The sequence below is a fragment of the Pipra filicauda genome, unplaced genomic scaffold (assembly GCF_003945595.2).
Source record: "Pipra filicauda isolate LSUMZ 115617 unplaced genomic scaffold, ASM394559v2 scaffold109_size3271384_pilon, whole genome shotgun sequence".
NCBI lineage: Eukaryota > Metazoa > Chordata > Aves > Passeriformes > Pipridae > Pipra > Pipra filicauda.
The window spans coordinates 2940625-3042893 of record NW_024103540.1 but is presented as its reverse complement, the minus strand read 5'-3'; the positions used below and the strand labels follow the sequence as shown (position 1 = coordinate 3042893).

Sequence of the window (102269 nt, the reverse complement as noted above, 5' to 3'; positions counted from 1 at the left end):
GGGTTTTTTTCAGTTTACCTTTTTAGCTTCATCAAAAGTGATCCAGAGTCAATTTTACTTGTTGCAGTTTATTGCAAAGGGCAAATGTGCTTGCTTTTGTTCCCCCAGTCTAATGTTAAGTCTTTAATTGAATTTTGTTTACTTGTAATCATGCTTGAAATACATTTATTGTCCTTGACCAAAACTAGTTTCTTCAATGATGTCTGTATTCATATTTTCATTGAAGGAAATACATGTGATGGGTTGGCTTTGCATCATAGGTGTTGGGCCCTCCATCGCCTAAGAAGTCTGTGACTTTCTCAGTTCTTTAAACTTTCAGAGAAAGGCAAAGGAATTTGAGATCAGAGTGAGTCATCTTGTGATCCAAATTGCTGGTGTGCTTTTTTTCTCTAAACAGTTGCTCACAGGAAATGAGTTAATCAGAAAACTGCCCCTGCAAAACAAGTCAAAGTTGAAGAATTAGCATTTCAGTGTCAGTAAGCTGCGTGTTTCGTGTGAATCCTGAGGTCCTACTGCTCTACACTTTTTCCTGTGTGATCCAAACAGAGAACAATTATTGGGAACAATAAATTACCATTAGCTGATATGGATAGTTCAAGTACTGATCTCCTTGCTTTGTGCATACCTTGCACAAGTGAAAAGGAGTGAAAACAGGGTGCGTGTGGGGAACATGAGAAGGAAGTGCATAGCTGTTCCAGAGTACAGCACATAAGAAAAAATTTCTTTCCAGGTGGCATGGATCATTTGTAAGTGCCAGGAACACATCCTCTGCAGGGTGTCTGGTCCACTAAGAAGTGAGGAAGACTGTGTTTCACTCGGTGCATACCACATTGATAACACTTTAGCTGTAATGCAGGGACCACATTACCCACTTCTCCTTCTACCTCCAGCAGCTGGTTCTGGAAAGGTTCCAATGCCACTCTTAGCTCTTGCAACCCTCTGGCAAGTCACAGAAAGGTCTAGACAGAAAAGCAGATATCCATCTCCTTACTTTGTGTCTCGATACTGCAGCTACCCTGATTTATTTACTGAGAATTTACTGGTAAAAACGAGACTTTTCCAACCTAACACAATTATATACAAGGGCTATCTCTGTGGCCAGTTAAAGCCACAGAAATTTATTTCAGCAACAAGTTTCTGTTTTTAAGCAGGAATAGGTGATCCTTTTTCGCATTGAAAACAGACAATTCTGGACAGAGAATTGTCTTCTGGCTGAGTCTAGAGGTGAAGCATATTTTTCATGGCAGTTTCAGCCCTGTTTTTTCCTGGATAGAAGGATTTGGGGACGTAACCACCTTTTGGGGTGGAAATGGTCACAGCTGTGAAAAAATTAGCAGCCTACAAACATTGGTAATAAAATCTGTGCCAGATCATTTTTACTCTTGCTTCTATTCCTCTATAGCTGTTGGACTCCCTGTATTTCCAGTGACAAAGCTTACTTTGGCTTTTCGATATCTTGAGGCTGGGAAAGTAGAGACCCAATGCTTTTTACTGCTCATCCTGCACCTGGCATGCAGAAGACTCAATTAAATTTCTTTTTCTACCTATAGAAATTACTTTGGGGATGTCATTTTACTTTTCTGTGCCTCAGACTTCTGCACTCCCAGGAATGACAGTGGCCCCATGGCAGAGTTAGAAGAGGTTGTGGAATAGTAGTATTAAGGTTCTGGGGTAAGCTGGTTGTTCAGGAAAGCAGATGTCTTAAGGGAACCATGCTGCTAAGCTCTCTTGCAGCTGCTGGGCCTTTTGCCTGAATTCGACCCGACCAGAGAGAAAAGGCCATACCTCCCTTTGCTGGCCTAGAACCTCTCCGTGGAACACCCACATATTTTGTTACCAGGCGAGACGCCAAATAGCCTTTCCCATTCCTTGGCAGTGCACAGCAGGGGCAGTCCCCTCTTCCATCGAGCCCTTGTCTGTTGAGCTGCTCTTGCTAAACAATGTTTTTTGCAGAGTTAACAAAGCCGTGGATCTGATCTCAGCACTGACACCCAGGGTCCTTTCTGTAACACTGCTGCTCTGGGGCAAGGCAAAGAAGACAAAAAAAATCTCAGCACGTCGTGTTTCCCAGAAGGCCAAGAGAGGAGCAAATGTGATGTTCTGGGAGCCTGAGGGCTGACAGAGATAGGGGCATGGGTGTCATGCTCGCGTCTGGGTTAATTGGTACAATGGGCTCGCAAGAGGTTGAGAGGACAAGCTCCCACAGCAGAGCCCGGCATCTCTGCCAGCTCACAGCCCTGAAACCGGCTCCGGGAGCCAGCGAGGGATTTGCCACCCGCGCCACAGAGATCCCCAGTGGCTCTCTGCCTTCACGTCCCCCCGGAGACGATTTTGCCCGCAGCTCCAGTGAAATCCACCTTCTCCCTCCCGTCACTCCCTCTCCCGCCCTGGCGGATTCCTGGCGCCACCTTGAGGGCGCCAGGGCTTGACCTCGCTGTGCTCACCCGAAGGCTGTGATAAGCAGATACAAACACATACTGAAATTGCTGTATGATTCCAATGTCCATCTTTTGCCTACGGCATCAGTTTGCTTTCAGAGTCTTGACAAGACTATACAATCACAAGGAGAAAAGAGCATGAAAAAGTTCTGCTTTGGTAGTACCTGAAAGGTTCGAGGGTTTGTGATGGTTACTCACCCAAAGGGACCCAGAGAAAGTGCTGAAATAGTAAAAATAGTAAAAAGTAGTTTTGAAGGAAAACTTGAGGAATTGGCAGGAACCCCCTCTCTGCTACCCTCCACGGGTGTTTGTTTTAGTCGGGCTGGCTCCCCCAGCACCAGTCCCAGCCAGATCCTGTTCCACAAAATCCATCCCCACCACTGAAGGCATGCGGGGGAAGGGGTCAGATGTAAACCCAGTGTAGGCATGTACCTTTCAGAGGGGCTCCTGAGGAGAGAAAGGGGAGGGGAGAAGAGACTCTCCTGTCTCCTGAGATTCCCTTCCCTCCTTCAGCAACCCTATTCCAATCAGGAAGCACAGGGAGACAGGGAGCACAAAGCACTCAAACTTGAACCTTGCAGGAGCCCAGCTCTGCCTGCCCATTCTGGGGGTGGAGGAAGATGAAACACTTTAGGCAGGGCTTGAGCTGCTTCTGATTTCCTTGCAGCTTTTGCAGTGGGGCAAGAATTCCATCCCTCCAAGCCACTCGCCTTTTGAATGCATGAGTGCCTGGGTGGCAGTTCGAGGTCACTCAAGTGGCTGCTGCAGTTTCAAACAGGAGCTGTTTAATTTTTCAGGTTGCTTAACCCCTTCCCAATGGCAATAAAGCAGGTGAACAAGGACGCAAAAAGATTACCCAGGGGACCAAAAGCTTGGAAAAGGACAAAAGAAACACTCTGATTACAAAAAAAAAGATTTATTTTTGACAGCAAATAAACACCCCCCTGCCCCCCAAATTTGCAGGCCGATGATGCTGTTTCAATGTGATGAGGTGCTGGGCCCCTGGGGAGAGAAACCAGAAGCCAACAGACAGTGGGAGAAGGCTCCTGTCCACCCTGTCCCACTGTCCGCAGTGCCCAGGCCATGCCGCTGGGTGTGCTCAGAGCCCAGACCTCCCAGTCCATTCTCTGTTTTGGAGGAGAGCAGGATGGCAGGATGTGCCAGCCACCTCCTCCAGCTAACCATGGGAGATCAACCTCCTCAGTTGATTCTGCAAGAGCAGAATGCTCGTGTGCCTGCTGCCATCTTCCAAAACCCGTTCTGGCACCCATGCCATGAAGCTGGGTACCCACCTCAAGAGACCCACTGCTGGAAGAGAAGCTGATCCCAGATAATGTTCTTGTCCGTCTTGAAGGGTCATGGCCAGAGTAGCACTGGCAGTGGGATCAATCCACTCCACAGTCCCAGCACTTCCCAGTCTGGTCCAGGCACATGGTAGAATCTTCCTTTAAAAAACAAATAACAATTGCATGAAAGTAAATTAAAACCAAGACTTGGAAACAAGAATAATGTAAAATGTTATCAATGTATCACAGGCCTGGGGAAGGTTTGACTACTCCAAGCGAGGAATAAAGCTTCCCATAGGCAGGGAAAAATCCCAACTTTCCCAGCCCTTCCTCAAGGGCCTGCAAATGAAAACGGCCGGCACGTGGGTGCGGAACTCCGTCCTCTGCCACCTTGCCATGTTTTTGTCGGGCTGGCTTCCCCAGCCTGGGCCAGGGTGGCTGGCAGAGGCTGTCACCAAGGCCAAGAGTCAGCATGGTTCCCATTCCATAATATCCACCCTCTCCCCCACCAAAAAGCTACTTGGCAGCCAGCTGAAAAATTAATCCCACTCTCCTCAACCCCAGCAAAGCAGGGAACCTCTGGTGCCCAGCCAGGCTGAGCCCTCAATGCCTGGGACTGGGAGCATCCCCCCAGCCCCGACCGGGTCTTTTTCATCTTTCATCTTTTTTCATCTGGGTGCAGAGCGTGTCCTCAAGGAAGGTGCTGCAAACAAAGCCAATCAGCTTCGCCCCACTGGTGCCCATATCTCACGATGACATTCTCCAGCTTGATGTCATGTTCCAGGACACCACAGTTGTGCCCCAGTTTGCAGGAGGACCACGATGCCTTTAAGATGCAGGGGGAATGTTTCCCCTTTTCCAGTGTGTGGGAACTTTACCAGACTGCCAAGACTTCTCAAATACGATGGAGAGCGCTCAGCCACTTCCTCCACAACTTCCCCCAGCACCGGCAGAAGCATCTCATCAGCTGTGCTCCCTACTCTGCTACAGTCACAGGGAAACCGTCTGCTTTTCTTGGCTTCTTAATGCCATGAGACACGTGGATGGGAAGAAAAGCTGGCCCCGGACAATGTCCTCATCACTGTAGAAAGTAAGGTCCCTGCAGACCACTTCATAGAGCAGGATACCCAGGGACCAGATTGTTGCTGAATGGCCACGGTAGCAGTGGAAGAGGATCCACTCTGGTGGGCTGTACTCTGGTGTTCCTATGGGACACAAGCAGAGCTCATCAGGTGGATGCTGCCCATTCCCAGCCCAGGCGATGCCCCACTGGCCCCCTGCCCAGTTCCACCGCTGCTGGACATTCCCCGGCTCGGGATGCTCCGCGGCTCCCGCTGATCCCTCGCCCGCTCCCCCAGCAGCGTCCCGGCTTCCACCCTCCCGGGCCTCGCTGCATCCCCGTCCGGCACGCCCCAGCTTCTTCCTCTGGCCCCGCTCATTCACCAGCCTGACCCACTCCCAGATGCGATCCCAAGACACGCGTTCGATGGCCACCTGCAAGCCAAGGAGCGCCGGGCTGAGCTCGCTGCCTGCCGCCCTCCTCTCTCCTCCGACGCCTCCCTGCCTCTTACCGGGGCGCCGTCCGCGAGGCGTGACCCCGAGTAAACGCTGCCGCAGCCGCCGCTCCCCAGCAGCGGGCCCTCCCGGTAAAGCTGCTCCAGGGGATGCTTCTCCGGCCGTGCGGGAGACATTGCGCTCCCCGCGTTCCGCCCGAGGGCCCCAACCTCCCGGGGCTCTGCTTCCCGGTCTGCTGCACCGGACACGGGCGGCTCGGGGCGGGCGGCCGAGCTGCCGAGCGGCGGAGCTCGGGCCGGGGAGCCCGCAAAGGAGGCGGCGGGAGCTGGGCGGCAGCGGGGCTGGCCGGGAGCAGCGACGGAGCGACCCCGGGCGGGGCCGGAGCAGCTCCGGGAGGAGCCGCAGCCGGGGCGGGGACAGGACCCGGGCCAGGCGGAGCCAAAAGACGGTGCTGCTGCGGCGGCCCGCCCAGCAGCGCCACAGCCCGTAGGGTGAAAACCCCGCGGAGGCGAGACCGCGGCGGGCCGGGCACGGGAGGCGAGGGGATGGCCCCGGCGAGGGGCGGCGGGACGAGCCGTGCCGGGAGAGGGCGGGAAAGGCGGAGAGAGGGAGCGGAGGGGAGGGGAAGGGAGGGAGTGCGAGACCGAGAGGGAGAGCGAGTGGAAAATCGAGCACGAGCGGAAAACCGATCGGGAGAGTCGCTGCTGCCGCGCCGCCGCCGCCGGAGGGCGCGGCCGCCCGTCCGGGTCCCCCCGCCAGCCCCGCGCGCGAGGCTGGTTTGGAAATAAGCGATAAATCAGTAGTCTATGGAATATCTATAAAATAATAAATAATAAATAAATAAATAAAAGTGTTGCTTCGTGGGTTTCTTTCTTCATTGGGTGAGATGAAGCATTTCATTGGGAAGAATTCCCTGACAGCTGCGGGAGAGTTTACCCGAATGGGCTGTTCGATTTTGAAGTAGAAAATGTAAATCGTGTCACTAATATCATCTCTTTTCATCCTCTGTTTAGACAGTTGTCATAGGTTATCTTGTTTTAAAGAAAAAAAAACCCTGCTTGGAATTTTTTCCCTTTACCACTGTGAAAGAAAGGTGTTGAGCGAGGGAGGGGGGAGGAGATGACCGGAGTGAGACACACACACAGAGGGACTGGCTGACAGTCCCACATTCCAAGCTGGTGTCTTCAGAAGATTGTAGGGGCAGGTGAGGTTTTTTTTTTCCTTCGGGAGACGGCACTTTACTTTTGCTCTTACTCAGGGAGGGGGTGTGTGTAGAGAAAGAGCTCCAGGGTTCATTTTGTTTTCGGCCAAGTCATCTAGCTGCCTTTGGCCCCGGTTCGCCTCCGTTCCCTCCGTTCTGCTCACGGCCCGGACTTGCCTCGGATTTCATCGGAGAAGCCGGTACCATCTGCAGAGGAATTTCTGAGGGGAAAGGCTGTTCTTCCCCTCACTTCCTCCTTCTCCGTGCCAGCGGCAGCTTGCACCCCTTGACAAGGAGAGGGAGTTCCAGCCATGTCCTTTGACAGCGCGAGCCCACAGGAGGAATCTCCCCCTTCCCGTCCGGCTCCTCCCTCGCGCCAGAGGCCAACAGCGCCCCCTGCCGACCACGGAGAGCAACTGCAGCCCCCGCCCTCCGGGGGGGGGGGGTCCTACAGCGCCCCCTGCTGGCCGTGGTTAGAATTGCGCCGAAACGTCCTGAACTGGTTTGGGTGGTAATTTGGGTGCAGGATTATCGTGGGGGTTTTCTTTTGTTGTGTTACCTATACACATATATTCTTTAATAAAGAGCTGTTATTTTTTCTTTCTCCACATTTTCTCGACTGGAGCCCCTTAATTTCGGATTTACAATTGCTTAGAGGGAGAAGCTTAGTCTTCCTCATAACTCGCCCTCCTCAGCAAACACTTCTGTCTCGTTAGACTGGGACAACAGTCTTGCAGGCTGCTAAGGTACTTTTTCTGGAATGGAGAACTTCGTCAGGTTTCTCTTTTTGCCAGAGATGGAGAATGGTAAATGTTATATAGAATCATGGAATCATCGAATGGTTTGGGTTGGAAGGGACCTTAAAGATTATCTAGTTCCAAATCCCCCTGCCATAGGCAGGGACACCTTTCACTAAATCAGGTTGCTCAGAGCTCCATTCACCTTGGCCATGAACACTCCCAGGGATGAGGCATCCACAAATTCTCTGGGCAACCTGTTCCAGTGCCTCACCACTGTCAGTAAAGAATTTTTTCCCTAATATCTAATGTAAACCTAGTCTCTTTCAGTGCCTTTTTAAAGCTGCATGGGTAGCTTTCCTTTCTTCAGCTGAGGGTGAGGAAGGAGCTGAAGAGCACATGGGATCCTTGCCCTCTTGCAATCCTTTATGCAGAGGGCAAGCAAAGAAAGAAATGTTGCAGTGGAAAAATGTGCTTTTCCAACAGCAAGGTGAGCTGTTCCTTGTGAACATGTAGGGCCAACAGTATGCAGTAACAGTCAGCCTGTAAATAACCTGCTCCACCAAGCATCTGCAACTTGATATGCAAAAGTGGAAAAAACACTCTGCCTGTGACCACAAATGCATCTATACCTATTCAGATGCAGAGGAACAAACTTCCTCGAGGTACGAAAGGAAAATTACCTGAACCATTTGGCTACATCACTGAATTGTGTTCTGATGAGAAAGATGGATGGTATGGCGACTTAATGGGAATATGACAACTACACATATCCCCCCCAAAAAAGCAGCTGGAGTACCAATCCAGTTTGGCAAGTTCTGTTTTTTCTTCAAAAGGTATCCCCATTCCCATGATGGGGCATGACATATTTTTCCCATAATTGTTATTGCTTACATTTTTATATACAAAAAGAACAGATTTTTTTAAAAAAGGCTTTTCAGACCTAAAAAAACCACTGGTTAGGATTTTCCAAAATATTAAAAATGTAAAAGCACTCTCAAAGTATTTCCTTCTAATATTAGGGAACTTCCCCAGCAGAAAACAGTTACGTACAGACAGTGCAGTATGTTCTCCATCCACACATTGGAGAGGTTTTACACTCCAAACAGCTTTCACTCCACAAGAGGCAAAAAGTGTGCTTCTGAAAAGGATTTTGTGAGCTAAGGCAAATGTAATGTAAGGAAACATTTTTATTATTCATGGAAAATAACTTTCTGTAAGCAAAATTATCACTACTGTTACTTTAGTCATGTATCCCATTTCCACTAGAGTCTTGTTCAGATTAAATCAAATTAACACAACATTTATTTCCTGTGCAGTACCCCATCGGCTGTATCCCATGATTACACTAAATTTTTGTTTGGTATTGACTGCTAATAGAAGCTTTGGGGGGAAATGCTACGAAATATAGGCAAATCAAGTGTTAATTCTGTATTTTTACACTTAAAATTGATTTTTATTTTTCCAGTCCCAGAATGCAGGCACAAAAAGAGGTAATGCATTAGCCTTGCCCATCTTGCTGGACATAAGAGCAAAGGAGCTGTCATAAGGCAGAGCAAAGAACAAACGTGCCTCAGGCTGAGGGTGGATCTCTCAACTTTTGCATAAAGAGAAGCAGAAGAGAAGGGAGAAATGGAGAGACTTCCATTCCTTGAAATTCCCAGGCAAGCTAACAGAAGCACCATACACGAGCTTGTACCACTCAACCCACAACGACAGATACAAAAGGAATTTCAGCCAACTTTCATCTGTACTTAATAAGATGAATCAATATCATTTTTTATCAGACATCATCATAAATTGGAAAAAATAAAAGCACTACTTAATTTTAAGCAAAACCTTTATTTTAGTTTGTAGGCTTGTTTGCATTAAAACCAGTTACTTCAAAATCAAATTCACATAAAACTCAGCATGTAAATAAGATGAAGTTATCATTGGTCATTCAGCTGAAGTTATCCATTGCTGAAAGATAAGGGCTCCAAATGATATTTTAACAACCTTGTGGGGCAACAGATTAAACTGGGACAGCAGTAGCATCTCCTAGTATACAGGCTGAGGAATTAAACTGTCCCATTCTCTTTCGGTACATTTTAAAACACCAGCTGCAAACCAGTGCAGATAGGAATCCTGTGTCTAACATTACCAGGGCAGGACGAGGGGGAAAAAACAGCTCTTCCCACACTGGTGTTTGCCATTTCTTCTTAAAGATGTGCATGCACTTCAACATTTGTTTTCAAAAACTTACTGAGCACATTCCCATCTCCCGGCTGCTGGTGTGATGGAGTTGCATGTGTGTGTAACTTGAGTTACATGGTGGCTAGATTGAATGTCTGTGGAGGAAAATTAAGGGAGAACTTAGACTTATTTCACTCTATCACGCAGACTGATCTGCTTGTCACCCGCTCATTCCATTCTTTTGCAATAGAGATGGGTTCACTCAGTGATAGTTGCTTGTAAATAGCTCTTTTGGGTTTTGAGATAGCAAGATCAAAGTAATTTTACTTTGTTGTTGTTGTTAATCATGATGCAAGAGGTACAAGTGTTTTATCTTTGCTCTTTATTGCTTGGGGTTTTCATTACTGTTTCACCTTTCCCTAATGATACAAATCTCTTCCATGGCAAGGGTTGTTTCTATTGTCTGTACTAAGTGGAGGCTCTTATTTTCACCATTATGTTCTGAGTGAGCTGGTGATGGCAGTGTAGAGTCTGTCTTGGTGAGGGACGGTTGGGTGGATTAGGGGTTAGGAATTTGAGAATAGGCTCCTCTATATGAGTTTGGGGCACCCAAATTTACAGTTTTAAGAGTTCGTGCTTGTAGTTCTCAGTGAGATGCTCTGGTAAAGTGGTTAGATTTAGGGCTAGGCATAGTGGGATATGTAATCCCAGTTTGCGTCTTATCTTTCGTGGGGTTTAATTAATCTAAGACTGTCTTGATGGAGGCTTTCAGTTCATCTTAGGCCTTAATGGCAAACTTGTGAATATCACAAAGAGTACATGCCATATGAGAGGGTTTTTTCTGTCTAATGGCAACATAGCCCAGGGAAATCCAGATAAAATGTTGCTTGTAACTCAAATGTGCCCAATGAGCTCATAAAGCTCAGTGTTGAATTGTTGCTATGTTGCTGTAGGAGTATTTTAAATGGCAATGCATTTTTCCTGGAAGAGAGAATCTGTTTGCTCTTAGTTTATGACCTAGTCTGGGGAGAAGTTAATAATTTTATGAACTTATTCTGGACCTCAAAGACTGAGTCTAAATTAGTCCTACAGGAAATTCATGACAGATAAAAGCTGGGTGTTTTCCCCTGTATATGAGTGATGAAGTATACATATTTATTTTTTGTTACCTTGCAATATTTATTTTTTTACAGGAACGGTAAGAAATATTTTTTCTAATTAATAACAATATATACAGCTTTATTTCTTACTTAAAAGGTGTAGTTGGCCTTAGCTTCTAGGATAATGGAAGTTGCTTTGATGTCAAGCTTTTCTAACATGAGACAAATAGTTGGTGTCTCTGTCAGTCATCAGAAGCTGTTATTTTTGCATGTTTTCAGAAGAACTGTAGATTATTTGCCCTTCCATTTGTAGATAAAAATGTTGTGCTGCAAGTGTTGATCCAAGGATAGTCCAAGAAACATCTCTAGATAGTTCTGGAGAAGCTGGCATAGAATCACAGCAGGGTTTAGGTGAGAAGAAACTGCTGGAGGTCTTTAGTCCTGTCATCTGCTGGGAGTGGGGCTAACTCCAAAGTTGCACCGGGTTGCTTAGAGCCTTCTCCAGCCAGTTTTGAGAACCCTGAGGGATGGAGAACCCATAATCTTGCCCTTTCACATGCTGGCTGTGCTCAGGCCAGCACAGCCTGGTATGTGACAGGTCTTCATCATCAAAAAGGTGCAGTGCTGCACCATTGTAAAGAGAACTGACTGTTCCTAGGATGCAGAAACTCCAGAGAAATGCTTCGAAGACACTAGGTCTGACAGAATCCAAGTGATTCTGGCTGTAACCCGATTCTTGGGGGGAGAAAAAGGGGATGAAGAGGAATTTAAGACGTGGTTCCTTGCCATTTCTATGTGTGTATATGAACATTTGTGCTAAGTGAAGTGCTCGTAAGATTAGCTCTTCTTTTGCATTTTGCTTGCAAAGATGTGCTGTGTGTTGAGAAGCATAATGAATTTACAACCATGTGGTCCACTGTTAGGGGAGTCTTAATCTTACAGCACCAATCTGCAAAGTAAACCATGCTCTCATGCATTTTTCACTTTCCAGTCTGCATTGGATTGGTGGTTTTTTAGTGCTGTTTGTGAGGATAAAGACTGGAGCATGAATCTGGCTGCATAACCCATGAAAGAGCTGGCAGGCGGTTTTGTAAGGTGAACGGGGGCATAGCTGCTGTTCATTTTTCAGATAGTCAGAGGTAAAGACATGCCTCTATTTTGCAGCATTGCCATTGCCTTCAGAAAACTTTGACTCTGTGATTTCAGATATTCTGTTGGGAGGAAGTTGAAAATTGCAAAAGACATACAGATTATATACCAGATATTGTCCAAGAAATGGAGAGGTAAAAGTGGCCTTTGACATGCTTAGGGTTTAGTGTAGATGTCATGATGATCCAAAGCTTTCGGTCAGCTTCAGGTTTGCTCTATTCCAAACATTCTTCATCTCTGTACTCTGATCCTGTGCAGGCTGTGGAAGTCTGAGTCTTTTACTTGTCCCTTAGAGGTTGTTGTGGCTTCTCTTGTAAGCTGTGGAAGTGCCGATGGCAGCACAAGCTGACAAAGAATGAGCTTGTTGTGTGGGCCACAGTGAAAATATTCTTTACAAGGCATGATAGTGACAGAAAGGAGAAAGAGGAGAGGAAGACCTAGATGAGCTTAAAGCATGGCCAGGCAAATAAAGCAATAAACTTTCTCAGTTGAGGTCTACTTGTCTAAAATCATAGACCTTCCTTTCGGATTCACCACCAAGCTTTCACCAGCCTGCCTTGGTGGGAAGGATCTCAGACCAGAAAATGGTGGTATGCATTTTCCTTTCTGTTAACATATATTGGTCTGCTTTTAGATGCTTCCTTTCAGCTCTCATCCTGCCATTTTGTGGCACAGTTGAGCCAAGCTAGTACTGGGCTGCTTCAAATGGGCATTTCAAACCATCTGCTCTTTTATTAAATTTCTTGGCTGAAAACAAGCCCTTTCTGTAGGATTGGTCTTCAGTGAGTGTTGATCTCACTCACCCAGTGCAGGAATGTGGTGTGAATATGATGACAGTGAGGTAGCTCCACAGAACAGCAGGACAATATTACATCAGTTTACACTGATCATCCCTCCCTTTGGCTGTCCTTGTCTTCTGGTCCTATTTGCTCTGTTGGGCAGGTAGAGGTGAGGAAGGGAACATTACCATGAGGGCATTGCCAGTAAGACTGTTCAATCCACTTGCTGTGAACTGAGCCAGGGTAGTCTTTTTTTTTTTCCCCTCTTTCAAAGCCAAAGCCAAGCGTAATGCTTCCTCATATACCGAGAAAAATGGGTTGCAAACAGTGGTTAATTTTCCTCTCTTTGAAGAGTTTGAAAGCTGTTAAAGATCAGTGAAACAGGGAAAGGACAGACCTTTTAAATTTTCTGAAGGGAAAAGCTAGCTTCAAAATTGCCTTTTCAATCTGAGAAGTTCTTTCTGCCCTGGGAATCTGTTCTTTTGCAGACTGGTGGGAGGTTCATGCAAACCAAAAATGGGGTTTGAAAGTGATATTGCCTTCAATCCTTGGAGGAATACCAAGAAAGAAAAAACTGGATCCATATTCTTTGCTAACCTGATGAAAAGAACTCCTGAAGGTTAGAAATGTTTGGGAATTAGGCTAGGGCCCACTTATCTCATTTAGGAAGTTATAAAGTTACGGAATCTAAATTCCATTTGGAGATATAGGTTACTGATGCTTGACATGTTTAGGTGCTTTATTAATTGCAACTGGCATCTGAAGTGTCAGCGGTGTTGAGTTCTGCACAGAAAATGAATGCCAAGCAGGATGAACACCTTACCTTTATTTTTCCTGCAGTTGCCAGACTATTCATGTTGGAGGGACTATTGTATTGTTGCTGGAGCCAAGATCTCCCTAAGTGCACAGATGGCATTACCAAGTGTGCTGAAAATCACTCTCCTAATGCCATTTCCTGATGGCACAGGTGAAACTGCCACTGCAAAAGCCCTGAATGTTGGTGGGAATTCTTCCTCTTTGGAGAATGGCATTGAAGAATCCTTTCTCAGAGGCAGACAGACACATTTTGAGTCTCTGGTGCCAGGTGGCGCCTCTGAAAAGATGGATGCTTTCATATACAGATACAGGAAGATCTCTACTGCTGGGAATTGGTGGCTTTCTTGCACTGTGCTGAAGTGAACTTAAAATCCTGATACACTTGAAAAGCAGTATGGCAGTGATCCGGTAGAACCCTGCTGATCAGAACAAATCCTATACCATTTGTTAGCTCACCTCACTTTCTTTGGATGTCCTAAGGTACTGCTTTTCTCTCCCTATTTTTTAGGAGAGGTGGAAGATGCCTATTAGTGTTTCAGACCTCTTTATTGTAAAATATTGTAATGATGACACGGGGCGAGACAAGAGTTCTCAAATCTTTGTTTAGTCAAAGCCTGTTGATATTGAGAAGAGTTTCTTTGGGAGAGAAAGACTTCCTCAAAAGGCTTGTCAAGCATTGAAACAGTCAGCCCAAGGAAGTCATTGAGTCACCATCCATGGAGGTTTTTAAAAGATGTGTAGATGTGGCACTTAGGGATGTGTTTTAGCGATGGACTTGGCAGTGTCAGGTTAGTGGTTGGGCTGGATGATCTTATAGCTCCCTTCCAACCTAAATGATTCCATGATTCTAACTGCAAAAACAAATGTGGTAATATTAAATGTAAATGGATTTTCACCTTCAGCAATATTTTTAGAAGCATATTTTGTCTGAAGAAGTTTCCAGCTCTTTTTGAGATCTGGATGTATTTTTTTTCATGTGCCTTGCAGCATTACTTTAAAGCTTATTTCTGAAGAGTTTGAAATGTTGTTATTGAGATCTCCTGGAGTGAAAAATAAACTATTTTCTCTGTTAATTCTTTGCAGCATTTGCATGTGCTTTAGCTTTTTCAGGCGAAGAGACTTATTTCTAGCAAAAAGACAGAAAAACTTGCCCAGTGGATGAACAATTAAGGATCATGTCTACCTGCAAAGAAACACATGGAAAAATTCTACCAAAAAGAGAGAGCTCTTAGCAGTTCTTTTAGTCTGTACAAAAGGTATTTGTGGGCTAATAGGTGGAGTAGTCTAACTCAAGGCTTTCCCATTGCTGTTGACAGTGAAGTATTTTTATAGAAAATGACTGCAGATTTCTTTCAGATGCTATTTTGGACAAGCATCTGCAACTTGGCAAGCTCAGATGGACTCGTGCATTGTGTTCCTCTGCTGTGATTAGTATGGAAATACAATTAGTAGTGTGTTCCAGGTTTGGGCTGTTTGGGGGTTTTGTTTCTTTCTTTTGTTTGTTTTTTTGTCTTGATTCTGGCAAAGTGCTTTGATTGGGTAAGGGAAGAGACTTTAATCTTAAGGCTAATTGTATTTCAAGAGACTAAGACTAGAAATTGTTGAGAACTAATTGTGGACCTTCCACAACATTATACAATGCTGAGGTCTCTTTCCAATGTAGTTGTCATGCCTGTGGGAAGGGGCTTGTGGTGGCCCTCAGCTTTCCTGTTGGAGCAGGCCTATTGCCAATGCTACATCACATCCACTGGGGCTCTTGTATACAAACACAGAAGATCTCTGTTGCTGGGAATTAGGAGCACTGTGCAAGAAACCACCAAGGATGAAGATCCCTGCTTCTCTGGGTACATATCCCAGGGGACACCACCTTCCTGGGGGAGAAGCTTTCCTCATGTGTAAGCCACTCAAGCTGCAATCTGTGGTTGTGTCATCCCTCATTGCATTGCCTGATGCTGCAGGAGTTTTTTAATCATGTCTGTCACTGCCTTCCCAGCAGTCACAGGCTCCTGGTAGATGCCTCCTCTGCCTCCTTTTCACCAGACTACCCAAATCCAGCTCTCTTGCCTCAGAGGCTCTGTGCTCCAGGCCCCTAACCATTTCTAGTCTCAGCTGGCTCCTCTCCTGTTTTGCCACATCCTTCCTGAACTGGAGACATAATACTGGAGATGAATCTTGGTAAGGCCTCACCAGCTCCGAACAGAGTGTGTAGAAATCACTCTTATGGCTCTGGTGTGTCTTCTAGTGCAGCCCATTTATCTTATCTGAGATAGTAACATACTTCTGGATAACAGTTGGCCCCTGGTCTGGTGAAACTCCAAGTCCTTCTCAGCAGGGCTGTCGCCCCGCTTGAATCTTCCAGCCTAGCTGAATGAGCAGAGTTTTGTCATCCCTTGTGCAGGGCTCTGCTCATCTCCTCCTTGAACACCACAAGGTGCTACTTCTCAAGTTGACTGGGGCCCCTCTGGGCAGAAGCTCTGCCATTCCTTAGGGTAGCCCCCCTCCCAATTTAGTGTCACCTGTGGCTATGTGTGCCCTTCACCCAAGGTAGAACAAGATAAAACTTCTTGGTGTTGTATTAGATGTATAAACTATCTGGAGGGAGTATTTCTGTGTTGATCTGTGTATGGCAAGACAAGCACATAAACAGGTATGAGATGACTCCAACAGGACCTACTGTTTGCTAAAAAACACTGCTCTGTGCTCAGTGGCAAAGTGAAGCACAGAAACACAGGGAAGGCTGGCCACACAGCTGTGCTTAGTGCTGATGCTGGTTTCTCCTACCATTACTTCTTGGCATATTGATTGTTCCCAGATCAATTAATTGATCTTTTGGGTTTTATTCTGCTTGGTATGGTTGTGCTTCTTAGCCTAATTTAGCACTGACTTTTCCTGCTGTCTTTTAATTGATGGTTATTGCTTTAAGGCAATACTCTTGTGTTCCACCGCCCTTCACTCTCACCTCCCCTTCTTTCTTCTCCCATACCTTTGTCCTTCAACCAACCTTCCTCTCACATCTCCCTTCTCTTCTCAGTCTTATGCTCTGTCTCAGTTTAATGAGACTGAAGTGTTTTGCTAAGGAAGATGAGTTATGAGGAAGACCAAGCTCCTCCCTCTAAGCAACTGTAAATCCAAAAATAAGAGGCTCCAGTTGAGGAAATACGGAGAAAGAAAAGATAACAGCCCTTTAGTAAAGGATATATGTGTACAGGCAGAACAACAAAAGAACACAAAAACAACCGAACACTAATCCTGTACCCAAAGTCCCCTCCAAAAAACCCCGTTCAGTACTTTCCGCCTTTTGGCGCAATTCCAACCAGGGCCAGCAGGGGGCGCTGTTGGATCACTGGAGGAGCAGAGCCTGCAGTTGCTCTCTGGTGGCCGGCAGGGGGCGCTGTTGGGCTCTGGCGGTCGCCGCGTGAGGGCCCCGGAGCGCGGGAGGAGCCGAAATGGAGATTCCCCCGCACCGAGAAGGGGAAGGGGAAAAGGGGGGGAAAAAAAAGGGCTTTTCCCACAGACTCACGCTGTCGGCGGCTGGCTCTGGCTGGGACTCCCCCAAAGGTTCTTTCGCAGAAGGGCCAAGCCTCTCCGATGAAATCTGAACAAGTCCGGGCTGGGGGCAGAACAGGGCGCAGGAGAACGGAGGGGAACCGGGGCCAGAAGCAGCCAGATGACCCCGCTGAAAAACAAAAGAAACCCTGGAATGCCTCCACACACACATCCTCCCTGAGTCAGGGCAAAAGTGGAGTGCCTGCCATTTTCCGAGGAGAGGGAAAAAAACCTTACCTCCCACCCCCCAGTCTTCTGAGGGCCAATCAGCCTGGAATGCAGGCTGCGGCCAGTTCTTTTGTGTGGCCAGCTAAAAAACCACCTTCCCCCTCTCTTGTTCAACATCTTTCTTTTACAGTGATGCAGGGGAAAGAAAAAAAAATTCCCACCTTGGTTTTTTTTAGAACAAGTAAACCTATGACACTGATCCTTTCCCTCTACTATTCCCTTTTATTTTCGTCTTGTACCATCCACCTTTACTGCAAAACTGGCTTGTATGATTGCTCTCTTCCATCAGCAGAGCCTGCTCCATTCCTGATAGAGCTCATGCCCTTTGCAGGGCAGCATAAGGGACCTTCCAGGGGCCTCACCTACTCTTACCCTGTGCTCAGCAGGTGTGAAACGCTGCTCTGGCAATGAACGTATGGATGCTGTGCATCACGAGCAACACTGGCTTTTGGGTGATGGTGGAGGATTGTAACTTTGGATGAGTTGTGACAGATACATCAACATAAACACTGAAGTGTCTGGGGGGAGTGGCTCTGCCAGCCTGAGTGCTGTCTGAGAGATCTGTGTGGTGCTCTCACCCATTAACTTGTACGTCCCTGCCATTAAGCACTGGAAAATGCAAGGCTGCTCCTCTTCAGGTATCTCCCCATCCCTCTGTTGCCTGCGTGACCTTTTGGCCTAAACAAGAGAGGTTCTCTGGTGCTGGGGTTTGGAAGTTGTTAACTCACTTGTCTACCATTGGTTTCTGTGTTGCCATAGTTATTATATTGTCTCCTTGCACTGGCTAGCCAAATGGCCAATCCCCTGCTTGGCCAGCAGCCCTTATAAGCTGAGGGAAATTTGAATAAAGTCTCTTCTTCGCTGCTGGATTCCCTGCGTGGTCTCTGTCTCCTGGCTTAAGTACCTCCACCGCCTGTCCCTGCCATGAGGGATGGGCGGTGGGGGGGTGATTCCAGCCCTGAAAACCTTCACAGAGCGGCTGGCAGTGACCCCCCAGAAACCCCTCGAACTGCGACACTCTGGAGCTCTGATTCCAGCTTGCTCCGCTGCCCCATAGGAATGCTTGGTTCAAGCGCTGTCTGGGCTATAAATCTTCTGGTTTATTAACTTTCTCTGCCTTGCAGGAGATGCCATTTCCAAGCCATGAAATTGCAGTTAACACAAATGCTTTTGACAACATGCAGTTATTTTACTACATATACTGTAGTTTGACAAATGTCTCATCACCAATAGACCATTCAGGAATGGATGGTAGTTCAACCCTCCTCACAGTGCTGCTCATACTATCCTTGCTCTAGGATATCTAAATCAATTCATGGATGCACACAGACACAAAGATATAATTATATATAGGGGTATGTGTGTATAAACATATAAAGCCACTTGTATATAAATGTATAGAGGTATACCTGTTAAAAGTTCCCCTTGTGTTCTGTGAAATATTTGGCATTGCTCAATGGGCGAGGGTTGAGCTTCAAGGAGTGGAGAAGTTTTGGCTGAGGCCCCATTGTCAGCTTCACTTGAGGGTTTGCAAGCTCTGAGAGACATCCTGCTTGGAAGGAGATGCTGGTCACAGCCCATTGAAGTCCAGAGGAGCTCAACAGGCCTCACTTAGGACAGCTGTTTATAGGGTCACAGGATGATTGGCATTAGTTTGGCCAATTTCCATCCTGGCCACAATCCAGGCAGGTAATTACTGGAGTTTTCAGAAGTCCAGAACAATGGTACCATTCCACTCAGGCTACAGTTTGAGTAAGTAATGTCCCAAGGCTGTCAAGGGATGACTGATTATTCCCCTTCTCATTTCCCATCTTGGCCAGGCAGCAGGAGTTCCTGGTAGAGTCAGTGCAGCTCCCACATTTGCCATGCAAGACTTCCTGGCATGGTCCGAGAGACATTGACAGTCCAACTCATTACACAAAGGCCAAAGCCTAATGGGAATTCCTGAGATTGTGTAGCGGCCCAGAGGAGCGGCGGGAGAAACACACCACCACGGTCAGGAAGAGCAGACCTGCAACGTGCTGGGTGAGGCTTTGCTCCCAAAAGAAGTTGACCATGGCCAGAATGCACCTGCAAAGCACAGCAGCTGCAGCCGTGCCCAGGAATCCAGCTGTGATCCTTCTCAAGTCTGTTTCCACCAAACACAAGAAATTAAGAGTGTATGTTGCCCAAACAAGCAGGAGGAAGTGGAGGGACACCTAGAAATAGCCATAAGGGCAGCTGGCCCATGCCAGGCAGACCTTACAGTAGGAGTAACCCCAGACCTATGAGTGTGTCCCTGTAAGTAGAAAGTGATGCCGTAGCAACACTGTTCCAAATTATCAGTTTTGTAGTTGTGCTATAAACTTCCCACTATCATGTGAACCATATAATCATACAGCTTCAGCCATATGAACTTCAGGATGTGGGTGCAGCATGGTTTTGTGCTCTTTGTTCTCTATTTCCTTGTAGAGTTTTACTTTAAAGTAGTTTCAATGGACAGAAATGCTCCAGTTTCTAAATTCTGGGGAGTTTCCACGCAGACAGGTTCTGCCATCATTGTTTCACACGTGGCTTCTGCTCTCAATTTCTGACAGGGCTCCTGCTGGACCTTTCCTAGTGAAATCAGAATGTGGGTTTTCAAGCTGGAATGTGCAGACCCCTAGAGAGGCAAGGGGAAAGGTGATCTGCCTGTGATACCTTTGTATCTAAGAGCAGATACATTCAACAAGTCTAAAGCCCCTTGTGTATGGTGTACTCACTTCCCTGGGCTGACTGTAGCATCTTGCAAGTAAAAGTGAGGTGCATCCTCAGCCCCCTCCTCTGCAAACTGGTGTCTCATTGCTGCATTTTCCATGAGAAAGGGATAGCTTGAGCCACAGGCCTTACCAGGGAGGGACAGGCCATGCTGAACACCTATGAAGTCATGAACAAGTCATAGGTTTACTTGTTCTAGAAAAAACAACTTGAAATTCTTTTCCCCAGCACCACCGTGAAAGTAAGTTGTTGAACGAGGGAGGGGCAGGGTGGTATTTTGGCTAGAGTGATTCACACACACAAAAGAACTGGCTCACGTTCCAAGCTAATGGACCTCAGAAGATTGTGGGTGGGAGGTAAGTTTTTTTTTTTCTCCTTGGGAAACGGCATCCTCACTTTACTTTTGCCCTGACTCAGGGAAGGTATGTGTGTGTGGAGGGGCTCCAAAATTTATTTTGTTAGATTTTGGAACTCATCTGGCTGCCTTTGGCCCCGGTCTGCCTCTCTTCTCCTGTGCCCTGTTCTGCCCACGGCTCGGACCTGCTTGGATTTCATCAGAGAAGGCAGGGCCATCTGCGGAGGAACCTTTGAGGGAAGAGGCTGCCCCTTCCCTCTTCCATTCCCATGTTGGCAGTAGCTTGTACCCATCGATGAAGGGGAGGGAATCCCAGCCAGAGCCAGCTGCCGACAGTGTGAGTCCATAGGAGGAACCCCCTTTTCCCCTTCCCCTTCTCGGTGCGGGGGAATCTCCATTTCCGCTCCTCCCGCGCTCCGGGGCCCTCACGCGGCGGCCGCCAGAGCCCAACAGCGCCCCCTGCCGGCCACCAGAGAGCAACTGCAGGCTCTGCTCCTCCAGTGATCCAACAGCGCCCCCTGCTGGCCCTGGTTGGAATTGCGCCAAAAGGCGGAAAGTACTGAACGGGGTTTTTTGGAGGGGACTTTGCGTACAGGATTAGTGTTTAGTTGTTTTTGTGTTCTTTTGTTGTTCTGCCTGTACACATATATCCTTTACTAAAGAGCTGTTATCTTTTCTTTCTCCATATTTCCTCAACTGGAGCCTCTTATTTTTGGATTTACAGTTGCTTAGAGGGAGGAGCTTGGTCTTCCTCATAACTCATCTTCCTTAGCAAAACACTTCAGTCTCATTAAACTGAGACAGAAGCAGACACCATTCATCCTGGCGGATCATCATCTTCATCAGGTTGAAGGCATGGTTGTGCAAGTGTACTGGCTGGGAAAAGTGGTACTTGACAGCAGTGTATCTCTGAGCATCACCAGATGGAGAGGAAGAGGCGCTCCCACACCACGTAACCAAACCCAGCACCAGTCTTTCCTTCCAGTGCTAGGAATTACCCCCTGCAGCTAGTCCCTGTCACCTGCCCTCCTGGTCCCCATTCTTTTACCATCTGCTCAGCTCATGCCCACTCCTTCTTCTCTGAGTAATCAGCTCTGCTCAGCTTCTTGCAGTACTCATGTCCTGGATCCACCAGCACCAATGGCCAATGCACCAATGGCCAGCAGCACTCATAAAACATTATCTATTACATGGGAGCCTGATTTCTTAGTGGCAGTGCTGGTTGAAATATGGAACTTGCAGCAGAGAGGGAAGGAGGCAGGAGTCAGGGTGGATCTCACGCAGGCTTTGTTTTTGCAAGAGTGGAGCAGGGTTAATAAAGAAAGGAAAAAGTGGTGCAGGGATCTGGCTGGATTCCAGTTGCCACATGCTGCACCACCAACTGGTATCCCCAAAGGGCCACCATCTGGCAAATGCCACGGGGATGTGCCCTCCCTTGCCCCTGGAGCCATTGCTGCCCTGGGGCACCAGTTAGCTAAAAAAAGCCATTTTTGCCTTCCGTGTTCTTTGCAGAGCAAATGCCAGCATGAGCTGTCACTGCTGGCACCTTGGTCTTCAGCGTGACACCACAGAGGTGGCTCCTCTAAAAGGCTCTTAAAAGGCAGTGCAGCTGCTTACAAATAAATCAGGCATACAGTGCAAAGGGTCTCATCCTGCATGGGTGTCCCTTCTTGAGCAAGGGTGCTGGGTTCTTCAGAAAGTGGAGCTGAGCTTGCTCAGCTGAATGGGAAGCAAACAGCAAAAAGCTGTTCCAGAACAGACAGGAGCAGACATGAGATACTGCAAGGAAGTGGTACCAAGGAAATGCTGTCTGAGGTCAGGAGGGGCTGGGGAATGGACAGCTGCTTTGGGGAACTGTTAAAAGTGGAAGAAAGCATAGAAGAAGCCAAGTCTTCAGATTGCTGACATCACGCTGGAAAGTTTTATTTTCTTTTTTTCCTGTGAAGTACAACCTAAAAGCCTCATGTTTGAGGGGAGAGGAAAAATGTCCAGGATGTACTGTTGCTTTATTACAGTTTTAGAATCACCCCTGAAAGTGTGAGGCTTAGCTCTTTCCTCTGGATATCAGGAGTGACTGCAACAGGGGTATGGGGCTTATGTATGTGGACCTCCCACATCTGGAGCCAACTGGGTCCTCTAAATTTATACTTTCCTTCATACACTTATTTTGTGGCACAACCAACCTGCCCCGGGACTGACAAAAAGTGCAGTCCTTACCTTACCAAGGCAGCCTTCAGCATTCCAGAAAGAACTTGTCTGCCTCCATGTCTGATCCCACCTGGCTCAAACAGGCACCTGTAAGGACACCTTCCCTCTCACAGCAGCTCCAGTCCCATAAGTGAAAGGGACAGGCCACCTTCCCTCCACAGCGCCAGCATATGCAGCACCTTGCCATTTAGTCTGGCACAGAAAGATGCCAGAGAGGTGGGAAGAGGTCTCCAACTGTGACAAATTGCTTTGGTGTCACCTGGAGCCATGTGCAGTCTGCCAACACATGATGGCTGAAGAACCAGAGCTCCCACTTCAAGCAGTGGCCAGGATTTAGGGCTGTAGAGCACAAAGTGGCATTTTGGATCTAAGTAGCAGCAGCAGGAGCCTTAGCAACAGGATGTCATAAGCACAGCTGGAAACAAGGCATCCAGCCTCAGCAGGATATTTTTTGTTCCTGTGGGGTGTCACTGACTGCAGCTGGGGCTTGTGATCCCTGAAGGAACCAGAACTCTTAAAGTAATTGTCACTGACTGAACTCTCATAATAACATTTAACACCCAAATGCAGTTTTATTGAATTAATTTGACCTTCCTGAGCAGTGTTGAAGAGGAGCCCAGTCTGCCTCTTTGCAGCATATGGCTTGACTGTCCTACCATAGCCATGGCTAAGGAATAGGAGGAAAAAAAAGAAAGCAAGAGAAGTCTTCTCAAGGCTTTGGGAAAGCAAATTATGCCTGACACTAATTTGATCTGACCTGTTTCTGAAGGTAGTGGAAGGCACATCTCACAGCTCCATCTGTTTCTCCTTACCAAAGAGAAGGGACACAGACGCTCCCAGGGTGTTTTTAGAAGAGCAGAGGAAGAGTGGGCAGCTGCCATGGATAGAAAGCAAGATTTAAGGGGGAAAAAAATCCTGCTTGCTTCATTCATAACCATTTCTACCAAAGCAGAATTTGGCAAGAACATAACATGGGAACAACTATAACCCAGTTCCCCCCTACTGAGATAGAAATGAAGAGGCAAGAGCAGTAGGGCGACAAGGTTATCGGCTCTCCCCAGCAGGATGTCTGTTAGCCTTTCCGGACAGCTCTAATTCTCTGGCATTTCCTTCTGTAACTCACTCAGAGCTGCTGCTACTCCTAAACTTGTCACAGAGCCCAGTCCCCCTGGATTGGCTCTTGGAGCATCTTTAGGAACTCTGTCCAGCTAATCTGTGCCTGTTGCCTGTGCCGGTGCTTCCGCAGCAGAAAGCAGCAAAGTGTGCCCCAAAAACCTCAGTCACGTGCCAGGAAACATTACTGACACCTGAATCTCAATCTGAATCTGGCAGGTTTGAGACCATTTTGCTTGTGAGAGCAAAGGTCATAAAAACAAAGTCAAGGACAGGAATGCATGGCCCAGGGTGGCTGGAGGGACAAACACACCGACCAACAACATGCAATTTCACAGGCATCCCCTGCCAGAGCTCAAGCTCCTCAACTCCTTTTCTGCTCTGGTAATCACACATTGAAATGGGGCAATGCCCAGCCCCCTGTCCCAATACACCTTCTCAGCGGAGAGGAAAGAACCCACAACAACATCTTTGGCAAGGCAGGCAGGGGCAGCAAGCAGATGGTGCATCTTCGTGCCTAAAGCTCCCCCCTCAGCCCACTCTGTTTCACCCATCAGTCACTGGCAGCAGAAATGTGGCAGGAAAAGCTCTGGCTGGTTCACTGGCACAGAGCCCAAGAAGTGCTCCAGGACTCACTCACCACATAACTTCAGAGGCCATGCATCTGGAGAGAAGAGTTCCCACAGCTGTCTGGTGCTTGTTCCCTGTACAGAGCGGGCGAGAAGCACAGACAGAGAGGGAGCAGGAACCCACATGCCTCCTCTGTGCTGGAAACTTGTGTGCAAGATGGGACTGAAAGTCTATACACTGGCAGCATTAGTATAAGACGAGAGAGGGCATACGCTGCATCTCATGGGGGTGTGCACAATGCTCCAAAAAGTTACAAAATAAGAGGAAACCGTCCCACAGATGAGAGGAAGATGTTGCCCAACCAGAGTGCATTGGATGGGTGTGCAGAGGCTGTGCCAGTGTGCAGGGGACTGGCAGATGCACAGCACAGTGCAGATGTGGGGACATCCATAATGTGTGCTTCCCATGTCCCGCTGGGGAAAGGCAGACACCTCCCAGGAGCCAGCAAGGGCCCCGGGATTTCCCGCAGGATCCACCACTGGAGGCTGTGGGCAACTGGACAATGCTAGGATTACTGTGGTGTAAGTGTAGAAGACCCTTTCCAGAATATTTTACTTCAAGGATATTAGGGCTTTTTGCTTAAGAAAGTTTTCCTGCCCAGAAGACATGTCTTTCCCCAGAGAGAGTTTTAGATGTTTTCTCCTCCTGCATTCAAGAGAAACGCTCCTTGACATGAGGAAAAGGTAAGTCCGCAGACATGCGGAAGCCCCGCAGAGCGGGGGCCAGAAATTACACAAGCCCTGAGAAGAGCAGGGGGCGCATCTTTCCTCAGGTCTAGTGTTTGAATAGGATTAATGTTCTTTTAAGTCCAGTGTTCATGACTTTGGAAACAAGTTTTCCTGCAATCCTTACACTGCCTGGCATTTCGGGGGAACACCTGCGTGTTGGATCTTACTTCACAAGTGCCTTCCCAGTTTTGTGCACCGGGACGGGGAGCGCTGGGCTCCCACGCACCCAGGCGCGGGCAAACGCCACGTCCCAAGCTGGACAGCCGGGGATGGACACCAGGGCCAGGGAGGAGGTCGGTCCCTGGTCCACGGGGACAGCGCCGCGGTGTCCCTGGGCTCCGGCTGCGGGGTCTGGGGAATTATTGGGTCCTCGGCGCTACGCCCGCGGGGTCTGCACATGGACCGCGGCTCCCATTCGAGGACCGCGGCTGCGGAGGAAGCCGGCGGTGCCCTGGGGGAGGACGTGCTGGTTTCCCGGGCCGAGGCCAGGGCCGGCCGGTCCCGAACCCGCGGCCCCTCTACCCCCGCCGGCGATGCCCTCGCGGGCCCCGCGCACGCGCAGGACACCCCACCTGGCCCTGCTCCTGGTGCGCAGGCGCGGGGGTGTCTCCGGAGAAAGGGGGGTGGAGGGGGCGGGCGCTGTCCCGCGCGTGCGCGGTGCGGCGGCCGGCGCCATGTTGTCGGGGCGGGCGGCGGGGGGGCGGTGAGCGCTCGGTGTCGTCGCGTTCGCTCCGCGCCTCCTCCCCCGGCCCCGGGGGGTCGCGGCCGAGCGGGGCGTCCGACGGCACCATGAGCGGCGGCGGGGGCGGGAGGGTGTGCGACCTGTCCCGGCGCAACCCTCAGGAGGACTTCGAGCTCATCCAGCGCATCGGCAGCGGCACCTACGGCGACGTCTACAAGGTGGGCGCAGCGCCGCGGCCCGGCGGGGGGAATCGCCTCTGTCCCCCTCTGTCCCCCTCTGTCCCCACTGCGGCGAGTTCCGCTGTCACGCAGCCTGGCCGGCCTCCTCCTTCAAAATCTGGGGAGGGGGGAGTTCCGTCGCGCAGCGGCGTCCCCTGGCCCTCCCCAGGGCAGCGAGGCCGCCCCCCCTCCGTCGGGGTCTGCTCCCCGCCCCGGCCCAGCCGCCGCTGCCCCCGCCCGGCCGTGTCCTAGCCGGGCAGGTGCGGGTGTGTGCGGGACTGGCGCTGTTCCGGCGACCCTGGAGCCGCCCTGCAGCCGCTCTGGCCGCTGCTCCTGTATGCCGGCCCCGGCCGCTGCTGCTGGTGCCGGCTCGGGCGGAGCTTGGGGGTCTGGTCCCTTCCAGAGCGGGCCGGGGGCTGTAAGGGTGTGGGAAGCTTGTTCGCTCGGTTCCAGCCCCAAATGCCACTTGAAGTCGTGTGCCTGAAGGCGAACGGGGCCCTCCGTCCCGGCTACTGCTCCCGCCGCTGTCTTGGATGCGATACCGGTGTGTTGTGCTTGTGTCGGTGTGAAACGTGAGGCTGGGCGGTCCGAGGGCAAACTGATGTGGTTAGGGTCAGTCTTTCAGGGTTCTGTCCTAACTTAAGCAAACGTAGGAAAATCAAAGCTAAGGCAAAAGCAGCTGAACATAAGTTTTGGGTTTAGGGGACTTTATAATGTACTTTGACATTTTTCCCCACTTTGCAGTGTATGTTCTTATTTGTGTATCCGGTTGAATCCTTGCCTGTTGGGATGTGACGTTCTCTCCCTGGGGTAGGATGACCCTGGTTGTTACCTGCTCCTGATTGGTCTTGGAGCAGAGGGAAGAACTGAAGTTTGTCATGTGCAGCCTGGTGGAAGCATTGCTTGAACTGTGTGCTTTCCAAGCATCTTCTGGCCTGTTTTTGTCATCAGTGGGTGTACACATGTGTCTGAGGAAACTTGTTCTGGTAGGCAGGACTGTAGGGAAACATGTAGAGCCATTCCACAATTTGAGGTGCACAGAACTGGTGCTGGTGCTGCCTTTCACTCCGAGTGAATGTGCCTAGAATGAAGTCTTGTTTGGGTTGGGGTGATTTTCGTTTAATCTCATCTCGCTTAAATGTTATGGAAGTTTCAGACCTAAATCCTCTTGTTATTGCGCTCTTAGTGTGCTAACACCCTGCTTTATTAATTGTTTAATTGAAAGGGGGTTTTGTCTTGCTTGCCCCACCTTGCCAACTTTCTTGATGTGTTTGTGTACTGTGCTGATGTTTTACTTGTCCAAGCCTAGTTGCCTTGTGCTCTGGGTTTTTGCTTTTCTGCACACTGTTCTTCTGTGTGCCTTTATGTGCATGTCTCTTTCTGTGCAGTTTTTAACTGTGACATTGACTCTGCGATACCTTGTCAATCAGATTTTTTCAGTGCTCTGTAGGTGATTTTGATGGATATGAATTTTAAGGACGTTACCTCTAACCATAGAGTCTGCAAGACACTTACACATTCAGATACATGTTGCATATGTATCTGAAACCTATTAAGTTTAATTGGATTTGTGAAGGTTTTCTTGATGATTATCATACTTACATTGCAGTAGCCTTCAGTTTGGTGCTCTATGAGTGGCCAGTGTTTGGCACTGCTTGTGATTCTTCTTCCTTTGAGGCACAGAAGTTCTCTCCCCCCCCCCGAGTGGATTTGCTAATGTTTGCAATCTGCCTGTGGCAGCCGAGATAGGTGGTGATATACCAGGACACACTAGGCTGGTATTATAATTATTTCTTCTAGATGGGAGGTAAGTGCTTTCTGATTAGGTTGCGGACAGTGTAGGGAAAATGAGAGGTGCTTTTTTCCTGTGTGGATTATTGCCTGTTTCATTTTGAGGCAAGGTCTTGCCCAAGGTGTCTTCAAGGTGGAGCATGAAAGTAGCCCAAAAATAACAATGAAAGCTGGTTACTTTTAATGTGGCAAAGAAGTAGTAATATAGTCTGAACTGTCATCCACATGTGAACTCAGGCTTTATCTTGTATTTGAGGTTTCGTAAAGCCTCTTTCATTTGCCTTCATCCTGTCACCTGTAGGTGAACTTTGTGGTTGATGAAATAATTGTGTGAAGTTGAAATCAGCCATGAGATGATGGAGCTCATCAGTGGTGGGATTTCAGCAGAGTGCTTCCAAGCACTCGACATACTTGGGTTTCTTCAGGCTGTAGTTTGTGGTTTTTCCCCCTCAGCAGGGAGAGCTGTGAAGGGAGGTGTTTCTGCTGTTAGCAGGTAGGGATTATTGCTAATAAGCTGACAGTCTTGCTAAATACTGACTCTTCTGTAACCTGCTTTCCTGGCAAAGCATTGAGGAGCTGAATGCAGACCAGACTGGCATCTACTTCCCTTACTCCGTTTTAGTTGAACTGAGCTATAACAGGACATGGTTTCAATGTTTGTTTTGTTTTTAAAAAAATTAATTATTAAAAAGAAGGGAAGCAGAGTCTCTATTCTGAAGCTTATTGAATTTGACATAAGAGCTGCTGGTGTGGACTGAGCTACAGAGATTGAAAGAGAGGGAGGGTATGGGTCAGATGGATACAATCTTGCTGCCATGAGTCCTGCTCTTACACTCACATACCAGTGTGGGATTTTTGGCTCGAGCCAGTATTTTTACAATTATCTGCACTCCCACCGAAGTTCAGCTTTCAGAGAGCCTTGGAGCAAATGATAATGGATTCATCACAAGAAAGGTAATGGATAACTTGTTCATACCATTAGGTCTTTATCAAATATTCACAGTCAACAGTATGTATATATTCTAATTAGCACTGGTGCAAATTTGTTGTAGGAGGTGAAGTGTTATCTGAATAGCTTAGTTCTTCATGTATCTCTTTAATTATATTACTGTGCAGGTCATTTCTGTCTCTTGTGCTTCTGTATTTCACTGTTCCAAAGAATTTAATTGTGAAAGGTGGTCACCAAAGTGTGAAAGAAGAGTTATGATTTATTGGCTGTGAAACAGGGATACTGTCCAGTCGTGCTCCATTGCAGGAAATATTCCTAGACTTTAATGAGGTAGCTGCTTAATTTTGTTTGTTCTGCATTTATCCTTCTCTCATTTAAGAAGGCTTTTCTGTCTCTTAAAAGTTACCATTCTTAGTTCCAAGCTCTCTGTAAGTTGTGACATTCTTTTAAAGTTTGGATTACAAGTGCTGCACGGGGGTTTTCTGACAGACACCATATTATGATGTTTCCTGTTTGTCCCCATTCCAATACCTTTGGTTTTGGTAACAATTGCACAGAGTTTGGAAGTATATTCTGAGGTGATTGTAGGTGCATTGCTTTTGTTCATGTGGTAAATTTATATCACAGCATATCTTGAAAAAAAAGATATTGCTTTGGTTTAATAAAGGTTGAACTTTATTTGCCATCTCAGAGGTCATTCGTCTTGTGCAGGTGGACCCTTCCAAAGATTTTCAGCACCTTACTAAAAGAAAGGCTCTTCTTTTACTTTCCCCTTTAATGAAATTCAGACAGCTGTGATAATTAGTGAGATTGTTGTTCCTGCAAGGGTTATGCCACGTCTGCCTTATTTCAGTTCTTTTTGGCATTTATGGCTTCGGCCAGATAACAAATGAAGACAAAGAACTCAGTGGGTTACACTTTGCTTGAGGTCTTATTTTTAAAAAAGAAAAGCCTGATTTTTCCATTTCCCAGCCCTTTGGCAGGGAAGTTGGTTTTGGTGAGGGAAGTCATGTATCCACCAGCTCAACTGCTTCATGATGAAAACTTAAGATTCTGTGAGTATGTCTGGGAAACACCTGGTGACGGTTACTGCTTTCTGCTGTCATACGTGTTTCAGAGTGTCTGGTTGCTGATAGAGCTTCTATGTGCTGCTGGAAGAGAATGCGTCCAGGTCAGATGAACCTGAATCTTGATGAACTTCTGTTTTGCAGTGTCCTACACACAAATCTCTTCTCTGCATGTGTGTGCCCTTGGTCCTCTTTCCTGGAGTGATCCAGAGGTGATTCTTCTGCAGTTTGCTGCTTCTGAAATATTGAAGCTGTGCCTTTCAGTTGTGTGCTTTTGGATAGACATTTTAGTCTTCCTTTCTTCCTGATTGACATTACAGCTTTTGAAGCTTTTTATGACTTTGTTAGGAGTAAAGATTTGTTTTGAAGGCTCTGTCTGTTCAGTGTTAATTGGCTTTTGAAACTTGTCAGGTAGACAGAGAGGGAGGTGGATGTTTTGCCATCCCATTTTTACTACACTGAATAAGTACTACAAGGCCTAGTTTCTGGGACTGTGGTTGCCTTGCACAGAGATTTTTGTTTTTCTTAGTTTCACATCCTTTTGTTTAACATCAGCTTTATCAAAGCTTTGCTTTCTAAAATTATCACACTGTTGGGTTGTGGTATCGCACTTTCTACCAGAATGTTGGAAGCTAACTATTTTTAGGCAGGGGAGTTCTGAGGGTTTGAGAGAGGCTGAAGAGAAGGACTGTACGGCTGGAAGCAAGAGGACTGGGGAGATGCTTGGGTGTGTTTTCCTGAAGAGCAGAGCTAATCAGGCTCAGGAAGCCTGTTTGTACCCTGGAACCAGTTATCCCATGAAGTAGTAACTTGTTTAGAAATCATTTTGTTCAACAGTTCACACAGGAAGTGATCAAAACCAGAAGCCCTTGTTGTTGCTGTCTTACTTTGCTTTTTGACTTAGTTTTTGTTGCAGCATTATATGCTTTATATTATCAGTTTCCATTTGAAGGACAGTTATAAACTTGTCGAGATTTATCTCCTTGGATTTTACATCTCTACTTGTTCAGCTGCACAGATGTCTCCTTCTTATGAAGTGGAATATGTTAGGGGCAGTGCTAAATACTATCCTTCCTCCTCCTTTTTTTTCTTTCCTCTCCTGCTCAGGCACACACCATTTGCACATCTTTTGCTTGACTGGTGTTTCCAAATTAGAGCACATCAGAGTACTGCCTCACTCCGTTGCTCTTTGGTTCTCCATTTCAGAGTAGTAAGGTCTTTACAATTCTGAAGCATTTTTGTTAATTAATTTTTGCAAAGAGAGTAACAATAAAGCCTGACTTTTTTTTTTAGCTTTTATTTCTGCTTGGTGGCAGTTTTTTATATAACATTTTTATCTGTCATCCTGCTGTTGTTACAGAGATACTAGTAATTATTTCCTGTTTAATTTTACAGTGCCTCTTCAGTTGACTTCACAGTTAGTAGAATTTTTGAAACTTCTCCCCAGATGGCAATCCAGATCTCTGTAAGAGTATAGTTCTTTTAGCTGCTGATAGAATTAGGATTCTTCTGTCATTTTTTAGAGCACACATTGTATATAAACGGTCTAGACATTTAATAAAGTACCTGCATGTAGATGCAGGCATTGTGGGCTAATCTTTGCCTCTAGAAAGCCTGGGTAATGCATTCCCATTGAGATAGTGAAATATGCATTTGAAGGAAGTGGTTGAAGGATCCTGGTCCTGGAAACAGGGATAGATGCTGTAAACCTCAATATCACAAAGGCTGGGAGTTAGAGTACTTACAGTGCAAGTGGAAGCAAAAAATGAATATAGGTTTTCTTACGTGAGCCTCTTCAAAATTTTGATTGCGTTTTTAGGCTCAAAAGTACTTGTTTGAAATTGTTCTTTACCCACCTACTACTTATTCATTCTCCAGTCTCAAACCCCATAAACAATTGGTGTGATTTTTCCTATATAAAAACCCAAGGCGGTGTCTTCCACATCCTGAGGTGCTGTGTGGTATGTATGCAAGCACCCCCAAATTCAGAGTTGGAGCCAGCTCCAACAGGTGTTGAAAACCCTATGTACTTCAGTCATTCTCAGTCACTCATAAGTGTGAACTCAGATGAGTAATTGTTTCACAGCTGATGATTTCAAAGGTATTTGAGATCTAGTAAAACCTGTCACAGGCACCTCATTCTCATTCTTAGCCTTTGCAAGGAACCCTTGTGTGCCTACAATTAGCATAATATTTTTATATACTCAGATTAACAAAGGCCATTCATATTCCTACTGTTGACAACACCTTCAGTGCTGATAACCCAAATGGAACAGGACGCAAAGTTATAACTTAATCGGATTCTTGACTTGGAGTCCTGTCTTCTTAATCTACGCCCTGAAGCAGTGGGTAGCCTAGTGTTGGTGACCTGCATTAAATCAGGTTTTGTTCCTCCTTTTTGGCTTTCATAAGCTCAAGCAGATACTGATCCAGAGAATCACCAGCTGGCCAAAGAGTCCCGCTGCTGCTGGTGCTGAAGAAAGGAAGAAATGCCTAATCTGAAGGTGAAAAGACACAACAATTTTTCTTCCCTGACAACAGTTTGAAGAGTTTTTGAAAACATGACGTTGAAGATGAACTCCCTTTGCAATGAGAGGGTGCTGAATCAGCCCTGAGGTGTTGGGGAGTGCAGATTTGACAAGGCTGCCAGATGCTTGGACTGTTTCTTTGGTTGGCATTCTACATGTCCTGCTTCTGATGTATCTATAGATTTGCCTGTCTACTAGTGATAGTTTCTTTTGAGCACCACCGCCACGTAAGACTTGGGATGAGTATCTTACATGCTTTAATCAAATTTAGATTGAAATTGTCACTAGCTCATACTCACCTTCTATCTTGCTTTTTTGTCACAGAACGTAGTGACCTATGGAGCCATAGTCACAGAAACAAATTACTGACAGTTGGACACAGTATTGTTAAAAATAAATAAAAACAAAAAAATGTCCCTGAGGCCTGTGAAATTTTTCCGTCTTGACTTGCGTGTTGCAGCTGTGCTCAGGATGTGTAAGTTCAGGATCTCTCCATTTGTATCTGCTACAGTTGTATCTCATTGATTATCTTGTTAGTACAAATTGCCCTGAAGCAAGTCTGTAAGTATTAACAAGACTCCCCGAGGATCACAGGTCTTTGTTAAAGTTTCAGTAGTTTTTCTTGTTTATCTTGGAGGTTAAAAAATTCTGATGTTTGTTTGATTCATGAACATTTTGCCTGTGTGTTTGTTTCATGCTATGTGTTCAGAAAAGAAATGAGGAGTAAAAATCCTAGCTCATGCTTCAATGGTGCCACTTCCTCATGTGTTGCCTTGATTCTCTGGTACAGAAGGAACTCCTTTTCTTAATGTCTTTTTTCCACCAATGATTAATGGAGACATTGCTGCCATCGGTGGGGTGGGCAAATTATGACTTGCAGGGAAGGCTGCTAGACAAAATTTATTTTTTAACTGGTTTTTCCACTGTCAATCAGGTTGGGACTACTCTTTGGCTTTTACAGTATTCTCATTGGTCTCAGAATCTATCACTAACCCTCAGCCTGCAAATTATTGGAAATGCTGGTGCTTCCCAGTATTGCAGCAAAGCATTGCTGCACCAAAGAATAGCGAGAGGTTTGGGATCAGCTGTGCTAGGAATGAGCTGAGTAGATCTCTAAACACAGGAATACTCACTGCATTTATTTGGTTACTTTTTACAGTCTTAGGAGTATTTTTCCCTCTATTTGTGGTTCCACAACAACGTCTCAAGCTGCCATGTAAAGAATCAGTACCTTAAAGGTGTTTGGTGAGTCTCATGGCCAGTCAGCAAAGGGTGTGAGTTCTTGAGTTCCTACAATGACTTAAATGAAACCATTAGCAGCTTAAAAGCTACATCTGTAAGTTCTGTAATTCTGGCCTTTGGAAAAGCAGGCCTGGTGTCCCCCCTCTGTGCCCTGTGTAAGGGCTAGAGGGGGCATGACATTCTGCAGTGGTGGTCCAGTGCAGTGCAGCTACAGGTAACAAACCTCCCTTGGGGAGAGAAGAGGCTGTAACTGGGCATCCTTCAGGAGCTGCTGCTTGAGTGCTGGGAAGCAGCTTTGCTGCCTGCTCCTCATGGCTGGGTGCAGGGGCACAGAAGTATCTGAAAGCACTGGGCAAATGGCTTCTCAGTTTTCAATTAGAAGTCAAATGCAACAGTTGTAGAAGAGAAATCATAATTATAATAATTTACGTTGCTTCTTAATGGCTTTTTAAAAATATAACTTCCTTGGTTGCTCAGTAGAAAGGAGGCCTTAGCAGGACAGAGCCCTGTACAAAATGCAGTGAAGATCCTGAGTCATTGCTGCTGCAGTTGGCCTCAGAGCTGCTTTGTATCCAAGGGGAACGCTTCGAGGGGAATACTTCCTAACTCCTTAGTTGCTGGGTTGCCTTTTTGCACCCTTGCATCAAGGGGAAGATGCTGTTACTGGAAGAGAGTAAGGACCAAGGGGCATGTAGTGAAATCCTCAGGAAGTGTTACACTGCTCTGGTGGGAGTCTTGGAAGAGGTCACATACTGCAGGGCACAGCCCTTGGTGCCCCTTGGGCCTCAATTGCCTGCTATGAGACCCGTGAGTGTTAGACCTGCTTTCCAGTCAGTCTCTCAGTGGTTGGTTTGTTTACAGATTTTAATACGGAAGCACAGCATGGTCAAGGACTTGCATAACTTAGGAGTGTTGTGTGGCTTTGTAATTTCCTGAGCAGACTAAAGCTTCAGCTCTCAGTACAAATTAGCTGTCTAGTGTTCCCCAACAAGTGGTTTTTCTTTGTTCAACCCTTGTGTTTCTCAGCTGCTCTTTGACTACATGTTGTCAGAGAACGTCAAGTTGAGAATGCAGAGCTGGTTGCTGTGTTCTGCTCTCTAAATATCCTTTTTTTTTGTTTGTTTTTATAGGCTCGAAATGTCAACACGGGTGAGCTAGCAGCAATTAAAGTAATAAAACTAGAACCAGGTAAGTGTCTCTTAGTTGTAATACACCACAAAAACTAAATATTTTTGTGCTTAAGATAACAATCATACAAAATCAATGTAGTCCACTTATTGAAAGAAGGGATAATTGTTGCATTTTGCTGTAGGAATACACTGTTCTAAAAAAATAGCAATCATGACAAGCAAGATGTGAGAGGAAAAATGTAATGGAAGAACAGTGAAATGAAAGCTGATTGAAATTTCAGTGAGAGTTGTGGGTTTTTCTGTCTTAAATAATAAGTTTTTAATCCATGTGATACAAAAACCTCTAGAACAAAAGAAACGTGGAAGACAGCGAGGCAGAAAAGAACTCATCAGGAAAAAGAGTAGAGGAAGAAAAATAAAAAGAAGTATCTGGGAGTTGAGTACATTTCCGGAAATTTGGAGACTATGATTAGGACTTCACTGTCTGCTAGATTTATGCTTTAACTCTGCTTCTGTTGTGATTTCACAAAGTACATGTGCCCTACCGATCAGTTCTCAGCCTGGAAGTGCTGTTCTGTTAATAACAGGCTTGTTGAACAGGACAGTAATCTGGGGAGTAAAATATCCAGACTTTTTGTTCAACTTCTAACTTTCAGTGTTCCATTTCCAGATTTAATATTGTGTGTGTGTGTGTGGTATTTTAATTACATGTTTTGATCCTTAAGGTGTATGTAGGCAAGAAGGGAAAGAAGGTACAGTTTTTTTCCCTTTTCTTAAAATTCTGGAATTGATTAGAAGTTTTTGCAGTGCATGCACATTTACGAATGCAGTACGGACAGTATGTTTGTTACTAGGTGGTTCAAAAAGTGTATATTCATCACACCTCTATTACTCAAACTGAAAAGTGTGGTCTCAGATGCTCTTGTCTAGGTCTCTGTTTTTTTGTGTCAGTTCCCATTTGCTGGAGTCCTTGGCTTTGCATGACATGGGTTATCAGTCCACTAAGCCGAGCATGAGAATCATACTGTGTGCATTCCCTCAGCTGTGGGCAGAGCCCAGGGATGTGCTGCAGCGGGGTAATTTGCCCTCATGCTGTGGTGAGGGGGTGAACAACTGGCTCCTTGCAGTTAAATATTTTTGGCAGCCTTTGGACACCCGAGTGGTGCACAGAGAACGTGCTGTAGCTGCCCTCTGTTTGCTCACTAAGCTTGGTTTCTCTCTGTAGTTGTCACTGTCAGTTGTGATGGAGGCTTGACTGAGAACTTCAGACAGGCAGTGACCACATTCTAGAGCCATGGCACTGGCTTTCTTTGGAAGTTTTGCAGACTGGGGGAGAGTGTGAAGGCTTTATGCTGCTTTCATTTTGAATGCAGTGAAAACACTGGTCAAATACTGAGGGAATCATGTCCTTTCACAGGGATACCTGTCTGTATGTGAAAATAATTTCTCTGTTCTTTAGTGTCTGTGTGTTTAAAAGTCTAGCCAGGATGTAGCAAACCGTCAGCAATACACATAGATGTTAACTTTCAGCTTATGATTTGAAATTTGCTATCAGTTAAATAAAATACACAGGAACATCACCTTTGTGGTTATAAATAACCCAGTTGATAGGTCATGAGTATGTTAATTTACTGGGAGAAACTTAAAACATATTTTCTTAGGTCATAGATTGGCCAAGTTCTGTTGGAATTTATTGTTTTTCTTTTGAAATTTATTAACAGTCATATTTGAGAATTGATTTTTGGACTGTGACGTTACATAGGAGCTTAGTGTCTATATTCAGGTTTTTAGACAATCACTTTGGTTTCCAGTTTAAGTTATGCTCAGGTGCACTACAGCAGAGTGCTAAAAGGAGACGACTTTGAATGTTCCTGTGTTATCAACTTGTTTAGGTGTCTCAAGTTATTCATGGAGTTAAATGGTTATTTTAGGCCTTCAGGCTTGTTCCACCGATAAAGGCCTTGAGGCTGGTAGAAATGAATTGGATTTTGTCTACTATATATGTCTAACTAAAGAAACTTCAGAAGAACTTATTTCAAAATAACATACCAGACTAGCTCTAATTTGCCCTTATGGCTAAAGAAATTTCAGAGGAGTCCCAGTGTAAGAGACTGAACTACAAAGAACACATGACACGCATTTATTTTAAAAAATTAGAAATTAAGAAGGCTGTCAAATATCTGTTACCATCATTCTCTTACTTTTGATGGTTTTCTTGCCTTCTTTAAGTTGCATATGAAATAACACTACCAAAATAAAATCGTCTCAGTTGTGGTTTCAGTTTCATGCATGATTTTCTCAATGTACACATCCAGAAAGAAACTTTTATAGAAAGACCAGGACAGCCATGGTACCGAATAGTGAGACAGGTAAATGCTGCACCTATGTCAGTGTTTTATCTGGGCGTAAGTTATGCGCAGGCCATAAATTTACGTTCTTGCTGAGTCTGCTGAAAAGTTGCAGCAGCAGCCTACTAGAGTCTGGGTTTTTTTGCTCCGGAAGATGAGCTAATGGGTATTGGGCATATGGCCAAAAATAGCAAAGTTTTGTTGTGTTTTTAATAACCCAGGCTATTGGCAGGGCATATGCAGATGCACACAGAGGGGTCTCAGGGAGAATAAGGACTTTAGAAAGAGCTATGGCCAATATTATAACAGGTGTCAGCAGACATGAGTTCCATCTGTCCCAGGAGAATATAGTTACTTATTGCTAGTAAATACTGATTTACAGCTAATTTATAGATCTGTGAAAATTGCAGATAGTCTTAATTACTCAGAATGTTTGTTTTATAAGCATGTGCTGAAAGTTGAGTTAAGATGTGAGTATAACCGAGGCCAATCGTCCTTCTGCTTTTCAGGAGAAGATTTTGCTGTTGTGCAGCAGGAAATCATTATGATGAAAGACTGTAAACATCCGAACATTGTTGCTTATTTTGGCAGCTATCTCAGGTACAGTTTGTTTCTTTTGCTCACTTAAAAATGTGTGCCTCTCTCCTTGTAAAGGACAGGTCTAAAAGGTGACTTAGGCAAAACACAGTTTACCAAATAAGTATTATACAATTTTATATATATATATTTTTTCATTTACCTTAAAATCTGTTCTGTTTATTACAGTGTATGTCTATAAATAATTTTTCTCTTAGCAAAATCATTCAGTGATCACAGTCGTGTTTCCTTGCAAATGAGTTGACACCTATAATATGTAAGTGGAAAATTAAGGAGAAGTATGGCGAGTATGAAGAGTCTGTGTATATAATATCTTTTAAATCTTTTTCAGTAGAATGTCTTGTTTGTCTAACACATGAACTTATGACCAGAATGTGATGGTTCCATTTATGTTTGTTTCTGGAGGTGAAATTATTTGCATTGTAGAAACATTGACAGATGTATCCAGTTGTCTTACAACTGCTTCTTTTAACTGGTCACAGTAGGAACAGATTGCTTATTATAGCTAATGAAAAGCTGTTTCTGATGGTTTTCTAAAATTTCATGTGAAAATAGATTGTGAAAAAATGTTATTATTGCATTCAACTTTCTTTACCGTTTTTATATTGAAATGGTGCCTCTTCTCCTGGAGCTGTATTCAGGGTGAGGGTGTTTTGTCCTTAAAAAAAAAAGTTTCCCTCTTTTCTCAGAGTACCAAAATACACCTTTGTAGAATTAAGTTTTGGTAAATATCCTGTGTGTTTTGTCACTCTCTTATTCTCTTGCTTGGTTCCCTCCTCTTTATTGGTAGAGTGCTTCTCTTTTGTCTGGGCAATTGCATCACTGTCTTAGAGACCTTCTTGTGTCTGACCTTTTGTTTTCCAAGCATATTTCAATGCTAAGAACAATAGAAGAGTACTATCATCCTTTACTTGCCACTTGCCAGCATATTGTTCCCCATGGATTTCTTCTGTTTATGTCAGGATTTTTCAGACAGTCGGATTTCTGTGTTCCTGTTAGCCTGGGTGTGAAGTTGCAGACACTAAACGGTACTGTGGTCCTGTCTGTTTTGTTTGCTGCTCTTGCCATATGCTCTGCAGAAATAGACAACTGTGTACAGTGTTAATGTTGGATGTTACATGATCTTCACCTGTCCCAGAGTGCTTAGGCACAGTAATAAAGGGCTAGATAGTGAATTAGAGATGAAGTCGTCTCTTCTGATCCTCTTACGTTCTTTTTTTTCTTTTCTGTAGGGCTTTTGCACACTGGGAAGTTAATGCCCAGTAAGCAAAAGTGTGAATTTACCGCACTTATCTGCTTCATGTCTCTTACTTTGTGGGTGCTCTGCTGCTGTCCCAAGGCTGCTGAGATTGTTCTGGCTTCTTCCCACATCCACACTGCTGCTGCTGTTGGCATCAAACAGGATGCAGCCACACATGGGAAAGAGTGGCTTTCATGAACTCAGTGCCCCCAAAAGTATCCCTGTTTGAGTCCTGCATCATTGTGGGAAGCAAATGAGGGACTTGGAGGTGTATGTCTTTTCAGTGCTTCTTTCCCACTCATGTTCCCCTGCTAATTCTGTTTTCTTTCACAGGTAGTCACGTTGCTTCTGTGTCTTTCATCAGTTATTTCAGTGGAAAGCCTTAATATTATTTCAAGCAATGCTTTAATTAACCCCTAGAAATGTATGCAGTTAACAGCCAGGGAACTCTATTGCTTAAAACTTCTGTAATGTTTGCATAGTACCTTTCTCACCCATAGAGGAAGCAGATGGGGTGTAGCTTTGAGGGCTGTGTAGACTATAGATGTGAATGGGGAGAATATCCAAGAAAGACAGTTCTTCCTTGGAACAGCAGCTATTCTAGCTGTTACCTGCTGGTGAGAAATTCTTAAAATTTGCAGCTCAGGAGATAAGCTCAGCACTTTACATCATTGCTTTGCAAAACACTTCCACAAATGTCTCAGCTGTTCTAACAGAACCTTATGAATGCAGGAAACCCAAGACCAGGGTTTATAAGGAAGCTGCAAAACAACCATCAGCCGTTCCTTTGATTGTCCTGTTTTACAGACTGCTCTAAGGTGGTTGTATGTGATTTTTTTTTTCCCCCTCTGAGTATTTTGATGGCCAGGAATGACTAGCCAAGTCCCAGATTTTCTGCTTTCCAAAATGCCGTTTTGTGACCACACATCTTACCAGTGAAAATTACTACGTGAAAATAGAATTACTGGCCATAAGAGAAGAGACCTCTGAATTTTTCACCCTGCAGTCTGTTCTTGGAAAGCACCTTTTGTGGAGGTATAGTGACTCAAACTGAATTGACTCCCTTAGTAAGGGAAGAACAACTAAATAACTTTGCTCTGACCCACAGGTATTTTTGAAGGAAAAGATTTCATCTGAGCAGGCACTTATCCACAGCATGGACTCCATTCTGCCTAGCATTGACTAAAGCACTATTTTCACTTAATTTGTTGTGGAAGAAGTTGAGAGATACCCCTAGGGCGTTTTGTTTTGCATTTGTTTCTTGTTTGTTTGTGTTAACTCCTATGCTCTGAAAAAAGTGGAAAGTGAAAATGAGGAAGAAATAAGAACCTGCATCTGTTTCCTTTCTACTCTCAAAAAAAAGTATTTCAACAAAAAATTAGTGTGAATGTTTCACTAATACTGTTTTTATTACTTCATTAAAGTAGAATATTTTTGAATATTTTATTAGTTTCTGTTTGTACAGTGAAGTATCACATAAAGATTAAATCATACTCATTATTTGACTTGTACTTTTCATAATACAGGGCTTGTTACGTTGTGCTTTACAATGTTATAGTCCTCTGACTTTTCCTTTACAGGTGCTGTTCTCAGATCTGACAGCTAATGAATGGTTTTATTCACTTTTTAGACGAGACAAGCTATGGATTTGCATGGAGTTTTGTGGAGGTGGCTCTCTACAGGATATTTATCATGGTATGTCAAGACTAATTCCTTAAATAAGTAAATCTTACTTTCAAAATTTGAAGTGATTACAGTGTTTTGGAATTAGAGAGGAGGAATACTAAAATTAGTATCCATAATAATTCATTGAAGGTCAGTTTTAGCTTATGTTTTTGCTTAATTGGTTAGGCTTGGTTTTCGTAAACAAAATTACAGCTATGGTGGGTTTTTTCTAGCAGCGGAAGCTATTTTCGTCCTTCAGTAGCTCATATACCCATCACTACTTTTTAAAGACTGTAAAATTAGACAATACTACGTTGTAAAAATAAAAAAATACTGCTGTCTTACTTCATAGCCATTTTGTTTCTGAGCTTTTGAACTTTGTTTTAGTATAGTCTATACCACTGCCTACAGAAACCTAGGTAAGTGGATTGATTACCATGGATGCTCATGTCCTTTGTAAACAGTGATCATCTCTATGTTTGTACAGCAGTAGTTCCACCAGGGTCTTTTTTATTACCCTTTTTTTTTATGCTGGCTTTGTGACACGTGAAAAGGAAAGGTGGCCTATATATTTGCTTTGGGCTTGGCTGCAGTGAGTGGTCAAAGAAACAAGGGCTGTGTGTGAATGTATTTGATAATGGAGAGATTAGTAAATTGATCACTAGTTTTCAGGAGACCATCAGTTTTGAGGGATTTTATTGCCCTGGAATTAAGACTTGCATGGGAAAGAAGTGTGCTGTGGCTTTGTGGTTCCCAAGTGATGTTTTTCAGAGAGGAATTGTGAAGATTTTACATGTGAGAATCTTCTCTTGTGCTCAAAGAGGTCTTTACATATAACTTGGGTGCAACTAAAACAAGCACCAATTCACAAGTTCACACCATGCTCATGGCATAGTCATTTGAATGTGACCTTGTTGAGCCTTTACATCTTTGCTAATTTTGGGAAAATGTCATGTTTAATAGACTTTGTTATGTGGAACACCTGTAGAGTAGGAAATGAGCTCATGCCACATAAATGCCTGAACAGATGCCATACAGGAGTGGTTTCCCTTGCAGCTGATTTCCGGCTTCTCTGCTGATGGTTAGAATGGAAGGTTCTTTTCTGATCTTTATTATGTTCTAAAGACTCTTATTCCAAATGAACTATAGGCCTCTGTAATCTTATGTCATTTAAGGTAATCAGAATTTAATTTCTCAGAATAAACATAGATACCTAGATATATGTACACTGGGTGCCAATATATATAGTTTTGTGTGGATTTGGAGCTTTTCATTCAGGAAAGGGAAGTTAGATTTAGACTTGTTTTGAAGATATGTGTTGCATGATACTAATGTTATGGTTTTGTAGAAGCTTAGCAGTTAGATTCTTCAATCTAGATTCATTCTTAACTCCTTACTCCTTCAGCATCCTTTGAGAAACTCCATCCAACTTCTCTGTTTTCTCTGCAAAACATGAGAAGCTTACAGTGGGGGGACTGTATTTCCTGGTCTTAAACCCCTTTAATTTCAGGATCAAAGTCCAGTGACTAGGGGCAAATAACAGACCGTTACTTGCTTGCTGTTCGCTGTTTGGTTTGCGTATTTATTGAGAATTTGTTTTCCTTTAAGAGACTTGAATGAAGTTGGACCCTGGAGGGAGAGGAAGACCCCTCCTTCCCTTGGGAAACTGCTGAAAAACTGCTCACAGGGAGAGTTTGAGAAGGTGCTTGGTGTGGCAGGCCCAGGAGCAACAGTGCTGATAGCTCATTTCAGAAAAGGGTTGAGAAGCTGGAGAGAGCAGGTTGTGTGGCAGTGAGGAGGATGGAAGGAGAGAGCAGGTCACAAATGTACAGAGAACTGCTCAGGGCTCAAAGGGAACTGAACAAAGTTTGCCGCAGATCTGAGTCACTGAGTTGGAAGTCCAGCCTTCCACAGAAGGACACAATGGGTTTGTGCAGGGAAAAGAGTTGTGCTTAAATCATTGCTTCTGTTTCTTTTTCCTTGTAATTATGATGAGATTTATATATGGAAGGAATTAGTACTTTCCATTCCAATGGGAGTGGACGTTTTTGAGTTTAAAAAGTGTTTAGTGGTCTTTGGGATGGTTGGTCTGGAGTAAAAACTAAGCACATTTACTTAGAGGTTTACAGTGTAAGATCCTATCAATGTGAATGGAAGTAATTGAGGTATGAATTGGGAATGGGCAGTATCTTACCTAATTTTGAGATTTATTTTTTTTTCCCTTTCATTTCAGTGACTGGACCACTGTCAGAACAGCAAATTGCCTATGTTAGCAGAGAAACACTACAGGTAGTGTGTTCTTGTTTTTGATTTTTAATGTAAAAGTATTAAGGGTTAAAAGTAAAAGCTACAGATAACATGTGATGCCATGGAAATAAGGTAATTGGATGACATAGCATTTTTCTCAGACTTTTGAGGAGGTCCCATATTATAGCTTATAACCTCAAATTACCTGGATCATTTGAAGAAAACTCTTGTCATCATTTTGCTATTTATTTTATGTTTGTTTTAAAAAGCAGAGAAGCAGCATATTTTCTTAATTCCTATTTGCAATATAAATTAGTTATTGTAGGTTTGGAGGAAAATTTAAGCACTCAGTTTGCATATCTAATAGTTAATCTGTGCTAATAAGAAAAAATTGCCTACGTACTTGAGATGTTCAGGTTAAGGTCACTATCCTCTCCCTGTGGATTTGCTAGCTTTCGTTTTTCTTTCTTAAATTACAGGTTCAGTACACCTGTAAAACTTAATCAGGAAGTGCTTTTTTGATGGGTGTCTTGCTTCCATGTGAGAGAGTAGTTCTTCTAGTGAACGCAACCTGTTGAATGCCATCAGTTGAGAGCTGCTGCCTTTCTCAAACACTCTTTCACGATAGCTCTGCTCCTGGGCTATCTCCCTTGGTTGCCACTTACCATCTCCCTATCCTGTGCTAGAGATTGCTGACTTCTGACTTACGGGACATGTCTTTTTTTCTCTTACAGTGAAGGCTTATGTGGCATCTGGGAGTGTGAAGGTTTTTGAACCTTTAAACCCTTTGTTCTTATAGAGTTGTAGAATGGTTTGGGTTGGAAGGGACCTTTGAAGATCCCTCTGCAATGAGCAGGGACATCTTCAACTAGATCAGATTGCTCAGAGCCCTGTCCAGCCTTATCTTGGATGTTTCCAGGGATGGGGCATCTACCCCCTCTCTGTGCAACCTGTTCCAATGGTTCTCCATCCTCATTATAAAAGAATTCTTCCTTATATTTAGTCTGAATCTACCCACTTTTAGTTCAAAACCATTACTGTCTGTCTTATTCCAGGAGGCCCTACTAAAAAGTTGGTCCCCATCTTTCTTAAAGAGCCCATTAGGAAATGAAAGACCACAATAAGGTCTCTCTGGAGCCTTCTCTTCTCCAGACTGATTAACCCCAAGTCTTTCAGCCTTTCCTCACAGGACAGGTGCTCCAGCCCTCTGATCATTTTTGTGGCCCTCCTCTGGACTCTCTCTCACAGGTCCGTGTCTTTCCCATGGTGAGGACTCCAGAGCTGGATGCAGCATTCCAGATGGGGTCTTACCAGAGCAGAGTAGAGGGGGAGAATATTAAACAGTCTAGTAAGGACTCCCGAGGGACACCACTTGTCACTCATCTCCATCTGGACTTCATGGTGTTGACTACTACTCTGGATACAATCATCTAGGCAATTTCTTATCCACCAGATAGTCCATCAATCAAATCTGTAATCTTCTCAGCATATGGAGGAGTGTTTCGGTAGTCTAGAATGGAATTTATGAAAGCATTTATTGTGGGGGAAGATATCTTGATCAATATGGATAAATCGTCTGTGAGAAAGAAACTTGCTGTTTTGTATGTATTTAAGTGTTATTTCTGGACCCATTTTTGTATATTTTAATTTGTCTGTAAATACATGCTTCTAGTACTCTGACCAAATATAATGTATATAGTTTCTGATATCTTGTATTTTATAATGCAACATCACTTTTCCTATAAAATAAAAGTAATTTGTCCAACATTAATTTTGCCACCACTTTCTATGAATCCAGAGTTTCACTTGGATGCCTAAAGTTACCATACAGTCTTCACATTTAGAAGCCAATTGAATCCTCCATTTTCAAAAAACACTCACTATCAATTTTGGTTGGAATCAGTGAGATCGGTTTTGAAAATACAGGTCTTTTAAATATGACCTTTAAAGTACCTGTGTCCAGGCATTCAGGTTTGAAAACAGTGACCTCAAATTCTTTCAAGGCAGTAGTAAAAGTGTGTGAGTTTGATGGACTTCCAGTAGCCTCCAGAGATTTAAGGAGTGTACGTGGGACTCTTCTAGCTAATGCCAGTTGTTACAATGGTCTGGTAGATGATTTGATGAATTACACTTTGTGCAAAAAGCAAATCAAGTGCAATTTTTGGGTCTGTGTGCATGCTTGCAGTGAGGACTCCTAAAAACCATTGAACCAACTGGGTATTGCTAGTCATGTCCCCCAGAGAAACAGGTTAAAGCATCTGTGAGTGGAGCTTTTTGCTTTTTTAGTTTAAGGAATTGAATTTCATAACTGATTAGCACATCAGCTACATTGCATAATGAACTGCCAAAAATTTCTCCAAAACTGTATCTTCGGGGGTACTGTTGTCTGTCTGTACAATGTTGTTCACTTGAAATCTCCAGAACCAAGTCACGTGTTTCCTCATTTTTCCTGTTGTTATATTTTGACCATCTGTGGAAATGCTAATAATTGAAAACAATCCTAATTTATTTTTGCAGTCAACTCCATGGTGTCTTGCATGAACTGGCAAAAAAAAATTTCTGTCTTGACAGAGATCTCTTGTGAACGTAGAACCTTATGGAGGTTCATGGTCACAGAGCGAGGAAGATGTTTATGTGTTGATTTACCCCTGGAAGAGAATTTTAGAGATAAGCCTGGAGTGTCAAAAGTGACATGGTCTATGATTTGTCGTGCAGGGATTCGGTTTTATAGTATTTTTCCAAAATTTAAACTTAGTTTCTAACTTGTGTTGAGTCTTAAAATGTTTTGGTAGTCATGAGACCCAGAAAGACAGCCTAATGCTTCTGCGGAAATCCATGAAATAGAGTTGAACTCCAGTATTAGACCCAAAGCACTGCCTGCTGGCATGTTTCTAGGCTTGATTGAAGTGTGTAATGGTATAGGAGAGAACCTCAGTAATCCTGTGATCTGACTGCTGAATAGAAGACTGTTAGGCAGTTTAACAGTAATTGGCTTGGTCTGAAAAGGTGACAGTTACCATGTCCAGAGGAAAACTTGGTTGGGGAATACTCTTCTTCCAACAGATGCGGTGACTGGTTATTACTTCCAACTATCCTGCATTTTAGATACTAGATAAATATCTAATATTTAAATATCTTTCTTTAAAGATTCTTTAAAGAATATGCTACTACATATTTTGGATTTGCAAATTTGCAGCAGGATACATTGAAATATAAAAATGTTCTTCAGTCAGTGAGTCATTTAGATGATTGAATTGGATCCTAAATATATCTGGTAATTAAGTGAGAGGTGTATATAAAATGAAAAATGTTGGACTAAAGTATTATCTAAATATTTTATGCAGGGACTGTATTACCTTCACAGTAAAGGAAAAATGCACAGAGATATAAAGGTAAGTAAAAACTGAAAGGAATTTTTGTGCTTTTAAATAGGCTACGTCACCTCCAGTGGTCTTTACTGTTATGTATCAATTTTGTGTGTACTTTTGAACATGTAGGGCTTTTTCCCAAGGGAGGGGGGGGAAAAAAACTTTCTTTAAAATACATGCATGGAAACAGTTTGTTCTTTTCATTGGAGCCACACTTACTGTTTATTTAGACCAGTGCTGTAAAATTTAGACATCAGCTGGTGTGCAGAGCAGTATGTTCAGGTGGCTGTAAGGGTGTGCTCTGTGCAAAAGAAAGGTTTGCGCTTTCCCGTAGCTTTTCCAAGAAGCTCAACATACCCTTATTTTTGAACCAGCTTCTGAGCAGAGCTGTTGTTTTGGCTTCTTGCTTCTTTTCTTGGTGAGCAGATTGCAGGGCAGTGGCTACTGTTACGCCTGGTTCTTGGAGGCTGCTCCTGTCCCCTCCCTCGCATGCTAAAAATAGAGAAGGTGCTGCAAATCAGGCTATTAGCACTGACTTATTTAAATCTTCACCTCAGCAAAGCTATATCAAAAGCAGCTTGTTCAGACTTTTACACTCTGTTATAGTTTCCTTCTGGTGCTTCCTGTTGACTTTTTGTTCCAGGAGTTTTACTGCCTAGTCTTTCCAAACTCTTCCTTGCTCAGACTGCAGCTTAAACCTGGCAAGCTTCCTCCTGGAAATCTGACATTAAATTATCATATTCCTTTGTGTTGTTTCATGCTGTTGGTTTTGTTGGTTTTGGTTTGTTTTTTTTCCAGACTAGGAATGCAATGTATATAGCAGCTTCAACTGAGATTGCTGTCATGCAGCCTGATTCCAAATTGTTCTCATTGGCTGCAGAAGAGTATTTGGGGTTTGAGCAATCATAAAAATAATTTCTGAATGAAAGATTACTTTGAACACCAAAATTAAATATTTTCCATTATACTTTATAGAATGCAAAATTATGCTTGTAAGTATACAGTGCACAGATACTTTTCTAAGCAGAACTGTGCTGATAATAAATGCTTAGAGTGCTTAGGTTGAGAGTTATTTCTTTTAAAAAAAGCTGTTCTTGTGAGCATGGAAAAGTACTGTCTTCATCTGCAGATCGCCTGACTGCTGAATTGTGTTTGCTTCCCTCAGTAGCTAAGTTACATATTTAGAGTACCTGTTCTGTTGGTCTCGAAAGGTTAACAAGGTCAAGAGCATGTAAACTGGGCTGTCACACTGTTTACCGAGCTCCATCTAATAAGGCTCATTAACTGTACTTGTGCAACATGTGCCAAGTTAGTTGCATTTCACTGCAGGCCTGACTTTTCCTTCTCTGTGAAAAGCCATAATCTGTAAAAACATATTTTTGGAGGTTCATCTCTGCTGCCTTTCCATCTAGTTGATGGGCAGTGCTGACATTTGGAGCTGTGTTTAGCCAGCTCTAGCCTTCACTCAACTCAACCTGTACCTGGTTTCAGTCTTCAAATCGTGTTTGTTCTTGGTCCTTTTATCTTGTAATTTTATGGTACAAACCTCCACTTTGGGATAATTTTGGTTATTGAGCTGAAGTGAGTGGTACATACAGCCACACAAAAATGAACTCTTCAAATCTAGCACTAAACAGAATCTCTGTTTCATAAGGATGGAAAGCACTTAAGGATTGCTAAGCACTTGAATATCGAGGCAGGTCCTTAAGGCTATAATTATAAGCATAGCTCTCAAACAAGACAAAACCAGCTCCTACTTATGAAAAGAAAATCAAATTGTTTCCGCTTTGACCTTTAGAGTTCCCATTTCCTTTCAGTCACTGTAAATAGAAAAAAGTAAGAATTAATCAGCATAGGCAAATCATCGTACTGTGTCTTTTGAGAGAGCTTTTGTGTGCAATACAAAACTCTGTAGTACTATAGGCTAAATGAAAAAGTAATGAAAAGCCCTGTATATCCAAGGGGTATTTTTTATATAACAGAATGGTAACTTGCTAATTTCACAAACATTTCCTTGGTAAGACTGCAGACTTACTGAACACAGTCCTTGCTTTGTCTTTGGCCCTAGTTTGCCTTAAGATCTCACATAATTTTTTGTAATATGGTATTGGAGTAATCCACATGTTTTAATTTAAGTATACTTACTTCTTTTTAAAGGGAGCAAACATTCTTTTAACGGATAACGGACATGTAAAATTAGGTGAGTAAATACAACTTAGTGCTATTAATATTTTTATGTGCTCTGGGAAGCAGTATGCTCTATTTTGTTTAATGAAGTGATGGTTCATGTAAGGAATTAGTGAATATCAGAATTCTTTTTGTCTTGCTGATAATATCTAACTATACCATCCAATTAGCATCTGAAGATTAATGTGATTTGTTTTGGAACAGTGAGGTAAAAAAGACCTTCTGATACTGTAAGGGGGAGATAAAATTCAAATCACAGGGGTTTATGAGGTTTTAATAAAATGTCCCATTTAAGAGTGCTTAAATATGAAGTGTACCTTGAAAGGTTATCTGAAAGAATCTCTTGGATAACAAAAAAAAAATATATATTTTATCATATTAAAAAACTTCCTGTAACTGTTAGATCTTTTGTGTTAGCCTGTTCTTCCGTGTGTGGATGAGGGACATGTTTGTGTGCACGTTTGGCAAGTGACTGGGGGGAGCTGACTGATGGTATCTGAGATATACCAAGTTTCCATTATTTGCTTTTGTTATTTATTTTTTGTTAAATATTTCCAGTATACTTAATAACCTCTTACCGTGGAGAAGCCAAACTTGTGTTCATTATCAGTTAATTATATCGAATCAGTTGTTAATTGTCATTTTGTTTTTGCCTTTTTTTAATAGCTGATTTTGGAGTATCTGCACAGATAACGGCTACAATTGCCAAAAGGAAATCATTCATTGGCACCCCGTATTGGTAACTGTGTTTTACTTGGCCATTAATATAACAGTAACAAATATAATAGTGTTGAAAAGCATGGGTAGACTGATCACTAAAGGTTGTGTCAGACTTTCTGTGTTACTTATGCCAAATCCTGAATTAGCCGAGTATCAGAGAAAATGCTTTAATGCTCTGAAAAACTAAAAGGCTGTGTACTGCCCTCATCACTGACCAATTTATCTTAATTTAGTAAAACTTAAAAACTATCCACAATTTTGTTTTTAACCTTGATCTTAAATGTTTTTTTCCTGATTTTCCATTTTGATGTTTTATGTTTCTTTCCCTCCAGCCTAGATACAGCTTTTCTGCAACTTTTCGTTGATAATGAGCTTCATTTGTTTGTCTGCACAAATCCACAGATTCTTTTACCACTTTTGAACTGTTCCTCTGAGCCATTTTTCCCCTTATTTGCTTAAACTGATTGAATTCTGTGATACATTTCTGTTTATCTGTACTGCATCTTTATTCTTCCCACATTAAACTAGTTTGTATCATTTATCTTACCTGAAGTTTAGCCTTTCATTTTATCCCCTTCACGCTGGAAGCGGTTGTTCCCTTTCACATTGAAGTAAATGAGACACATTCTTCACTCTAAAGCAGCACTTTTGTTGTACATTTCCCAGACAGACATTAAAAATTCTGTAGTCTGACAGCATAGTAGCTACAAGACAAAAATGTACATAATGAAAAACTGCTACATTCAAGTATTGACTTGAAATAATCAAGCATAGTATTTCTAGCATTCTTCTGCAATGTAAGTCACGCCAAGGCTTCACTTCCCTTTCAGAATGACACAAACACCCATCAGTCATGATTGTGTGATTTGGTTTGTGACTCTTTCCCAAGATATCTGGATGAGAGACTGTAACTTTCAAATTGTGCCAGGCTTCTCAAACAACCTTAAATAATAACTTTGAAAGCATTACATGGGTTAAATGCTGATGAAAAGCATCCGTTGTTTTGCCAAATCTCAGAGATTTGAGAGCAGAAGCAAAGCAAAATTTTTGAGATTGTGGAGAAGAAAATTTAGCTGCAGACAGAATATTGTGAAGGTTTTAGTGATCGTTAGAGGTATCAGGACACGTGAACTGCTGTGCACAGTCTTTAGTGCTAGTAACCGTCCTATTTGCCATGTTTAACCCATGTTCCCCCTCTACCTTGGTAACTCTCTCCTTTTTGATTTAGAGTGATTGGTATCTTTAATGCCCTCTGGAAGAAATTTATCTAAATACAGTTTAGCTATGCAAAGTTGAAATAAGTTCTACCACCAAACCTGCTGATGTTTTCAGATCTACAGATAAGGATCACAGAAATGCAGAATATGCTGAGTTGGAAGGGACCCACAAAGATGCACAGGGCATCCCCAAGAGTCACACCGTGTGCCTGAGAGCATTGTCAAACACTTCTTGAACTCTCAGGCTTGGTGCTGTGGCCACAGGATGCCTGTACTTGAATAATGCATCATTTGAGATGCTGCTTGCTGATTTACTGGAGCACTTGCTAAGCGACATTCACCTGTCATACATGTATTGAGTTATGTCTCCAGATCTACTGCTATTTTTCAGGTGATCTAGACTGATAAAGTTCAAAGGTAAAAAAATACTAACATGTTAGCCAGCTGATAGAACTACGTAGGACAATCGAATTCGTAATTCACATTGGCCGTTCAAAACATGTGACAATGCCTAGTGAATCATTTCCTTTAGGTATCCCTATTTATGTGCTGGTTATGTTTGTTAATTTTTGCCACCTCAGAATGTGAAACCACTTTGTTAACTTAAATGAGGTGACCTGACATGAGTGAGACAGACTTTACAAGCAAGGAGTGCTCTGTACAGAGGTGACAGTGAGTCTTCAGGTCTCATGCATTCGGGATACAGGAAAGCTGACATTTTATTACTTTTTCTTTTGTTAGAATTCTTCTCTTCGAAGCCAGTTGATCACTTTCTGGGGCCATGTGTGAATTTGGATATTATTTTGATATTATTGTAGTTGTATTGTACTTTAGACTCTTTGGTTGTTGAGTAATGTTTTGTTGTGTGCCTGCAAAAAAGTCCTGAGACAGATTGATTTCATCCACTTACTCCTAAATGACCATTTTAGAAACTGCCTATTAGTTACTTGAAGATGATTGAGGAAAACTTCACGTATACATTACGTTTTTACACACACACTTAAGTGTATCTGTATATATGAACTCATGTATATGCTGTGAACTTACGGATTGAGAGCTTTAGGGAAGAGAGTACTACTCTGTACAGAAGCATGTTTTATCGTTTATCTTTTATCGTTTAGGATGGCACCAGAAGTTGCTGCAGTAGAAAGAAAAGGTGGCTATAACCAACTCTGTGATCTGTGGGCAGTTGGAATAACTGCTATAGAGCTTGCTGAACTTCAACCTCCAATGTTTGACCTACATCCAATGAGGTTAGTAAGGGGTTATATCTTGGTGAGTAAATACAGCTTGTTAAATAATCTACTTGGTGAGGGGGTTTGTGGTGTTTGGGTGTGCTGCAAGGGCCTTGAGCTGTAAGTGTTCTGAATGAACAGGATAGAGATTCTAACAACTCTTTTTGGTGCATAAATGTGTAATGTTGTCCTGGTTGCATCTCTTAAACTGATGGGACTTCTTACTGCCAACTAAATAACATATTTAATAATTCATCTCATCATCATCACCATCATGGCCAGGCTTCGCGAATGAAGATTTAGGAAGGCTCTATCCACGTTTGTTACAGGCACGCTGGTGGCTTATGAGGCCAATACGAGATAGACATAGCCAATTGCAAAAGGCAGCAGAAAGACTCCTTGGATGGTGTATTCTGCAAGACACGATTCTTGCTGCGTTATCTTTTCTCCTCGAGAGTGACCCTGCGTGCGTTCTCAAAGGAAGCAGCAGTGTTATAGATGGTGTGTCTCCAGACCTCTCGATTTGAGGCCAGAGTAGACCAGTTATGGTGATCAATATGGCCAAGGCTGAGATGTTGTTTCAGGGAGTCCTTGTATCTTCTCTTCGGGGCTCCTCTCATGCGGCAGCCAGTGGCAAGTTCACCATAAAGCAAGATCTTAGGGAGGCGGTGATCCTTCATCCTGGAGACGTGCCCTGCCCAACATAGCTGTGTTCTCAGTAACATGCCTCAATACTTGTAACTTCTACTTGTTCTAGAACAGATGTATTGGTCACATAGTCTGACCAGTGGATGTTTAGGATTGTGCGGAGGCAGCGTTGATGGAAGCATTCTAAGAGATGCAGGTGGTGGCAGTAGATGACCCATGATTCGGAGCCATATAAGAGAGTCGACAACACTATGGCTCTGTAAACACTGATCTTGGTGCTTTTCTTCAAGTGTTTATTATGCCATACTCTTTTGTGGAGTTTTCCAATAGCACTATATGCCTTTGCTAATCTATTGTCTTTCTCCCCGTCAATCTTACTATGTGAGGAGATGAGGCTACCTAGGTAATCTCATATATATTGCAATGTAACCACAGAAATACTGTTGTTTTCTTTTTCAGAGCACTTTTTCTAATGACGAAAAGCAACTTCCAGCCTCCTAAATTAAAGGACAAAATGAAATGGTAAGTACTTTTCTGTTTCAGTAGATAATTAATGTACTTTGCTGGGCAGTTGATTTTAATGTTTAGCACTTCATTTTACAGGTCCAATAGTTTCCATCATTTTGTGAAAATGGCACTTACAAAAAATCCTAAAAAGAGACCTACAGCTGAAAAATTGCTACAGGTATAAATTTATGTATGGGATTTTTTTTTAAATTATAAAATTATAACTTATATTATTATATATATAATATATATTGTAATGCTTAATATGAGTGGCTGGAATTTTACTCTGTGTGTTTCCTTCTGTCTTTCAGCATCCCTTTGTTACTCAGCCATTAAATCGAAGTCTTGCCATTGAACTTTTGGATAAAATGAATAATCCTGATCATTCCACTTACCATGATTTTGATGATGATGATCCTGAGGTAGGAATATATTTTAATCATAGAATCAGATTAAGTTTTTGTTTGCCAGCAAAACTAAATTATAATGATTTATTGAGCCACAGAATGTATTGTTATCTGGGAATAGTCTCAAAGGTTGCTTTTGCTTTTGGTTGTGCTGCTGTGTCACATGTACAGGCACTTAACAAAAGTCATTATACTTGAGGAAGAGAACCTTAAGGAGGTGTAACTACTTTAAAATTTTGTTCATTGTTGTTCTTCAACAATTTTGCAACAGTAAATGTGATCTGCTTCTCCAGGCCTGAGTTTTGTCATGTGTTCTACTGTATCTTTGTGGAGTTATGTTTCCATTCATCTGCAAAGAAAGCATTTTCATAAAAATAATTTTATACCTGTGTAGGGGAGAGTATGATCCTGTAGTTGTTTTTGTCAAATGGTTCGATGTGTGTTTTTTTGCAGATGGTATTTTTTGATCTTAGAATACTCTGAAATTTGATTTCACTTGTGGTTTTGTCAAAGGCAAAGTTTCTGATTTTTGGCTTTAACAGCTGGGAAAAAGCCTGCTTATGTAAGACGATAAACAGTGCAGAACTGAAGTGTTTAATAAATAAGAGAAAACAGATATTCTGGTACTTCATCTTGTCGTGTGCTTTACTGCATGTTAGTGAATACTGTCCAAATGTTTACTGTTCCCTAACTGATGGCCTTTTTTTGGAAGAAAAAATGTAATCCTTTCAACACAAATGCCATTTATTCCATAATTACATACTTTTGGTTTTTTAATTGGTAAACTAGTCTAAAAATGCCTTCAAGGGAAAAGAAGCTTAAAAGAAGCAACTACTTTAATAGATTAATTTTCAAATTTTACAAGTTAAATGAACTTTTACTTTCTGGAACAGCAAAGACCAGTTGACATGCACAGAGTCTTTCTTAGAAGCTGAAATAAAAAAATGTAGAAAGAAGCCAAAGTGAAATAGATAATTTTTTGTGTTGTTGAGTGCAGTGCATATTTTCTAAATGAGAGAGGAGGAGAGGAAAGCATGATGACTGAATAATGGTTAATACTTTTAAAAGCAAATGCACACAGTGGAGCAAATTTAATAGATTTTTCTGATAAAAAATATTTAAGAAAGTCAAACACACAAAAAATCCCTTAGTGTGGTTGGCTTTCACATCACTGTTAAGAGAAAGGTGTCTGATTCCTGATGAAAGCAGCACTGAGCAATGTGGATCTTCTCCTTACCATAAGTTCTAAGGATTGTGTGTCTTTTAGTTCCCTCTCTGCTCAATGATGAGCAAGAGCTCGGAGGCCTGTTAAAGTGGTATTTCTGTGGAAACCAGAAAACCAAAACTTTCATGAGCTCTCATAAGAAGAAAGGTAGTGTGCTTCCTGTGAATGAGCGGCTCAGATCTGTGAATCTTCTCTGCTCTTCTGGAAACTGTAGTGAAACCGTGTACCATTCCTCTGTGTCACAGGTGTACCTTTTCAGTAGGAGTCTTGTCCTTCATTTTGGGCTGATCAGATGGAGAATCTCTCTCCTCTTCTTGTAATAAGTCCCTTCAGTACACATTTTATTGATAGTTACTTGTAGCTTACAAAATAGTGTTCACACTTTTATGTCCCTTGTGACTTAGCATTAAGAAGGGTCTTCTGTTGTCTAGTATATTACTTATCAGTTATCCCATAATGGAGTGTGGTATCAGGAGCAAAAGCTATGCCTCGTCTGGGGAGAAAACAAAGAGAAAACAACCTCCCAGCAGTGATCAGAGAAAATACCTAATTTTGTCGCTTAAAAAAAGCTGGACTGGCTGACAGTACGGAGGGCGAGCACGCCACTGGTGTGTCTTTAGCTGTGCATTTTTCAGATACTAGTTCATTTGTTGTTTATCTTACATTGCTGATGGTTTCCTGCCGCATTTGTGGGCTTCTGTGTTACGCACACTGATACTTCTCCATCACTGTTCATCATGTGGCCTTGAGCTCTCCTGTGCTGTTACCTGTGCTGCTGGATCATTTTCACTGAATGATGTCTCTTACTTAGATGTAAGAGGCATTTCTCCCCTACTTTGTTGCTGGATAATTTTCCGCTAAGGTATTTAAGGCTCCCACAAAGTGAGGTTGATATGACACTTGGAAAAACATTTTATTTTGTATTAAGTAAGTCTGGGACTCATCTCTGCGAATAAAGCAGGTAGTAATGAATTATCTAATGCATTTTGAGCAAGTTTTGTATTTCAGATAAAGAACCTCGCCACAGGCAAAGCAGTTGTTGGCATTGTGGTCTTTCCTGTAATAAAATGAATGGAATAAGAAGTGTATGTGCTCCTTTTATACAAAATTGAACTTGCTCCAAAACTTGCCTGCTCACAGAGGCAGCTGGAGATGTTCATCTGAATTTAGGGATTAACCAGTCCTGTACTTGTGGCAATCCCCTGAATGCATCCATCAAAAATCAAAAGAAGTGACAAAACAAGGTGCAGCATAACACAGTTCGAAAACACTGGTGAGAATCTTGAGCCTCAGACCTCCCCAATTTGTTTAGAGTTTTGTATTTTTTGGGGTGGTGGTGTTAGTGTCTTGGGGTTTTTTTTGGTGGATTGTTTTTCATTTTTGGAGGCTCGAGAGCTTTTCTGTCTGTTGGTGGTCTTTGAAGTCAAGTCTGCTGCCCACTGTACTGCGAGCTCTTCACTTGGCCTGTGCTGCTTTTATGGGGATACAATCTGTTGCTGCTTGGATAGTCTGCAGAGTTGTGTTGGTGAAGTAGAGATTAAGATGTGAATTTGCCACCTCTGAGGAATGCCATACTACATCTTTAAATCATTCTAAACTCAGAGGTGAAATGTTTAATGTGTAAAAACAAAACAAAAACCATACCATCCTTTGGATATAATCAGAAAGCTTCTTCTGTTCATACAGTTGCTATTTATTTGGCAACAGTATCTGAAACGGACATTCCCTACCCCTGGGAGCTCTTCATTTAGTTTCCCTTTCAGTCATAGACAGGATTTCCAGTTGAGACTCTGCTTTCACTCCCTTAAGAATAAAGCTTTGAAGATGTTGACACCTGCCTGTTCATCACATTTCTGTGACAGTGATTCTCATGATGGATGTGATATTAGCCGAAAAGGTTACAAAGAGGAAAGTGCTCATGCCTTATGCTTAGTACAGTCTAAGTTTTGGGGATAAGATTGCTTTTGAGATCTGTACCATGATGGAAATTGTGACCAAAAGGATTTTGTGTCGGGAAGTTAACCTACATTCCTTTGTCCTCTTGCACAGCTCAGATGTCAGGTGTTTGTATCAGCTCGTTGTCAGTGTATGTATTTCAAGGTGACTTGAGGACTTAGTCCTTGTGACTGAGAGATGAAGATTTGACTCCTTCACGTAATTCTCTGGTCTGGAGAAGGTGGTATGAGGGCAAGCTCTGTCTGTTGTGCAACACAGACATCTGTGTCAGGATGCACGGACTCAGAATATCACTGCAAAGGCAAAAATACCTCCCAGCCCCCCTACAGTTTCTGCTGGCATTACAGATGCACACACATCATACACAGCTGGATAGTGCCTCTTAATAAAAGATTATAAATAAGCAACCTTTCAGCACTTAGATGCACTTGAAATGCATTCTGAGCTACAGCAAACCATTTTTTAAGCCCCAAGCAATGCACAATAAACAAAACGAAACTGTAGAAGGAGAGGATTGACATAAGTTGTGAGAAACAAAAAACTGCCGATGAGATATGTGGGAGAAAATACATACCCACAACCTGCAAGTCTTTCCTGTTTCAAAGAAGAGCAAAATGAACATAAATGGGAGGTGGAACACCATGTACATATGTGTTGGATCCTAATGGGAAGGAAGGTAGTAGTGTGTGATGAAAATTGATGAAGTTTTCAGATAGTATTTGAGGAGTAAACAGAGTTGCTGAGCTATTCGTGACTCTCTGTGATAGTACAGCAGTTGACATTTTGTAACTGTCAGCACTTTGTAGTCAAAAGTTGCCCTGTGAAGAATATAATTATTGTATATAAAAGCAAAGCAAAGCTAACATACCAGCACATCATAGCATCAGACTGATTTAATTAAAAATTGTTTTGCTGCCACATATTCAACACAGAAACAGAGCGAACATGCGCTTTTCAGAGATTACTTGGGCTAACACTGTGGAAAAACAACTTTTTTTCTAAAAAGTAAGATTTCATTACAAAGGACATATGAATGCATAATGTTAGGATTTGTGTTGCTAATTTTGGACCTGATTGTATACATGTTGTGGTTTAGGAATGGTACTCCCCAATTCACTGCCCCCCACTGACAGTCTCCCAAACCACATGCCGCTTGCTTGCTCCCCCTTCCTGCTCCCATGGGATGGAGTTGAGAATTAGAGGCACAAAAGTTGGAGATTACAAGCTGAGATAAGAAAAATTTACTGGAAACAGCAATGAGATAAGAAAACGAACAGTAACAGCAACAATATTAATAACAGAAGTGTACAAAGATAGGGTGATTCACATACAAGAATGTTCACTGCAGACCCCCAAACAATGAACAATAGCTGACGGTGCTGCCATGTGTTTTGACTGGAAGCCACTCCCTTCTTCTCAGAAGCCAGAGAGCTCTTTCCCCCTACCCCTGGAAATGACATGAGGTGGTGTAGAATAACCCCTGGGTCCTGGCCAAAACTAGGACAATACAGCTGTCAACTGATCTCGTACTCTTGTTAAGAAATCTTAAATTATGGTTTCTAAGAGAACCTGCAGCAGTGCTTGTAGAAAGCAGAGAGAAAATCCAACGGGAAAAAAAAAAAAAAGCTAAGTCTTAAAAGTTCAGAATACTTCATCCTTAGAGAAGTAAATGGAAATTCAGGGAAAAAATAGAAGTGGAATATAAATATGAAGGTGAATATGTAGGAATTATGCTTTCTCTCTTGCCACACAGCATTGAGAGTACCAGGAATACACCTTTCTACTCAACTTTGAAAACCTCAGGCAAATTTCTCATTACTTAAAGAACCTAATTGATGACTTTTTAGGAATCAGTTTAGTTTAGGAATGAAATGCTGCCAACTGAGTCAGATTTAATCTTGCTGCTTCTTTTAAAAACTACCACTACCTTAAGCTGAATGGTGAAAAAAGGAAATGCTATATGAACAAAGACAAATGCTGGCCAGCATTATCTTTATATTTGCTCAAATCTGATGTTCTAAAAACTCTTATCTTGAAGAGTTGAAGAGTTGAAATGTCTCTAAATAATTCTAACCTTAAGTATAAAAAATTGCATGCAATATTTATATTTAGCTTTCACTTGATTTCTTTCCTTTTTTGATACTATGCTAAAGAAACTTGCTAAAAACTGTCAGACAATACTGGTTTTCAAGTGAGCATATTTTGGTACTGAAATATTTTATTTTTCACTTCTAGCCTCTGGTAGTGCCTCACAGAATTCATTCAACAAGTAGAAATGGAAGAGAAGAAAAGACACGCTCTGAAATAAACTGTAAGCATATGTGATATGACAATATGAAGTATTCTTAAAATAATCATGGTTACTATTTCAACTGGTATTTTGAGTATCTGATATACATAGAAACATTTTTAATGATGTATAGGAAAATAAAAACATGCTGTTTCACTTAAGTGTACAGATTCTAGATGACTATGCAAAAGAAATATTGTAAAATATTTGGCTACACCCTTTGTCAGCACTTCTGCAAGGCCCACTATTACTTCATCTTAATTGAACAGGACACAAACTGAGCTCTTCTGACAGCTGATTGATATAACTTTGTATGCCACTCCAGCCAGGATATTCAGGCCAAAGCCAGATTCAGCTGGGTAACAGAATGGCAAAGGAATATTTTTTCTTTCCTTAATCATCTTTGTTTCACTTTTGAATTGAAACAGTCACATAGAGATCAGGAAGGGAGGAGGTTGATCACTGGCTTTTGAAAACAGACTTCATCCCCCAAATTGCAGTAATTCTTTTGTTTGAATTAAATCAGAGCAATACTTAGAGCTTTAGCTGTCTTTTCTTAAGCTGAAGTTAAGGGGAGAAGTGTTAAAGAGGTTCTGCCAAGCTGGTGTCCTAGAAAATGTGATTAGTTTGCTCCAAAATTCATTCAACACTCTTTAGTGCTAGTGAGGCTCCCAAAAGAATAGATTCAGTAGTGAATTCACACCATGGATGTGCTTTTTCTATAAATTACAGCTGTATTGCGCCTCTACAGAAGATACTTCACTGCCCTATTTGCTGAATGGTTTTCCTGTTCCCTATAATGAGTAGGTGACGCAAATAGTGATTGTGCTGCCTTTGTGATAAAAGAGTACTTTCTGTGCCCATTAGTTTCTAGCAGGCACAAATTGGCTATGTCCATGTGTCAGAAGTTTCCATCAGTGGGGATATGATACACTTATTAAACTAATTTTTTCTCTTTTTGTTAACCTTGGGAGCTAAATTTTGTGTAACCACAGTCCAACTTAAATTCTTGTTTTCCTTTTTTCCTCTTTAGTTGGTCAAGTAAAGTTTGATCCACCTTTGAGGAAAGAGACAGAGCCACATCATGAATTTGTGAGTAACAAGCAGCATGTGCTACGCTCTGCACATTATCCCCTGCAAGTATCTGTGCAGGAGGTGTGTAGCGTGCTTCCTTAGCACTACTAAACTTGTTCGTGATTTTCCTGACAAATTGTAACATAATGTTTCTTTGGTGCCATTACACTATATGCAGCAAAACTCCTTGTTTGTGGGCTCTGCTGGATGTGATGTGTGTGCTAAGCAGCAGCACTTTGTCTTGTAGGTTTCCTTTATCCTTTATACCTCATTGTCCAGGATATTATTCCATTTATTTATGGAGTTATTTTTTTTAATTCTACAGTTACTGTGCGTACTCAACTTCTGCTCTCCGTTGTTCTTGTGTTGACAGTGGAAATAGTAGAATTGAGTAGAATTAGGGGAGAGATATGGTGCATTTTAAAAGAATTTCCTTTTGTGAATAATCCTTCTGTGGCCCTGCATCACACCTGAGCCATGCTGAGTCAGGCAGTGGATGTATTCTGTGAAGGTGTATTGCCAGTATCTTCTTCCTGTGGACCCATCGATACAAGGGGTGTGAGAATTCAAGCTGTAGGGGAAAAGGTGTCAGTGCTGTCTCACACACACGATTGCAGCAAATTCCTCTCTTCTGTGGAGAGTGTTGCTTTTCTCATTTGTGCACTTTGGGCAGCTTCTTCACATTCCTGGATAAAAAGATAAAAAGTCTGCTTCTTCACTGCGGACTTTTGTGTTCTCTTTGTTTTTCTAAGGCAGGTGTTAAGGTGAAAAAGTTGGCTTAGTACATAGGTGGGAAGAACACTGGTTTTCCTCAAGTTGGTTTTGGGAATGATGTGTACCTAGGAATGTACTTGTGTAGTCTACAAACCACATGTGAGTCAGATTTCTGACACAGATTTCCTTGTGGTGCTCTGTAGTTGTACTAAAATCTCCTTCCCAGTGCTTTGCCCTCTGGTAGTGGGTCAGCTGGCTCTGGGTGTATGAGGTTGTGTATAATCTTGCTCATCCTCAGAACTGGCTGAACGGGTAGCCTGCAGTTTCTGGTGCCTGTTTGAGATGAAGGAGAATAGCTTACCAAATCACACGTAGGATTTAAACAGGTATTTCAGACGTGTTATTTAGACCTTGACATAACTGCGTAACAGCATCATTTAGGAGCCCTGGTTATGTAAGGCTTTTTTTTTTATATATTTTTATTATATTTTATTAAATATGATAATGCAGTCAGGGCTTCTACTGTAAGCTTACCAGCTAACTCAAAATTATTTTTGAACTGATTCCAAGTTGCCCTGTCTTTGCTTCCCTGTTACATGCTCTGGATTGTAAAGAAAATACAATTGGTAGCAATGTATAGTTCAAATTATAATGCTTTTGCTCATTAAGAGCACATATATACACACGTAGAATCATAATTGCAAAAAGGTGTTAGTGGAGCAGCTGAAGTTTTGGAAATACTTTTCCCATTTCTTTCTTTTTATCAGTCACTGACTATATAAACCAGTTGTTGGACAACTCCATGGGGCAGTGGTGTTTTTACTGCACCTTAGGAACCTGAGTTGCTAAACTTGGAGAGAGATTTTCTGCAAGGATTAAAGCAGTTTTTCAGAGCACTTTTTTGGCTGTTGTTGGAAGGGAGGAATCGAGCCTTTTCCTACATTGTGTGTTAGCAATCAGGACCTTTGCACTTTGGAATCTCAGAAGCTCTTGGAGGAGGGACATGAACAGTCCAAATTAATTCTGTTGATAAGAAAATATCTTCATATTGTCTGTTCTGGTCAGACATTGCATATTTGAAACCTGTCCAAAGAACTTGTCTGATCTCCCTGTCTATAGCTGTTTGGATCTTTCTGAAGAGGAAAATTAACTCCTCCATGGCTTATATCAGAATATGAAGCATGCAGACCTGATATGTTCTTTCCAGATAAAACAGAACTATCATTTTAAAAATAATGATTTTGGGTCCAGAGACCAAAGAAAAAACATACAGGTATGGATTAGCTATAGAACCAATGGACAATTTAAATTGGCATATCAATTGCAAACAAGAGGCCTATTCAGAAAATGGATGCTTTTGCAAAGAGCCTCAGTACAAACCAGTCTATGGGAGAAGTTTGTAACAATCTATACACTCTGGCAGCAAAAGTCTTTGAAATGGAAGTGGGAGCAAGAGATGCCTGTCTCTTCCTCCAGCACTAACAGTGTGGATCCATTTTCATTAAAGCAGTTCTGATGCTTTTGCTTCTGTCTCACTAAAGCGTGCTTAAACTTACACTCAGTTACTTGTGGGTATGAGTGCACAAAGGACTGGACCACTGCAGCATGAGGAGTTATTGTCATTGGTGCACCGAGATGTTGAACTGGCTGTACTTGCCTCTTACTGGGACAGTCTGTCACACATTACCACAGCTCAGGTGATGAACAATAAATAATTCATCATTTTGGTGTGATTCAGTACTGTTTGGTAATGTGACCATATCCCTAGCTGTTTTACCCCCATCCTGAGAACTGTCTTAACATGGTTTGAATTTCAACTAACAATATCTCTTTTTTTTTTTAGCAAGAAAATTTACATTTATGTATACCTGGCTTTCAGTCACAATATAAATAATTTGAGTTTCTTGATCTCTATCTAATGAACAGCCTGACAGTAGCGATTTTTTGGACAATTCAGAAGAAGTATACTACACTGCAAGATCTAACCTGGTATTTTTCATCTTATGCCTTTCTTTGTCAGTGTTAGTTTTGTCCTAATTTTCCTTTTTCGAAACTTGTGTTTTGTCTTGTTGTTGTACTGGTGTTTTCATCTGTTTAAAAGCCATTCAATATAAGAATTAGTCTATATGTGTATTTCTATAACGTAGAAAAAAATTCTTAACTTAGTATGTGCAGCATTGACAGTATTTGTTTTTCTATGTTTTCATGTTATTCATGTTTAGTTGAATCACTTTTATAGAAGGGACTCAGTATTTTACATTCATTCTAGTTTCTTTAACTACCTTACTATGCATAACTTAATTTTTTGGAAGGTGACTGAAGATAGAAGAAACATACTCTTTGTATTTTTGTCTGGTAGTTCCTTTAAATGGCCTCATAAAAGACTGAAGTTATATAAGTGTAAGTCTCTGAATTCTCCAGATGGTAATTATGTTACAGAATGAATGTACACTTAATAGAAATAACAGAAAGTGGGATCATAACTGTTTTCAATAGCATTTGGCATTGATTATAGTCTGATACATTTTCTGAATTTTCTCCTATTGCACTGCTAAAAAATTTGGTTGTTGGCATTGCAGTGTAGCAATTACTCTAGGAAGTGAGTTTTCTTACTTCTCTGCTCTTTGTGTAGTTAGATGAGTAATGCATTTAAGTCTTGGGTGTCTCCATATTCTGTTGAAAAAAAGAAACATTCTGTGCTAAATGAAGAGCATTACTCTGCTAACTTTCTGAGATTTGTGAGATGTTAATATAAGTGCACTGAGAGGAAAATGGAAAACTGGGGTGTTTGGGAATGTCTTTTTTATGCAGTGTTTTTGTCCTTGCATTTTGTTTGTTTGTTTTGACATCAGTTGGCTTGGTGTAACTTGAATCTACCAAAAACATTGTTACTGAAAGCTTAGACTGTCTTCCCCTTTCTTAGAAGGAAACATCTGTGTTGCTTCATTTTAAGAATGTTTCACAAACTGTTTTGAGATCAGTAGCTTAGATTTCTCTACCTGGTGGCAACACCTCCATCCTGTGCAGTTCCTCTGGTTTTGGAAGTGTGGTTTTGGTTTTTCAGTTTGGTTTGCTTCTGGTTTTCTCTTTCCAGTTTAACACTTTTTAAAATCTGTCTGTTTAAGGTTACTTTGTGTTGTTGCATATCTTGCTATCTTAGTATCTGGGGGTCTAAGAGTTGAATGAGAACATGTCTCCTAACTGGACTGTTGTTTCTCATCCTTCTTTTACCCCATGCTGTTCAGAATACTCTTCAAAAATTATAACCATGATGAAACTTAAAAAGTACTGTTGTTGTCAGAGTTGTGAGAGGGTTTTTAAAGTAAATCGACAGCACTTTGTGTTTCACTGCTTTCTTTGCACCTCCTGTGTTCATTGTGAATCAAAGAGGAGAATTCTGAGTTGGTGGTAAATGCATCCTCTATTCGTGAGATTCTTCCAGTAAGACCCAATCCTTAGAGGAAGTAAGTGCCAGTTGGTTCATTCTTCTGTTGTGGACCAGGACACACTAATCAGACATTCTCTTTCTATCTCTCTCCTTCCCCAGCTCCCCACTCCTGCTCTGACAGTGTTGCTTTCAGATCTGTTTGTTGTGAAACGATATGTGGATTTTTAAAACGTCATCAAGAGGAAAAGATTATACTTTTTTCATAAGCATAATATATCACCTACTACTGTTGGGGCTCTTTCCCATGCTGGTTTTATAAAATACCATATGAACAATAACTCCTTTGCAGGGCTATCTGTCTCTAAAATCCTAACAAAAAAATAATTATCATAAATCAAGGCATACTTTGGACTACATACAATTGAGGTGGAAAACAAATTTGAGGAGTGACTGACAGTATTTTTTCCTATCACCTAGCATTTTGCACAGCCGGACTGATCATATGGCAGTTTATGCAGTCACTATGCACATTAGCTTTTAAACGTTTGATGCCTATGATGTGGTTACCCTTAAAAATCATTCCCCTCCTTTTCTTCTCCCCCTTCTTTCCCCTGTGCAGTTCTGAAATAGTAATGAGGATCTTGCCAGAAGAATGGAGAAATTCAGTAAAGGTCTCGTTTGCAGGGAAAATTCCATGTCCAAACCCCAGGGTCCCTTAATGCAAATTGCAAACAGAAAGGACAAGATAGTACTTCTCTTTGACTTTCTACAAATATACCCTTTTGATTCATAGCTAACTATATAACAGACTGTTTTGCTCTAGGTACAAGGTTCTTCTGTCTTTCAGGATAGATATTTTTTCATTTTTCTGCAACTAGATAACAAGTTTCTCAGGACGTTACTTGGGTACCTTCCATCATTTGAGATTTTCTTGCACATGCTACTTCCTGTCATTTAGAGTTCTTCATGTTCCTGTTTTGTCATCTTTGTCTTATGTGCATATTAGACTTTACATAAGGTAGACCTTTTCACTGTTTTCTGTGTATTGTAAAAGCAATTGTTTGGATACAGGCTTAAATAAGTAGGAGAGCTGAGCATTGCATTTGCAGTGAGCTCAGGAAATGGTTTAAATTCAGTCATCTCTAAAAATATATACTCCTTTATTCTAGGACATTTTTTAAGTTTTTTATGCTATTGATCCTGGGAAAAGTACCAGAAATCCAATGGCTAACTAAATGTATGGCTGTTCATCTTGTACTGCAGCAGCCACCACAGTGGCAGTCTCAGGAATCTACATGAGTTGGCACAGTAGGATCGGATTTCTGTGATTTGAAACGTTTTTGCTATAATTAAGCAGATTTTCAGAAGTTGTCCAAGTATATGCCATCCTGAGCAAAAATGTGCAACTTCTTTCCGTTTGTTTTTTTTTTTCACTAGATCAGTTGCCCGTTGGATTCCCTGTGTGGCATTGCAAACAGCTGTGTCAGTATGCTGGAGGGAGGTGCATGGGGTAGAGAGAAGCTGGGAGTAAGGGCTGTTAAACCCAGCTTCTGCAGATCTGTTGCTGTATGTGTAATTGCCTCCACTTCTTGGAGGTGGCATGCTGTACTTACCATTGTTGGAGTCTGTCAAGGGGAATCTAGATGAGAATTTGGCCTCTGGTCCCAAAAGCCCCAATTCTGAGAAACAAAAGAGAAGGTCACATTGATCAAATGCAGATATTTTCATTTAGGTTATCCTGGTCTGCAGTGAAATACTGTGGCAAAACCTTTTTCTTCCCATTCGTAGTGAGCTGAAAAATAATTCTGGTTCATATGAGTAGACTGAGCTGCATATCTTGATAAGTTAGAAAAACTGTCAGAGAATCCCCCAAAAAAGATGAGGTGGGAGGGAACCCCTGGTGATCTCTAGCTTACTCCTGCTTAAAATAGGGACAGCTTCCAAGCTAGATTCAGAGGTTACTTTGGGCCCTCTGGCTTTGCTGTGGTTGGCCACATGTACCACAAATGTGTGCTGCTCATGTGTAGTTTCCCTCCTTGGCTGCTGGGACTACCAAACGCTTTTCAGTTCAGAGTTGCCCTTCCTGCCCCTAGCCAGCTTGTCCTCAGCCTCTTCTTGTATCTGTGGTGGATCTGTCCTAGTTCCAGGACTTTTCAGTTGTCTGTATTAAACCCCAGGATGTTTTGTTGTGTACTCCTCCAGCTTGTTGAAGTTCTTCTAATGAGCAGCCCACTCTTGTTTATTTTAGAGTGGTTTCATAATACCATTGGCCAACTACCTCAGCACCTGGCCCTAGTCTGCATCATCATACTAACTGATTTGTAACAGTGACTTATTTTTTTCTTTCTATTATAGGAAAAATTAAATGTTTAATTTAGCCTGGAGTATACAACACACAGTGAAAATTCTACTACCAAAACACACAGCTGAATTCCACTGTTTTAGAAAGTGACAGAGGAGTTGAACAAAACTTGGATTTGATGTCTCAGGTTCCAACCTACAGTTGTTTTCAGTTGTTACAAACTTAACATTCATTCTGGACTTCTTTAGGAATGAATTCAGTGAGAGGTTTGCAGCTCCCATGCAGTCTACATTGTTGTACTTGCTGGATACAATACGTTTGGTCCTATTTAAATAACTAGGTTGTGGTTGGTTTTTGTTTTCTTTTGGCTTTTAAGTATACTCCAGGTTTAATAATTCATGATAGTTTTTGGTAACACTTTTAGGAATGCAGTGTTTCAGCATAGGTATTCTCTGTTTTTTAATTATTTGTGGCAGAAAAAGTAAAATACTGGTAGGAAAAGACTGAATTTTAATCTCTTTATAGATTGACATAGGTAATAGAGAACTTTGCCCAGGAGCATTTTTCTTCAATTTAAGTAATTTTTCTCCTTACACATGCATAGATTTGCTTTTTGTTTACTTACAAGCCATGAAAACTCCTATCAGTCAGTAACCAGGAAAGAATTATATTTAGTGTGTTTAAAAAAATATACACACAACTTGCTGTTTTTGATGTGTTAAGATATCCAAAGAAATTCAAGAATGCACTTTTTATTGAAATAAAGGCATTAAAAATATAGCATATGCATTAGGTAATGCTAGTCTCTTTTAAAAATTAAATTCCTCTTTGATGGAGCAATGTGATAGGAATTGCTTAATCATTTTACTGAGAATGTATGTGCCTTCTCATTTGACATGTTAGTAGTCCGAAGGTGATTTGTATTCTTGAAAATTCAGAGTTACTTCCCTGGCATTTTGTAGATTTAGTGTCTTAACTTTGTCACTTCAAATGGTCTTGTTTCTCACTAGATTTCAAGAATAGCAAATGTAGGAAGTAACTGTGAATTGCTGGGTTGCTGTATACATTCAGTTTTGTTTTTGAAGGGCTGAACACCTAAAAATAGATTCCCAGTACAGCTCAGCTCTACAGAACAAAGTGGGAACATAACTGTTAAAGGTGCAGTAACAATTAACTTACTGTGAAATTCTGCAGAAAATAAAGCAGGTTTTTTAAATTTAAGCTGCAGAAGGTTTTGCAGATTTGAGCACTCCTGGGGAATTTGTTTCATAGAACGCCCTTTGCTTTATCTTTGCTCTGAGGAAATCTGTATGCTGTTTTTAGTCATTGATTACTTTGCACATGTAATTTATCTGATTTGTTTTTCTTCATGACAGCTTCCTTTAGTGTTGCTTAAGCTGTTGAGAAGAACTGGTAATTATTCCCTGTATTACCTTTTTTTCCAAAGCAATTACTGTCAGCAAATAGCACACTTGTCTTGTACACAGATGAGACCCTGAGATTAGCTCAGCTGGTTAGAGCATGGTGCTAACAACACAAAGGCTTTGGGTTTGATCCCCATAGGGGCCATTCACTTAAGAGTTGGACTCAGTGATCCGTGTGGGTGCCTTCCAACTCAGAATATTCTGTGATCTGAGTTGTATCGGGAATGAGTTGTTGGTAATCTGAGGCTGACTGCAGAATAATCTAGAGTTGCATCTTTAATTTAGTACCCAGATTATTGACCTCTTCTCATTCCTGCCAGCTGTATATCTCAAGATCCTATTGGAATATATCTGTTTAGTCACCCAGATTTATTCTGTGTCAATATTGTCTGATCTGAAAAGAATTTTAATTAACTAATCAGCATTGTATATATATTAAATGAAAATATTAATGTAGATTGATAAAGTTGTTGGGTAACTTTGCATCATTTGGGAATTAATGCTAATCTGTTCTTCCCAGTGGGAATCCACAACTGATAAGATTTCATATCTTCATGTGTGGCTTTAAAAAACTCCAGTTATATTGGAGGCTGCAGGCCTATATCTCACTGCAGGCTTTGCAGGATACATGCAGCATTTATCAATGTTTTCATATCAAATATGCCGCTAGAAAGCTTATAAAATTGTAACTTAGGGATATATTTGAAATACAAGGTAGAAGAAAAATATATTTAACTTTTTAAAAGCTTTCTAGCTCTCAGTATTTATCTATCAAGAGTGCAAAAGAAGGAATTTCCCTAGCAGTGGTGTACTTCACCCCACAGTTGGAGTGAAAGCCAGCAATGTTTAAAGGGCTTTGGAAAATTCTACATATCCAATTAAAATCATAAATCTTACACAACAGTAAACTGAATTAAAACAAAGCTTTTGCCCTTTAAAAGCATTTAAACATAAGTAATTCTGGCAGACGTCATTTTTGATAAAGAAAATTCCAGTTATGCTTAAGAAGTCTGGTGGCAAAGGAAGGCTCCTTATGTTTTAGGTGGGTTTATTTATTTTCTTTTATTAATTTTCCTGTCATTGCTGTACAGTGTATTCATAGTCATACATTGCACAGTGTGTAAATTAAAGTGGACAGACATTTTGGCTTTGTCCAGTGTAATATCTTTGTTTCTTACTTTTGAATAATGTGATTTTGCAACATTGAAGGCTTGTCTCTTCAAAGCAAAAATCTCAGATTTCAGTATACTGATCTGGCGTTATTTCTCTCAACAGCTTCCCAGTCTTTGTTCTGGCATCCTCTCACATAGGCTCACACAACCTGTTTAACCTACTTGCTTGTGAGTCTGGCGACATCTTATGTTTCCAGTCTTGTTATTTTCTACTCTAGAGCCTGAATCCTCAAAATACCTGTGCTTACAGAGGGAAGGTTTTGAGATTGCAAAGGAATATTATAAATACTCAAAGTAAAGAAAGTTAAATTTATTTCTTTGTGGATTGTAGTCCATCAGCTGGTGGTGAAGAGCAGCAAAAGGGAATTACGTGGGTATAATGAGACAGATGCTGGGTGTGATGAAGAGACTGAAACTGTGGAGGGCCTAGGATGGCCTTTCTTGAGGAAAGGAGACTTGCTGAACTTGTTTGGAGCAAGGAGCAGGAGGAATCAAAATCGAGGCATAGGAGGATGATCAAACTGTGGAGAAAGAAGATACGGATAGCAGAAGGGATCAAAGATAGCCATGACTGAGGCCTGACACCTTCCTCCCCATTGGCATGGCCACTTGTGAGGCCTGTCGTCCTAGATCCCCTAACAGATGTCTAGAGAGAAAGTTGGGTGGCCCTTCTGAGTCAGATCCATAGAAGTGGATAGAGTTTGGTGGGTTTGGGGGATCATTTAATTCTAGAACAAAGAAGTGTAGTAAAATTGATACAGAGATTGAAAAGTCAGTCTCTCCATGGTTCAGGAAATGCCAGCATCAGGCTTGTCTTTGCAATTTTTATTCAACCTTCTGATCTATACATTCTTTTACATCAAGTAATCGATTACATAGTGTTTTTCTCACAATATCTCACTTGTTTTGGGAAAATACGTAAAGTTACTGCAGCAATCACGTGCTACTGACAGCTGTGGTAGGCACACCCATGCGGAAACTACTACTTAGCTTTGCAGAGCAGAATAGAGAGCACAGTAAACAACCTGAAACTCCTTGCCAAGCAGAAAACAATGTCCATAGCTTTGTATTAAAGTGCTTGCCCTTCAGCCTGGAACTGAGGACTGCAGTGGTTTCTGCTTCATCAGCTTAGAACACTGGAAAATCTAATGTGAGACTTTTCCTCTGATTTTTAAAAATGCTCTTTTGAGAGATCAGCCCCATCTAATCTGAATTTATTGCTCTTAAAGCTTGAGTATCTGGGCATCTTGATGAGGGATGGCATATTTTGATATGAGTTGCGGTTCAACAGAAGATGTTGGGAGGTCTTTACAGTGTTTTCTGGGAAGGAACAGCGTAGCTCTATTTATCACTAATTTAGGTGATCGGTAATTTGTTTCTCCTGGTGAATACACTCAGTATCTTGGGAGGAAATTTATGCTCAGATTTTTCCTATTGTGATCCATTTGAAGAGAAAAATACCCTGTAATTATAGCAGTATCCTCCTGGCAGGTGCAGGTTTGATCGTGTTTCAGCAGGGTCCCTGCATTCCATTAAGGAATTAAATTTGTATGGCATTATAGTGTTTATTTAATAACAGTGTTGGAAGCCTGTTGCCACATCTTTTTTTTTTGTATCTTATACTCCATGATTGCTGGAGTGTTTGACTTCATTAGTACTGTATTTTTCTTTTCAGTACAAAAGGTGTTCTAAAAACGTACACATATGGTTATAACCAGAGCTATAAGAGCATTTATTGTCCTCTCTGCTTATTTTTTTAATGTCCCAGTGTGCTGAAGGGATTTTAGGCTCCCTGCCAGAACTACTCCCCATCTGAAACGACTGCTACAACGTGCCAGTGAGGGGTAGCAGGGTTCTCTACAGGGTCTGGTAGATCGCAAAGTCCTTAGTGCTGCTTTTTTTTTTTTTTTCAATTTTTGTATTATTTTTGTTGTTATTTTATTTCCTTTTATGCAGCTGACTTTATTTGAGCAAAGGACCTGTGTGTGCAAGGAGGAGGCTAAGTTCAGAGTTTTAAAAGGAGTTAGAGGTGCAGGAAACTGGCAGCGAGGAGATTTTTCAGTGCAGTGGGCCTGAGAGTGGTGATAGGGGTCAGAAAAGCCAGAGAAATAAGTTTGTTTGGTACCTCAGCTGTGGCAGAGGGGATAACAGCAGCATGACTCAGAGTGTGTGTTTGATGCTCACCTGTTCATCTTAAAGATTCATTCTCTTACATTTTTAGGATCTACAGCTAGAATATGGTCATGGTCCTCAGTGTGGCTACTTCTTGGGTGCAAATAAGTGAGTAAGCAGCAGCATTTTCTGTCTTTAACTAATTCAAGACTATTTTAATATAAAAATCGCAAATGTGTGTTTAACACATTAGCTGAAATGTAGTAAAATAAGTCAAGCTTGTTTCTATCAATTACAACTCCAAAATCACTATTATTTCTACAATAGTAGTAACTCCAATGCTATAGATTTGCAGCATTTTTCAGTATTTGAGGCTGTGTTGTCTCTATGGTGGTGTAAGATTCCTTTTAAGAGCTGCTATCTTGGTCTGCTTGTTTACAAAATGTTCTCCATGATAGGTCCCACAGACCACAATTTTACCCCACCTGGGAACTACCAGTGCTCTTCTTTGATATTGCTTTATGCCCTTCTTCATCTTGTGGGGCACTGGGAACATGCAGTTATAAATGCTTTAAAAAATAAAACTCACCTTTCTTAGCAAGCCCTTCAACTTTATGTTTGTACATTTAATAATTGTGATATATTAATCATATGAAATAATTTTCAGTGTATTTTTTCCTTTCCACCCAATTTCTTAATTACATTTATGCATGTCAGAATTAAGATGCCTAGCTTTGATTTTCAAATTAAATCATGTTGAAAATCTAAGCATAGAACTTGATTTTTTTGCACAGTCTTTAATTGGGAAAACTATGAACACTGATATTTTCCCAAATCCTGTTGTTTCTTATTCCTGTGTTTTGCCTGTGATTCTTGCCTGTCTGTCTTTTCAAAAGCACAAAAATGAAGTTCAGAATGTTACAAAAATTAACCAGGGAAGAATGAGTTTATTCCAATAGTAGTTTAATCCTCAGGAGTCTGATTTTTTATTTTCTTTTTAAGATTACAATTTTCTTGGAGAGTGTGGATTTGTTTTCAGTTGGATCAAGCTAAGTTTTTCAGAACAAGTAAAGTGGTTTACAGTACAAGGAAAAAAGACCACTGCACTTAATAGCAATACATTAATAGACACATGTGAAAGCACGTTGTGTAAAAATAAATGAAAGAAAAATTGCTGCTATGTTCATTTGTATATGGATGCTTGATGTACGTTCTGAAAGCCAGCTGAAATAACATGCTGCTTTGGATTATTTATTGGTAGAATCATAAGAGTTTTTGTTCTGGCTTCTGATAATTGCATTTGTGTACCACAATTAAACTATGTTCTTATTCTTATTTAATGCTGAAGGAGTCTCTTAAAATCAGTTGAAGAAGAACTGCATCAGCGGTAATTCTATTCTTTTTTTTGTTTTCTTCTCTTGTGTGTTTCAAAAGTAATTTCTCTTGTGTGTTTCAAAAGTAATTAGTGCATTGATTTTTTTTTTTCTGTCTGTCACAAGTAATTCTTGTTTGTCCCTATACTTGCCGAGAGGTTATGAGAGAGGCTTAGTTGTCTGGGTTGCAGCTGTGCTCTAAAGAATAATAATAATTAAAAAAAGACAGTAAAATTCTGTAAAAGAGGTAGTAGCCTTTGAGCTCAGAAATTCTCACAGCAGTCAAGGTAATTTTAATACAACTCATGCAACTGTAATACTTTATTCATTTTCTTAGGGGACATGTGGCACATTTAGAAGATGATGATGATGCAGATGATGATTCTAAACAGTAAGTCCTTCTTGTAAAAATAAATAGATAAATAGAATTAGATCCTTGAATAGATGAACATTTGAAAAAAAATAAGTTTAATCATGTTTTATAGTAACTCAGGATTCTTTACTCTATAGCATTTTTACAGATAGGCATTTAATGTTGTTACTAGATTACATCACCAGAAGTTTTCTTATTCTGCTAATAAACTTACTGTAAATTGGGGGAGTGGGGAGTCTTGTTCCTTGCTTGATACAGTTGTCCTTTTACCTTCTATTATTGAACAAAATCTTGGTGTCATTACGTTGAGCCAGTAATTCGCCCCAAGTCCTGGTGCCTTGCTTAGAACCAATAACTGTGTAAGGCTCATGAAAAGTGTGTAAAATGTATACATAAGTCTTCTCTAGTTTGAGTTTGTTCTGTCCATGTTCCCAGCTAGGAGGATGCTTGTATGGGTGCTTGATTTTTGGAATAGAACTGACTCCCTTACCACAGAGAGAGCAAGGTTATGGAACTGCAAAGGCATATGTTAAATTAATTATGCTCATATTAAATTCCATTGGTATAAGTATTCTCGGGCTCTATTTGATTTATAGATGAGAGCTGAAACAATTTAAAAAGCACAACCAGTGTGTGTAGATTTACATTCCTAAATAAATTTGATCTAAAGACCAAAAATAAAGGTGGCATTGAGACAGAATTTTTGTTTGCTTTCTGTTAATGGATAATTTTGAAAGCTGTTGCTTCATACCAGAAACCTTTAAAACATGTGTTATCTATTGTGGGCATCTGTCTCTTACAGAGACAGATTATACAGTCTCCTTTTTTTTGCCTTGAGTTATTTTACTGCTGTTCTTTTATAACAAAAGCAGTGGTTTTTATCACATACTGAGCATGTGGGACAGCCCCCTTCAAGATGGGTAAAGGTACTGATAGTGTCTGATGTCCGGTGATGAGTACATTAAATTTGCATTGTTTAATAATCAGTTTTTCAAAACACAAGTATATTTGTTGTTTGACACAAGTAATATTTATAGAAAAATAAAATAGCTGGTTTTCAGTAGGCTTTATTCTTGTGCTAGTTCCTGACGAAATTCTTCATATTTCATCATTAAGCAGTTGTTTAAAGACATGGTTGATTACATAGTTCATTAATAATATGAAGCTCTTGTGTCTTGTCATTGAGAGGAAGAAGTTGATGATGCTGCTCATGATTTGCTCCCCAGCACTTGGGTGAAGCTGAGAACCTGCTTTGCTCATAGCTGGATAGACCTGGCTAATCGCAACTCAGGCTTCCTCCAGTGCAGGCTGTAACAGTCCCCTGTAGCTCCATCCTGCCAGCTTCACTCTGATGGCTTCCAGTGAAGATGCTCTGGATAGCTGTGCTGCTGTGAGCCAGCTCAGCTTGGTTACTCCATCCATACTAATCTCTGGATGGTTTTTTGTGCACAGCTTCGTATCTGTTCATTTTTGTTTAGCGTTTCTTTTTTTCTCCTGACTTCTTGCTTGATATGCAGGCAGTATCATCAACCTCAGTAGTGTTCCAGGGCTTGGAACTTCTTGATCGCTGCTGTCTTGAAGTGCTAGCACTGATTTCCTTGTCCAGTGCTTCAGAACCCTTGTTTCTTACATGAGCTCCATCAGAACTTTCAAACAGCATTGACTTTAGGTGCTTATGTCTCTGTCGTGTTTCTGTGGATTTATTTTTTTTACATTAAGCAAGAAAGAACCTGATCGCTTCTGGAGAGGTTCCAATTCATCTGACCCTAAGGGTAGTCACCAGTAGTCTTCCAAAATAGTCTTGGTGTTTTTTGTTTCTTCACATATTTCTTCCCAGGTACTCTTGCCCTACAGAGAGGGCCTGACAATGTGTAAGCACAGGAGTAAAAGCTTGAATGCCTCAACCTTGGATTAGACAGATTCTGCATCTGTGCCTTTCTCTTGGTATCTGCTTGAGCCGAAAGCTCTGCTGCAATTGTTGGTTCATCAGCTTGATCACAGCTATCTTTCTCTGGAACCCACTGAAGATTCAAGGCTTTTGTTTGATTTGTATTCTGTGAGATGGACTTTCTCTTGAAGAGCACATGTGACATCGGTCACTTCTCCCTTCAGATCCAGAACAAAAACGATGAGGTCATTGTACACCTTCCAGTCCAGACAGATTCCACTGCATGAAACCGGGTGATTTGCAGCAACAGAGAATCCACATGCTTCACAGAACAATATAAAGTTATCTCTCATTTAATAGTTTTGTTTGTTTTGATATTTCTTTTTCTCTCATGTGCAGCAAGGCTGCTGATGCTTGAATTTCCTGGTTATGGAAACTGGGAAAGCAGAAATTATTGGAGCACTGCCCTGCGTAATCAGCAGTGACAAACTGCACCTAAACCCTGTTGTTGAAACAAGGACACGTGGTCCTTTGTGCAAACATCTGTCACATTTATGCCAAATTGTTGGCTTTTCTGTTTGCTTGGCTGCCCAGTAACATTGTAATGGCTGTCTGAAATGCAGGAAGAATATGAAAAAAAATATAAGTGGAGCTTGGACACACATGACTGAGGACTTAAACTTGGTCCCATGGTGGAGATAATTTCTACCACCATAGCAGCTGAAGTCAGAAGTCCCCTTCCAAGCTTCTCTGAAATATAAGCAACGGATAAGATGCCAGGACAGAAACTCCTGAAAAGAATGAAGCAAAGCAGACAAGTTGTTGACCTGTAGACATACAAACAGATATCTTACTACTTGAATATTTTTCCAAAACTTTGAAACATTATTTAAAAATAAGGAAAATATTGTGCAAGAATGTCAAGTTTTCACAGCTGTATTCCTAATTTATTTAATGGAAATAATTTTCAGTTCAAAAAATATTAGGAAACAGGGCAGTATAAGAGCTTTTAAAAACATACAAAGTTTAGGGATGTAGTTGATTTTTTTTTTTTAATGCAACGTATTTTTTAAGCTACAGAACTGGGAGAGGAAGAATGCTCCTCATGCTTCAGCTTTCTTGTTTTCTGCTGATATCTTGTACTGTTGAGCCAACCTGTTGAATTGTTCTTGCGTTAAAAAGTTGTCTTTCCCAAGACTTCTATGAAAAAAGAAACTCATAGAAAAAACAAAGAACCCAGACACTAGGGTAGCTGTCCACTGCAGATGAATTTTACTTTCAGGCTGTTTAAATCATCAGTAGTAAATTTTTCAAGGGGTGGTATTCATCAGTTTTCTTGTAAGTCCCCTTTGCCATGCATACCTACAGATGGCCCTTTAGAAAAGCTCACTGATACCCTAAATCTTTTTTGTCTCAACAGAGTAAATATCAGGCCTGCTGTGTATCTCCCTGCTTTGTTCTGCACAAGTATGTGCATCTTCAACAAATCAGTTCATGACACTGTGCTCTCTAGGGGGGATCTGTGACACTTGTTTTCATATAGTATCTGTGGTATAACAAAATGTTTGGAAGTATTTGTGATGCAGTTATTTGGATATAATGGTGCTGTTGACAAGTTAATGGGGCTTATGTGTATGCCATTTATAAAACCCTGTATCATCTTGCAGACTGCAAGACAAGGTTGAAGGAAGGTAGCAATCTGTTTTGTTTCTTCTCTTTATAGTGCTACTATGAAACCTAAAGTGCCACCTCCTTTACCACCAAAGGTAAGTGAGGGGGATTTTATTGCCCAGAAGAAAAGGACACTTTAAATAAACAAATAAATACAAAATATTTAGATTACTATATTGATAGCTTTTTACTTGTGAAAGTTTCAGGATCCAAATATTGAATATGGGATTTTTTACTCATTGAGAAGTAGCATGGATGTTTTGAATCTTTTTTCATTGTGTTTTTATTATTAATATGTCTCTTTCAGCCTAAATCCATCTTTATTCCCCAAGAAACTTATTCTTCTGAAAACGAAAATCAAGGGACAATCAAGAGATGCCCAACATCAGAGAGTCCAGCAAAATCTGCATCGCACGTTCCACCCAGACCACCCCCTCCTCGACTACCTCCACAGAAATCTAATCCTCTAGGTAATGAGTGACTCCAAGAAGTATACAAGTATTTCTTAAATAATCTAACATGATTTTGTTTCTGCATTCTCACCCTGTGCACACATTAAAACATACTGAGGTAATTTTTCGATGGTGGGCAAGTAACAGAAAGTGCATGAAAGCCAAAATGCATGAAGAAAGCATGCTTTACCTCTTAAGAGGGTCAAACATACCTTCTACCAAAGTCACTGACATGATTCCTGCTGATGCCATCGGTGACATGATTGCTTTCCTAAGCAACAGGCTTATAATGTAGAGTATCAGGATTGTTAAAAAAAGTGTGTATGTAGGTTTCAGGTTGAGTGCGTCAGCTGTTGTCATTTGACCATGTCAAGAACAGAATTCTGCCTTCAAAGTTTGCTTTTGTATGTAATGAACTGGATTGGGTAGTATAGGAGGTAATGTGTTTGTTTGCTGTCTGCTCAGGCTGTTCATTTTATGCTTTTGTTCGTCCGATGCTTTGAGAATTGTCTTGGACTGGCTTCTCTTAAGCAAGCTTAATGTCTGACTCTTAATGTCTGATACCTTGCCAGGTTTTCCTTGCTTCATACTCAGTACTGCAGTTGGTGTGTTAAAGATTTGACTCTAATGCTTAAACATCTAGTGCTAAGAAATGCTTCAGGGCTGTTTGTAAGGAATCAGTAACTGAAGTGTTAGCTCTTGGCAAGTTTTTCTTTGAGTATGTTCAATACATTTTTCCTCATAACTATGACTGCATCCCTTTCTATGCCCCATTGGAGTTGTTATATTAATTACCAAAAGTCATGGACTGAGGTTGAATGTGGCTGAATAGATGGTTATATGTGCACATGGAAAAACATGCATGCTTCTGAAATAAATTAGGGTATTGTGTACTGTATTGTGTATAGTACATGTTCTGACTTAAATGGAAATGTTGGCCTTTTAAAATTGTTTTTAGGCTAGATTACTCTTTGAGGTGAAGGTAGAAGAACATATTTTTAAAAATTAATCTTTCTAGGTAATGGAGTCACTTCTGTACAATTAAATGGTGAAAGAGAGGAATCGCCACAGAATGAAGCTAGAGACACTAATTTTTTAAGGAAAGAAAAGAAGGAAATACTGGTAGGTATTTAAGGTGTTCTTTTAAAGTTTTCTTGACTGACTGTTTTACATGTGCAAGGAAAAGGAGCAGCCATACTCTTTAGTATTAAAATTATGCTGGATGGCATCTTGTTTACTTGGAATCAAAGCACAGTTTCTTAGATTGTCTAGTTGTGATACAGTCTTAAGCTGAAGTTTGAGTTGGTATTTAAATTTCTGTAGAAACTATTATCATGGATATATACGATTTACTTGCTCCTTTGCAGACCTCAGAAATGTAATGAGAGCGAGACCCTGTGTGAGGGATGCGATGCACTGTACTGAGCAATGATTATTAAAGCTAACAAGGAAATGGGGGAATGGAATATGCTGCCTCCTGACAGCTTGCTGGGGTATTTGTCTGGCCCTGGGAATGGAGCTGAATTAGAGTTGTTCCTGAATGAGTCCTCATCTTATCCTAGGTGTAGGCATACAGGCTTTTTGGTATTTAGGGGGAAAAAGATGATGAAAATGTAGACTGAAGTCTAGATAGGCAAGCCGTTTGCCTGCTGACCTCTGCAGCTCCAGGTTTCAGGGTTTAGTGACTTGGGTTTAGCATCAGGCTTGAACTACGTGTTCTCATATGAAGTTGTGCTCATGGGGAGAATGCAGCCTTACACAATGGGTAACCTGAACCAGCTGTGAGCTGAGGAAGGGGTCCCTTTCCTGCATACTTTGCTCCTTTTTCAAGTGAGGTTTTCCATCAAGTCAGAAAATGGCTTCCAGAGTGGTCACTTCATGATGCAAAAGCAAAAGTGGGAATGTGAGATGAGAGAATGGGACATCTGTAGTTAGAATAGATTAAATGTAACATGAAACTGTCCTCTTTGGGGGCTTCTTCTAAGGGTGAGGCTGGAAATGTCACTTTTTTTGTGAGAAATGAAGAGGAAGTAGACCAGAAACATTGTCTAGGTCTTTGTTTTGTTTTAAGGAAATGCCAGTAATACTGGCAGTACTTTGGAATGTAGGATTACCTGAACAGCTTTGAACTCATCATTTGAAATTGTGTGTTTGAAGTTTACTATGTTACCTGTAAAATGCATTTCTTGGGAAGCATGTTTTTGCTAGGAGAAATTGATACTGATACGGGAAAATGCATATCGTACTGATTGGTAAAATTTAATGCTGTAATATTGAACAGTTGAGTCATATTGTTTAACTCCATAGTACTGGATATGGTATTCTTACAGGCACAGTCATAATGTGAGAATGCTGCATAAGGTTATGCAAACAGTCACTGAGGAGATACTAGGGAATCATAGTAAAGATTTTAATGAAAGAAAATGTTGCTGGTAGTTTGTGGTGTGTGGTTATTAGAGGCACGTGGTCGGCAAACTCATACGGAATTATGGAACTGTCAGTTGGAAGGGAGGTCTTTAGTCTCACCTTGCTTACAAGTGGGACTGTAGCCAAAGTTCAGTCAAGGTTTTCAGGTCTAGTACCTATGGCATTGGGCACAGTGGAATTTCTCAGTAGGTGCCCAGTGCCTTCCATTAGTGTAGTGCAGAAATATACAACACAACTCTATTGTCTTAAAAATCTGCAGGGAGTGTTTTGTATCTGTTTCTTATGTAGATGTAAGTATTGGCTTTTTATTTTCTCTTAATGTAATTATGCTTAATTATTTATTCAGTACTTTTGACAGCATTCTGAAAAAATTTTTTACTTCTATTTTTGTTATGCTGTCATTTGGGGAGAAAATATGCATGTTCATGCTTAGTGTGCATGTGTGTGTAAACATACTTTTAAATTTTATTTTCTAGAAACCAATTAGTAATGGCCTTCCTCCCACACCTAAAGTACACGTGAGTATTGCTGAGTCATATCAATGCATGTTGGAAGAAGGATGTGTTTTCTTACTAAACTGACAGAGTACATTTTTTGAATGTTTGTAGTATTTTTTTTAATTATAAAATCCAATATCATTTAGAAATGCTAAACGACTGTATGATATTTTAGAAATCACCCTTAGTTTTGTGCTATTGGGGTGAAGGTTTTTGTTTGCCTACTTCTTTAGTCATATAACTATCACTCACTTTTTTAATGTCACACTAGTACTTAGGTACCTAGTGATCTGAGGAGCTGATCTCTCCCAGGAACTGCAGATAGCACCAAGTTTAAGCTATATAGCTCTAGGGTTCAAAACTTCTGAAGATAGGATTCATAGATGCCTTAGGGCTGGAAGTAAGTGTTGCAGATACCCACGTGCACCTTCGAGGAATAAAGCAAACTAGAATTTTATTGTAACATCTGTGTACACTTGTCACTGTGCTTTTAACCAGCACTGTGATCAGAAGAGCCACTCTTTCCGTTTCTTGACCATTTGTTTCTGCCTTCAGCACTCTCCTCCATGTGTGCTGGACAGTGTATTTACGTAGTTGTGCTCTGCACCAAACGGGGAGTTCATCTATTTTAAACTAACTTCATCAGCTTATTTTCTGGATGAGGTTATTTTCCACATGGCAACTCTTAACCTTTTGTTACTACTTGAAGTAAAAATAAACCTACTGGAAATGTAACATTTTAATTTTTCAGTATTTAATTGTTTTCATTTCTACAGATGGGTGCTTGCTTTTCAAAGGTTTTCAATGGCTGTCCATTAAAAATTCATTGTGCAACTTCATGGATAAATCCAGATACAAGAGGTACTATATGATGAATATTTTACCCTTTTTGTCTTCTCCTTGGATTTCAGGAGTGCCTAGATGAGCAAGACTATTCCTTTTAAAATAGACATATATTCATATAAACAGGAGTTGTTCTTTAATTATGCTGTCTGAAGTTATGGTGTTCTTTTAATGAAGATATATTTGGTGCAGATCTTTACTGTGATTAAAAAGAATAAATTAAATATCAAAGTTAAAGGCTCTTCTTAACATTTTAGCCCAAAGGATGCCAATCCTAATTTATTTTTTAAAAATCTGGCTTTTAGAGGTCCTAGTTGAGATTTGTTTCTTTATTGTTTATTTTTTTGTGTTTTTTTCCCTAGATTTTTTTTGGTCCTACAGGATTCTGCCACTATTGCATACATTCTAGTGCTTTATTATCTTGCCTGATGAAAGAGATACTTGATAACATTGTACTTGCTTTATCTGCAACTACACCTTTTGCTTATAAGCTCCACAGACATGCTACTGAGCTATCAGCAAGAAAACACTTAGGTTTTTTTAGAAATTGAAATTATGGAAGTCAGTCTTTTGCAGTTGACATCATCTCAGTATGAGATGTCTGTCTTGTTTGCGTGCCTAAAGCAATCCAGGGTTTGGATTATGTTCAAGTGAGGCACCCACAAAGTACTGAGAAAATGCTCCAGTCGATACTGCTGTAGAAGTACTCCAAAAGAAGACAATGAATATTTCACATAATATATGGAAATGTCTAAGTAGGATATGTGGAAATTGTCCACATGAGTTCTTGCTTGTGATTGAATAGCTTTTTTTAATTTCAGTTGTTAGTCATAAAGAAAAAAGACTGATCTTCCCTAATGTCCCATCCAGAAATTGAAGCTTCCTTAGCAGGATTAACTTTCCATGTTTTCAAATACCATAACTATTATAGTTTAGTTTGTTTCAATGTGTGTAATTGTTTTAAGTCTTATTTTGGTAAAGAGCCGCACATACACCTCCCCAAAATCAGGATTTCTAGCTTTTTTTGTTTGTGTTTGCAGATCAGTACTTGATATTTGGTGCAGAAGAAGGTATTTACACGCTGAACCTCAATGAACTTCATGAAACATCAATGGAGCAGGTATATTTCTGGTTTGATATTTTTGGAAAAAAATACATCCCTTTTTTAAACCACTCAGATTAATGTTGTATAATCCCTGTAAAAGTAGTTTTTACTACATTTATCTAGGCACTAGCTACACTGAGAATTATCTTAAATGTTTGCTATTGAGGATACTTTTCAGTTATGTTTGAGTGCTTTGTAGGCTGAACCATGTTCAAGTAGGAGATCTTCACCTGTCAGTGTTTTGAACTTCATCATAGTGCATTGGTCTGCAGTTAAATGATTAGGCAAATAGTAAGGAATTTCCCTGATATATTTTGGTTGAAAGTTTCTGTTTTCCTTAAAGCTTTGGTACAATATAGAATTTTTGCAACAAACGTGTTTCAACTACAGGGAAGCAAAGAGATCCTTTATACACTAGATTCCATTCTTTTGGTCTTAAAAACAGCTTTTCTGCTTTCTGGTGAGACTCAGCTTACTGAATTCCACCTAAAGCTCTGTCTCTGCAGAGTCTTATAAAAAGTAATTTTTTTGAGGGGATACTGGGGAGGGGGAAAATGCCAGTTGCAGGCTTTTCTGTATGGTGTCTTCTCCAGCTCTTTTGTTACTCTCTAAGAGACTTGTTTTCTTTCCTGCCTTCTCCCTAACTTAGGGAGCTATGCATCTGCTATCAAGATGGAGGATTTTGCAAGGACAGCCTTCATACTGTAAGCTGGAGGCACTGGTGTTTGTTCATCTTCCAGGGTCCAGATGTTGTAGATATGTCTGTTTGTTGAGAGGGAGGCCTAGCTAGCTTGAACTGAGCTCCATGTAACCCATATTCATACTGGTGCTTGAGTTACCTAGTTTAAACTTAGCTCAGGAACATCTCTGCTGCTGCACTACAGTTGTAAAACCCACCCTGAGAAATATCACTAATGCAATAATACTTGTAGGCTTGGTAGACCAAGGAAAGATTTGTTTGGCTTTTGTCTTTGCTCCTTGGGGTTTGGTTTTGGTTTGGTTTTTAACTAGCAAGGAAGGAGAACAGGTGTAATGAAAATCATGTAGTGTGTGCTCTAGTGAGCTTTCAGGGAAGTGTTTTAATGAGCACTTAGAGACAAGAACAGATGCTTGCTAAAACAGCCACTGTGGAACAAGAGGAATGGAGTGAACGGTCAGTTAACCTGCTAAATTGAAGAATTACTGTTCTTTAATCCTCAGATCCAAATCTACTAAATCACAATATGCTGTGCACCTACAGAAGGTCAATCAAACTTGCATTTTTGATTTTGATACAAGAAGGTTGGTAGATTATTACTGTAGGTGTTTCTTAGAGTGTGTTTAGATTATGAGAAGACTTCCGGAATAGAAGTGCACCCTCTGTGCTAATCATTTATCACGTCATTATTTATGACAACAGTCAATAGGGCCTTAATAATAGCATTTTCAAGTTTTGTGTTTTATGTCATCATTTACTCTGAGTCTGATACAACTCAGTATAAAAGTCAAAGTAGTATCCTTCATTATTTTTCACTACGTTCCACTTCGCCAGTGGACAAAGCAGAAGTAATATATGTTTCCAGGAGTTAGAATACCTTCAAGGTTAATCTTTGAATCTTTTTTTAGGGGGAGTTGGTTTCTTGTTTTCTTCAGTGTTTTGGGTGGTTTTTTAAGAGCAAAAGAATTGTCCTCCTGAGTGGTCTGTCTAGCCCAATAGTCTGTTTCCTAAAGTGGCAGTGGGAAATGCCCATGAGTTTGGTCACTGTCTGCTGTCTGTTCTCCTCAGACTCTACTACAGTCATTGAATCAGAGATGTTGGAGGATCCCTGCCTATTTGCTTTTTGTGTCCATTTTTGGACCTGCTGAACATAAGTATGTTCTAATCCCTTGTTTAGGCTGTTGATACTTTCCACCTCCATGACATCTTGTGCCAGTAAGTTCCAGAAGTTAGGTAGTTAGGTGAGAGAGGAAAAAAAGTAGCTGTGGTTTGGTTTTTTTAAAGGGATGTCTTGTTGCTTTCATCCTCATCTTTTTAGTAATTGCAGGATTTGACAAGTAACAGTTCTGCCTTGACCACTTGTTGCATCTGTTGATCTCTGAAGTGAAATGTGTAATCATGCAGGTGGAGAGTCCCTTCAAAGTGCCAGTTTTAATTGTGTCAAGAGATTTGGACTATCACAGGCCTTAGAATGGCTGTGGTTTGTTGACCATGCTTTACTTACTGAAGTTTATGTTGTTAAGCTTTTCTTCTTTGAAGGAGAAAATGTGGTGGTTTTTAAAGTTTTTGAAAAAGGATTGATTGATCTTTATATTGACATCCTGTGGAATAACTATAGTGTACTTGAAGACATGAGTATAAAATGTGCTAATTGTCTAAATGTTAATGCATATGTTAAATATCGCATGTGTGCCTAAGATTTACTCTGAATTAACTCTGGAATCCAGGTAAATGTTACTTGGCTTAAGCTAATTTCTGCTGCAAAAAGCAAGTCAGTATTAGTTTTGTCCTGTCATCTATGCAGATACTAATTGATTAATATCTTGTATATATCAAATTGAATACTACTTCTCTGTTTTTCCTTCCATTTATCAGCTATTTCCTCGAAGGTGTACGTGGTTATATGTCATGAACAATTGTTTGTTATCAATATCTGGTAAGTTACTGGGCTATCTTTGAATGGTAGTGCTGGTAAACATTTGGTTTTGTATTTGAAGTGTGGTTGGTTTTCTAATTTCCAGGTAAAGCTTCTCAGCTTTATTCCCATAATCTACCAGGACTCTTTGATTATGCAAGGCAAATGCAAAAGTTACCTGTTGCTATTCCAGCACATAAACTTCCTGACCGAATACTTCCCAGGTAAGTACCTCTCATCGGATATATCAGATATCTTAATTGTGAGAGTTCAGGATATGCTTGTGAAACTCTGGGAATACCAAATAATGTGGAGCTCTGTTTACAAGTTGCACTCATGTGTGCATTAATCAGAGGGTTAACCCCTACATTTACACAAAACAAGATGTGAATATACTCTTATTAGAGAAGTGGCTTTTGGTACATCTTACCTTCTTGTTTCTGGGCATAGCTCAGAGCATAGCTCTTTTCAGGTCTAGTATGGTAAATCCTGCTTGTTCTTGGTGCTAAACAAAACATGTGGTCAGTATTGTACCTGTGATATTTCAGGCATGTAGAAATGATCTTACATTAGGTACTCTAGGCAATATCTTTCAGTTCTATTAAAAATAGTGTGAGGATGTGTTAATGCAGAGGGAATGGGCTCACAGGATATTTTGAAAGCTGGGAAGAGTAGAACTGGAGCACACATTTACATTCATCATTGGCTGGTCGTTTTTCACAGGCTAACGTAGAAGATACTTTTGCCTCTAGGTACCTACAGTATGTTGTGCATGCAGTCCCTCCCCTCCAACTTTATTTACTAACAAGTGCATACAAAATTCCAGAAACTGGGTACAGTGCTGACTGCCTGTAAGTTTAGGAGTGGTATTCTCCAATTTAGTGCTCCCTCCACCATTTTCCCTCCCCCTCCCCTGCAGTGGGATGGAAAGGAGAATTGGAGGCACAGAAGGTAAAGATCATGGGTTGAGACAAGAACAATTTACTGCAAACAGCTATGAGATAAGAAGGAACAGTAACAGCAACAATACTAATGACAGAGGGTACAAGAAAGAGCAACACAGAAACAATACCCAGAAGGGATCCTTTTTTCCCTGGAAGAGACTCCCTTTCCTCTGTCCCCAGCAATGACCTGAGGTGGTATAGAATAACCTCTGTGTCCTAACCATGCCCCTCCTGGCTACTGCCAAAATAGAACCTGTCCTGACCAGAACCAGGACACTGCCAAGCAAGCCTTGGTAGTCCATTCAAATCCCAAGAGGAGGAGGTAGTAGCACTAATCTAGTTTGCAGAAAAATCTTTGGTTCTTGAAGTGCATAGTGAGACACTGTATTTTCTAATATAATAGCATTTTTGTTAGGAAATTGTATTATAAAAAACTTGAATCTTTGCTACCTTTGGTTCTATTAACAGCCTATTAACAATTCTTGGATTTGGGGAAGGCTTCTTATTCAGTTATCTGCAAACATAATGGTGCAATGCTTGTCTGAAAATTGTGTTCTTCCTAGAGGGTAAATTCTAAATAACTAAGAGATGATTTGTGCTTTGAATTGTTATCTTTTGTGTACCTGCACCACTGTTCTGCACATCTCTCTTCTCAATTTGACTTTGGCTGGGTGACTTTGGTTTGAGGAGTGAATCAGCAGTGGACTAATAACTGTAATTATCATAAGGATCATGCTAGCAAAACTTTCATACTATATTCAGCCTGGAATGACACCTCACCTGAGTTGCAGAGGGCTCAGAATATTTCTTGTCCAGTCATGTCACTTCCCAAGAAAAATGCAGCACAACCTGAACGTGCAAGTGCCAAGCCAGTCAGTCAAAAGCAGGAGAGATTAATTTAGATAATCCATTTTGCTGTTTTACTTCTTGTGAGGATTCAGTGTAGTAACATTTCGCCAGGCAGAAGACCTACATCTGAAGTAGGTCTGAAAACCATTTATTTTTTTTTCCTACCAGACTCCCAATAAAGTGGGTTCTTAAACAAGTTCCTGGATACTGTGATGATGAGTGCTGCATGAAAAATGTACATATGTTAAAAGCAAAGTTTTCGGTAGAGAAACTGCAGTACAAAATAGAATTTGAAGTAATTTGTGAGGCTTGTATATTCATTTGCAAAATGGTCTAAGCTCAACTTATGATAATTGGTAGGCAAACATTCAGTACAGAAACTATGCCTGTGCCAAGTCTCCATTCCAACTTCTTTCCCTGGAGTGTTCTTGAGCAGTTCCTTTCAAATCTTCCATGACTTGTTCCCAGGAAAATTTGTGACCAGTACTCAGTTTTCATGCTGCTCAGACCTGCTGCATTATCAGTCACTTCTGGACAGCTCCATTTGAAATGCTGTACAGCTGTTTTCCCAATTCATAGCTTTGAGTGCAGCCTCTGTCTTTCAATCCACTTATTCCCATCTTTTCCACAGCATCAAATTAGTCATTTTTATTGTCAAGACTACTGTGGCCAGTCTCAATACTGCCTGTTGTCTTTCTAGACTGTGTAGAAACTCTGATTCCCACTACCAGCAAATAACATCTTCCCTGGCTTATCTGATAAATTTCCAAATAATTGTTTTCATGATTTCTCAGGGAGTGTCCCCTGCACATGAGAAAAGATCTTGCAAAACTGCCTTCTAGTCCCCCTTCATACCTCCTCTCAAAATGCAGTGCTGTGCTGCCTTTGAAAATGTGTGCCAACTTTAAACTACTGGTTTGCAAGGACTGTGTCCCAGCAAACTATCCAGTACGGCATAATTTCCCACACTCCTTGTGTCCACATGTCTTGTCTTTGAACTACAGTGTCTTAGGACAAGGGTGGAGTTTTTATAGTATCCAGCACAAGATGCAATAAATTACAGCATTATGAAGAATAGTCATCATGACAGAACCAATAGAGTATCCAGGCACGTGTATAAATACATGTAATTAAATAGCAAGAGAGAGTGGTAAATGACACTTAATGGCAGTGAGGTATCTATTCCTCTCCATTCCTGACTTAACTGCATTCATAATGCTGCATAACTTAGTAGCATGTCATACTGGCAGAGAGATCACCGTGTATGTTCTAGGCACATTACTTTGAGAAGAAATATACAAACATATATTTTTGGTGTTTTAGTAAGGCAAATATTTTTCCATCAGCAACTGTCTAAAAAGCAAATTCACTTGATTGTTTGAATTGATCAATAATTTTGTTTTTATCTCTTGTAGGAAGTTTGCAGTATCTACAAAAATTCCTGACACTAAATGGTGTCAAAAGTGTTGTGTTGGTAAGTAAAGGTCTGGAGAATAAATATGAAGAAGCAATACAAATGGTGGCAGTATTTAAGATTACTGTGTCAGGTTTAGGAGGTGAAGGGAGAAGAGACTTTTGTCATTGTTATGAAACTATGCATTTGCAGACAGTGAGCTCATTCAGGTTAGTCCTTGTGTTTAAGTAATTAAACTTTCCCATTTAGCTCTTTATATTTAAAGACAATTTGCAAGAAATGCAGAGAAGCAGAATGGTGTCAAAATTTAAACCAGTCCTGAGGAAGAACCTAATCTCCATGGATGGAGCAACTTAAAGAAGTTGTCATCAGGATTAAGCTGTATGACTTCCTAGCACAAGTTTCAGTTATCAATATTGGATGATAAAAAGCAAGGAGTATTTTCAATTCTTTGAGGACAGTGTTGTCTCTGAAGCATTTATAATGTGTTCAATAATGTGCCAGCTACTGAAGTTTCAAAGCTGCACTGTGTTAAGGGGGGAAGATAGATTTAAAAAACAAACAAACAAATTAAAAATCTCAGGAATCTCTTGTGTCCTGGAAATGTTCTACCTGGTATTCCGTAATCAAATGTTTGTGTGAGGAGTTCTGTTCCCCAGGATGTTTTCAGAGACTTGGTGGTAAGAGAGCATGTAATTTATCCTGATAATATCTCTTAATATCTCTAGGGTATGGTAGGGTGTTAGTGATATGTACATAGTGATGTGTTTGTGTGTATGTCCAGCCTGAGCTCTAATTGAAGTATCTAAGTCAAGCTGTGAGTGTTAATGGATACTGAAGGGAACACCCAAAGGGGTGGAGTGACAGGGATCAGAGTATGTATGAATGCTTGCTTTCTGACATGAAAATTAATTTGGAAGTCTATGTTTCCATGTTTCTCTTTATAAAATGAGAAACCTAGTGGTGTGCTGCTCTGTGATCCTGTGATTTCTGTCCTGTCAGGCACAGAGTTTAACAAGGTGCCATAGTACTTGACAGTATGAGGGGGAGTCTTGACATTCAGAGATAGCTTAGCCTGATAAGCCTGGAGCCCTTCTTGCATGAGAGGTGTAAGTGATAATTTGTGAAGGCAACAAGGGGTGGCTGCAAAAGGTATGTCCAAAGGGAGAAACAACAGATTCCTCTCTGCACAGCTTGCTTTGTGCAGCCTGAGCCTCCATTCCTGCTGGCAGCATAAGTCTGCTTTTGGCCTTGGGGAAGCAGGAGTGTCACAGGAGGCAGATAAAGACAAGCACGTCTGGTCTTCTTTCTGCACCTTTTAGGTGTTGGTAATTGCACATTTTGTGGTTTCTGCTGCTGATTCAGCCTTGCTAAGAAGTTGCACCAAGCATTATTTGATGAAGTTTGCAGTCAGTCTGACTGTTGTTGAGTGAGAAATTGGATTAATGAAATTAAGCACTGATGTTTAAGGTGCCAAGGGATTTCTGATGGGTTTCTGTGTCAATAAGGTAGCATGAGCATATTTCACGTGTTATCTAAACTGTGTTGTTAAGTGCCTGATGACCCGCAGTCACTTTGCTGCACAATAAAATCTGGTCTTTAGATATATTTGTACAAAGTGCAAAATAACACTTGTTTGTCTTAAAGGATGTGTTGGTAGTGCTTAAGGAGTGAAATTTTGTCAATATTGTAGAATTGAAGTTGAGAAACTTCAGCTTTCACAGTGCCTGATTTTGCAACTTTGTTCTCTGCCCGTTTTTGAGTTCTGATAAACAGTTGAAGAGCAGCACTTCTGCTTTTCTGTTGTTCTTCAGTTTCAGCTGAATTTCCTGACAATCTAGAAGTGTTCATCAGATATACAGAGCTCCTGGATTTCAGACTCGCTGTGAGGGTGCTTGAAGGGCAGCTGAGCTGTTCTCAAGTGACAGTGGTTGTTCACTGCCTGCTGAATAACTGTCTGTGTCATAGAAAAAGCCATTCTTTAACAGCCGCTTATGATGATTTCGAGGTAGCTTGGGCAAACCAACATAGTAGAGCCAAGACACTTCAAATGTGTATACAGTCAACTATTTTTTGTGACATGGTTGGAAATTGTTTATAACTTGTATGTGCTTAGTACACTAATATTCTGTATCCTTTTTTGACAGTGAGGAATCCCTACACAGGCCACAAGTACCTTTGTGGAGCACTACAGTCTAGCATTGTTTTGTTAGAATGGGTCGAACCAATGCAAAAATTTATGTTAATCAAGGTAAAAGTACAATTACTCTTGTGTTCAGTTCTTTTTATCTTGTAGTGACTTGCTAAGAATACAAGTATTATCCATTTCTTGATTTATTATTTTCTCTTGGTTTCTGTTAGATTATATTTAAAATAGCTATTTAAATGTGTCATATTAACTAACTCAAAATACTTACGAGAATGTTCATGTTTTTATGGTGCGATTCAGTTAGAGAACTGAGCCCTTCTCTCCGTGAACATTGCCCTTCGGTTTCACGATAGAAAACTCTGGGTGACAGACTGAGACATGGCAGAGTGAAGTGATAAAACTGCTTAACAATGGTCTTGCTCCCATTGCAAGAAGGTGGCCACTTATTCTATGTTTTGTGACACTGGAGGTGCCCAGAAGTGCTTGTTATCTTCCCATCTGACACTACCTGAAGAGACAGAGCCAGGGTGGACTCATGTTTGTAGAAAGGCAGTTGCTGTAACTTGATCAGCCTGGAAAAGAAGGCTTAGAGGCCTAGTAGCCAGGGAGAGCAGTGATGAGCACTCTTTTCATCTGTGGGCAGCTGCATAGGACACACATGATGAAAGACATGCTATCTTATTTTAACTGAATTGCCATGAGATGCTCTAAACTTCTTAATTCAGGCTTTTTATATTTATCAATTCCTGTTATCTGAAGAAGTAAACATAAGTGTTACAAAATGTATGGCATAAAATCTACCATGCAGTTTAAATATCTAATATCTGCAAGTCAGACAACATTTGTTTCCCTTCTAATATCTATTTTTGTTTCTAAATCTAGCACATAGATTTTCCTGTACCTTGTCCACTGAGATTGTTTGAAATGCTGGTAGTCCCCGAGCAGGAATTCCCTTTAGTTTGTGTTGGTGTCAGTAGAGGAAGAGACTTCAACCAGGTGGTGAAGTTTGAGACTGTCAACCCAAATTCTACCTCTTCGTGGTTTACAGAAACAGGTTTGTGTGCTGTTGTAATTGCATTCAGAAATGTTCTTTGTTCTTCTGTTATAGCTGAAGCACTAAAAGGTGGGTTTTTCTGAGGAATCAAATGGTTAAATCATTAAGACTAAGTCATCATTGTAAGTTTAAAGGAGTATCTGGTTGTACCTGCTTGTACCTGCACTTCTTTTGATGTTTCTACTTGTTAAACTGATTGGATTTCTTGAGATTTTTGATATAGCAGAGGACAGAGTTACAGTTTCTTGCATTTCTATAAATTACCCACTGTGCTGTTCTGTGCTCTACCCTGGCACCATGACTTCTGTTTATTTAATATATTTTAGTAGAATTGCGTTCTGAGCAATTTCTTTCAACATCTCTATAAGGTGTGGTTTGGCTCTCCTATAATATGCCACTGTGGTTAGAAGTGTTATCAGCCTCCTGCTGAGATAGAGCATTCTTCTGGTGTTTATGGAAAGCAAAAGGGATTATGAGAACTGGTAGCAGGAAACCAGGTATCTGCCCCGTCACCAGTCTGGGCGTCACGAGTGAGGAGGCCACTGTCTGAGCAACAGCAGAAATTCTCTTTAAAAAATGTGCTAAGAATGACCTTTTTAGAGTTGCACGATTGTCCCTTGAACCTAGATGCAGTAGTGAACCAGCCCTAGTCATAGCCTGCAGGTTTAGAAGCTTTTTTTTTACCAGACATCGATTCCTTGTCTATTCATGATGAATTTATATGTAGCCCTGTGCTGGCATATACAGGTATGAGTCCAGCTGAGTGTCTACTGCAGAATTCATTAAGAACAGCAGTTTCTACCAGGAAGATACTCACTGACTTTCCTGCTGCTGAAAAGAGCATCAGATTTTGACACAGTTTAAGGCATAGTTACAAAAAACCAAAGTGAGCAGTGGATGGCCAATTAATGCACTTAACAACTTCAGACAGTGCATTTTATTTTCACACACTCGTGTAGCTATGTGGCTTTATACTAGAGTCCATAAAAGTAACATGCTGAAGAAAAATGTCTTGTTGTCATTTCTCTCTCAATATTGTACAGGAATACTAATAATCCCTTCCCAGTTTGGTTTTTTTGTAATGTGGAAAATTTAGCATTGCATTGTGCCTTCCAAACCCACTTTTTAAATTTCCTTGAATCACTTATGTGTTCTTGTGTTGTGTCTGTCTTGTTTTCTCCTATTTCTTTGGCTCCAGTTTAAATCCTTTTGTTGGATTGATTTATTCCTGTCCCCTGCTGGCAGGAGAGTGATAATGCAATCAAAGAGATTTTTTTTTTATTTTTTTTTTGAGTGAGGAAAGTGTGTACTATACAGAATCACAGAAACATTTGGATTGGAAGGAAGACCTTAAAGATCATCTACTTCCAACCCCCCTGCTGTAGGCAGAAACACCTTCCACTAGACCAGGTTGCTCAGAGCTCCATTCAGCCTGGCCTTGAGCAATTTCAGGGATGGGGCATCCACACCTCTGTGCAACCTGTTTCCTCAAATAGTTTCCATCAAATAGTAGTTTTTATCATTTGACATTGACATTATTTTGTAAATGTCTGACCAAGATATTTTAAAAAAATTAGCTGGCAGAGACTTACTGGGGGTTTTCTCCCCTGACGTCCTTCAGCCAGTGCAGTGCATGTTTCCATATCACATTTGTGGTTGCAGAGATGTTTATCCTCCAGTCTTTCTGTTGCACGCTTTCATTGTGGCTGCATCTACCTTCCAAGCCAAACAGCAATAAAGAGATGGAGGGACCATCTCATGAGCACATTTCTGCCATTGTTGAGGAGTTTTTTTGCTTCTCAGCAAAACCATGGATTTTATAATTTAACCGAGAGCTACTTTTGTATTTTAGGTAACATGCTCTAATTTCTCACCTCTAATGGATTTACTGAGTTTCTCTTTTCTATGTGAAAGATGCCTACAGAATCACTGGCAGTAATGTTGAATTAGAGCTGCTTTATGTGTAATTTTAATGTTAACAAACAAATGGAACAAAACTACACTTCTCTTTTGAGTTGAAATGTCCACTTGTGGATCAAATCCCTGTTGGCTGTGATGGAGACCGCTGCAGCTGTAACCCAGAAAAGCAGAAAATAACCCTTCCTTTAAGAGTTTTGATAAGAAAATAATCTGCTATTTTGGGAAGATCTGAGTATGGAAAGTCTGCAAATAGCAGCAAGAATTAAGTAGTAATATGTAAGTCTGCAGCAGGATTTAGAAATAAACAGAAGAAAAGTGCAATGAAACAGCATAGTGTGTGTAGTCACACAGTCACATATATCTGCCCTTTTTTGTAATAGCAATATTAAATTACACCAACAGAGAATGAAGGGAGAACAATGTAGATGGGAATTTGCTTCTCTGACATGGCTCAGAAAAGGCTGGATTAAATCCATACTTTAATATTTTAGCTTCAGTTTCCTGTCACAGTCAACACATTAGATAGATAAGTGGACATGCCTAAGAGAAGAGAAATGTCACTAGTAAGGTGAAAATTTTAAGTAGATAAAAACACTAACCCATCAAATTGTCTCAATTTATAGAACTTGCACTTCAGATTTCATGCTAATTTATGTTATGAACTAACACTGTCATTTTTTTATAGACACTACAGAGACGAGTGTTGTACATGTAACACAGCTGGAGAGAGATACCATTTTGGTGTGTTTGGATTGTAAGTTTTAGTATCAGCTAAATATATATGTATGCATGTATATGCATACTGTCTGTCTTTAAATTAGGTCATATATTGAAGATAATTCTTGGTTAACATATCCTTATTTATTGTCTAGGCTGCATAAAAATAGTGAATCTGCAAGGCAGGTTAAAATCCAGCCGCAAACTGTCATCAGAGCTCACATTTGACTTTCAGATTGAATCAATAGGTAAGTTGGATTTCATTATTAGTTTTAGATATCCGTGTAGACTGTAGAGCTGGGCAATCACCAACTATGTGAAATTTAACAAGAGTAAGTGGTAGATTCCACACCTGGGATGAGGTAATCCTGGTTGTATGTACAAACGTTGGCAGATAAGAGGCTGGAGAGCAGCCCCGTGGAAAGAGATCAGATCTGGGGGTTTGGATTGATGGCAGTTTGAAGATGAGTCAGCCAAAAGGGCCAGCCGTGTCCTGGGGTGCATCAGGCTCAGCATCTCTACCTGGTCAAGGGAGGTGATTGTCCCACTCTGCCCTGTGCTGGTGCATCCTCACCTTGAGTCCACTGTGCAGTTTTGGGCACCACAATATAAAAATTATGTCAGACTATTAGAGTGTGTCCAGAGGAGGGTGACCCAGATGGTGACAGGTGTTGAAGACAAGACTTGAGAGGAGAGCCTGAGATCACTTGGTTTGTTCAGCCTCGAGAAGAGATGGCTCAGGGGTGATCACATTGCAGTCTACAGCTTCCTCAAGGGGGGTGGTGGAGGGGCTGCTGCTGGTCTCGCCTCTCTGGTGACCAGAAATAAGACACATGGAAATTACATGTAGCTGCATATGGGGAAGTTCAGATTGGATGTTAGGAAAATGCCTTTCACTCAGAGGTGGTCAATCATTAGAATGGGCTTCCCAGAGAAGTCGCAGCGCTAAGCCTGTTAGAGTTCAAGGAACATCTGGACGATGCTCTTAGTCACGTGGTTTAGTTTTGGGTAGTTCTGTGAGGAGCAGGGAGTTGGACTCAGTAATCATTATGGGTCCCTTCCAACTCGAGATGTTCTATGATTAATTTGCTTAATGTGACAGTAATAATTAGGGTGCTAACTGTCTAGTCTTTGGCATTTGAAACACTATCTCACTCATTTCACTTTGTGTGAGAAGGCCCAGTGAAAGGTTCAGCATGCTACGTAATGTGCTTTCCTAGGAGCACTTTGAATGGAGTAATAATCCTGATTAAGATAAATATCTTGGAGACCTTCAGCCTTTAAAGGAATACCTTAATACAACCTATGTAAACTCTGAATCACTCCTGCCTAACTCATTTTGCATGTGTGTTTATGCAGTCCATTTTTATAAAGTAGCTCAAAGACTAAATTATATGTCATAGGTTACATAAATTTTGTTTCCTTGGGAAGGATCTGAATGAATTAGATTTGTGAAACAGAAAGAATAAGTTATTTTGCCAGTTCTCCAGTGGTTACATACCTACATTGCATCACATGCTTTTGAAAGAGAGGTGAGGAGGGGTGTGTGCACAGGTTGAGGGTAGGACCAGAAGAGGAGGAACAATGGGAGCTAAAATAGTAAGAAGTTGGAGGGAGTTTATTTCTGAGGAGAAGCTTTAAAGTTTCAGGCCCTTCAAACATAATGTCCCACAGAGAAGAGGACAAGAAAACATTGTCATGGAAAATATTACTTTTATGGCTCTTGATGGTTAGGAATGGGGGGAAGGAAGGAGTATGTGTACTTGAAGCTGCTCACTGTGGGAGCCCTGCATGTATTGTAGTCCTCACTGTGGTTGTCACAAATGAGCTACCAGTGTCCTATTTTGTGCTGGTAGAGTCTCCAAAGACTACTGCTCTCTTTCCTGCAAACCCAGAGGCAGAATGCGAGATGCAGGAGGACAGATTCTTCCTGGGGTCCTACACACTTGCCCTCTCTTTGAGGAAGGCCCTAGACCTACTTCCTTTGTAGGGTTCAAATCCGAGTCTCTGTCACCACGTTGGTGGGAAGGGCTGGGAAGCAGAGGGCTCTGTAAAGCTTTGTATTGGTATCGCAGAAGGACCATATTAGCCAAGAGTTGCTAGGAAAGTGAAAGATGGCATTGCAGCATTCCTGTAACTCTTGTGCTAAAATTCAGTATATATTTTCTGCAAGTATTAAAGGGGTTTCCTTTTCAAAGGAAAAGACACATTTAGGACTAGACATCTAGAACATTTTCTGGTTAGGTGGAAATACTTTTAAACCCTCCTCATTAAACAAATAAAATGCAGCTACATTTGAAGCAGGTTCAGTGATTGCTGTGAGATGTTCTGCAGTCTGTGTGGATGAATGTGATACAATAAAACATATGTTTACAGATTTCAAAATTGCAGTCATGCTTTTGCCTTAAAAGCACAAGTTGATGTTATGCCTTAAAACTGATTCCAATGTTCTTTGTTACCAGTCTGTCTACAAGACAGTGTATTGGCGTTCTGGAAACACGGCATGCAAGGAAGGAGTTTTAGATCAAATGAAGTGAGTACTGCATTTTCCTTCAAATTCTGGCTTCTGTTGTAAACCAAGTAGAGGATAAATACATAATGCTGTTGTCTGAAAAAGAGTAAAAACATTTTGGTAACTTCCCAGGTTAGACCTAGAGCTGGAGTCTCATTCTAAGCTTTTTTCATAACTACAAGTATTAGTGGAGCTGTGCATGAACCACGTCACATCTAACATGCAAAGCAGAAACAAGAAACCAGGTCAGAATGCCATAGAAAATATCCAAGCCTAGTTCTTGGTACCATTAATCTTCACCTTAAATTGCTTTGAAGACCACTGTCAGTCCCTTAGCCTCTCACACACGGATACCAAAATTTGGGTTTTGCCAGTGGTTCCACTGCTAAGCTTTAGCTTTTTGTCACAGCATCAAATGAGTTGCGTGATGGTTTTTAGTCTCTTCCATGTTCTCTTGGCTTACAAATACTTTGAAGATTTTAGTGGCCAGGTTTCACAAGAAGTATTTTTCCTTTTCAGGAGAAAACTCTGACTGACCTGAACACAGATTATTTTTCTTTCAAAGTAGTCCCTTTTCTAGCCAGTTTGATGTGATTTTTAGACAGAGTTAAACCATTATAAGTACCTTCCCAAATGTTTTTTTTCTTGCTGCAAACCTTGTGTATCTGTTAGTGAAAATGCTGTGCTTTGTAGGATTTTACTAAGTCTTTTAATTTGGTTGTTAATGAATGTTTACAAACTACATCAGTTGTTTCATCAGTGTTTCATTGGCTGAGAAATTGAGCTCATTATGACTAATTGTATTTTAAGGTACACATAGGGTAAGTCACACCATGCCAAGCTCAGATACTCCGCACTGTTACACAACTCCATTGACTCGCACAAAGCCCCAGCTGACTTAGTCTGTGCTGACAGTAGGTCTGCTCTTTGTGTGAAATTGAACCAAAGATTAGAGTGGGACTACTTATTTCCGAGTGTGCAAATGGTTCATGTGGCGTTTGTGCATGCTTGATCTGCGGGCGTGATTGCCCTTCTGAGAATTCACACTGGTGAACTGCAGCTTCCTGCTGTTAGCACCAACCCTGAGGAGAAGATGCCTGAGCACTTCTCAGGTTGCAGTCTCCTCCTGGCAGCACTCTGCAGGGCTCAGTGCATTACTCCACCCACTGGTACTCAGTAGCTCTGACCCAGCTGGTAGAGGCCATGCCCAAGGTGCTGCAACGCATTGGATGCGTGATGTTGTTTATGTAAAGCATCAGGGACACTGGCTTCTTGCTTTGTTACTGTCGAGCCAAAGACAGCACCTAAATGAAGAACTGAAAGCAGAACTGGGCTGTTGACAGAAAGCAAGCCACCTAAAACTTTTTCTCTGTAGAACATGTCTAGGTTAACCTCTTGGGCCTTTTTAAATTCCTTATCTATTCTGTCCTACTAGTCACAGCCATTGAAAAAAATAAACTGATTTTCATCTGTAATATGAAAAGCCTTCACTGGCAGGCTCAGGTCTTGACCATATTTGTTCCTTTTGAGGAATTTTATACTATGTAGTATGTAGGAAGAGGGAACACGGGACAAAAACCTGACTGACCTAACTTTGCAGCATTTTTTTCTTTGAAGACACCATTAGTTCAGATTCCCTAATATAATACAGTGAGTCTAATTGGGGATGGTTTGAGCCGCTGGCAAAGTTATTTCCTTACACAATGGTTTGATTGAGTGGGAAGAATGAAACAGGGTACTGTGTGAATTCTGAGACAAGACGCTCAAAATTTGGGCAAAGATTGCGCAGGCTCAGCCCCACAGAAAGCAGGAAGTAGTTTTCTTAGCAAAGTGGAGAACTTCATTGTTGTGAATTAAAATTCTCTTGCAAGTTCTCTGTGCTGGAAGTGAATTCACTAGGTCAGCTAACTTTACTAGGATCTGGGAAGGAGAGAAGAATCTCTGCTTTCCTTAAGAATGTGAAATTTGGCCGTGTAGAAAAGGAACTTTGTAAACAGTGCTGCCTGTTCACAATGTGACTTGATATCCTTTGGAGCATGCAGTGGGCTTTGGTTGACTTTATTGAATAATATTATGGTTTTTTGGGTGCTTTGATATTCATGTGATCATAAAGATGTATCACACAAGTACAATTCACCCACGGAAAACAAAGCTCTATGGCACTAGTCTGAAATGTCACAATAAGCATAAGTACCACAAATTAATTACGTTTCTCTGCTAAGGTTTTCAGCATATGAACTTAGTGCATTATTACTATAATTCAGAATTTCAGCAAAATATGTTTTATGCGAGATTTACCTAACCCATTTTAGGATATCCACTCTAGAGTGAGACAAATTGCACTCTGCAGCTACCTATTTCAGTCATGGCTGTAAAGAGAATTGCACTGGTAGTTAAAGTACTGTGCTGAGCCCTACTCTTGTGGGAAGAATTACAGAAAAGTTATATTTCGTTTAACAATGACAGTTGCATTAAATTCTCTATCGGATTTAAATCAGCAGTCGGTAAAATCAGTCACAGTCAATTTTTTCCTCCAAGCTGATTTTAAAAACAAAACAAAAACACTTATGCACTTAACATGTAAATACTTATTTTTTTTGTCTAGATCACACAAGAAATTTCTGATAATACGAGGATATTCAGGCTTCTGGGATCAGACAGGTAAGAAATTAAGTAAAGAGGGAATGCTGAAATAAAAGAATAATATATGTTCTCCTACCTTGTAGAAGTTCTTTTTCCTTGCTTCTTGCAAATTCTTTTTTAGCCATCTTAGACATTCCTTTGTGTACCTGTCTACCTTCCAGTCCTTTAAGTTTATTTCTCTTTCTTCAATAAATAAAAAAAAGTCTTCTAAAAGTGTTTGTGGGCTTCCAGAAGTACTCAGCCGTGCAAAAAGCTCTTACTCAGCTGCAGTCACAATCTCCAGGAGTGTTTTCCTTTTTGTACTTAATTCTTTTGTTTAATTTGATGAAATCTTTACTTTCAGATGCTCTGCTGCAGTAGCTCATCAAGATCTGCTTCTGGAGACAAATGCAAAAAATACTTAAAAATTTAAATATCTTGCTTTCACCTCCAGAAAAGAAATCTACCAGTTTTTCTCCTAGTATGGCAGCTCAGGTCTTGTAAGAGCTCTTGGTAACTCTCAGTGTAGCTGTTCTTTGGTGTCTGCTTTGCAGGACACTAACACCATGTCTGTGTGACCCATCAGATAGCAGCTTGCTGAGTCAGTAACTGCTGTTTTAGGAGTGTCACTGACTTCCTCAACTTTCTCTGTCCTGTTTTCGAACTTTGTACTTCTGTAACAGCCACAGAAACAGCAGCTGTTCTGTCTTCTGGGGAGTGCAGGCTGATGTGACAGTTCCACCAGTAATGAATTCACAAGTGCAAAGATAGGCTTTAATTTTTCTTTTGAGAATTGTCTCTGCCTTATGCTGCTTACAGTCAACTCCTGTGTCATCTTAGAATGACATTGCAAAAAATTGCCTTGTAAAAATAATGTCCTCTTCCCCAAATATGGTCTCATCTATTTCTGGCTTGCTCTAATAGTCTGTCAAGTCTGAGATGACGTTTAAAGAGTTTGCACTGCAATAAACATTAATTCCAATTTCTTCATATACCCTTTTCCTTTCAGCTCTCACCTGTTTTGTGCTTGAGCTGTGAAACCTTTTTCCAGTAACGTGTCATTTTCTAGGCAGTTCATAGGAACTGGGGTTCTGAGAACCAAAAACCTGATGTCAGTCTAATAAAAGCTTGCATGTTGCTTTCTTCTGGTGAAGAGGGAATTGCCTCATGGCATGAGGTGTCATTCCCTTTGTGGAGCACATTGAGCAGAGGGGAGATTTTCTGAGCGATAGTTTTGAAGCAAGCAAACTTTCCTGTGTGAATGCACAATTAGATGGATCTGAGTTTCCCACATTCTACCTTCACTTCAGGGTGTTTATGGAGGAGAATTCAATGATGAACTTTCTGGTCCATTTAGCAATTTTAGCAGTTCTTGCCTGATGAAAAAATCTCTTAACAGTTTGTGAAACAAAATTGGGACTGCTAATTTCTCTTCTTTGAAGAGAAAGGTCTAATCTAGGACATCCCTTATGGTCATTGTAGTGTAGGTCCAGCTAACCCAGTTCCTGTCTACAGTGATGGCTGAAAGTGGGTGGCAAGAAAAAGATTAGGAGAGATCTTTTCCTTGAGGATTCTCAAGGCTTGCAAATTTTTGTCTCTGGGACTTTCAGAGCTGGAGGAAGTTTCTGTGGGTTGGCTTACGTAGGCTCAGGGAAAGAGTAGAAATGCTCACAGAAGTGTCATCTTTGCTCATCTGCCATTCCAATGGCAAAGGGCAGACTAACAGTCTTGAGAACTGGAGCCTGATTAATGGATTCGCTTTGCAACGCTCCAGGAGAGCGCAAACCTGGGAAGTAGGGGAGTGATGGATCCTCTTCAGAAGCCCTCACTGAAAGGATGAGAGGCAACAGGGATATGTTACAGCAAAGGAAATTCCAGCTGGATAAAAGAGGGAAAAACATTGTGGTAGTTCAACAGTGCAGCAGGAGCCCAGAGAGGCTGTGGGAGATTCTTGGAAAGCTTGCTCTGTGCAAGACCGTGAGCTTGGTTTGAGTGGCTTTTGGACTAGAGGCATCCAGGGAAAGGGAAATGACAACCAGTCAGCTGGATCTTGGGAAAGAGTGTTTACAGTTATATCCAGGGTTGTTTTTAAATGAAGGCTTACTTGACATTGTAGCTTTTTTAATTTTCATTTTAGGGTCGTGGTGCTGGAGAGCAGGCCGACAGACAACCCAACAGCCAACAGCAATTTGTATATCCTGGCAGGGCATGAGAACAGTTACTGAGAACAGCACGTGGCAGGCAGCTCACCACGACAAGAGAACACTCCTGCTGCAGCAGCACTCGTGACTGGCTGCAATTGCACAAAAGCTGCAGTAACCCCACTTGAGTTACTTTATAATTTATTGTGGCATGAGAGGAAGACGAGAATTGTTTGTGGTATGGACACAGAAGCATTATAATACCACAGAAGTGCTTAATTTACTGTTATGTAATCTTTGTACATATGCAGTATTTTTCAGTGAAACTTCTTGCTGAAGCCCTACACTGACTTTCTGTAGATAGAGGTCCTCCTGTTTAGTACAAGTGTCTTACCTGTACAGATGTAAAAGTCACTGAGGATGCAAAAATTAAATCGGGGTACTATTATAAGGACGTCTCATGTGTTTATTATAAAGTGGGATGCTAGCAACAAGTATAGTACATTTAGCAACACTATTGTATTTTATTATATGTAATTTACTAATACAAATAAATATTAACTTTTAGAAATTGTAACCAAGGCTGTAATCAGATTACAATCTTGTTTTAATTTCGATACAACACACTGGTGTTCATGTTTGCACAATATATTAAGATGTGATGTATTTAGTCACAAAGGTAAGCTGTGACTTTGTGGATATGACTTGGGCTTCAAAGTTCCTTTTTTTGTTTACTTGGGTAGTTTTCTTTGTGAAACAAACCAGTTAAACACCTGTATTTTTATATTTAATTAAAACTTTCCTTATGATTACTTCTCTATGCTTGAAAACAATACCTTATGGATGGGTGTCAGTCCCAGACTAGTGGTACCTGGCTGTAATTCTGCAATAGGTGTTTGAATTATTAGTGTATACAATGATAAAAATTAGTAATACTGTTCGTCTTGCTAAATCGTTTCATATCACGATGAAAAGGAGCAACATTCCACATTGTGGAAATGGCTCAAAGATGTTGCCATTTTGACTTTTTTTTGGCCTTATAACCATTTTCACACTTTTCTTGATTTTAGGATGTTAACACATGGCCAAAATAATTTAGTTACTACCTCATTCAAACAATACAATGGTTACTACGCATCACGGGAACTTAGTTTTGATCAGAAGTATTTTTGATTGCTATTTTCCAGTGGAGTGTGTAAATGCCAAGTTTTAAGCAAAATGCACACATATGACTCCTTTTTTTTGTATATGTTCTTTATATTTTATTGTGATAATATACACTAAAACCAAACTAAATTAAAAGTGATTTATGGCCTGCGTTATTGTTGTGATTGATAATGCTTTGAAATATGTTCCCTAATGTATATAATGTAAAATAAATTTTTTTAACATGTTGTTGTACAATTAGATTATCACCTGCACTGATTTTCCACATAAGACTAAAATGGAACATACTGAGTTTTGAATTCTGCTATTAAATGGTTGTGCCAAACACAGAAGCTGGGCATTTCTGAATGTATGAACGGTCAGATTGCTGGATTTCGACTCAATTTTGGCTGGCACTGGAGGGTCAGCCCTTTTGGCCTTTAGGCAGTGGATATATGTATTTCAGTCAAGTCTTTCCAAATTCCATTTTGCTTGGTTTCTTCCCTCCATTGCCTGCTTTTCCACCTCAGTTGATTGCAAAACTGATTTTATTTTTTTTCTTCCAGGAGGGTTTTTTTTCTGCCTCTGGGCCTCAAGGTTGCTGCCTCTGCTGGTCCCATCTCAGCTGTTCCTTGTACTGAGCCACAGCTCAGGCTGTGGGAGAGGTGGCAGTGCAAGTCCCACTGCTGAGAAGCCGAATTCTCAGAAAAGGCGAGAATTTGTGTGCGGGGGATTTCCATCCTGCCTCCTGTGGGTTGTTCCTCCCTTCGACATGCAGAAAGTAGCTCAACTTTAACAAAGTACAGTATAGCTGATGGTGCTGTAAACGTGCTTCCTCCTGTGAGGGTTCTGCAGCAGCTGGGGCCAAGTTTCTCAGGCCATTGCTGAATTACAGGCACCAGAAGCTAAGGGCTATTGGTTTTTATTCTGGCTGAGCATTTTTGGTACAAGCATGCATACTGGGATGTAGCTGGAAGAGCTAAAAATAAAGAGGACGGGGTAGTGACATGTGGGAAGAAGGAGCATTGTGCTAGGGCAGGTGTGCTCCCAGTCTGTTGGTATACTCAGGACAGCTTTGCTGTTCCCATGCTGCTCTCCAGCCTTAGAGATAAGAAGTGAAGGGTTCCTACTTTTTTGAGGAATTGTCCTGTTGCAGGATTTAGGGTTTGT

General features: G+C 41.2%; 2 protein-coding genes across 5 annotated transcripts; one reads left to right on the top strand and one right to left on the bottom strand.

The window, feature by feature from the left end:
* Nucleotides 1-3338: 3338 nt before the first annotated feature.
* Nucleotides 3339-6753, bottom strand: LOC113982031 (translation initiation factor IF-2-like). Its single transcript, XM_039381000.1, has 3 exons — nt 6618-6753; nt 5296-6012; nt 3339-4929 (listed from the first exon to the last, which is right to left on the bottom strand). The coding sequence occupies exons 1-3, from the start codon at nt 6751-6753 to the stop codon at nt 4715-4717; spliced, it is 1068 nt and encodes a 355-aa protein (XP_039236934.1). The 3' UTR covers nt 3339-4714.
* Nucleotides 6754-25427: 18674 nt separating this feature from the next.
* On the top strand, nt 25428-101449 carry MAP4K3 (mitogen-activated protein kinase kinase kinase kinase 3). Of its 4 annotated transcripts, none has more exons than XM_039381476.1 (34): nt 25495-25640; nt 34348-34405; nt 37205-37295; nt 40163-40227; nt 42431-42486; nt 45789-45836; nt 47970-48012; nt 48666-48738; nt 51058-51189; nt 52279-52341; nt 52423-52504; nt 52638-52748; nt 58150-58225; nt 59238-59359; nt 61919-61981; nt 70500-70558; nt 71739-71777; nt 72101-72154; nt 75748-75790; nt 76003-76165; nt 77166-77269; nt 79051-79092; nt 79848-79932; nt 80955-81034; nt 83592-83652; nt 83744-83855; nt 86840-86898; nt 88986-89089; nt 89870-90041; nt 92647-92715; nt 92834-92926; nt 95141-95211; nt 97796-97851; nt 99950-101449. In XM_039381476.1, the coding sequence occupies exons 1-34, from the start codon at nt 25530-25532 to the stop codon at nt 100035-100037; spliced, it is 2748 nt and encodes a 915-aa protein (XP_039237410.1). In that variant the 5' UTR covers nt 25495-25529; the 3' UTR covers nt 100038-101449. The 4 variants fall into 4 exon arrangements, with proteins under 4 accessions (XP_027565608.1, XP_039237410.1, XP_039237409.1 ...); XM_039381475.1 differs by having other exon boundaries at nt 25496-25640; nt 83738-83855; XM_027709803.2 differs by having other exon boundaries at nt 25497-25640; nt 59238-59296; nt 83738-83855.
* The last annotated feature ends 820 nt before the right edge of the window (nt 101450-102269 follow it).

Bases quoted from the DNA above. Each gene is read 5' to 3' on its own strand.
- LOC113982031 (XM_039381000.1), bottom strand. From the start codon at position 6,753: ATGGCTGGAACTCCCTCTCCTTGTCAAGGGGTGCAAGCTGCCGCTGGC. The intron at 6,013-6,617 runs GCAAGTCCGGGC...TTTCCAAACCAG, and splicing joins CTTCTCCGATGAAATCCGAG to CCTCGCGCGCGGGGCTGGCG. The intron at 4,930-5,295 runs GTAAGAGGCAGG...TGTGTCCCATAG, and splicing joins GCCTCGCGGACGGCGCCCCG to GAACACCAGAGTACAGCCCA.
- MAP4K3 (XM_039381475.1), top strand. From the start codon at position 25,530: ATGAGCGGCGGCGGGGGCGGGAGGGTGTGCGACCTGTCCCGGCGCAAC. The intron at 48,739-51,057 runs GTAACTGTGTTT...TTTATCGTTTAG, and splicing joins TTCATTGGCACCCCGTATTG to GATGGCACCAGAAGTTGCTG. The intron at 79,093-79,847 runs GTGAGTATTGCT...TCATTTCTACAG, and splicing joins CTCCCACACCTAAAGTACAC to ATGGGTGCTTGCTTTTCAAA.